The sequence below is a fragment of the Cnephaeus nilssonii genome (assembly GCF_951640355.1).
Source record: "Cnephaeus nilssonii genome assembly, chromosome: 5".
NCBI classification, from domain to species: domain Eukaryota; kingdom Metazoa; phylum Chordata; class Mammalia; order Chiroptera; family Vespertilionidae; genus Cnephaeus; species Cnephaeus nilssonii.
The window spans coordinates 18,095,668-18,233,762 of NC_137076.1; the positions used below are offsets into that span (position 1 = coordinate 18,095,668).

General features: G+C 53.8%; 7 protein-coding genes and 1 pseudogene across 31 annotated transcripts in view; 4 read left to right on the plus strand and 4 right to left on the minus strand.

The window, feature by feature from the left end:
- Positions 1-1,538, plus strand: part of FKBP8 (FKBP prolyl isomerase 8) — an 8,613-nt gene extending 7,075 nt beyond the window's left edge. For all 3 annotated transcript variants that reach the window (XM_079772296.1, XM_079772297.1, XM_079772295.1), the window contains 2 exons: positions 480-611; positions 1,018-1,538. In XM_079772296.1, the coding sequence (XP_079628422.1) occupies positions 480-611; positions 1,018-1,104 (219 nt within the window). In that variant the 3' untranslated portion in view covers positions 1,105-1,538. The remainder of the gene's footprint in view (positions 1-479; positions 612-1,017) is intronic.
- Positions 1,539-4,012: 2,474 nt separating this feature from the next.
- On the plus strand, positions 4,013-68,452 carry ELL (elongation factor for RNA polymerase II). Its single transcript, XM_079772503.1, has 12 exons — positions 4,013-4,201; positions 38,730-38,777; positions 44,665-44,786; positions 45,148-45,311; positions 47,435-47,700; positions 51,369-51,493; positions 59,255-59,351; positions 60,602-61,076; positions 64,143-64,209; positions 64,468-64,639; positions 65,829-65,873; positions 66,489-68,452. Exons 1-12 carry the CDS (start codon positions 4,067-4,069, stop codon positions 66,603-66,605), a joined length of 1,833 nt encoding a protein of 610 aa, XP_079628629.1. The 5' UTR covers positions 4,013-4,066; the 3' UTR covers positions 66,606-68,452.
- Positions 68,453-68,888: 436 nt separating this feature from the next.
- Positions 68,889-75,091, plus strand: ISYNA1 (inositol-3-phosphate synthase 1). Of its 7 annotated transcripts, XM_079772504.1 has the most exons (12): positions 68,889-69,025; positions 71,180-71,368; positions 72,148-72,276; positions 72,381-72,542; positions 72,773-72,905; positions 72,997-73,190; positions 73,374-73,523; positions 73,601-73,816; positions 73,936-74,100; positions 74,179-74,292; positions 74,375-74,592; positions 74,715-75,091. In XM_079772504.1, exons 1-12 carry the CDS (start codon positions 69,017-69,019, stop codon positions 74,914-74,916), a joined length of 1,881 nt encoding a protein of 626 aa, XP_079628630.1. In that variant the 5' UTR covers positions 68,889-69,016; the 3' UTR covers positions 74,917-75,091. The 7 variants fall into 7 exon arrangements, with proteins under 7 accessions (XP_079628630.1, XP_079628632.1, XP_079628634.1 ...); XM_079772506.1 differs by lacking the exon at positions 68,889-69,025 and having other exon boundaries at positions 69,064-71,815; positions 72,092-72,276; XM_079772508.1 differs by lacking the exon at positions 68,889-69,025 and having other exon boundaries at positions 69,064-71,815.
- Positions 75,092-75,212: 121 nt separating this feature from the next.
- SSBP4 (single stranded DNA binding protein 4) lies at positions 75,213-91,317 on the minus strand. 14 transcript variants are annotated; one of them, XM_079772512.1, is made up of 18 exons: positions 90,932-91,304; positions 82,449-82,521; positions 82,062-82,123; positions 81,886-81,970; positions 78,765-78,854; positions 78,233-78,298; positions 77,960-78,019; positions 77,805-77,865; positions 77,587-77,654; positions 77,444-77,511; positions 77,133-77,178; positions 77,014-77,049; positions 76,865-76,919; positions 76,713-76,783; positions 76,559-76,637; positions 76,168-76,196; positions 75,951-76,058; positions 75,213-75,574 (listed from the first exon to the last, which is right to left on the minus strand). In XM_079772512.1, exons 1-18 carry the CDS (start codon positions 90,988-90,990, stop codon positions 75,545-75,547), a joined length of 1,146 nt encoding a protein of 381 aa, XP_079628638.1. In that variant the 5' UTR covers positions 90,991-91,304; the 3' UTR covers positions 75,213-75,544. The 14 variants fall into 14 exon arrangements, 13 of the variants coding, with proteins under 13 accessions (XP_079628638.1, XP_079628642.1, XP_079628645.1 ...); XM_079772516.1 differs by having other exon boundaries at positions 75,835-76,058; positions 76,559-76,783; positions 90,932-91,314; XM_079772519.1 differs by having other exon boundaries at positions 77,444-77,654; positions 90,932-91,313.
- Positions 91,318-103,526: 12,209 nt separating this feature from the next.
- Positions 103,527-107,076, plus strand: LRRC25 (leucine rich repeat containing 25). The gene is made up of 3 exons (XM_079773296.1): positions 103,527-103,930; positions 104,408-105,201; positions 106,937-107,076. Exons 2-3 carry the CDS (start codon positions 104,417-104,419, stop codon positions 107,073-107,075), a joined length of 924 nt encoding a protein of 307 aa, XP_079629422.1. The 5' UTR covers positions 103,527-103,930; positions 104,408-104,416; the 3' UTR covers position 107,076.
- A 1,601-nt stretch (positions 107,077-108,677) lies between these two features.
- On the minus strand, positions 108,678-110,811 carry GDF15 (growth differentiation factor 15). Its single transcript, XM_079773297.1, has 2 exons — positions 110,515-110,811; positions 108,678-109,324 (listed from the first exon to the last, which is right to left on the minus strand). The coding sequence occupies exons 1-2, from the start codon at positions 110,759-110,761 to the stop codon at positions 108,681-108,683; spliced, it is 891 nt and encodes a 296-aa protein (XP_079629423.1). The 5' UTR covers positions 110,762-110,811; the 3' UTR covers positions 108,678-108,680.
- Positions 110,812-125,401: 14,590 nt separating this feature from the next.
- On the minus strand, positions 125,402-125,807 carry LOC307099006 (large ribosomal subunit protein eL32-like; annotated as a pseudogene). Its single transcript has one exon. The product of its transcript is annotated as a large ribosomal subunit protein eL32-like (transcript).
- A 5,905-nt stretch (positions 125,808-131,712) lies between these two features.
- The window catches only part of PGPEP1 (pyroglutamyl-peptidase I), a 19,993-nt gene continuing 13,610 nt past the window's right edge, over positions 131,713-138,095 (minus strand). For 2 of the 3 annotated variants that reach the window (XM_079772329.1, XM_079772330.1), the window contains exon 5: positions 131,713-135,272. In XM_079772329.1, coding sequence (XP_079628455.1) covers positions 135,080-135,272 — 193 coding nt within the window. In that variant the 3' untranslated portion in view covers positions 131,713-135,079. The remainder of the gene's footprint in view (positions 135,273-138,095) is intronic. The other variant, XM_079772331.1, reaches the window with a different exon arrangement.

Here is a 138,095-nt window from a genome sequence, read left to right on the forward strand (position 1 = left end):
CACGCAATCTGAACATGTGCCCGGACGAAGAATCAAACCGGTGGGTAACCTCTTGGTCCACACCAGCCGGGCCATTTATCATTGTTGCTGTGGCTTTTCCTGCTGTGTTTCTACCTGGGAAGGGGCAGGTGGCTAAAGGGCCCCAGCCAGCTTGCTGAGATCCTCATGACCCCTACATAGGCTCATCCTGAACATGGGGGTCCCAGGAGCCAAGGGTGCTGCCAGCTTGGCCAGTGCCAGCGCCCCCAGCTTTTCTCCCAGAACCTTGTGCTCTGTTCCGTCCACGGGCTCCCTAGAGGCCTGGAGATGGCAGCCCCACTTTGCTGACGCCCAGAGAGGGGTAGATGGAGCCTCTGTGTTTCAGTGGTCCCAATCCCAGAGTGACCCAGGGCACCAGAAGGGCACAGTGCCAGTGATGGTGGCCACATTGGCTGCTGCTGCCACATGCTCTTAGCCCAACCACCACTCACTTTTCCTAGACAATCCACGCGGAGCTCTCGAAGCTAGTGAAAAAGCACGCGGCCCAGCGGAGCACAGAGACCGCCCTGTACCGGAAAATGCTGGGCAACCCCAGCCGGCTGCCTGCTAAGTGTCCTGGCAAGGGTGCCTGGGTGAGCTGGGGTCGGTGGCAGGGAGGCTTCTTGTGGAAGGGCAGAGTAGACTGTGTAAAGAGAGTGTCTTCATCTTGCAAACATTCATGTCCTTGTCACCTGGGCTGTGCTGGACCATATTGGGGACACAGGCCCTAGTCCCATGTGACCTGGGTCAAAGCAGAAGGTGGAACACAACATGTAGGATTTGGGGTGGGGAGTGATGGCTCTTCCAGAGGGGAAGGGGAAGTTTCCCAGAGGAGGTGAAATTTAGCTTGAGTTTTGATGCACATGTAGGAGTTTTCCAGGAGGCAGGAAATGCATGCTTAGGCAGTGGAAGGCTTGTGTGGGTTGTGTTGGTACCTGAGGCCCAAGATACCAGTCTTGACTGCCCTCCAGCCACCTCCTCCCTCCCCTTTATCTACAGTCCATCCCATGGAAGTGGCTGTTTGGAGCAACTGCTGTTGCCCTTGGGGGCGTGGCTCTCTCTGTGGTCATCGCTGCCAGGAACTGACTGCCAGGTGGCCGCTACCCCTTCTGAGCACCGTGGACCCCACCCCGCACTCCCTAACTCTCCCAGGCTCCCTGTCCACTACCCTTTCTGGCCTAGCCCCCCTCCTCTGGGGCAGGGACAGTGAGGTTTGAGGGTTGCATGGCCCAGTGAGCAGGAGGGACTGAGGCCCTACAGGAGGAAATGAGGCAGGGCCCAGGCCCCATGTCCAGCCGGGAAGGAGGGGGCCCTTATTCCTCCAGACCCAATTCCTACCCTCCCACTCCCCCCGGGTTAGGTCTCAACAGGGGCCTGCCTCAGTTTCTCCTTCCCAAGGCCTCAGGGCAGCCCTTCCCCCATCCAGTTCCTGTACAATTGCCAGCCTCTCCTGCCTAGCCTGCTGCCCTCTGTCCAGGCTCCCCCACCGCCCCAAGTGAAATAAAGCCTCCCATCCTGCATTCCGCCTGCTTTCACTGCCACTTAGGGCTGGGCCAGAGCCGTGGGAGTGGGGAGGATCGGGTCTCCTCTTGGGCCACAGCAGACCTGTGTTACTGGGGTGATGTGATGTGCCTAGAGTGCCCAGGAGTTCACACTCCTTATGCCTGTTACCCAATCCTGTCTTGTTTCTGTTAACTAAAAACAGGGACCCGGATGGGACCTAATTGGGTGCTTCTTTGAGACCAATAATGGAGGGGTCTGTAGTACAGTGAGCTGACAGCCCTATGTCTGGGCAGCAGCAGCATAGTCAATATTACGGCTAGAGATTCTACAGTGAGCTTGCTAGGTAGAGGATGTGTCAAGGGGCTACTCCAAAGAGATGTACTGGCTTTCAATTTCTTGGGTGACCTAGTTCTTAGAGACTTTTGGAGAATATACCAATGCTTGGTGATTCCTCTGTTGTCCCTAGGGTCCTGTTGGGAGGCTCTGGGGTAGTGAGTATAAAGTGGAGAAATTCTTGTTACCAAGCAGTGCAGCCCATGGTTGCAGTGTTGCTAATTCTTTTAACTTCTCCAAGCCTCAGTTTCCTCTCTAGCTGATGGGTGCAAACCACTGTATCCATCCCCAAAGGCAAGTATGGATGCCAAGCATTGAGCACAGATCCTCAGCAGTTCATGGTCAGGGGAATAAATGAATGGTAGTGCTGGCCTAGAACTAACAAGATCACTTGGGCAGGGACATACAGAAGGTCCCTGAACTTCACCTTCCTCTCTTACCTCAAAATCTTCGTCCTATGACTACCATCTGTAATTAAAGGGAGAAAGAAAACTACTCCAGAGGACTCCACAGGTCAGGAGCCCAGGAGGAGCTTTCCTGGGCAAGCTAGCACTTGTCTTCAGCCTCGTTTACCCATCTGTGCAATGAGAGCTTGATAAAATGGCACAGTGTCTATGGAATACAGTCTGGCAGTTCTTTGAAAAGTTCAACATAGAATTGCCAAATAACCTAGCAATTTCACTCCTAGGTATGGACCCAAGAGAAGGGAAAACATCCATCCATACAAAAACTTCTACATGAATGTTCATAGCAGCTCTATTCATAGTAGTGAAAAAGTGGAAACAACCCAAATGTCATTAACAGATAATAGATAAACAAAATGGTCAATCCACACAATGGATTATTACTTGGCCATAAAGAGGAATGAAGCACTGATACAGGCTACAACATGGATGAAGCTCAAAAACAATGCTGAGAGAAGCCTGACACATATGATTCTATGGATAGGAAATACAGTAGGTCCTCGGGTTACATCGGAGATCCGTTCCTACCGCGAGTAAGTCAGAACCCACCTACATAAGCACCTACGTCACTCACATACACAGCAGTAATGAAGTGAAACAGTAAAAAAAATTTAAAAGAAAGATAACAATTCCTGACCTTTACTTGTGGTAAATAAATAATAAAAAACATAAAGCACATATGTACATACGTTGAAATGATGGAAGTTTTTTTTTTATAAATAAATGGGAGATGGCAACGTAACCACGAAACGACCTACGTGGAGTCCAACATAACTTGAGGACTGCCTGTACCAGAATTAGCAAATCCATAGGTACAGAAAGTAGATTAGTGGTTGCCAGGGTCTGGGGAGGGGGCAGTGGGGAGTGACTTGATATGGAGTTTACTTTTTGGGTGATTAAAGTGTTCTGGAACTCGATAGTGGTAGTGGCTGCACAGAATTGTAAATATACTAAATGTCACTGAATTTTACACTTTAAATGGATTAATTTTGTAACATGTAAAACGTTTTTTAAAAATGGGGAAGCTGGACAACCATCTGTCAGGGCCCAAGGGGATGTAAGATTTTATCCCTTAAAAGATTTTATCTCTTTTCAAGAGCAAAATTCACCGGCTCTCCTAATCCCCTAAAAGCCCTAAGGGTAAGGGGTGGGAGGTCTAATCCTATTCACCCACCTTACACCCTACCGTCCCAACCCAGCGTTCAACGCGCGCTGGTTTGCATGGCCACGCCCACCCACCCAACCAGCTGCTGGGTCCGCCCTCCACGTGTTTTGCGCCGGCCCCGCCCCCTCCACTCATTAAGACTCTCATCAGAAGCCAAACAGACCTCATAAATAATACCTCACATCAGTGGCTGGTGGGGCGGGATTTCGACGCGCCTCGTTGAGTCAAACTTACGAATAATATATTTATGAGCGGGGTCTGGACTTATGCGCGTGTCGGGGCGGAGTCTAGGAGCGGAAGTGCGCCCCTGAGGTGGGCCACCCAGGCTTCATGAATATGCAGAAGTCGGGGCGGTGACTTATGGGCTTCGTGAAGCCTGCAGGGGGCGTGGCCAACCGCGTCTCATGAATAATGCAGCACGTCGGCGGGCTGTGTGGCGTCGTCGGTAAACTTCGCTGGATCCGAAGAGGGCGTGGGCAGCGCTTCATGAATAATGCAGTACGTCAGCAGGCGGCGGGGCGGGGCGTGGCCGGCGCGCCCGCTCTGGAGCCGGGAAGGGGGGCCGGGTAGCAATGGTCGCAAGATGGCGGCACTGAAGGAGGATCGGAGCTACGGGCTGTCGTGCGGGCGGGTGAGCGACGGCAGCAAGGTGTCCGTGTTTCACGTGAAGCTCACCGACAGTGCCCTGAGAGCCTTTGAGACCTACCGCGCCAGCCAGGTGAGCGGTGTGGCCGTCGGGGACGTCGGGGTGCCGGCCGGCCTCGCGTGCCCCTCGCCCGGCGTCCGGGCCTCGGGGCGCGGGGTCTGGCGTTCGGGGTGTTGTTTGTGGATCCACTGGCCGGCAGGGTGCGAGAATCACGTTCCTCCTTGGTCCCGGGAGGCGACACTGGCGATAGGCCCAGGCCGGCGGTGGGGCCGGAACTCGCGCGCCTGATCCAGGGGGGCGTTTGTGTGGCACCTGGAGGCGTCCGGGATCCTTCCCTGTCCACCCGGAACTTATCTGTTCACCTGGCCGGGAGGAGCTGTGGGGGTGGGGTTGAGGCTTCTCCGTCAGAGTCCTTAGTAGGATGGGTCAGAGAGGCACCTGTGGGGTCCTGTTCCGTTTGTGTGGGGGTGCCGTCTTTGAGTCTTTCCAGTGAGGCCGCTGGAGTTGGGATCACTCTTGGTTCTTGGGAAGCGGAATTTGGGCAGATATTGATAGTTTGTCTGAAACTACGCCCACTGCGCTCCCCCTCCCCCAGGGGACCCTGTTTCATTAGACCTCCTTCAGAGAGTGGGAGTGTTTTGTGGGGAAGAAGCTGCGTATGTGGGCTGGGAGCCGGTGGTGGGCACCTGGGAGGGGGCTCTGGCCACTGCACCTGGCTGCTGACTCTGAACTTCTCAGGGGTCCATTTGGGCCCATCTGGGGAAGTTCAAGATGTTTCAGTTCTGCCACCTGGCCTGGGGCAGGGGGTGGGGAAGAGGCTGCTGTGCACCCTCTTTCAGGCCTGACTTTGGGGCCCATCTGGGACTGTGGTCAGACCTGCTTCTTCCCATTTCTGTTTGTGTCATGGCACTCTCAGTCTGTGTTAGGACAGAAGTTGCAGGTGCCCAGTGATCAGGTTCTGCGGGGAAGTGGTTTAGGAGCTCTTTTCCTCCTGCCTGGAAAGGGGGGGCTTTATAGTCAGAGGTGGCTGGGGAGGCCCCAGTCCGTGTGTGTGTGTGTGTGTGTGTGTGTGTGTGTGTGTGTGTGTGTTTGTGTATACCAGGAATGAGGGGGCCTTGGGCGGGTGTGGAGAGAGACTAACTAGGAAGGAATGTGGCTTTCTTCCTGCCCCGGACTTGTTCAGCACCATTAGCTAAACGGGGAATTTCTTCCCTTGTTTCTTTCCCAGGTGCCCACCCTTCCCGTGCCTTTTCCCACCTCTTTGGGCAATTTTCTTCCTGTTCTGATGTCTCAGTTTCCCCTTAATAGATGGGGGAACTATATCTTTTTTTGTAAGAACGAATTCTCATCTTGTGAGAAGGATTCCTCAAGGTGAGGCTGAGGCACTCCTGTAGGGGAGGAGGAGAAGGAGGAGGTAGGGGCACAGTGTTGGCTTGAGCCTCCCTTCCCTGCGGAATTCCATCCTGAGTGACTTGTCCTGCAGGAAGGCAGACTTCCTAGAGGCAGCTGTGGGAGAGCTCATGAGTCATGTAAATAAGGTGAACTTGGTACCTGGTCACTTTGGGTTAGGAGCCCCGCCTTCCCTGTCATGCTGCCCTTGCTGGATCCATTGGTCCTCCGAAAGGCCTGCCTGTGCATTCACCTCATGCTGTCACACAGCTATTTTTAATTTAGGGTGTTGCTTACATCCCCTAACTAAAGCTAGATCTTCCTCTTGTGAGGGTGAAGGTAACTGCAGACTCAGGCAGGTTCCACATGGAGCCCAGCTGTGTAGGTTAGAGTCAGTCGCTAGGAGGGACTCCCTCAAAGAGCTTCTTCAAGCCATCCTGGCCAACTTGGCTTGCTGGGCTAAAATTTGGGGGACCCAAACTTGTGTTTTTCTCAGAAGCTGTCTGGAAATTTAAGTGACTTGGCAATTTTTGTATTGAATCATGCTCATTGGGCAATGTGCTAGACTGGGCTAAAATGAGAGCAACTCAGGTGCTCTTGGTGCTTTTGGGTGCTGGACATGGGGAAGGCGACTTGAAGAACTTGTTTGTGTGACCAGAACAGTGTATTGGTTACTAACAAAACCTTAGGTGCACAGCTTAGTTAATAGTGTCTCGAGTTTCCTGTTCTCTTGTGCTGTGGTTAAATGGTTTGCCAATGGCAATTTGTGGAGAGGATTTTTGTTTTTACTTTTTAATTGTGAAGAGGCTTGTACAAATTCAGAAGTGGCAGGGGACTGACAGGAACTTCCTGTAATCCTAGCTGTTGGAGCAGCTCCCGTACAAGTCCCTGAGATTTCTCTCTCCAGCGGGATCTGAAGTCTGAGCTGCCTTTGTGCAGACCTAGTGGCCTGCCTGGAATTTGGTGGAGGGTGAAGATGTGGTAATACACACAGCCACCAGCCATCCAGACTTGGGGCTTCATGCAGTTTCTCCTTGAATATAAAAATTCAAGTGAGTCCTGAAGGAGCTACTCCCGTGCATCTCCTTTTTTGCTGTGATGGGTTACTTCTGGGAGAGAAGACTGAGGAAGTGTGGACACAGTCCCTTCTTCCAAGATAGCCTCATGTGCCTCTCAGAGACATGTCCCCTGACCATTTCCTGGAGCACATGCCTCGGCCACCTGGGCATGTTATTGTTGGATTTGGTGGGCTCCGTTGCTGGGTCACCTTTTCCTCTCCTGGTGGAGAGGAGCATGCTGTTGTTCAGAAAAATTGAGGGCCCAGAGAGGGGCCTAAGAAGCCTGGAGATTGGAGCCTTTTTAGGTTTGAATCTCACCTCTACCTGTGTGAGGTCTTGGAGCAGTGCCTGACCCTTGCCAGTCCAGATCCTTCTCCTCACAGCTCTGAGGATCCCAGCACCTGGCCCTCTCTGAGCTCCAAATCCTCCTCCTCTTGGCTGCGGGGATCCTTTGGCATATGTGTGCCCCTCAGCATATCCCTGACACCTCGTGTACACTTGGTGCCTCTACCCAGAGCCAGTCCCTGCCTGGAGGTTAGAGCAGAGCCCTGGAGAGAGAGGGCCTGGGCTCTTACATCCACCTGAATCTGACTGAGCCCCTGGTCTGTATAGGGCCTGCCTGGAATTTGGTGGAGGGTGAAGATGTGGTAATACACACAGCCACCACCCATCCAGATTTGGGGCTTCATGCAGTTTCTCCTTGAATATAAAAATTCAAGTGAGTCCTGAAGGAGCTACTCCCGGGGATCTCCTTTTTTGCTGTGATGGGTTACTTCTGGGAGAGAAGACTGAGGAAGTGTGGACACAGTCCACTGCTGTGGAGTTGGACATTCACAAGTGCCCAAGACAGGCCCCTAGTGCCAGGAGCTGACATTCTAGAGGCAAGAGACATAATGAACAGGGCAGCACAGAAATCAACACGAAGAACTTGTTAGTGGTCAATGTCAGGAAGGAAGTAAAATGGGGCAACATGATGGCATGGGGACAGGTGATGTGAAAGGGTGCTGATTGAGAGCGGTGCTTCTGGGAGATGCCACAGCTGAGGTCTGCTGGGTGAGGGGTCCAGGAAAGCTGGGTGCATGGGGCTGGGGAGGCCATTGGCGGGGGCGGGAGGGGGAGGGTGGCCCAGTAAGCTGTAGAGGGTGGCTGCAGGTCTTTGTCCTCGGGAAGGGGGAAGTACAGGAGGTCTGCAGTGAATACTCCTGGACTGTTCTGGAGCTGTGCTGGGTGCAGCTCGCTGCTGCTCAGGGAGCGGCTGCGTGGATGTCAGCCTGGCACCGGTGGCAGGAGGAGCCTTAATTTAGCTTCTGTTCTCCTCCCACAGTAAGGCCCTGGGAGGCAGGCTCAGCTCCCCTTCCTGGGGGGTGCCCCACTTGGCCCTATCAGGGGAGCTTCTTGCCAGCCTTGAATGCTTTACAGATAGCCCACCTTTAGGACTAGGTGGCACTGCCCCTCCTGGCTGTGGGCCAGGCCCCTGTAAACCCTTCGTTTTTGACAACACTGGCAGGAGGGCTAGCTTATTGTTCCCACTGTGCTTTGGGGGCAGTTGGGCTCTGAGAAGCATTGTGGTGTGCCCGAGGTCACTTAGACTGTCCTCACTGGCCCAGGCTCCCTCTCAAGTTGGAGGGATCTTGAGCCACTGGACTCACAGAAAGGGAGTCACATGGTGGTCTGGAGTCCTAGTTAAAATGCCAGTGTTTCAGGCTCCTGTGAGTGTTGGTAACCTGAGTGGCCCTGCAAATGCCTGAGGTTGCTGTCTGGGTCTGTATTGTGCCCCCTCCCCTAAGAAAGCCTAAAGATGAAAGTAACCTGTCCCAAGCGGTACACGTTACTTCCTCTGGCCCCCTGTCAGCCCTGTGGTGGAGTGGTGAAGAAATGGGTGGAGACTGGGAGGTGGAGTCACCGGAAGGAATCTCCCAAAGGCGGAATCAGAATACCCCCTCTGAAGGGTTGTGCTGGGCCCTGTGGGCGGGAGCCATAAGGGTTCAGTTTGCTTGTGTGTTTCAAGGTGAGCACTGTTTTGGGTGGAGTGACTCTTTCAGAATGTTTATATCTCATAGATGCTGAAGAGGGGGAGCACTCCAGGCACTGGGTGAGTGCTGGTGGTTTCTGCTGGAGGCTGTAAGGCTCTGCGAGGAGCCAGCCTGCCTACCATCACAACCCTTGACTAGCCTTCCAGCTGCATGCAGATCTCCAAGGGGATTGTGTGTAAATAGCAGGCTGCTCTCTGAAACCCACCCTCTGTTGACTCATCTTCAAGGCCAGAGTTCATAACCTTTGAGGCAGTTTTGACATCACTCCAGGATTGTGACATCCCTGATGAATCCTTGAAAAACAAGGCCACTTCTCTCTGTATACGTGGCTCTGGGCTGGAGCAGACCCTGTTTTGGGAATCCGCTTCTCTGTGGCAGGAGCCGTGTCCCTTGGCCTGGCAAGGCCCAGCTGGCAATCCATGCTGTGCCTTCGGGCTTTGGCCTCCCCTGTCCTTGGTTTTTTAGGGCCTCATTCCCACTCTCTCTGCCTTTATCACTTTCTCCTTGGTCTGAGCTGCACAGCCAGAAGATCTCATCTCCAGTGATACATGGCTGCTCTGCGGTCACCCCAGAGCACAAAGGAACACTTTTTAAAAATATATATACTTTTTTTTTTACTGATTTCAGAGAGAAAAGGAGAGGGAGAGATAGATAGAAACATCAATGATGAGAGAGAATCATTGATCGGTTGCCTCCTGCACAATCCCCACAGTAGGGTGTGAGTCCACAACTGGGCATGTGTCCTGATCTAGAATCTGGGAATTGAACCATGACCTCCTGGTTCATAGGTCAACATTCGGCCCCTGAGCCACATCAGCTGAGCACAAAGGAACGCTTTTGAGATTAACCTTCCTCCCCCCAAATAAGGGAGTGATATGGACAACCATGTCTTGTGGTTGTTTTGTCACTTTACATTTTTTTAAAATAAATCTTTATTGTTCAGATTATTACAGTTGTTGCTCTCCCCTCCACCCGGTTCCCCCCCCCCCCCATGCCCTTACCCCACCACTGTCCTCATCCTTAAGTGTATGATTTTTGTCCAGTCTCTTCCCGCACCCTCCACACCCCTTTCCCCTCGAGGATTGTCAGTCCACTCCCTTTCTATGCCCCTGATTCTATTATATTCACCAGTTTATTCTGTTCATCAGATTTTTTTATTCAATTGATTTTAGATTCACTTGTTGATAGATATGTATTTGTTGTTCATAATTTTTATCTTTACCTTTTTCTTCTTCTTCTTAGAGAATACCTTTCAGCATTTCAAATAATACTGGTTTGGTGGTGATGAACTCCTTTAGCTTTTTCTTATCTGTGAAGCTCTTTATCTGACCTTCAATTCTGAATGATAGCTTTGCTGGGTAGAGTAATCTTGGTTGTAGGTTCTTGCTATTCACCACTTTGAATATTTCTTGCCACTCCCGTCTGGCCTGCATAGTTTCTGTTGAGAAATCAGCTGACAGTCGTATGGGTGCTCCCTTGTAGGTAACTAACTGTTTTTCTCTTGCTGCTTTTAATATTCTCTCTTTGTCTTTTGCTCTTGGCATTTTAATTATGATGTGTCTTGGTGTGGTCCTCTTTGGATTCCTTTTGTTTGGGGTTCTCTGGGCTTCCTGGACTTGTAAGTCTATTTCTTTCACCAGGTGGGGGAAGTTTTCTGTCATTATTTCTTCAAATAGGTTTTCAGTATCTTGCTCTCTCTCTTCTTCTGGCACCCCCAAAATTCGGATGTTGGTACGCTGAAGTTGTCCCAGAGGCACCTTACACTATCTTCATATTTTTGGATTCTTTTTTCTTTTTGCTTTTCCGGGTGGGTGTTTTTTGCTTCTTTGTATTTCAAATCTTTGACTTGATTCTTGCTATCCTCTAGTCTGCTGTTGGATCTCTGTATATTATTTTTTATTTCAGTCAGTGTATGCTTAATTTCTAGTTGGTCCTTTTTCTTTCTTTTTTTTTTAAATTTTATTGATTTTTTACAGAGAGGAAGAGAGAGGGATAGAGAGTTAGAAACATCGATGAGAGAGAAACATCGATCAGCTGCCTCTTGCACACCCCCTACTGGGGATGTGCCCGCAACCAAGGTACATGCCCTTGACCGGAATCGAACCTGGGACCCTTGAGTCCGCAGGCTGATGCTCTATCCACTGAGCCAAACCGGTTTCGGCTGGTCCTTTTTCATATCCTTGAGGGTCTCACTAAATTTATCGGCAGTTTCTAGAAAATTCTTAAAAAACCTTATAACTGTGGTTTTGAACTCTATATCCTCCATCTCTTTCATTTGTGACCTGTTTCTTTGTCTCCGCATTTTGGCTGTTTCCCTGTGTTGACAGAGTGGCTTTTTGTGCTAGGTGTCCTATAGAGCCCAGTGGCTCAGCCCCCCAGTTACCTGAGGTGGACACTCTTGGTGCACCCCTTTGTGGGCTGTGTGCACAGTCTTGTTTTAGTTAAGCCTTGATTGTTGTTGGTATCACTGGGAGGAATTGACCTCCAGGCCAATTGGCTGTGAGGATCAGCTGTGTCTACGATGGGAGAACTTCTGTGCTGGAGACACCCTTATGAGCCAAGACTTTCTTCAGTGGGGCTTTGGTGCTCACTGAGTCTGCCCCCTGAGTGTGTCCCTTATGGATCTGAGGAGTTGTAATCTGGATGGTCCCACTCTGACCACTGGGTACACTGGCTCTTGGATCTCCAAGGAGGTGCTAATTTAGCCTCTGCCTGAGGCCACCCAGCAGGAGCTACGGAGAGATCTGCAGATTCCTCTTCTTTGTTTGGGTTTTGGAGGTGCCCAGATGAGGCCCAGCTGTGAAGCAATGCAAGCTGCTATGGGGCCTTGGGCCTTCTTTTGGATGTTCTGGGTCTCTCTGACTCAGCTGCAGTTTGTTAGGTAATTTTAGATTTCAAAGGACCAGGCCATTCATATGCAAAAGCCTCTGCGCACAGCTTGGGTGGGGCGGGGTCTCAGGGGGAGCAAACAGCAGTGGCTTCCCGTCAACCCTGCCCTAAGAGGCCCCCTGGTCTCAGTGTCCCTCGGTAATCCGGTAATCGCTGCAAGCACCTCTGAGCGAAAGCCGCCCTTGAGTTCCGCCCGCTGCCAGACAGTCCAGTTTCTCCCCGTATGAGTCTGGGTCCCCAGAGTCTCACCCGGAACTGGAGTTCAGAGCAGTCGGGAGCTTGTGTCTCCCTCCCAATTGAGAAAGACAACCGAGTCCTCAGTTGCCAGCCCTTTCCGCGCGTGCGAGCCTCTGTACCTCTGCACTTTACTTCCGCAGCTCCTCTGAGTCTCAGTGTGCTTTCCTTTTCCCTTCTAGTTGTAGAATTTCCACTCAGCCAGCCTTCCTGTGTTCTGGATGATGTCCGTTTTGTCTTTTAGTTGTAGTTTTGAAGTGGTTGTGCGAGGCACAAGTTCAGGTGTTTACCTATGCTGCCATCTTGGTTTCTCTCCTTGTCACTTTACATTTTGATAAAGAAGCTGGTGTCCACATTAACTGTCCAGAGGGGAGCTCTCCTGTCCCCACACCAAGTGGCTGCATGGAGTCTGATGCTAATTATATTCTTGGGTCTGGTCCCTCCAGGCCATGGCTGAGTCACCTGGTCAGGGGGCATGTTTGTGACTTGCCACAGCCCCTCTGGAAAGGGAGTCCCACATGTTTGTAAAGTTCATGGGTTCACCAAACCCCTGTTTAAAAGTGACACATGTAGAAAGTTGATTTTTTTCTTAATAAATTGATTTGAGAGAGAGAAAGAGAGAGAGGGAGGGGGGAGGGAGAGGAAAGAAGAAAGACAGGGAGGGGAGTGGAGGAGAGAGAGACCAATATGTTGTTCCAGTTATTTATGTACTGGTATTCATTGTTTGATTCTAGTATGTGCCCTGACTGGGGATTGAACCTGTAACTTTGGCGTATTGGGACAACACTCTAACCAACTGAGTTACTCTGTCAGGGATTTATTTCTTGTTACTATAAAAGCAGTATAGCTTAGTGTAGAAAACTGGCAAAATAACTAAATACCCTATTCCCATGGCTACTGTTGGCCCTTGGCACCTTGCTATGTCTTGTGTCCAGGCACTGTGTTACTACACTGGTGTCCTTGTATAATTTATAATAATAAAAGCATAATATGCTAATTAGACGGGACGACCTTCCAGGCGAAGCTGGGGCTGCTAGCGAAGCCCGGGTCCTGGGTGCTTATCAGTGGCCAGAGGGAAGCCCGGCTCCCAGGTGAGGGAAGCTGGTGCTGGCACCTGGGGGAAGGAAGGCCTATTGCACAAATCTTCGTGCAACGGGCCTCGTGTGTGTGTGTGTGTGTGTGTGTGTGTGTGTGTGTGTGTATATGTGTATACTAGAGGCCCGGTGCATGAAATTCGTGCACGGGGGGAGGGCAGGGGGAAAGTTGTCCCTCAGCCCAGCCTGCACCCTTTCCAATCTGGGACATCCCTCTCACAATCCAGGACTGCTGGCTCCCAACAGCTTGCCTGCCTGCCTGCCTGATTGCCCCTAACCGCTTATGCCTGCCAGCCTGATCACCCCCTAACCACGCCCTTGCCAGCCTGATCGATGCCTAACTGCTCCCCTGCCGGCCCGATAGCCCCTAACTGCCCTCCCCTGCCGGCCTGGTCACCCCTAACTGCCCTCCCCTGCTGGCCCGGTCGCCCCTAACTGCCCTAACCTGCCAGCCTGGTCGCCCCCAACTGCCCTCTTCTGCAGGCCTGGTCCCCTCCAACTGCCCTCCCCTGCAGGCCTAGTCCCCCCCCAACTGCCTTCCCTTGCTGGCCTGGTTCTCCCTAACTGCCCTCCCCTGCAGGCCTGGTCCTCCCTAACTGCCCTCTCCTGCAGGGCTGGTCCTCCCCAACTGCTCGCCCCTGCTGGCCTGATTGCCCACAACTGCCCACCCCTGCTGGCCATCTTGTGGTGGCCATCTTGTGTCCACATGGGGGCGGCCATCTTTGACCACATGGGGGCGGCCGTCTTATGTGTTGGAGTGATAATCAATTTGCATATTACCTCTTTATTATATAGGATGTTGTCACAGTGGTGACAACCAACAGGTGAGGATACTGGGAGAAACATTAATCATGAGAGAGAATCATTGATCAGCTGCTTCCTGTAGGCCCCCTACTGGGAACCAAGCCTGCAATCCGGATATGTGCTCTAACTGAAACCAAACTGTGACCCCCCTGGCTCATAGGTCAACACTCAACCACTGAGCCACACTGGCCGGGCTGGTTGATTCTTGTATGTGCCCTGACCGGGGATCAAACCCAAAACCTTGTATTGGGATAATGCTCTAACCAACTGAATTACCTGGCCAGGGCTTTCCTCAGTTCCTTTAGCAGCTTTCCTGCTGAAGCCCACCCACTGTATTGGAGAGAGCTGGGCCCTCCAGTGCATCCCCCTTCTCCATCCCTCCAGCAGTCTTGGGGGCAGTGATGATGGAGTGGGCAGCGGACAGGGTTTGGAAGTGCTGGCCAAGTTTCTGGAGACATGTCCTGTCGGGTCTGGGGTGACTGCTGAGTCCACTGGGCTGGTGGTCATTGCTGAGGGAATGTGAAGAATCAAGCCTGGAGTCTAGGGTGAAGTGGCTCCTCTCTGCCGTCAGGTTATGCTCCAGCATGTGAATATTAGGGAATCACAGGGCAGCCTGGAAGAGCCAGACCCCTCCACTTAAGAATGCTCTTCCTCGGGATTTGAGGTGGGGGTTCTGTCTCCCCCATCATCCAGCCTGGGCCAGCGGGGCCTAGGCAAAGGAATCATGGGAATGACGGGCCTAAGGAGTCCTGGTCCACTTCTTCCCTCACCTGGATACATACACATGGCCCCCACGTCCTGGTTATCAGACTAACTTGGCACTTACTGGTGGGCAGGCTGGTCAGACCTCACTCTGCAGTCCCCATGCCCCTGAGAGGGAGGTCAACCGTGGTGACAACCAACAGGGGATGACATCGGAAGGAAGAAACTCAGCTTCCTGAGGGCAGGAGGTGCTTTTAGGAAACAGGTCAAACCAGGAAGTAGCCAAGATTGGTGATGTCTGCCTGAGATCTGAGAGTGGCACTGGAGGTAGGCCCAGTGGTGGAGCAGCCAGAGAACATGAAGGTAACGGGTGCCAGGGCAGGAAGTTGAGGTTAATTCTTGCAAAGAAGCCCGACTTAGCAGCAGTGGCTGCTCTGATTTGTGCAGTGTAGATGGCTCCAGCCCCTTCCTAGGTTCACTGTGGGGGGCTCGACTCCACCTCGATGTCAATCCACTGGGGGCTCCATTCTGTGACTGGCAAAGATCAGGGAAGCCTTGGGAGTGCTAAGACTAATCAGCGGATGTCATTACCTGGGATCTCTCAGAGCATTAAAAAAATTTTGTTTTTTCATTGTAATAAACGACATATAACAAAATTTGTTATCTTAATTATTTTAAAATGTATAATTCAGTGGCATTAAATACATTCACATCATCCATCTTCAGAACTTGTTCGCCTTCCCAAACTGAAACTCTGTTCTCATTAAACACTAACTCCTATCCCCCTTCCCTAGCCCCTGGCACCCACCATTCTGCTTCTCTATTCCATGAATCTGACTACTCTAGGGACCTCATGTAAGTAGAATCATACAGTATTTGCCCTTTTATGCCTGGCTTATTTCACTCAAAATGTTCTTAAGGTTCACCCATGTTGTAGCAGGTGTCAGAATTTCCTTCCTGCCCTAGCTGGTTTGGCTCGGTGGATAAAGCGTCAGCCTGCGGACTGAAAGGCCCCAGATTCAATTCCAGTCAAGGGCACATGCCGGGGTTGCAGGCTCGATCCACAGTAGGGGGCGTCCAGGAGGCAACCAATCAATGATTCTCTCTCATCATTGATGTTTCTGTCTCTCTCTCCCTCTCCCTTTCTCTCTGAAATCAATAAAAATATATTTAAAAAAAAGAATTTCCTTCCTTTTTGTGGTTGAATAATCTATTATATGGATGGACCACATTTTGTTTATCTACTTATTTTGTCAGTGGACACTTGGGTTGCTTTCACCTTTTGGCTGCTGTAAATAATCCTGCTGTGAACATAGATGTACAAACATCTCTTTGAGACAGTGCTTTCAGTTCTTCTGGGTATATAACCTGAAGTGGAATGGCTGGATCATATGATCATTCTATGTTTAACTTTTCTGAGGAACTACCAGACTGTTTTCCATAGTAACTGCACCATTTTACATTCCCACCAGCAATGCATAAGGGTTCTAACTACTCCACATCCTTGACAACACTAGTTCTTTTCTGTTTTTATTATGGTAGTCATTCTGATTGGTGTGAACTTTTTCTTAGAGCCTTTAAAATACACTAAGGTGAATGTGACTGTTCAGGAGAGTTAAGGTCTGCAGGGCCTCTAACACCTGTTGGATCATCAGTGGGCTCAGGATTCCTCTGGTTGCAGGTGACCCCAGTTGAATGGGGGCATGGTGGCTCCCATACTTAAGGTGGACTTGGGCTGGCTTCAGATCCTGCTTGAGGGAAGATTACAAACAGGTCACCTGGGAGCAGATAACAGGAAGGGCAGGAACAGCCGACTTGGCCCTGCTCTGGATGAGTGGAGATGGCAGTGAGGTACAGGAGCCCAGCCCTAGTCAGGTCTGTGGTCTGTAAGATGGGAGTAAGTACCCCGGGTGACCTAGAGCAGCTGTTGCCAACCTTTCGGACCTCACGGACCAGCGGCTGGTTACTGCTGGCCTAGAGCACCTGTGGGGGGGGGGGGGGGGCAAGCAGTGGGGGCTGAGAGCTGGGGAAGCAGGGGTGACATGGGCTTTGCCCTGGGTGGCTCATTCTCCCCAGCCATTATCACCTTCTTACCCTTCCAGTAGCAGGACTTCTGTGTCTCCCCCCACTCCCCCAAAAAAACCCCCCCACACACAACAAGACAACAACAGCAACAGTTCAGAGGGCGATGGAAAGGGCTGGGCTCCGTCCTGCAGGCACCTGAGGCTAATGGTCAAGAGCTCAGATGGGGCAGAATCTATACTTTAGGTTTAGCTTTCTGTGTCCCCTGTGGATTACAAGGTGACTGGTGTAGAAAATGGGCTTTCTTCCAGGTGGGAATGGCCTGGAAGCCCTGCAGGTCAAGAACTGCCCTTTGGGGGTTACTGGGTAGGCAGGAGCTGTGCCATTGTCCTGGAATTTTCTCTGGCCCTATGGGCAGATGTAGCCCACTTGGCTCCTTCAGCAAGGGAGGGTGTGCCGAGCTCCTGTCCTCCTGCCCCTCCCCCTCCTGCACAGGTCTCATGCCTGTCTTCAGGCTATAGTCCAAAGTAGGCTGATTTAAGGGTGGTCGCCCCCTCATGCCATTCTTTCTAGTGGGGGCAGTGCTGCCAGGACCCACAGGGTTCTGGGTGGCTTCCCCTTCTTCTGCCGCTTTGAGGAGGGCAAGTGTGTTGGGAGGGTCCTTTTTCCTTTTTTTGTTTTTTTTTTTAAATATATTTTTATTGATTTCAGAGAGGAAGGGAGAGGGAGAGATTGAAACATCAATGATGAGAGGGAATCATTGATTGGCTGCCTCCTGTACGCCTCCTACTGGTGATTGAGCCCGCAACCCAGGCATGTGCCCTTGACTGGAATCGAACCCGGGACCCTTCAGTCTGCAGGCTGATGCTCTATCCACTGAGCCAAACCAGCTAGGGGCCTTTTTCCTTTTTTAAAAGTGATTTTTTTTTGGAAATTCATCTTCCTGTTGTGGACCTTGTGGTTCTACCCATCTGGAGGGGTGGTTTAAGGGTTCCAGCCCAGCATTACAACAAGGAGAATGACCACTGCATCAGGACAGCCTGGCTTGCAGAGGCAAGAGCTGGTGAGCTCAGTGTGACTTCCTTCTCGATGGGGACTTCTTGCCTGTCGCCTCTCTGTCGTGTTGCTCTCCAGGTCCTGACAGAGATCCCATGCCTCTTTCCCTATGGGATTAGTGGTAGATCTCACGTGCCTCTTTTTGTCCCCAAGGGAGCTGAGTCTGCTGTGCTCAGTGTTGCTGCCATAGTTGTGAGCCCCCAGAACCAAGGCTTTCAGCATGTTCATTGTAGTGTTAGAAGGACAGAATTGGATCAGGACTCTGATGAAGTGGACTGTATGAAGCATTCTTTTTTAAGTTGTCAACCTTAGAGTCTAAAATGAGTCGGTCAACCATGGCTGGAGGGGCAAATCTGGTCCACTGCCTGTGTTTGTAAAAAGGGTTTTATTGGGACATCTGTGGCTGCATTTGAGGCCCCTAGGGAGTCTTTGCAACTGACTGGCTCTCAAAGCCTGAGATACTGACTCTCTGGCCCTTTACAGAAATAGCTTGCAGTCTGCTGGTCTGGAGTGTTGGGATGAGTGTGTGACACGAGGACTCAGTGTGTTAGTGGAATAGGCTGTTCTAGGAACCCCTGGCCCTCATGCAGTGTGTGGCCCCAGGACCCCTGGCAGCCAACTTGCCATCACATTGCAGGGTGGGACCGAGGCATTTCGCTGGTGGGATGCCTTAAGGATGGTGGCTGACCCAGGTCACGTGGTCGGCATAGATTCAATTGAACCTCATATCTGAGGGCACCTACTCTGAGGCTGGCTGTCTCCCTCCGATTTCATGCAGATGTGAATGCTTCCCACCCTGTTCAATCCCCTGGGTTTCCCGGAAGCATTTCTCGGCACTGCGTCAAGACTGGCACAGCTTTCAGTAGGCCTGCCTTTCTCTTTGTGACCTGCTGGTGAACTCTGGAAACAGGGCCAGCGTGTAAGTCTCTGCTGGAGCTGGGCGGGCAAACATCTGCCTCTGATTCCAGTCAAGCTGTGGCCGATGTCTCCTAGCCCCTGGCCTCAGCTCCATGGCATACTGCGGGGTCAGGGTCATCTTTCGAGGTTGGATTGTGCCCAGTAAGGATTGGTGGTTCTCACAGTGTCTTCGAACATGCACTTCATGGCATGAGGAATAATTAGATGATGGTAGCTTCAGTGGGTCTCTTATAATGACGACAGTGTGCAGCCGGCGGCTCCTGCTGCCCAGGAGTGAGCTCTCCGTGGGCTAGGAGGCTTCACTGAAAAAGCTTCTGGAGCTTTCTTAGCTTGGGATGAGTGCCATTTGTAGATAGATTCTGAATTAGATACCAGTGGCCTGGAAGACCTGGGGAAGGGCTTTTCAGGCAGGCCTCCCTGCCAAGAGGCTGTGGTTTATGGGTTCTGACTGAAGAAATAGCATGATTTTGCTCTTTTTAATCTTTTGATGTTGTCTCTCCCTTTTCAGAATCGGTGGGACTGTTGAACTGCTATAGGCTGGGCAGGCAGATGGGGCGGAGCAGGGGCGAGGGGGGGATGCGGTGTGTCTCAGGGCTGAGGTTGGGGAACTGTGGGGAGATGTCTGATGCAGGAGCAGGACTCAGGAGAGTGTGTTTCTCCCCTGGTTGCACTATTTTTGGTGTTGGATGCTTGTAGATGTCTGCTTGTTCCAGAGAAATACGGTCTGCTCACAGTGGATCTGGCAAGTGGGATGAGGACAGCCAGCACTGGGTGCCTGTGTCCAGCTTGTTTCCAATCTACTCTGGGGTTGGGACCAGGCTGTGCTGGCTCCCTTACCTATGCGCAGGGTCCCACTGGTTGAGGGGCTTGAGAGTAGAGCCACTAACCCGGTGATCTGGGCCAGCAAGTGGAGCTGCGTTAAGAACTATTTTGAAGTGGCTTCTGGCCTAGAGTATAGGACTGATATGAGGCCCTCCCTTCTCTTAGCCCTGACATCTAGCATCTCTTTGGGAAAGCTTCCTCCTTGGCTCTGAGCAGGCGAGGTTGATGGTCCCTTTGGGTGAGCCTGCGTGAGAATGGGGCCAATGAACCGGTCTGCCAGTGCCTGGGTGTGCAGGCTCACAGGCCGGCAATAGAAGTTCAGCTGATACTGTGCTAGGAAGGCATGAAGCTTTGAACCCCTTCTCCCTGGGTTGAAGGGTGCCCCAGAGCTGTGGTCTGATACACTTCATCCAGGCATCTTCACATGGCTCCTCCTGCTGCCTCTCCTCTTCCTGGTCTTGGTTTCTCACCTGTGAACTCACTGAGGCCTGGGTGCTTTCAGGTGACAGGAATTGCCAAGTGTGATCTGCTGGGCACAGTTCAGTCTTGATGAGTGGCCAGTCTGAGTGGATGTGACACCTACCTTCATGCCCTCTTCTCAGGGCTCCCAGTGCTATTTCTGGGGCTCAGCATCAGGAGTAAGCACACCACTTGCTGTAGGCATGGGCATCCCTCTGCTATTGTGTGGCTCCGGGGCGCTAGTGAGTTTGGAGATGCTGTGAGCAGGTCATTAGAGGGAGCAGGGTCCAGGTCTCAAGGTGGCCAAGCTGGAGCTAGTTCTGAGCCAGCCTGAAGACCTGAGAAGGCTGTCCACTGTCTTGCATTCATGTGGCACCCAGGGGGCCCAGACACTGAGGATCCAGATGCCCATCAGTTGTCTCTCTGATGGGCCAGGGCTGAGGGTAGTAGGCCTTATTGATTCTAAACTGTCACTGGTGTTGATTGCATGTGGGCTGAGCAGCTGCAAAGTGAGGGTAGTGAGGCTAGGGGACTGGCTGAACAGTGGCGCCATACTCTGGATCTCAGTTTTCCCCTGTGCTGTGTGAGGGTCATTGTTATGTTGTGGGCTCTGTGCCTTCCTTCTTTGTGCACCCTCAGCTGTCCAGGAATATAGTCAAGGCCTGAGGTGACTCTGAAAGGTAGGAGTTTGCTCCTCTGTTGGAGCCTTGGGCCAAGGTTCTCCTAGGTATAGGCATCACAGACCCCAGACGACCTGGCTTTTTGAGAGCTCAAGGCTACAGGGTCTATGGGGGCCCTCAGGGCCTGTCAATTGGTGTAGGGACTTGGTGGTGTGCAGGGTTCCCAGAGTGGGTGGGTTCCCACATAAGTAGCATTTCTCATGATAGCCATCAGGACATGCTAGAGATGGGGAGTGGGGACACAGCACACACAGACACCACTGGGCCTTAGCCACGATGATGCCTGGAGTGATGTAGCCTGGATAGCTCCATTTGTTTAAAATTGAGCCTTGAAAACAACAACAACAAAACAACATAAAAGAAAATGATAGAAGAAAAAAATAAAGTTGGGTCTTATGTTTTTCGTTGTTTCTTATTCATCCATTGATTAACCCTGTGGGTGGTGCTGGGGCGACAGGCCTGACAGGCGGGGTCAGAAGGCTAACTCTGAGCTCTGTAGGTTGGCCAATTCTGGAGGGATGAAGGTAGCTGCTTTGAAAATCCGTTCCAAGTCCTGAGAATTTTGCAGTCTGTAGCTGCTTCTCCTTCCGCCCCATCACAGATGAATGTGAGAAAAAAACCACGTACACAGCAGTTTTATACAGGAGTCCACGAGGAATCCTGAAGTTTGCAGAAAATTTAGGGGAAATTCAGAAGAGTGAGCTCATGTCATTGTTTTCACTCAGGATGTGCCTTCAGAGTTTGTTACCCAGAGAGTCATAAGATTGCATTTAGAAAAACAGAACAGAGTCACATCAGTCAGCCCACATAGGCAGATCCATCCAGAGAGCCTCCCACCTTCCTCAGCCCTCCACTGCCTGGCCCATCTGCACAGTGCTGGGCTCCCATCAGCCAGGGACTGAAATGAAGCGCTATGTGCCCACTGTTTGCTGGTGCCTCCACCTGAGCAAGGGTCACAGTTGATACAGGCTGTCCCTCTCCCTCCCCAGGTGCCTTGTCCTCAACCTGGAGTGCCCTCTGTCCCCTCCTGACTCACTCCTGTCACACCCACAACCCACAGAAAGCGCTTTGTCAGCATAGATGGCTCTGCTTGTGGTCACAGTTCCCGGAAGCCTCTCTGCACCCACAGCCACGGAGCCTGCCCTGTGTTCTTATGGCCATCACCCCAATGTGGCTATGTTTGTTCACTGGGTCCCCTGCTGTCCTGGAGACTTCATTTGTCTCTGAGTGTGCGGGTCCTTAATGGGAGGGATTGAGCCTCAGTGACGGGCCACTCTTAGGACCTTCCTGTCCCACAGAACTCTGAGGTATTTGGTGGCCTAGAATGGGGCTTCTTCCACCTGTTACAAACCCCTTGTCTGGGCCAGCCAGATGGTGGTGCCACTGGGCTATGCTTATTGGCTGTGATATATGATTCCTAATTCCTGATCTTGCATCTCCCAGGCTCAAACCACCCTCATGGGATACCGGGGGACCCCATTACTCAGGTTCCGGTGACCTCTCAACTGCTAAGGGCCTTTCTTTGGAAGTCTCCTGTCCAGTGTCAGAGTCCTCACTGCCTCCCCCACCTCCTGTTCACCAAACAGTGCACTCCCCAAGGACAGAGGTTTGAGGGGAGGGCCTGGCGCGTGCCAGGCCTTAGTTGTGAGTTGTGAGTTGTGAATTTGACTGGCCTTCCTTTTCTGGATCAGTGCTTTCCGATTTTGTTTTGCTTTTACACGGTACAGCCAGCCTTTGGACACCAGCCAGGTGTGTCAGACAGATCAGCAGGAAGTGCCTGGGATTGCGCTCCCTGTGCACATCCTGCCGAAGTCCATGGGTCCTGCCCGTGACTCCTGTCTATCTCGCCAGCTCCCCTGCGCAGTTGGCCCCTGGCCCAGAATGCTTGCCTAGCCCAGTGGTCGGCAAACTCATTAGTCAACAGAGCCAAATATCAACAGTACAACAATTAAAATTTCTTTTGAGAGCCAAATTTTTTAAACTTAAACTTCTTCTAACGCCACTTCTTCAAAATAGACTCTCCCAGGCCGTGGTATTTTGTGGAAGAGCCACACTCAAGGGGCCAAAGAGCCGCATGGGGCTCGAGAGCCGCAGTTTGCCGACCACGGGCCTAGCCCAACCACACATAGCTGAGGGAGGGCCCAGCTCTGAGGTGCTACCCATGAGTCCAGCCTTATTCTCCTCTTCCCCCCAACAGTGGCTGACAGTTCCTGCTCTCTCTGCCGAATCTCTGCACCTTTCCCATTTTATTTCACACTCTGGATTAAGTGCTTCTTCCTAACTTCATGGTAGTATTGGTCAAAAACCATGTCTCACTCTCATATGTGTTTTCCTGGTGGCTTCTTGTGTGTTTTAGCCAAGTGACTCTGTGTGCTCTATCTTTTATCTGTGTGGTATTGTCACCTTTTTCTGTTGGATTGTCTGTCTTTTAATGGGGCTCACTTTAGCATGGGTTGACCCTTGGGCACGCTCACTGCCTCCTGAGTGCTGTCTGCTGGTGGAGCGGGTGAGGTTGTTTCTTCTCCCAGGCCTGACCCACTGCGCTCCTAACCAAACAAGATCACCTCTCCCACTGGGAAGTTTTGGCCCGAGTTGGCCTCTGGAAATTGTCCTGGTGTCCCCATAAGCTCTGCTCTGGGGAATTGAATATGCAGAGTTGGCACCGAGCTGGCCATTTGTCATTTTCTTGAGCATGACTGTGGACCCAGTTGGCCAGTGGCTTTGAAGCTCTTGGGCTGTGTTGTCAGGCTGGTTTCCAAGGTCTTGGGTTTGCTTTAGTTACCTTGTGACACATTAGTGAAAACAAACGTGCTGTGCTGTGAATTGGAAAGTACTGCGTTCTATGTGGCCCCTGACAGTTCCCAAAGTCAGTTCACATATATTTTGTGTTCGAGCCCATAGCTGCAACTCTTCGAGCAGGGCAGTCAGGCCGCAGCCTCCTGTTGTGCCCAGTGTCCCTGTCCCCTGTGTTTTGTTTGTTACCCTGGTGGGAGAGCAGACACAGTGATGTTCCGGGGCCATGGTTACCCCCGTAACACCCCTTAGGCTTTAGGGTTGAGTATATAACCTTGCGGGGTTGGAGTCATTCCCATTTCACAAATGTGAAAACCGACCTGCCCAGGCATTGTGTCTGTCACTAGTACAGGCCATATTGCCACTTAAGGGTGGTTTTCCTGAACCTGGTGGTCTTGCCTCCTGGCACATGTCAGGGATTTTTGTTTTTTGAAGAATGTGGCAATGCTGTATTTTCCAGTGTTCTGAAACATAGAGGCCAGAGCTGGAGGCCACCTGAGTGGCAGAGCTGGTTTATACTTTTTGTACCTTGTTTCAGAGGTAAATGAGTAGGTCACCAGCCCCAAGTGACTAAAGCCAGAGAAGTTAAGTGTCTGACTCAGGTCACACAGCTTTTAAATGGCAGATCCTAAAGCAGAAGTGAATCTTGTGATCGCAGCTTCAGAAGTTTTGCTCTCAGTTCCTAGCAGCTGCCAGTGGCCCCAGTGCATCATTCTTGCTCTTTAACCCCTGGTTCCCATCCCTGCTGGGACCAGCTGTTTGATGTGGAAGCCAGGCAGGTGCGCCCAATCTCCTGTAAGGAGAGGAGGGGACACCAGATGCTGCCTCAGCTTTCAAGCAAGGCCTGACCCTTCCCAGGTTTGGGTTGGGGTTGAGTGGCCTGGGCTGGTGTGAAGGAAGGACCCCTGGACCTAGGGGTCTTAGCGGCTGCATGGGGCAGCCACAGGCCATGATGAGAACCATACAGGTCCCCCAGAGTTAACCCGACCTCTTCCTCTGGGTGGTTCTAGGTTCCTGGCCCAGAAGTCTAGAAAGGGTTTGGATTGTACTGGACATTCTTGCTGCCAATCCATGCGACTGTCCAGTGCCAGCAAGGCAGTCTGTTTTCTTTTTTGTTAATCCTCACCTGAAGATATTTTCCCCATTGATTTTAGAAAGAGTAGAAGGGAGGGAAAGAGACAGAGAGGGAGAGAGACACCTCGATTGATAAGGCAGTCTGTTTTCCATTCCTGAATTTAACTCTGGTCCTCTGACTGAGCAGCTGGCCTGGAGTCCTGCCAGGTTCCACTTCCGTGATGGCTCAGATCAGAAGCTGCTCCTGAAACAAAATTTCAGGCCTGAAGTAAAATGGTTTTGATGATCTAGGTTGATGAGTAGGAGACTTGATCTTGCCTCCTGGATGTTTCATGTTTCTGAAGTGATGTGTGCTCACTGGGAAGACTTGGAGTCAAGGCTACCATGAGAGGCCTCCTCCTGTCACTAGGGCTTCCTTCCTGTGTCCCCCTACACAGACTATACCTTTTGAGTAATGCTTTAAAAAGTTGTTTCTCATGCCTGGCCGGTGTGGCTCAATGGTTGAGTGTCGACCTATGAACCAGGAGGTCATAGTTCGATTCCTGGTCAGGGCATATGCCCTTGTTGTGGGCTCCAGTGGGGACCGTGCAAGAAGCATTCAGTCAATGTCTCTCTTTGATCATTGATGTTTCTGTCTCTTTTTCTCGTGCCCTTCCTGTCTCTGAAACCAATAAAAACATTTTTTTTAAAGTTGTTTCTCATATCTGACCTAGTTTTTTCCCCCTCAAGCCCAGGAAGACTGGCTTTCACCTGGATGTGGCCTCATTGTCTCAGGTTTCCCCTCAGGATGTGTTGGGTCTTCGGGACAACCCCACTAGAGGGCACCTGTGTGCTGGGACCAGAGCAAAGAGCTGTGAAGAGTGGGCAGTGACCCAGCAGACCTTTCCCAGGCTGCAGGGTGAAAAGAGGCATTTCTCAGGGACGAGGAAGCCAGTGGGTCTCTTCCTCTGTGGGGCCATGGATCCATCCAGCTGTGGCCATCCTGCTTACCTTGCCCATTGGGTCAAACTGGATAGGTTAGAGATAGAAAAGTATGCCTTAGCTGTAGCTGGTTTGGCTCAGTGGATAGAGCGTTGGTCTGCGGACTGAAGGGTTCCAGGTTTGATTCCCCTCAAGGGCATATGCCTGGGTTGCGGGCTTGATCCCCAGTAGGGGGCGTGTAGGAGGTAGGCAATCAATGATTCTCTCTCATCATTGATGTTTCTGTCTTTCCCTCTCCCTTTCTCTCTGAAATCAATAAATTTTTTTTTTTAAAGAAAAAGAAAAATATGCCATATTCTTATCATTCCATCCTCCTGAGTGGCCGCTGTACTCCCATTTAATGGTCTTTGTTTTCTGGCCAAGCTGAAGTGCCACGCCTGCATTTGGGAAGCCAGGCCCTCTCTGCTCTGGCCAGCAGCCTTGGCCTGGGAGAGACAGAGGTGTCATTATTCTGCCAAAATCCAGAGTGAGCTCCACAGACTCCAGTGCAGAGAGGGTCTTTTCTAGAAGGTGCCAGACAGAGCTTCCCAGCACAGTCTGGTGGCCACTCTGGTGACCATTCTGGTGACAGCGGCTCCTGCTTATCACCCTGGTCTCTGAGCTGCTGCTTTCCTTTCTGATTTCTCAGATAAATCCCTGGACTTGTAGAAATTGTTTGTCCTAACTAGCAAAAGCACCCCCTTCTTTCTTGGTGACTCTCAAGTTCTGGTCTCCATGTGGAGGACTAAGGCAGCCTCAGTTCAACCCTCTCGGCTTTACAGACTACATTTGGTCAGGAGTAGCATGGCCAGGTCACTGTGTGGCCGCCCTGTGCTCTAAAGTGCTCAGAGCCATCTTTTCATTCTGGGGATGACAGGGGCTCTTAAGGAGGGTCATGGGAGCTGGGGGCATGTACTTGTCCTAGCCTCTCTTGCTATCATCTCAGCCTGTCTGATGGAGGTGTTCCCTGTCAGGGTATTGGGAGATGGGACAGGAGTGACAGCTGTTCCAGGGAGCACAGTGTGTGCCTGGAATGTGCAGGGGTTGGGGGAGGCCACCGGATGCTGGGGAAGGGTGTCCAGAGTGGGAAGGGGAGGCTCAAGAGGCCAGGTGGGATTCAGGTGGGGGTTCTAGACATGCCTGGGGGAGGGGGCATTCATGTCCAAGTGTTCTCTCAGTCATGTGATGTCTTCTGTGCCCACATCCACCATAATAATGGCATTTTAAATAACTGGAACCAAGTACTCCATAATTTGGCTGCATGGAGATCCCCTACCCCACCCCTTTGGGCACTAGAAAGCATTGGGCACATCAGTCCCAGCAGTACTTGGGGGTTGTGGTGCTGATGTTCCATAACTGAGCTAGCACTTCACGTGGCTTTTCTGATGAGTCCTCAACCCTACTTTCTGAGGCCAAGAGTAAAGATTGGTTCAGAAACAGTGGATTTATGGGGGCTATTTTTTTTTTAACTCCAGCGACTTATAAGCACTTTTCCAGTCTGGCCACTCATGGCCAAACTCCATTTGAGGTAGCTCTCAGTAAGTCGGTGAGTTCTAGACGGGGACCATGGCCCATTCTGGGCATGGATCTCCTCTTTGATACCTAAAATATATATAACTAGAGGCCCAATGCATGAAATTTGTGCATGGGTAGGGTCCCTAGGCTTGGCCAGTGATCAGGGCTAATCGGGGTCTTCCGGCTGCCAGCCAGGGCCTCCCTTTCCCGGCTGTCATCTGCTGTCCAGGGCCTTCCTTCGTTCTGCGCCTCCCCCTGGTGGTCAGCACATGTCATAGCGAACGATCGAACTCCGGGTCGAACTCCTGAGGGGACAATTTGCATATTAGGCATATATATATATCTATCTATCTCCAAGGAAATGCACTACACAGAGAGTGAGTGAAATAGTAAAATGAAATGTGTGGCCTTGTAACAAATTTACCATTGACCAGCCGGTGTGGTTCAGTGGTTGGGCATCGTCCCATGCACCAAGAGATCGCTGGTTTGATTCCTGGTCAGGGCACATGCCCAGGTTGCAGGCTCGGTCCCCAGTAGGGGAGTGTGCAGGAGGCAGCTGATCAATGATTCTCTCTCATCGTTGATGTTTCTATCTCTCTCCCTCTCCCTTCCTCTCTGAAATAAATTTAAAAAATATATTTTTAAAATTACCATATTAATGTATTAAATGATGAGATTTAGCAGCAAATCTAGTTTCTGTAATTTTGAAATAGTGTTGAGCAAAAGCTCTACTAGCCTTTTATGTGCTAAAGCATACTAGAGTTGATGCCACTCACACTGCTGTAGTTTGTTGCCTGTATTTGTAACTAAGGAAATGCTAAGTTTCAGTTGGTGGAAATAGATGTGTTTTTTCTTCCTACCCAAATTCAAGGACAGCTCAAGTTTGAGGCGTGTCCTGTGGACTTCCTCCAATGCAGAGGGCCCTTAGGAGCTGTCCTGAGCAGGGGGCCTCTGTAAGTTGCTATGACAGATGAGGACACTTCTGAGTCTCAGTCTTGAAACAGGGTTCCTCTGAGAGGCAGGTGACGCTATGGCTGTGGCTGGAGCAGGCCAAGTGGAACCTGGAGCCTCTTGTGGTGCCAGAATTTCAGAGGGTTCAGAGAAGGGCAGGGATGGGTCGGGAGCCAGTGTCAAGAGCCCTGGCACTACAATTAAGAACTGTAATGCATTTGAGACCATTGCAAAAGGTAGTTTCTGAGTCTGTCTGAATTAGGCTTCTCCAGAGAAACAGAAACAATTTGAGGAGGGGAGACTTATTTTAAGGAATTGACTCATGCGATCATGGGTATTGAGAAGTCAGAAATCTGTAGGGCAGACTGGCAGGCTGGAGATAGGCTGATGTATCTATAGTCCAAAGGTGGGCTGGAGGCAGAATTTCTTTCTCCAAGGCACCTTGATCTTTTTCTCTTAAGGCCTTTTACTGATTGGATGAAATCCACCCACGTGGAGAGTAATCTGCTTTACTCAGAGTATGTCGGTTTAAATGTTAATCTCATCTAAGAAACTCTTTCACCCAACATCTAGACTGCTATTTGACCAAAGAACTGGGTTCCATGTTTGAGTTGACACAATTTACCACCACACTGCCGATGTTAGACATGTAAATAAGTGTAGTAGGAGAAGGTAGGACTCCTGCTTACACTGGGTGCCGAGGCCAGCAGAGATAGGAACTGCATTTTATGGCCACCACTGTGAAGCTGTGGACAGCAAGGCTGAGCCTGGGCTACACGTGGGGAATGGGCGTATGCTGTCAGCTGCGTGAGGAGAAGGCAGGCTGTAGAGTAGCCCTGTCCAGGTGGTCAGAGTTAACAGCCCACTGTGGGCAGACAGACCCCAAGGGCTTCTGCCTGGAGTGCTTCTGGGGCTACAGTTGTCACCTCGAGGCATATAGCTGGAACACCGTCTGTTCCTCTCCCTTCTCTGAAATCAAGAAAAAATATATTTAAATCAATAAATAAAATGTCAGTGTCCTAAAATGACAAAGAACAGCTGAGGAACTTCCAGATTAAAGGTAGCTGACAAGACAGGCGGTTCTGCTGTGTACCAGTCTCCACACAGGAGGGAGAGCAATGCAAGGACATTGCTAAGCCGTGTGACAATGTGGAAAGTAGACAGTGGCACAGTGTCCTGTCAGTAATGAATATAGTGAAGCTGGTGGCCGCCATGTGCTTACAAATGAGAATACCTTCACTCCTTTGCTCAGCAGAGCTCCAGCTGCCTCCTGGTTTCTTGTGGGGGCGGAGGGAGAGGAGGGGTCAGCTTTTAGGCAAATACCTGAAGCTTATTTTGTCAATTTGAGCCAAGACCAGTTACTGTGTGTGTGTGTGTGTGTGTGTGTGTGTGTGTGTGTGTTTAATCTGCACTGAGGATATTATATTTTATTTATTTATTTATTTATTTATTTATTTATTTATTTATTTATGAGAGTGGAGGAAGGGAGGAGGGGAGAGAGAGAGACAGAGACAGAGAGAGAGAGAAACATTGATGTGAGAGAGAGACATCTATTGGTTGCCTCCCTCATGCTCCCTGACCAGGGCCGGGATGGAACCTGCAACCCAGGTACCTACTCTTTTTTTTCTTTCTTTAATTACTCATTTTTAATATAGTTTTATTGATTTCGGAGAGAAAGGGAGAGGGAGAGAGAGATAAAAACATCAGTGATGAGAGAGAATCACTGATTGGCTGCCTCCTGCATGGCCCCCACACTGGGGATAGAGTTTGCAATCGGGCATGTGCCCTGACCTCCTGGTTCATAGGTCAATGCTCAACCATTGAGCCACACTGGCTGGGCCCAGGTATCTACTCTTGACTGGGAATCAAACCCGGGACCCTCGAGTCCACAGGCTGATGCTCTATCCACTGAGCCGAACCGGCTAGGGCATCATTGATATTTCTATCTTTTTCTCCCTCTCCTCTCCTCTATGAAATCAATAAAAATATATATTTTTAAAAAAAGAGTATCTGAAGCAATGTGACCCCATTGATGTGGAAGGAAAGGCAGTCAGGGGAAAGATACATCCCAAAGTGGCAGAGGGCCTGTGCTTCCTTAACTGAGGAGGGTCCTGGGGTCCCTTTGAACTCCCTGCACACTACCGTCCCCTGTACTCTGATCTGCTCAGTGCCTATCTGTAGACTCACTACTTTGGGCCCCTGGGGTGGTCATCATGTGGACCTACATGAAGGACACAGGGGACTGACGGGGGCGTGGGAGAGAGGTGTCTTCTCCCCTTGTGGCCCAGGCCTTACTTGTTGGCCAAATGTATGTGTGGACCTCAGGGCAGCACATACTGCAGCTCATCATGAGGGGTGGGTGTTGGGAGTCAAGGACCCCACTACCCCACCCCACAGGGGTCATCACACTGAAAGCAGACTATGTCTGCAAACCTTGCACAGGAAGGTTGGCATCCAGGGAGTGCAGACATGGGAATCTGAGAGACCCTTCAGTGGGGCAGGGGTGGAGGAGGTAGGCACTGGAAGGAGTCAGAACTCCCTGGAGCTTCTTTTTGAGAGAGGAGAGTGAAGTTGGTAAGAATTAGAAGATTTTAATAGAACAATTTAAAGAAAAAGTGTGGGGAGGGATAGCTATGACACCATAAAAGAAAAATTGGTAAATCCCACTTCATCAGAATTAAGAACTTCTGTTTTTTTGAAGAATGCCATGTAAGAGAATGAAAGACAAACCATGAACTGGGAGAGAATCTGCAAAACTCACCTGAAATAGCTCTAGAATATATAAAGAACTCTTCAGCCTGGCCAGTGTGGCTCAGTGGTTGAGTGTCAACCTGCGTCAACCTGTGAACCAGGAGGTCATGGTTCAATTCCTGGTCAGGGCCCATGCCCGGGTTGCGGGCTCGATCTCTAGTGGGGGGTGTGCAGGAGGTGGCTGATCGATGATTCTCTCACATCATTGATGTTTCTATCTCTCTCCCTCTCCCCATCTCTCTGAAATAGATAAAAATATATTTAAAAAAACAACAACAAACATCTCTCCAAAACTCTCCAAATGTGATGATAGGAAAATGACCCAGTTTTTAAAACATGTTAGAGATTTGTGCAGTTTCATCAAAGAATATATAAGATTGGCATATTAGTCCATGTAAAGATTGTCCATGTCATTTAGTCATTAAGGAAATGCAAATTAAAGCTATAATGAGCCCTGGTCGGTAGTTCAGTGGTTAGAGCGTCAGCCTGCACACCAAAGGGTCATGGGTTTGATTCCTGGTTAAGGGCACGTACCTGGGTTGCAGATTCCAACCCCAGCCCCAGTAGGGGTGCATGTGGCAAGCAACCAGTCTATATGTTTCTCTCTTCCTCTTCCCCTTCCTCCCTCCCTTCCACTTCTCTAAAAATCAATGGCAAAAGTATCCTCAGATGAGGATTAAAAACACAAACTACAAGGAGATATTACTTCATATCTATCAGAATGGCTCAAATAAAAAACCTGACAACACTAAATACTGACATGGATGGGGAGCAGCTGGAGCTCTCCTTCATTGCTGGTGGGAATGCAAATGGTGCAGCCACTCTGGAAGATAGTTCGGCACTTTCTCATGAAGTCACACATACATTTACCATAGGACCTAGCAGTCACAATCCTGGGTGCTCACCAAGTGAAACGAAAACTCACGTCCATACAGAAACCTGTACATGAATGTTTATGGCAGCTTTACTCATTAGTCCCCCAAACTGGAAATGACCCAATGTCCTCAGTCGGCAAATAGATGAGCACACTGGTATAATACAGTGGTTAGTACTCAAGCAGTAATAGGAATGGACTTCAGTGATAGCAACATGGACCCATCTCAAAGGCATTATGCAAAGTGTATGTGTGGTCACTTGGATAAGGGCCCCCCCGGTAAATGTCCAGGTCTTAACCCTTGGAGCCTATGAATGTGACCTCACATGGAAAAAGGATTTTGCAGATGTGATTAAGTTAAGGACCTTTATATTGGGAGGCTAAATGTAATCCCAAGTGACCTTATAAGAGAGAGGCAGAGAGAGTTGACACAGACAAGAAGAGAAGATGTGACCACAGAGGCAGAGATTGGGGTGATTCTGCCTCAACCCAAAGTCCCAAAACTTGGAAGAGGCAGGGAAGATTCTCCCCTGAGCCTCTGAAAGGAGTGCAGCCATGTAGGATTTTGGCCCACAGACTGATTTCAGATTTCTGGCCTCCTGGACTGTAAGAGACTAAATTTGTTGTTTTAAACCACCAAGTTTGTGGTAGTTTGTTACAATAGCCACAGAAAAGAAATGTAGTATGATTCCATTTACATGACCTTCTGGAGAAGGTGCGGCCATAGGGACAGAAAACAGTGGAGATGGGGGTGGGGAGGGGATGGAGTACCAGTGGGCATGCTGAATTCCAGCAGAAAGCAAGATGGCCCAGTACAGCATGCTGACTGTGTTTACTTGCTAACCCAAGAAGAAAACAAATATTGGGAGGGTGGCAGGACCACAGTTTCAGGTGATTTGCACTTGTTTTTCTAATGCTTAAAGTTTCTTAAAAACTTTTCCCTCAGCTTCCTACGCACCTTCATGTGCTGTGCTGGCCCGTGGGTCGGTCCTGATTGACACCTGGCTTGTAGCTGCTTGGAGTCCTTTTTCTTGCTTGTATGTGTCTGTCTGTCCATAATGATGAATGTGCCGCCACGGGGAGGGACTGCCTTGGGCCCCTGTTCAGGCCCTGTTCAGGCTTCCCAGCTCAGCCCTGAGCCGGCCACATCCAGTTCGACTGACCTACTGGGTACATGTCCCACACCTTCTTCTATGTCTGTCTGTGGTTCATGGAAATGGCCCCTCAGGGTCGCAGACACCATCTGACTCTCCATGTCCTCAGTGTCCCACTCAGAACCTGCCAGGAAGTGTTAGGGAGGGTTCCTGAAAGGCATTTCCTAATCCTCTGTACTTTACTGGAAAGGAGGGGACAGTTGCCAGGAGGTCCGCAGCCAGGCCTTTTCTCCAGACTTCACCTCCCCCTTTCCTGGCCACACTCCACTCAGGAAGGTTAGGGCCCGGCCCTGCAGAATCACACAGGCTCTCTTTAAAGAAGAACAGATGCCTTTCCTTCTATTACTTTCCATGGACACCTTTGGGTTACGAGGGTGGTGGGGTGGGTCAGGCCAGGCATACAGCAGGGAGTGCACTGCCTGGGCGGTATCGACACTGTGTCTACTGGGCATTTCAGGACTTGGGAGCTGCTTCCCATGCACAGCCTGTGTCGGGTGTCCCAGGGCTGCATCCAGATTGGGCCAGTCCTTGCTAGATCTGTTTTGTGCACCATGGGGTCTTTCCTGTGTGCACTTTTATTTTAAACCTTTCACATGGGTATGTTCACAGGCAGACAGAACAGAGACTAATGACATTCCCTGGCCATCACCCAGCCTTACCCTCTGTGAGCATCTCACCGAGCATTTAAAAAAAAAAAATTTTTTTGATTGATTTTTTGAGAGGGAGAGGGAGAGAAACATCGATGTGAAAGAGAAACATTGGTTGGCTGCCTCTTGCACGCACCCCAACTAGGGATTGAGCCTGCAGCCTGGGCATGTGCCCTGACTGGGAATTGAACTGTCGACTTTTCGGTGCACAGGATGATTCTCAATCAGCCACCCCGGCCAAGACTGAGCAGCATTTTTAAAAACAATCCCACATATCTATTCATTTCACCCATGTCCTTTTAATGACAATATTGAATATCAACAGATATGGACTGGTTTTTGTAGATACATCCTCAGTGCAGCTCCATGAGACCTCTGAGGCTCAGCCCCTGGCACCCTGCCAGCTGTCTCCATGGGGTCTTCAACTGTGTCTGGGTCAAGCCAGGGCCATGTAGAGCCACTCGTGATGTACATGCCAAGTGTGTGGTACTCTGTAGCACTCCATCATTCTTCCCCTTGTGCCATCCACCTATTGAAGAAACCAGCAGGTTGGTCCTATGGAATTTTCCGTGTTCTGCTCTGATGATCATTTTCCCCTTGCTTTCCTCATGGCATTGATGTAGCCTGCTGACTCCTGGGGCAGGCTCATTCTTTACTGTGGGGGCCATCCTGTGCACTCTGGGTGTTGGGCAGTGTTTCTCCTCCACCCACCAGGTGCCAGAAATATCTTCCTTCCTAATCAAGTCATGACAACCAAAAGTGTCCTTTGGGGCAGAATCACCCACCATCATGAATGTAACTCTGTGCCTTACCCACTGGTTTCCTGTGAACCTGTAGCTGGACCTGGACATGGATTTCATAAGTCACTTCCTATTGCCTCACCCTCCAAGGCTCTTCTCCATGGGTAGAGATAAGGGGATTTTGACCATCTTGAGTTCCTCCTCATCCTTGACCCATCTTATGGGAGAGGGTTCTTAGGCAGACATTTGTGCCTCCTCCCATGGGGGCACCCAGCTCCCTAGCCATCACCTATCCTGTACGCTCCCCATTTTCTCCCACACGCATGACCATCTTTCCTACATGGCTTCTTCATTCAGGTGATCCCCCCCCTCCTGCCCCAGACAGGGAGCTGCCAGGGGGCCAAATGCTTGCAGGGCACAAATGTCCCTGCCTCATTGCATTGAGGCCTCCTTACTACCTGCTCCACTAGGCCTTCCTGCTTATTCCCTGGCTTGGCTGATGTGCGGCACCAGCAGTGATGCTTGTTCTGAGCAACTCCCAACTTCATCCCCATTTGAGACTAGTGGGAGATGGTACATTGCCATGCGGGGACCTGACAGGTGCAGTGTGTGGGGGCTAGGCTTCCTGGGCTTGCCTGCTGCTCAGGAGACACCGCATTGGGTGGCTCAAAAGTGGGTATGTGTAACCTTTGAGCCTGCTTTGGGAATGACATAACTCTCCCCCTCCCCCGAGGGTCTGAGGAGACTTGGGGCATTGTTGTGATACCTGAAGTGCAGCCTATTCAGGTACCGAGTGTGACAGGTGTGGAGGCAGCAGTGCAGTGCATAGGGGTATCCAGGGCAGTTACATTACTGGGGCCTTGATAATTTTGGTCTGAGGGCCGACCCAGAAGCTGCTGAGGCAACAGGGAAATGAGTACGGGCAATGTCCAGGCCAGTGCATCAGATCCTGTTGGTCCTAGGATGCTGCCTTCTGTCCTGCTGCATAGATAAGGTAACAGGGCAACACTCCCCCTTTCCCCCGCAACCTCATGAGCTGTCGGCCCCTGCAGGGAGCAGCCAACCAGGTCATGATGGCCATGTTGCCATGGGAAGCCCCTGAACCTCTGTGATGGAGTGATGCTGTTCCTGCCATGAAGGAACCTCTGATTTGGGCTCTGGCTGCTCGCTCAGAAGACACTGTTGGTGCCACACCCACCTTCTGGGGGCCCACAAGTTTGGGGTAATCCTTGTGCCCCGGACACCACCACTGCCTTCCGTTTGCACCATGCCTTCTCACATTTAGTTGTGTGTGTCCAAATCTTGCACTTTGTTATTATCTGTGCCTCAGACTGTCAATGATCTTCTACAGAAATGTAACTTACTCTTTCATATTCATAGAGGGGTTCACCATGCCCAGTGCTTTTCATTGTCTGTGAGATCCTTGTGTCCATTTGATGTCACTCCCTCCTCTTGAAGAACTTCCAGAACCTTCTTTGTAGTGCAGATTTGCTGTAAACATACTCTCGGCTTTTGTCTCTCTGGACAAGTCTCTATTTCACTTTCTCTTTTCACTGGATATAGAATTCTAGGTTGGCAGTTTTCTGCCCTCAGCACTTTAAAGATGTACCTGTTATTGTTAATGGCTAGACAGGAAGCCTGTGGGGAGTCACCCAAGTGCATGTGTGAGAGTGGGAGTGAAATACTCTGTTGTTGAGAGGAACTTGGTCCTGCTGGAGGAAAGAGACACCAGACAAGGCCATGTGGCCAGGAGCCTGGCTCTATAATGACAGCCAGGCTGCGTGGGGACATGCACTTGAGGCCAGCCCTCCCAGCATTACAGAGAAAGTGGGGGCTTTTAGGCCTCTTGCCTGACTTCTCCAATGTCAAATGTGTCCTTCTCAGTGTCCTTGGGGAATGAGTGACTTTGAAAGAAAAGAGTCTTTCAGAGAAGTTACTTGACAGCTATGAAGCCAGTTAAATGCTTCACTGGATGGCCCACAGGGAGTGTGTGGTCGGAGGAGGGTGGACCAGCATGTGTGAGTACTAGGGCTGTCCTGGTGCAGTTCCTTCATAGGAGATACACCCTGCCTTGTTCCTCTTCCTCCTTACCCTAAATCCGGCCTCACGTAACCATGGCCTCTGGAGCGCAAAGACTTTGCTGTGTGTGTATGGCACACACAGTGCTTGAGTTAGCCCCTGCTAATCCCTGCACGGAAATCCGGGCTGAGAGATCTGAGGGCAAAAGAGCCAAGACCCAGGTTCCCTCTACCACTGTAATGTCCCAAATTTCTGCTCCGGCTTTGCGCTTGCTGTTCCTTTTGCCAGAAACTATCTTCCTTCCTGGTTTTGATGATCACATGTCGGCAGAGAGCTTATAATAATGACAGGCAGGCTACTTTGCATTACCTGTGCTGCGGTGTTCTCATGTCTTCTGTTTCCCTTCTACCCACATATATCATTCTTGTGTTAAACATGGCTGACAGACAGGAATCTCTCCCTGCCTGTTGCTCAAAGCCCCTGAGTCTTCAGTAAAGGTCCTCTGTGGGCCTGATCTGCTGATCTGCTGATCTGGCACATACTGATCCGCTTTCTGTCTCTTTAGCTTTGCCTTTTCTGGAAACATATCTAAATGGACTGATAAAATGCATGGTAACATATGTTGCTGCCTCTCACTTAGCCAGTGGTTTCTAGGTTCATCCATATTGTGTCCATCAGGAGTTTATTTCTTTTTATTTTGGGAAGGTTCTCTTGTTTTTCTGTCTGCCATCTGATGGACATTTAGGTTGTTGCCACTTTTCAGATACTAAGAATAATTCTGCTGTGCACATCCTATATAATAAAAGCCTAATATGCTAAGTGACTGGTCATCCGGTCAGCCACTCAACCAAAGCGTAATATGCTAATGATATGCTAAGGCCGCTCAACTGCTCGCTATGACGTGCAAGGACCATCAGGGGGCAGACAGTCGACTGGTTGACCAGTTGCTATGATGTGCATTGACCACCAGGGGCTGATGCTCTGACTGGTAGGTTAGCTTGCTGCTGGGGTCCAGCTGATTGGGACTGAGCGAGATGGGCTGGACATGCCCTGGATCCCTCCCGCGGTCCCTCCCTGGCTGGCCAACCTCCTGCATCCCTCCCCAGCCCCAATCGTGCACTGGTGGGGTCCCTTGGCCTGGCCTGTGCCCTCTCGCAATCCAGGCTGAGGGACCCCCCACCCCCCACCGCTGAGTGCACAAATTCCGTGCCCCAGACCTCTAGTTTTTGTTTAAGTTCTCATATGGACGTATCTTTAATTTCTCTTGGCTAATTCCTAGGAGTGGAATTGCTGGGTCATGGAGTAACTCTGTGTTTAACATTTTAAGAAAGTGTCAGACTGTTTTCCACAGCAGCCACACAATGTACGTTTCCACCAGCCATGCACCAAGGGTTCTAGGGTATCATTTGTCTTTCCTGTTCTAGCCGTTCTGATAGGTGCACAGTTTGCATTTCACCGATGGGTAACAGCACTGAGCACCTTCTCACCTTAGTGGCCATCTTTCTATGTCTTCTTTTCATCTCTTTAACCTTATTCCAAGCAAAGGCCACTTACATGTTGTATCTCCAAGGGCCCTGCCAGGACAAGATCCCTACGGGTGCTGTGCTTCTCATTCTCTGACTGACAGCCTAGGCAGGGGTTAGGTCATGGTTGTGGGTCGGGCCAGCTGGTCCTGAGTCTACTTTGAAAGGAGCCTGACCCTTGTCTCAACAGCACCATGGCCTCTGGATGTCCCTTTCTGACAGCCTAGAAGTGTGGGGCGATGTGTTTAGAAGTTTGGGGTGGTTTCTGGGGCATCAGATCTCATGGAGTGACCCTTCAGGTCTGCTTCAGACAGCAGAGTCCTTTAAGATTCTCAGCAAAAAAGGAGGCTCCTGGTAAACAAAGGGGTTGCATGTGTGGCCCTCATGTCCAAGCTAGCTGAGCTGTCTCCCTCACATGCCCATAGCCGTCAGCCCAGTGGCCGATGGACCCATGGGTTCTGACAGGTCGGCCACCTATTAAATAAACCCCGGCCTTGCCTGTTGGTTGTTTCTCCCCATGAGGTGGAGCCATTCCACTACTCAGAGCTACTTCACCTCCCCAGGGCGTGCTACGGGCCTGACATTCTGGGTGGGGAGCTGACAGGCAGCCACCCAGGGAGGTACTGGCGCGGTGAGGAAGTATCCCTTACTCTAAGTGAGGCCAGGGTGGAGGCCAGAGTGGTGGGCTCAGTGATGGAGGTTTGAAGAGCCCAGTATCCCACTGCTGTGTGGAAGAGGCAGGGTCCTATGGGTTTGGGGGACGAGGGAGGGGGTCATGGTGACAAGCCAGGGCCACACTACTACTGTGGTGTCTACTACTCAGAAGGTGGGTGCTCTGGGCCCAAGGTTAGAAGAGGGGGTGCAGCCCTCTATCTGTATTCACATTCTTTCTAAAATTCCACCACAAGGCTGATGTCTGAATACTTGAAGCTTAAAGTATTTATTTATTTTTTTTACTATTTATCTTTTTATGACATTTGGAAATTCTGCCACCCCTAGCACAGTGACAAACTGCTCTAAAGCTGTGACATGGGAGCTAGGCAGGTTTGGGGCTTTATTCTGCCAATGGTGGGTGGCCAGAGTCACCTCATCAGCCTGCCTCCTGGCCAGTGATGCTCACCCACCCTGATTTCCATTTGGAGGTGGTGTTTGTGAGGCAGGGTGGCCTGGGCTGGTGATGGGTTTGGGAGACCAGGGAGGGGCTGCCCACTGCCTGTGTCTCCACTCTTGGCCACTCAATTACTCTCAGCCCCAGTCCCCATGCCAGTCAGGGAACTTGTATTGATCCTTCAAAACCCTACTTCAGTGACCTTTCCTGTAGTTTTCAGATGTTGTGTTCGCTCTCACCTTTCCTGAGCACACAGTCTTTACCCTGCTCCTTAGATAACCGGATGTGAGGCTCTGGATTTATAGGTATCTTTGTGTGTGTTTTTTTGCAGGATTCTGTTTCACTGAGACCATCAATTCGATTTCAAGGAAGCCAAGGGGTGAGTCGTTTTTGTGTTACTTATATTTGGAATTGTGGGACTGGTACAGTCTGAGGCCTGTCATGACTTGTTAGGCACAGCAGTATTTGGTCCCATCCACCTCCATTCCAGTCCCCATGCCAGGCTAAGCTCCACCTCTAGATGTGCCCAGGCTGGTCTTGGGGCCCACAAATGGTCATCTGTCTATGAGCAGAAGAAAGGTATCCTGTCTAGCACCCCCTAGGGCAGTGGTCGGCAAACTCATTAGTCAACAGAGCCAAATATCAACAGTACAACGATTGAAATTCCTTTTGAGAGCCGAAAACAGACTTCTGCGCATGGGCCACAAAGTTTCAATAGCACTGTATGTGCGCGCGCCACACTCAAGGGGCCAAAGAGCCGCATGTGGATCGCGAGCTGCAGTTTGCCGACCACTGCCCTAGGGTCCTTCCCTTCCTTCCTATAGCAGATTCATACTTGGCTCCCAGGCCCCAATCCGCATTCTGACTCAGTCTCTGAGCTAATTCAAAGCTGTGGCCCCAGAGCCCAAGCATGTCCCTCTATGGACCCAGGACCATGGGTGTTGGTCTCATTTTGGTACTGAGTTGGGGAGTTATAGAAACTCAGCACCCCCATTTTATTATGGAATGTACTTTATTCTAAATGAACATGTTAATAGAAAAATTAGGGAATGAAAGAAAGGGCAAGTTGTTCACAATCCTTAGGATCACCCACCAGTACCTCCCACCCACCAAACACTCCTTGGAACACTAGTTCTTGTTCTAGTCTTTATTAAAAGTCTTTTGTTTTTTATCTGAAGAGTTGCCACATATGTCTAAGTCAGTTTCCACCTGAGAGATCTGTGGGTTTCACCGAGCCAGGATACTCCATAGAGCAATGGTTCTCTACCTTTCTAATGCCACGACCCTTTAATACAGTTCCTCATGTTGTGGTGACCCCCAACCATAAAGTTATTTTCGTTGCATGTGCAGATACAGAGATAGCAAGATATGCCTATGGGCAGGCAGGAGCCAGTGCCACGATGCAGCGGGCCTTCTTCCTTCTCAGGGAGACTCAGTTTCCCTCTTAAGACCTTCAGCTGATTGGGAGAGGCCCACCCAGACCATTGAGGGTCCTCTCCTTTATTTAGAGTCCGCTGGTCATGGATATCTACAGAACACCTCCACACACACCCAGGTTAGCTCTTATGGGGTCACTGGGGCTGCGGCCTGGCCAGGGACACACAAACTGACCAACACATTGATACCAGTGAAGGTTGGCAAGACACCCAAAGACCCAGACAATCCCCACCCCCCTGTGCCTTCTTGAGGACATCTGTGCATTCATTGGCCCCATCAGAGTCTTGTGGTCACCCTTTTGCCACCTCCCTTTATTCTTCTTGAGACCTTTCTCCAGGGGTGTCGGTGGGGCTGCCCTGGTCCCTCAGCCCCTGTGGGAAGATGAGGCCAGTGCACAGAAGGGGCCACCGTGGTCAGTGTTCACTTTCCACCACTCACAGATGCTCCGTGAGTTTCTCCTGGGCCATGCCCTATGTCCCCTGAATTCCTATGGAAAGCCTGAGAGCCACGTTCATTCTAGATGTGGGGTCTCACCACCTTAGTTTTAGAATCATGTTTTGTCCACCTTTTCTTCTTCCTTGGCTTTCTTTTGCTTAACAGAGTCTCTAGAGGATTTCAGCATGGAGGTGCTGTGTTGCAGCTCCAGGCAGTCCAGGCCATGATTTTTCACCAGAAGGCTCTTCCCTGTGGGAGCCTACGTGAGGGCTGGATGGGCTGTGTGACAGGGGGAGTGTTGTTTTCCCCCCAGCTTGCTACATAGAGTCAAGCACTGGGTCTGCCCCCGCGACATCTGTACCTCCTCCTCCTCCTGGGCATTGATGGGACATGTCCCCCTCCCCCCAGCCAGGTGGGAAAGGCTTGGCCTGGTGCCAGGCTGCATGTGCACAATCACCCAGACTGACAGGGAGGAGGTAGGGTGCCTTGGCTCTCTCCTCCCACTTCTCCTGGTCACTCCATTGCATGCGCACAGCTGGGCCAGCATGTTCCTGAGAAGTAAGGAGGGGGTTTTGCTCTGTGCACAACACCTTCCAGGTTAGAAATGGAGCAGGATGTGGGGTGTGCATGGAGGAGCAGGAGGCCAGCGGAGCTGGATGGAACAGGCTCTTTAGGGACATGGGCTGCTTCAGTGTTCAGGGACCCACTCCCCAGAGGTCCATGAAGCTAACAGACTGAAGATTGAGACCCTATCTGTAGGCTCCTTAGCTTGGGGACCTTGGCCAATTTTCCCCTCTGTCCCTCAGCCTCTACCAGATAGGGATCTTGTTCACCCTAGCCGTGGTCGGCAAACTGCGGCTCGCGAGCCACATGCGGCTCTTTGGCCCCTTGAGTGTGGCTCTTTCACAAAATACCACGGCCTGGGCGAGTCTATTTTGAAGAAGTGGCGTTAGAAGAAGTTTAAGTTTAAAAAATTTGGCTCTCAAAAGAAATTTCAATCGTTGTACTGTTGATATTTGGCTCTGTTGACTAATGAGTTTGCAGACCACTGACCTAGAGCAAGCATGTCAAACTTGCAGCAGGCTTCGAGTTTGACATGCTTGACCTAGAGGGTCATGTGTAAATTAACGTGGCTTTAGGAGAACCAATGTATTCCCTGTGGCACAGGATGAGCTCACTCTTGGCTCCCGGTGCTCTTCCCCCTCAGACATGAATGTGGTTCAGCTGGCATAGGGTCACAGCATCAACGTACCTCCTGGGTGGGTGTTGGGCCCATCCCCACCACCTCCCATCTTAGGCTGGGGCTTGCTCCCAGACTGGCCCTATGGCACCCTCTGGTGGCCACGGTCACCCTGTGCACTCTGCGGCATCACCACATTCCCTGGAGAGCTAGGCCCCACCTGAATGTGTCTGGCCTCCAGGACTGTGTCTTCTAGAGCAAAACAATCACCTGTCCATTTTTGGGGTACGTTTTCACATCTGTGTTCTCTGCGCTCTCAGGGGCACTGAGCTAGCTGACTGGTCCTCTGCTGTCAAAGGGTCACTTCTGAGTTGTTAACCCCTGACAGCTGGTAAAGCACCCCCACCTGGCCAGCCCCACTCCAAAACTCTCCAGTTGAATGAAGAAGGAGAGGTAGGGTTTTGTCCTTAGCATTTCCCTGGGCTGTGGTGGGAACATGAGCTGCAATTTCTAGAACAAGGTCTGATAGGGCTGGTCACAGACCTTTGGCCGATGTGTGTGTGGGAACCATGTCTATTAGTATGTGCTCAAGATTGAGCCATAAGGTGCTTGTTGCTGTGTTATTGGTACCAGGGATAGTTTAGAAATATCTTAAAAATATCTCTAGAATGGGGTTTATGAGCCTGGAGACATCATACACCAAAGTTGAGCAGTTGAGACCTTGGGAGCCTGGGGGAAGGGGGCAGGTGAAGGCGGAGCATTGCTTTTCTGAGCCCCATGGAGAAGGAAGAGAAGGTGCTTAGAAAGGGCCCTGGGTATCTGCCAGGCCAGCAAAAGGGGCTGCTTTGCTCCTAGAAGGCATGCTTAGCCGCAGTAGTAACTCTCCCCAGAATGGTTCCCTGGGAATGAAAATGATGAAGATACAGACAATGGGGTGGAGAGGGCCTGGGGTTGGGGGTAGGGGCAGGCTAGAGGGGACCAGTGGGGGGGGGGGGGGGGAAGAGGACATGTATAATACTTTCAACAATAAATAGTTATTTTTTTAAAAATATTAAAAAATGATGAAGAAAACTGATGATTCCTGGTAATCCTTCTGGCAAGAGAGCACCTGGTCAGTGGTGTTTGGCTCCCATATCCACCTGTTTTCCTCTTTTTGCCTGAAGGAATATCCAGTGCTGTCCCCCACCATGTTGCTCCCACCTCCACTAGGGACTTGATTTGCCTCCGGAACTCTCACCTGCACTGCATACAGTGACCTGGGGGAGTGCGGTGGCTGACTTGGGACAGATTTCAAAGGGTGGAGGTGAAAGGCTTCTGACCAGGACCCCACTAACTGCCACAGGGGAGCCAGCACCCCCTGCAGGCCTCAGGCCTCAGAGGCACTCAGGGCATCTGGGATGGGACAAGCATGTTTATTGTTTATTTCTCGTTTTTCTGTCACACAAACACTTGTCCCCATCCCCCATAACCTGGTGTCAGTGCTGCCATCAGACATATCTAAACCCACTACATATACTCAGACCAACTGGTAGCTCTGAGACAGTCCAGAGGGCACGTTCATGGCTGCTGCATTTCAGGCCATGTCCTGGAACACATGCCAAGCTCCCTGGCGCAGAGACAGCTGCGTTCCTGGGCTATTTGTGCCCAGCTGGATGGTTTCCTTGCTGGTTCCCAGAGATTGGTAATTATTAACCAGCAACAAACCATTAACCAGAGGATGCCATAGCAGTGGTACCACTCCCAGCACACCTCCCTCCCACCCCCCAGCTGTCCCGAGGACACGGGCCACAAGCACCCTCTGTGTGTGTCTTCCCCTGTCACTAGCCAGGACCAGGCTCTCCTGAGCATTATTTCAAGCCCTGTGTCACCCACTGTCCAGTACAGACTGGCCTCTGGGCTCAGTGCTGGGCCCTCTCCTACTCCGGGACAAATTTTGGAAGTGGGCATATGTGCCTAGGGGAAAAGGCCCACACAGGCTGAAAGGGTTACAGTGAAGTGCCCAGGGGAACACGGTAGCTGCTCCCTGCTCAAGCTCGGGTAGGGCGTCTGCACATGTCCTGGTCCCACCGTCAGCTCTCTGCTGGTTACAGGGAGCATCCTGAAGCTGTGATGAGTGGTTTCCTACACCCATGTCCTTGGGCAGATGTCTCCCTGTCTTGATCCATTGTGGGCTGTGCCTGTTATGGCTGTGGCTGCATAGTTGCAGAGTTCCGTTTTGCAGCTAGAGGTGGTGTCTATCCTTCCCACCTGCCTATATGAGTGGGGTTGAGTCTGCCTCACGGCTGCATGAGCTGGGGGTGGAGTAGGTAGGGTGGAAGCTACCCAGGGCCACCAGCACCTTAGAACTCAGGCCGGATTCCTCTCCCCTCCTCTCAGGGGTGACAGTTCAGTGGGGACTGACACCCTCTGCAGCCACTGCCCCCTGAGCAGATATGGGCAAGGAGGAGCCACCCACATCCGGCTCAGTTTCCCCGGAAACTGCTTTTTATTTTGCTGACTGGTGTACAGGCTTCCTGCCATGAGGTGGAGAGGAGGTCCCTAAGCAGAGCAAGGGTCAAAGCATCTTGGCTGCCCAGCGTGCCCTGCTGACTGCTGACACCATCTTGTCTCATCCCCCCCGCCCCCCCCTTGTTTTTTTGTTAATCCTCACCTGAGGATATTTTTTTCATTGATACTTAGAGTGGAAGGGAGGGGGAGAGACAGAGAGAAACATCCATTGATTGCCTCCCGCACATGCCTTGACTGGGGCCGGGGATTGAGTGCAGTCAAGGTACATGCCCTTGACCAAAATAGAACCTGTGGCCCTGCAGTCTGTGGGCCAATGCTCTAACCACCGAGAAACCCAGCTAGGGCTCATTTTACCTTTGAAGGATGTCCTTGGCCAGATCTGCCCTTTTTGGTGGGTGAGGAAACTAAATCATGGCCCAGATCTGGGTTTGGGTTTGGTCCCTGCCTCCAGGTGTATGTTACCCGCTCTGTACTTCTCAGACTGTGATGCCATCACCCTTCCCTCTTACATGGGAAAGAGGACCCTGAGCATTACTGGGTACAGGTGATGGGGACCAGCCGAGTCCTGTCACTGCCAGGAAAGCAGAGGTGTTTTGAATTAAAGTGCTAGCAGTGGACAGTGGACAGTTGGGATCCAGCAGCTGGTCTGTGCCACAATCCCCTCCATGCTTTGGACTCTCAGTGACGCCCCCTTGTCTCCGTGCAGCACATCTCCATTCCCCAGCCGGACTACCCCTCAGAGGCTCGGATCTTCTCCTTCTACCTCTCCAACATTGGCCGTGACAGCCCCCAGGGCAGTTTCGACTGCATCCAGCAGTACTTCTCCAGGTGAGGCCAAGAGGGAAAGCCCTGCCTCTTCAGCCTCCCCCCCGGCCCCCACCCTCCTGTGCAAGTGTTTGCCCACCGCTTTTGGCCCAGTGCCTCCTTCTGCCCCCATACCTCGATTGAGCCCCTCTGGCTGCTTTCATTGTGTCCAGGGTGTAGGTACTTGCATTGTGTCTCTGACCCAGGGGCCTTGGTCCCCTTGTTTCTTCTGGGTAAAGATGTGCCCTGTGGAAACCATATGTCTACATTAGTGCTGAGCCCTGTTTTCTGGTGGCGGGGCAGGAGAGGGGGTGGTGTCTCGGGCCCAAGACCATATCTCCGTCTCCCAGGTGTTCATCTTGGCTCCTGGCCCCTTGTCTTACAGCCATGGGGATATACACCTGGACTGCTTGGGTAGCATCCAGGACAAAATCACAGTGTGTGCCACCGATGACTCCTACCAGAAGGCACGGCAGAGCATGGCACAAGCCGAGGAGGAGACACGGAGTCGGGGTGCCATTGTCATCAAGCCCGGAGGCCGCTACCTGGGTGAGGATGGGGGCCAGGGACTTCAACTGTGGGGGCTCCACTTGGGCGGGAGTGGATTATGCCTGACAGGCAGCTGTTGGGGGAGTAGGAGGCATTCAGAGCCTGTCCAGGCCAGGAGCAGAGGTGTGGTCCAGCCCCTGAGCAGGACCGGCCAGGTCCATGTCTGGTCAGGAAGAAGGTCCTGCCAGTCAACTGGGGACTATGCCATCTGCTGCCTCCCAAACCCCCAGGTGGACTCAGGACCTAAAATAGAGAATTTGAGTCCTTGGCCTCTCTCCCAGGCTACAGTCTTGGGGACCTTTACTGGCCAGAGACACAGACATGCTTCATGAACACAGGGTTGCCATATTTCCTCTGGCCACCAGCCCTTGTTCTCACATGCCCAGCTGACTCCTCACCGAGTCTGAGATGCCTAGCATGATACAGACCACCAGATGCACCCCACGGTGGCCTGCTGCTGTGTTGGGGCCAGCCAGTGACTGTCGGATTGAGACCTGGAAGGAAAAGCATTGGTCCTTGCTTGCCTGGAAGGCTCAAGCAACTCAGCATTTGTTCAGAAATAATTTTGGTGAAAACATTAAAAATGGGATAAAAAGTACAGTTTATTCAGAAAGCTCATCATTCCGCTGCAGCCTTCTCACCTCCTAGACCCAGATGGAGTTGAAATGTTATCCGAAGTTACTCCCAGGAAAACAGGGGCATTAGGCAGAAGAGGCATGAACCAGCTTACAGCAGACGAGGACCTCGATGGCTTTATGGGGTTTTTCTTTTTAAAGAAATGGTGGGAGGTTTCACATACTCCCAAAGAAAGCCTAGTTTCCTTTCCTTGGCAATGGGGTTGGCTCTGAATGAAATTCCAGATGTGTGTGCAGGAGTTTGTCCTGCTGGTCAGTGTTGAGCCCCAGTGGACATGGCTGCCCGCCGCTGGGATCAGAATCCAAAAAAAGCTTCATCTACTTGCTTTCACCTCAAGATGCAAACATAGACATTCATAGACATCTTAGTGAATTTCTGGGTCTTTCAGCCAAAAACTTGGCCAAGATTTGTCTTATGTGGACCATTTTGTATATGATGAGAATTTTTGCAACAGTTTACGTTTTAGTGGAAACACTCATCTCGCCTCTTAGGATGCTGTCCGGCTGTACTTGGTCTCTCCCCATCTCATGTCAGCCTGTCAGCTGGATCTTCTAGGGACAGAGTCAGGCCCTACCCGAAAGCCTGAAGATTCACTGACCCTACTGGAAGGCCTGCAGATTCACAAAGCACTTCTTCCTTTGTTAAACTGACAAATCAGATTAGAGGGATGAGAGCAAAAAGAAGTCATGATGGAGAAGTTTTTGGCCCAAGGATTTAGGGCATGTGCTGACCTCACTCCGCCATCCACATTCCCGTGGTGTCAGGTGTAGCATCCAGGACAGAATTAACGACTTCCTCCCTCGAGAGCAGTGTCTGCTGGCTCAGTGGAGGGGCAGCCATGCTGGGCCCCATTGTCTATACCAGGAGAAGGTTAGAGCGGCCTGCTGCCCCCAGGGCTCCAGGCACAACCATGGCTGCCTGAAGAGCAAGCACTTGGAGCCAGAGCTGGGGAGCTGCTAACACCCTGGGTTCTCCAGAGCAGCTGCCCAAGCGGCCCTGACATCTCTGTTCCCTACTTTTTCATAAAAGAGAATGGCGAATCCCATGGGACCAGCACAGGGCTCCGAAGTGTAGTCTCAGGGGACGCCTACCTTGGCAGGTCAGGGATCCCCCTCCATTTAACATCAAAAGGACTAATAGACCAGCCCCTTCTCCCTGTGGTGGTCAGCGTTTTTGGTCCCCAGGATTTAGATTGCCCAGGATGAAGTCAGTTATGGCTCTAAACATGCCTGTACTTCCTGCTGCTCCCGTTTCTGAGCTTGCAAGTGCCCAGTGAGCTGTGTGTGGTCAGCAGGTGGCGCTCTCAGCCACCCTGGATCTCCAACTAGCAGGCTGGGCTGGACACGCTGGCTTGGCAGGAGTGTGATGCTGTTGGCCATTGCTTTCCACACTCAGGAACTCAACATCAGCCCCAGGCAGTGGGACACCATGGCCACTCTCACCCCCTCCAATTCTTAACTTATCTATCACCCTGGTTCTCGTTGCAGGCAAGAAGGTTCAGTTTAGGAAACCAGCCCCAGGGGCGACGGATACTGTGCCCTCCCGGAAGCGGGCGACCCCCATCAACCTGGCAAATGCCATCAAGAAAAGTGGTGTTAGCGGGGGTGGTGGGGTATCTCAGAGGCCTTTCCGTGACCGGGTGCTCCATCTTCTGGCACTGAGGCCCTACCGGAAGGCTGAACTGTTGCTGCGGCTACAGAAGGATGGCCTGGCGCAGGCAGACAAGGACACGCTGGACAGCCTCCTCCAGCAGGTGCATGCTTACCCAGGGCTGGCTGGGGTGGGGTGGGATGGGATTCAGCCAGCCTATGAGCAGCCTCTACAGACGGTCTGGACGCACAGTGGACTGGGAGTATGGCATTTACTGTCTGGTGTCTTGAGGTCAGCTTAAAGCCAGGCCAGCACCCTATTCCTTAACATCTGTTAGCACATAGGCAGCGGTCACTGCACAGGAGATCCAAGACTTCATTTGCACAAGCTTTTTAGAATTGAGTGAAACCAGGGAATGCACACGTTAGTGAGAGCCCTCACCAGCTATGATCCCAGGCAGGAGGCTTCACCTCTGGACCTCTGGATTCCATCTGTGGCTGGGGCACGGCTGCAGCACCTCTTGTGGTGCCTAGGGCTTACCTGGTGGGAACATGGTGCTGGCAGGTGAGCCTGCTACTAAGAAACAGCCTGGACTTTGGAGCAAGTGAGGTGAGCCCAGCCACCTTCCTGAGGCCCTGCCCTGGTTCCCAGGATTCCGGGAGGTAGCTGGAGGACCTCTAGGAAGTGAGTGGTTTGCTCTGGCTTCACCACATCAGCCAGGCCATGCTGATGCCACTTCATTGTGTTGCTGTGAGGACAGTCATGCCAGCACCCGAGGTGGAGGTGTGGTCGAGCCTCTCTGGTTCCCCGCTACCAGCTCACCTGTTCTTCCTACTTTCTGCCTTCGACACTCTGGGCATTTGGCCCGTGCCTCTTGTGGCAGAAAGCCTATGCCGAGATGGTAGCTGTACCTGAGGATGAATTTTCATGTTTGCCAAGTTCTTCAGTAGGCCTCTCGACTGTTCATTTTCCCCTTCCTCATGCAACCCGAGGCTCTTGTGAACCATGCAGCGTGTTTGGTAGGAGAATGTGAGCACCATGCTCCAGCTGGGGTCCCTCATTACCCCTAGCCCCAGAGTCCACGGTAAAGGGTAGGGGTGGGGAAAAGAGGCCTCTAGATCTTCCCCCGTGGAAAAGTTGGAGCTTCATTTCATGCATGGTTGTAGATCTGGGTTGGGCCCAGGCCCACCCATTATCTCTGGGGCACCCATTATCTTTGTCTAGGAAGACATCTCCTGTATTACCAGGGCCTTGGTAATTGTTAACACTTCACATCACCAGTATATCGGGGGCTCCCATGTCCACTTACTTGGCACCCATGTGTGGATTTGGCCTCCTGAGGCACCAACCCCAGCTCATAGTTTGTGCTGAGAAGGACTAATCAGTGATTTTTCTACATGCGAGTTTAGGAGTTGGCTCAGGGGCTTGCCAAAGCTCTAGGAAGCTGCAGAACCAGAAATAGCCTTACCAGGGGGCTCAGTTCCTTGGAAGGTCAAACATGTCGGTCTTGTCCTCACAAATTAAAGGGAAGCACATGGAAGGCCCTTCCCCTGGGCTGGGTGCCCCCAGAACCTTTCTCTGTAGCACGGGGAGACCAAGGTAGGGCTGAGGGGAGTTTGATGGAGCTGTCAGGTGTGAGTCAGGACTGAAGATACAGGTGGGATCCATGTCCGTCCCTGGATGTGCCTGCAGCCCTCACTGCTGTCAGGCTAGGCCCTCAGCCTCTGGTGTGGCGTTCTTAAGAATGCCCTCACTCCCGCCCTCCCCTCTTGCCTTGCTTATGCCTGAAATGAAGAAGAAACACGAGAGACCCTCAAACCCAGAATGTGAAACTTAGCTGACAGAGCACACAGATACACCTGAGGTTTACCCTCAGAGAGGCCCTTAGACACGATAGGACACCACACTCCATTTTCTGGAGACGGGTCTGGGGGTGCTTATATGGACCAGCCTGGAGCAACCGCTCTGTTTCATACCCCCGGACGCTCTCGTTGCTCCAGGCCCTTCTGGAACTAGAGAGGCACCGTGATGGGCTATGGCTCCTCCACTCAGCTTGGGTTGTTGGCAGCCTCCTGGAGGTAGCCCAGCCAGCATCTACAGGCAGAGCGTCCTCCTTGTGCCTGCTCTGATTTCTCCTGAACGGCCCCATCTGCCTTGTGCTTCTGTGTTCACTGCCCAGGTAGTTCTCCCCAGTGATTGTGGGGGGCAGCAGGGCCCTGTCAACTTGGGGAAGGGGAAGGTCTTCAGGAATCCTGTGGGCTGCACCTTGCCTAGGCTGGTCAGCCTCCCACATGACCAGGTGTCCGGTGAGCAGCACTGACAAAATTGCGTTCCTCAAAGGAACCTCTCTTCCTTCTGTGGAAACATTGAAGGCATCTGTTTCCAGGGCTGGCTGGGCTTCAGAGAAACCCATAGGCTCCTCCTCATGGGTGGGAGTGTTGACAGGTTGGACATGCTTCTAGAGAGTATTTGAGCAAAATGTATCAAAAGCCATAAAAGGCGTTCAGAGCCTTTGACCCATTAATCCCATTTCTGGGAAGTTGGCGAAAGAACCGTTGCCTGCATGGAAAAGCCTGCACATGGTGACGTCTGTTTATGCTACAGAGAAACTGGAAACACATCCGCATCCAACAAAGGAGAAATGTTTGAGTAAATCATAGTGTGGCCATTCGGTGGAATATTACTCAACTGTTAAAAATGCTCCTTGTGGCCCTGGCTGGGGTAGTTTGGTTGGTTGGAGCGTTGTTCCATACATCAAAAGGTTGCAGGTTCAATTCTCGGTCAGGGCACATACCTGGGTTGCAGGTTCGATCCCTGGTTGGCATATGAACATGAGGCAGTCAATCAATGTTTCTCCCTGTCCCTCCCTCGCTTCTCTCTAAAAAATAAAATATATCCTCTGGTGAGGATTAAAAAAAAATTCTTACCAGATAGTTTCAACATCTGAGTAATCTTAGTGTTGGCACCAGATGATTGTCTTTAAAAAAATGCTCCTTGTGGAAATCACTGTGACATGAAGTCCTCTTAGAACCCAGTAATAGGGAGAAACAGCAACACACAGCTACACATGCATGTGTAGAAGACCAGGGCGCCCTTCAAAACTTCAAGCACCCTTAAGGCAGATGTTTAAAACCCATCTTCAAAAACCATTTAGAGACCAACTCAGCTTTCATTAACGAATGGGAGCAGAGCTGGCTGGTACATGGGAGGTGGGCTCAGTCTGGCCCCTAGAGGCGCCTCTTGCCCAGCACCCCCAACCTCTGCCTACTCTGCCTCAGGAGCTGCAAATCCTAGAGGGGTGTCTTCATCCATTCAGGCTGCTATTGCAGTCCCATGGACCTGGACGGCTCAAACAACAGACATTTACTTCTCACAGTTCTGGAGACTGGACTTGCAAGATCAAGGTGGTGGCAGATTAGGTAGCTTTGAAGGCCCCCATGGTGATTCATCTTCACACTGTGTCTTTACATGGCAGAAGGGCAAGGGAACCTCTTATATAAGGAGACTAATCCCAATCATGAGGGCTCCGCTGTCATGATCTAAACACCTCCCAAAGGCCTCACCTCCAAATACTATCACATACCATAATGTGAATTTTGGGGACACATGTTCAATCCATAGCAGAGGGAGGCTGATGATGGGTTTATACATGGTAGCCCCCCTTTCTAGAGCCAGTCTGGCCCCGAGCAGCTGTGAGAAGTGTGCATCTGGACTTAGTGCAGAGGAGCTGGGGGAGGGGTGCTGCCCTCTTTCCTTCCAGGACTGCCTGTCTGCCTCCATGCTCCCTTCCCTCCAGGCTTCCCACAAAGTGACGCTGGCTCTGTGTTGCAGGTGGCCAACATGAATACCAAGGATGGCACTTGCACACTGAAGGACTGTGTGTACAAGGATGTGCAAAAGGACTGGCCTGGCTACTCAGAGGGGGACCAGCAGCTGCTAAAGCGCATGCTTGTCAGGTAAGGCCACCTCTCCTGGGCCTCAGGTAGATCTCAGGGCCTGGGGTGGCCTTGTCTAGTTCCAAAGGCTTCAGGGCTGAGAGCTGGGTAGAAAGGCCCGTGGAAACTCTGGCCATCTTCTCCTGCCTGGACAGCCCACCTTGGCCTCCTGCTGGGGGAAAGGCCAGCCCCCGCTGTGTGGGCTCAAGAGCATACATCACTCTCCAAGGGCTTCTGCTTAGGAGGCTGTGCCTTCTTCTTAGAACCATTTAAGAATGGGAAGCAGACAAAACAAAGCTCCCCACAGGCATGACTAAGCAGGTTAAATGCACCCTCTGGGGTTAGGGACCAGAGGTCAGGAGTGGCCTTGGGATCTGGGAGGAGTGGGTAAGCGGCCTGGTCAGCCAGCGATTGATGCCTTCTCTACTGGTGCCAGCTGAACACTAATTCTTAAGTGATTTCTCAGGACCTGGAGCTCTTTATGGAGGTTTTATTTTTTTTTCCTTCTCTGTTAAGTTCAGCTCTTTTTTTTTTTTTTTTTTTTAAATTTCTTTATTGATTAAGGTGTCACATATTTGTCCTCATCCCCCCCTTCCCATCCCACACCCCTCCCCTTGGATGCCCCAACCCTCTGTTGAACTTAAGCATTGGTTAGGCTCATATGCATGCACACAAGACCTTTGGTTGATCTCTCCCCCCTCCCCCCACCCTCCCCTATCCTCCCTCTGAGGCCCGATAGTCCGATCGATGCCTCCTTGTTTCTGGTTCTGTTCTTGTTCATCAGTCTATGTTGTTCATCATTTCCCCTAGATGAGCGAAATCATGTGTCACTATAGATATACTTATAAGAATTGAATGTGCGACGAGCAATAATAGTTATGCTGACAGGCAAATGAATCAGTCTGTAGTGAGTTTCTTTCTGGACCAACAGTTCTTTTGAGACCCAATATCAATGTCCACTGGTTCCCTATGAGTACATGTCGGCACTGACCCCTCAGCTCTGGATGGTGGACAAATGGTGGTAATGCAGGTCCGACTCCCTCTGGTTTGGTCTCGGCTGGACCCAGGGGCACTGCTTCACCCGGATCCAGGGGCCCACGGCCTCACCCGGACCCGGGGCCAGGCTCACCCGGATCCAGGGGCCCGCGGCCTCGCCCGGACCCGGGGCCCAGGGCTCACCCGGATCCAGGGGCCCGCGGCCTCGCCCGGACCCGGGGCCCAGGGCTCACCCGGATCCAGGGGCCCGGGGCCTCGCCCGGACCCGGGGCCCAGGGCTCACCCGGATCCAGGGGCCCGCGGCCTCGCCCGGACCCGGGGCCCAGGGCTCACCCGGATCCAGGGGCCCGCGGCCTCGCCCGGACCCGGGGCCCAGGGCTCACCCGGATCCAGGGGCCCGCGGCCTCGCCCGGACCCGGGGCCCAGGGCTCACCCGGATCCAGGGGCCCGCGGCCTCGCCCGGACCCGGGGCCCAGGGCTCACCTGGATCCAGGGGCCCGCGGCCTCGCCCAGACCCGGGGCCCAGGGCTCACCCGGATCCAGGGGCACACGGCCTCGCCCGGACCCAGGATTCAGCCTCACCCGGACCCAGGGGCGCACGGCCTCGCCCAGACCCAGGATTCAGCCTCACCCGGACCCAGGGGCGCATGGCCTCGCCCGGACCCAGGGGCACGTGGCCTCACCCAGACCCGGGGCCCAGCCTCACCCTGACCCAGTTCCCAGCCTCACCCAGACCCAGGGGCACGCGGCTTCACCCGGATCCGGGACCCAGCGGGGTTTCGTCTTCTTGATCCCAATTCCTGTTGGTCAATTCCCTCTCAGCAATTCCTTCGGCCATTTTCTCAGAGTTCCAGGGCAGCCACCGCAGAACTCGTTGGGCGGCGGGCTCGGCGAAGCTCCGGTGTGCCCGGTGCGCGGCGGCGGGCTGGTCCGGGGTGGCTGCGTCGGCCCTTGGGTCTGCAGCGGTGGCCGTTCGCCGAGCGTGCGCACCTGGCCGCTTCCGGGGTGTTGAGATTCTTGAAGGACTCGGAGGTCAGCAAGCTCGTAGTCTCCCGCCCCATGTCTCCCAGGGGCTCGTCTGTCCGTGCTCGGCAGCGAGTGAAGCCTTCCCCTCAGCCGGAGACCGCTGGGGGAACTGCACCGAGCACGTTCCAGGCCGCCATTGTGTCGCCTGAGCCGTAGTTTTTAAAGTGTGGTCTTTGGGTCACCGGCATCAGCTTCATCCCGCGTACCCCTCTCTTTTATTCTAGTTGTATAGCATCCGCTCAGTTAGCCCTCCGGTGGTTCTGGATGGTGTCTGCTCTGCTCTCCCGTCGTAGTCTCAAAACCGTTGTGGTAGGCAGCAATCAGGCTTCTGCCCTATGCCTCCATCTTGGTCCTTGTTTGTATAGTTAAGTCTTGATTGTTGTTGGTGTCACTGGGAGGAATTGTCCTCCAGGCCTATTGGCCGTGCGGACCCTCTGTGTCTATAAAGGAAGAGTTGCTGTGCGGAAGACACGCCTATGTGCCGGGTCTTGGTGCAGCAAGGCTTCGGCGCTCACTGCGTCTGCCTCTTGAATGTGTCCCTTATGGGAGTGGTCGAAGACTGGTGTCATCTCACACCGACCACTAGATGCCCTCATTTCTGGGTCTCCAATGTAGTGTAGGTCAGCTACTGCCTGTGGCCCCTCAGCAGGAATTACAGCATCCCTTATATTCGTGACCTGTTTCGGTGCCTTCCCCTTTTGGCTGCCTCCCTATCGCTCAGCTTCCCCAATCTCCCTAGGTGGTCGCTCTTGATATCCCCCTTTGTGGGCTGAGTGCAAAGTCTTGGTGTTGTTAAGCCTTGATTGCTGTTGGTACACTGGGAGGATGTGACCTCCAGCCCAATTGGCTGTGAGGATCAGCTGTGTCTATGCCGGGAGACAGCCCCATTCAACTAGACTTGCAAAATTGTAAAAGCCTCTGTGTTCAGCTTGGATGGGGCGGAGTTACAGGGCGGAGCCTACCGCCTTGGCTTCCTGTCAGCCCCGCCCTATGAGGTTCCTGTGTCCCTCCGTACTCCCAGCAAACACCTCTGAGAGAAAAGTGCCCTGGAGTTTCGCGCGCTGCCAAACAGTCTAGTCTCTCCCCCAATGAATCTGGATTCCCAGATTCTCTCCCGGAACTGGGTCTCCGTGTAGTCAGAATTGGGGCTCACCTCAGTCTGGCGCTCTTGTCTCCTTCCCTCCAGGGCGACTCAGCGGCACAGTCAACAGCCCATCCTCCGCGCACAATCCCGTGCGCGCCTCCGGTGCTCTGCTCTTCGCCGCCTCTCTGCATCTCTGCCCCACAGCCCAGCTTTCCCCAGTATGAGCCTGGCTTCCCCGGGTCTTTCCCGGAACTGGGGTTCAGTGCAGTTGGAACTAGGGGTTCAGCACAGTCCGGAGCTTTTGTCTCCTTCCGCTAGGGCAATCCAGCGGCACAGGCAACAGACCCTCCTCTGCGCGCATTCCCGTGCGCGGCTCCGGCGCAGCTCCTCTGTGTCTCCGTCCCACAGCTCAGACTCCCCCAGCATGAGCCCGGCTTCCCAGGGTTTCGCCGGGAAATGGGGTTCAGTGCAGTCGGAGCTGGGGTTCAGCACAATCTGGCGCTTTTATCTCCTTCCCGCCAGAGAACGCCAGCCAGGCCGTCAGCCGCCCCTTCCTCTCCGGCTCCGTCTTCCCCGCACGCGCGCGGGCTCGTGTCTCCGCCTGTGTCTCCATACCTCAAGCTTTTACGGCTTCTCTGATTTTCCTTGTGGTTTTCTTTTTCCTTCTAATTGTGGGCATTTCAGTCAGCCAGCTTTCCTGTGGTTCTGGATGATGTCCGTTTTGACTTTTAGTTGTGTTTTTGATATTGTTGTGCCCGGCTGTAGGTTAGGTGTTTAACCTATGCCGCCATCTTCTAAGTTCAGCTCTTTAAAGCAGTAATTGCATCTGGAAAACAAAGCTGAGTTGGGGCCACTCTAGGTGAACCCCAAGTTCCTCCTGAGCCCTGCAGGGCACTCATCCCCAAGCGACCAGGCCCGAGGTCCCTGCTCTGGCTGTCCAAGGTTTTTGGGTGCTGGGGAGCTGAAAGGAGACACTCTCTGTAGAAGAGACACTCTCCCCATGTCCCCTCTCTGGCGATCTGTTGCCCCAGCTAAACGTGTTAGGTTGCCACTGTCCCCTCCTGCAGGTGTTTTCATTCATCACATAATTTTTGGTAAAAAAGATCCAGTGTTGAAATGGCTGATTATGCCTACCCAGGTACTTTGAGGTGGCAAGGGGCACTTGAGGGGCACAGCGAGGCTTCTCCTATCCGTCCTTCTTTTAGAGCCTCTCACCAGGTGCCTAAGTTCCCAGACCTCAGGGCCTTGTCCTCACTGAATTTCCAGGAAGGGACATGGCTGAGAGTTAGTAGCCCATGTGCATGTTTGCATACAAGTGTGTGTGCACTTGTGTGTGTATGGTCAGTAGGAAACAGCACTCAGAGGTTCCCCACCCAGCCCTGTGCACACATCCACATGGACAGCCTTGCAGGTGATCTGGAGCAGGGGGGCAATGTGGCCCCCATGGTCTGAAAACTTACCTTGTCCTTCCTGTTCTTGTGTGATTGGGAAAAGGTCTCACTAGCCTTCCTCCTGCTTCCTCTAATTCTGCCACTGGGGCATTATGCTCCTAGACTCTTCCCATCGTCTTCCCTATTATCCTTTCTCTCTTTTTTTCTTTTAGGAGGTTTCTTTGGCTTCTCCCAACCTGTCCTTTTGGCCATCATTTCTAGTTCCCAAGAGTCCTTCTTATTCTCTTTTTTGTAGCATCATCTTCTTTTATTTATATTTAAAATAAATATGTTTTTATTGATTTCAGAGAAAGGAAAAAAAGAGGAAGAGAGAGAGAGAGGGAAACAAACATTGATTGGCTGCCTCTTGCACGCCCTCTAATGGGATTTGAGCCCACAACTTGGGCATGTGCCCTGACCGAGAATTGAACAGGCAACCTCCTGGTGCATGGGACAATGCTCAACCAACTGAGCCACACCAGCCGGGCGTATCATGTTCTTATCCATGGGAGTGATGCCGTTTTTAATTTACTCTTAAGGAAATTAAAAAATATATAGCTTTATTGAGATACAGTTCACTTAACACAAGCCGGTTTGGCTCAGTGGAAAGAGCGTCAGCCTGGGGACTGAAGGGTCCCCAGTTTGATCCCGGTCAAAGGCATGTACCTTGATTGCAGGCTGGTTGAGGTGTGTGCAAAGGCAACCAATTGATATGTCTCTCTTACATCTATGTTTCTCTCTCCCTTCCATTCTCTCTAAAAATCAATGGAAAATATCCTTGGGTGAGGATTAACAACAACAAAAAAGTGTACAACTTATTGGTATTTAGTGCATTCACAATGTTGTGCAGCCATGATCTCTAATTCCAGAACATTTCTATCACCCCAAAGGAGACTCCTCTTTAGTAGTCACTCCCTCATTGCCCTCCCCTAACCCTTGGCCATTCGTTTTCTCTTTCTATGGATTCGCTTGTTCTGGACATTTCATATAAATGGGATCATACACCATGTGGCCTTTTGTGTCTGGCTTCTTTATTCATAATGCTTTTAAGGTTCATCCAGGTTGTAGCATATGTCAGTGCTTCATTCCTTTTTTTTTTTTTTTTTAATATATATTTTTATTGATTTCAGAGAGGTAAGGAGAGGGAGAGATAGAAACATCAATGATGAGAGAATCATTGATTGGCTGCCTCCACTGGGGATCGAGCCCACAACCTGGGCATGTGCCCTTGACTGGAACCGAACCCGGGACCCTTCAGTCCACAGGCTGACACTCTATCCACTGAGCCAAACCAGCCAGGGCGCTTCATTCCTTTTTATAGCTAAATAATATTCTGTTAGACGGATGGGCCACATTTTATTTATTCATCTTTTCAATGGATACCTGGGTTGTTTCCACCTCTTGGTGTAATTGTGCTGCCATGAACATTTGTGTCCAAGGATTTGTGTAGACATGGATTTTCAGTTCTCTTTAAACATATACCAAGGAGTGCAAGTGCTGAGCCACATGGTAATTCTATGATTTACTTTTTGAAAAATCACTATGCTCTTTCTCAGTGACTGCACCGTTTTACATTCCCACCAGCAGATACAGAAGTTCAGTTTTCTACATCCTCACCAACACTTATTTCCTGATGTTGTTTTAGTCCAACTGTCCTAGTGGGTGTGAAGTCGTATCTCACTGTGATTTTGATTTGCGTTTCCCTGATGAAGAACAATGTTGAGCACCTTCTCATGTGCTTGTTGGCCATTTGCATATCTTCTTTGGAGAGATGTTGATACAAGTCCTTTGTCTTTCTGAAGATACTAAGACTGGTGTTTTTGTTGTTGAGTTAAAGTTTTCATCCCCTTACAGTCCTTCCTTTCAAATGAATTTTTCTGTCTGTTGTGGAGCCTGACATTTGTTGCCTGGAAGCCCCACTCTCCTCAGGACTTTCCTCTGCGCGGCTCTGACTCCTCTGGAGGGCTTCTCTGTGTCCTCCTCTCCCAGGGCCACACGCCTGTCCCTCCTGTCTTCAGGTGTGGCCCAAGCAGCCTCCCAGCGCCTGGAGAAGGCCCAGGCGCCTCCTCGCCTGGACATGCTGTGGGCTCTGCAGCAGACCAGGCCCCAGAGCAGGGCTGCGCAGGAACAGCCTGCTGGGAGCTCCTCCTCTGAGGTCCTGAGGCTACGACCCCTGGGCCTCAGGATTCTGTGGCCTGGGACTTGGTTTTCTCGGAGCCTATATTTCTGCATTAGTGTTAAATATTGTTGTTTTCTTGTTCCCTTTCCTCTTCATGCCTTTTTAGTGGGGAACTTGAAAGAGAGTGAAAGAAATGCCTGTCCTTGGTTTTCAGTCATTAACCAGAGCTCTGGTGGCTTCCCTGAGAATGGACAGCAAGCCTGCCCCTCCTTAACCACAGGGACCGTGTTGCCTAGTGAGTGCCCGCATGTCTTGGGCACCTTTCCTGTGGCTCTCCTTGCATTTTGGGCCTCATGCAGGGGATAGCCGCGGTGGTTTGGAGTGTGGCCATTGATCAGGGAGTCAGGCTTGCTTGTCACTGGTTGAAGCAGCACAGACGTGGTCCTTGAGCCCCTGGACCTCAGTCTCCCTGCAGGGCTGGAGGAGGGCCCTCAGCACCACACACAGCACCAGGGTCACCATCCAGCTTTGGGGTGTCTGTCTCTTCTTTTATCCCTGGCTGCATTGTTTTGCTCAGGTCCAGGTGGACCAGTAGCCACCCCTGTCATCCACAAGGAGGTGCTGTGGCCTGTGCTGAATCCAGGAGGCCTTCCTGTCACAGACCAGGGCGTCGCAGTTCTCTTCTGTATTCTCTAGGGTTTCTGCAGTGAGCGTCATTATTAGGGTAAACAGTTGAGTGGCCAGCACCCCAGTATCCCAGCTTCCATGGGTAAACAGTACAGACCTGGAGTGTTTGGTCGATTTTATATGGTTCCTTGGTAACAGGAGTCTAGATGAGTGGGTGATCAATTGATCCTTCTCTGGGCACAGGACACCCGGTGGGACAGTCCTCTGGGCAGTGAGGCCACAGCTGTGGATAAAACTAGGATGGGATGTACTCCGGCAGCTCTGCCCACCAGGCCCTGACATACCTGTTATGCTCACCCTCCTCTGGTTCAGGGCAGCAGCCCTTCCCCATATCACTCGGCACAGGTGGAATTGTGGTGTCAGTGCAGAGACAGGTGGGCCTGGGGGTGCCCCGTGGGGTACTGCTGCAAGCCACCACCCACCCTGAATCTCCTTCGCAGAAAGCTGTGCCAGCCACAGAGTGCAGGTGGCCTCCCTGGAGAACCTGCTGCCGCCAGCCCTCCAAGAGAGCACGGGAGCTCAGCCTCACCCCCCCAGGTAGGAGCAGTGGGCATGGGTATGACAACATGGAGATGCTGATGCTTGTGGAGGAGGAGGAGAGTGGGTCTCTGCCAGAGCCAGTGGCCTGACCCAATCCTGGTGTTTGGGGAGCCTGTTGAGCTCTTGGCTCAAGGCTGGGACATTTCTTCAACAAATGAGCAGCTAGCTGTCTGGCTTCCCCAGGCGGGAGGCCTGGGCCCAGGACCTGGGTGTGCTTTCCTTGGACATCTTCCAGTAGTGTGGCCACGGGAGGCCAAGCACTGGACTGCCCTGAGCCTCGTGTTCTGTTGCCCGTCATGAGTAAAATCCTGTGTGCTGGCTGCAGGACGGAATGGCACCTGGTGGGGGCCTGTGAGCAGTGGCTGCTGCCATTTTAGTCAGTAGTCAGGAAGGGCGGCAGGGGCTGGGTGGGGGCAGCGCTCACCTGGCTCTGACTGGGGTTCTTTGGCTATGCCCCTTTCATCATTGCTTGAGCTTTTTGGTAAAAATTATCCCCACCTTTGTGCTCTGACTTGGGAGTCCCACATTCGGGCCCCTCTCCTCCCCCTCCACCTCTCCCTCCTCTTCACCCGCCTCCTCTTCCCTCTCTCCCTCATCTCCTCCTCCTCCTCTGGCCTGGAGCACCCAACACACATGGAAAAGCCAGGTCCATGCACACCCCAGCTGTGAGGCCTCATTTCACTCACTTCTACCCCCTGTCCTGGGCCTGCCATCTGCAGTCTTTCTCTCTTTAGCTGTTTCCCTGGATCAGGGCCACCTAGTCCAGTGCTGGTTCCCCTTCTATGCTCTGTCCTTGCCTCTCACATACCTCAGTCTAATCATCTGTGAAATGGGGATGAGACTGGACCATGTCCATGGGCTGCCATGAGATCGAAGTAGTCAGGGGTTTGGGGTGATGGGTCTCAGCCAGTGGGGCTGCCCTGTGTCCCTCAGATTTGGCTTGTCATCTGGGGAAGATGCTGTCATCTGGGGAAGATGCTGAACACAGTGACATTTTAGTCCAGTCTCTGGAGGTGGTTGGGCCAGTACTCTGGTGACCTAGCTGCCCTTTCTTCCTCTGCATGTGTCCTTGGGGTGGGCACCAAAGGCCTGACTGGTATCTGGGCGCCCCTGTGTGGCTGGAGTAGGCCTTGCAGGTGGGCACTGCTGCTTGCTTAGCTCAGGTTGGCCTGTTGCTGCCAAGTCCCAGGGATGCCAGCTACCTCAGATACAGGCTCCCCTCTAAAATGATCTCCCTTTCTTCCCAGAAACGTCCTCAGCCTCCTGATTTCATTGACCCCCTGGCCAACAAGAAACCAAGGATATCGCACTTCACCCAGAGAGCTCAGCCTGCCGCCAATGGGAAGCTGAATGTGCCCCATGGCCGGGAGGCCCTACTGCCCACCCTTGGCCCACTGGCGGGCACAGATGCCCACCTACCCCCACGGCTGGATCCTCCGAGGGCACACGACCCTCTGGCTGATGTCAGCAATGACCTGGGCCACAGTGGCCGGGACTGTGATCATGGGGAAATGGCCACCCCAGCCCCCGCGTCCTGCCTTAGCGTTCCCCTGCTGAAGGACTGTGCCCAGCCCAGCAGGCCCCACGGTGGCTCGTCTCGCGGCAAGTCCAAGAAGAAGTCTAAGAAGCACAAGGACAAGGATAGGGCAGCTGGGGACAGGCATCGAGCCAGGCCACCAGACCTTGTGTCTGGCTCCCTTGGAGCCCCGCCAGTCAACCTGGGTAGGTGCTGAAAAGCAGACCTGGGGCAGGGGCTCTGCAGAAGGTTACTGCCAGGAGCCTGAGCACCAGCTCCACATAATGCCAAGGGTGCCACAATGCCCCGTGCACCCCATGTTGGCTCACTCTGCACATGCAGCCCCTGAACCCTGTGTTCTCACACCGGGCATCAGTGAATGACCCAGAGGTCTTGGCCCCAGAGCCTTCTGCAATCCTTTATGTCCCAAGCCAGCACTGGGGGCTAGAGACACAGATCCGACCAAGCTGAGGCTCACAGGAGGGGCAATGCATGGGGATAGGAACAAGTTTCAGGCACAGACACTGAGAGGGGTCAGGGCAGGTCAGGGGCCTTCTGCGTTCAGGGAAAGCCATGGGATGGCCTGGCAGGAGAAGGGCAGCGCCTGGGCTGCCATGGGCCTCGTGTAGCCTGGCGATCCTGTGGAGAGAGGGTTTGGGAGGTTGTTCACAGAACAGCGGGCAGCCAGAGCCAGACGGTCACACAGCCAGCTGGCTGTTGAGAAATCTGGGGTCTCAGCAGCAGGATGAGGGAGGGGTACAAGGCCCGTCTGGGCTATGTACTGAGCAAGAAAACCTGTGGGGCCCAGGGACACTGGGGAGGCATGTGGACAGGCCAGGCTGGCAGCAGAGCCTGGGCCACCCTGAGTTCACAGCCCCAGGCACCTGGGCTGAGCACCCTGTGTGGCTGTGAACTTGATCAGTTTGTAGCAAAACAATCACAGTGTGCCACCCGACCCCCCCCCCCCCCCCCCAATACACACATGCAGATAGTCCCAGGCTTGCCACCTGGTGTGGCTCTGGGATCATTTCCCCAGGAAGGGTCCGAATAGGGGCATTCCTGGGGTAGCAAAGCCGTTTTTTCCTTCAGGTTTTTTAAGGAGTTATTTGACTGCCCTCCAGAAATGCTACTACAGTCCCTCCCTGTGGCGGGGTGGGGGTGGGGGGCAAGTCCTAGCAGACACAGGGTCAGACCTCTGAGTTCCTCTTGGCCCTGCTGTGCCACTGGGCTTCCCAACATCTGGGTAGACAGACTGGGAGAAGGTGGCCTGATTTCCTGAGTGCCCTTCTGATCCCATCTTGGCCAGGGAGACAGGTCCTCAGCAGCCTGGCCCAATAGCACATTCTCCCAAATGGTAGAAGCAAGATCCTTGTGCCTCTGGCAGGGCCCTGGGAAGGAGGAAGAATGGGGCCAGAAAGTTGTAGCCCAGGCTGGCCCCACACACACATGGGACTCAGATCTGGCCTGTTGTGAGTCGGCCAGGCAGCTCATACCCAGTCCCCTGGCTGAGGAAGAAAGTAAGGTTTGGAATCAGGCAAACCAGGAAGAGGAAAGGGATGGCTGAGCACCAGAAGCTGTGCCTGGCATTGATGATCATCTCGCAGGTGACTCAAATGATAACAAAAATGGGTGGGCTCAGAGCCCTCTGCACCCTGTGCTGCTCTGGGTACGGATGTGCTGTGCTTGTGCAGGCAAACATACTTCCCTTAACAGTGGCATTGTTCTCTGGCACCAGGCCCCTCCCCAAACTCCGGAGAATCCAGGCCAGCACCTGAGGAAGCTTCCTGCATTGATTTAACCCACTCTTATGCATGGCACTGACCCCTAGTCTGACCCTGTTGTCCCAGCCCCACCTAATGATTACCTCTGACCCTGATAGGTGCGACTGCCTCCACCTGTCAGGCAGGTGGCACTGTTCACCCAGCCCTAGCCTGTGGCCCCCATTCATCCCAGAGCTACTCTCTGGCCACCTTCATCATCACCCTGTGCTAAGACCGCTCCTGGGACCTGTGCCCACCCCCAAACTGAGCATCAGGTCATGGACCACTCCTGTGGCTTCAGGGTGGCTTTCTGGGCAAGCCAGTATGCTGGGTGGGTGGCTTGGGCTTAGCTTTCTCTAGGGCCTGCAGTGTGAACTCATGGACACATCCCCTTGACCCTGTCCCTGGGAGGCACAGGAGAAGCTAGTGGAGTGATGGGGGTGGGGGTAGAGGAGCAGCTGTGGGGTTTGTTGCCAGTGAAACTGAGGCTCCATGGCAGGAATCACCTCAGCTGTTACCAGGGAGGCCTAGTACTCCAGCAGGAGTCGGAGCCTCAGAGTTTTGCTGCAGGCAGGATCCCAAAGGTGTTGGAGCCTCAATGCAAAACATCCCTAGAGGCCTGCCTTGTGCTGGGCATGGGTCCTGGGAACGTGGACTAAAACCCTCACATATATGTCCATCAGGCTTCGGTCCAGGGAGAGCACAGCCTCATCCTATACAATAAAAGGCTAATATGCAAATTGTCCCCTCAGCTGGGAGTTAGACCAGTGCGGCCCCCCCTCCCCCCCCCCCCCCCCCCCCCGCCACAGGCCTGGCCCCATAGGCCCTGATTGGGGCAGGCCGGCCAGACCCCACCCGTGCACAAATTCATGCGCTGGGCCTCTAGTTAAAAATAACACTCTCAGGTACAGGTGGGGGTGTACTGCAGGTGGCCTAGTGCCCAGATGCCTACCATCTAAGTGTTAAACCAAGAGAGAGCTGGCAAACTGCTCTCCTCTCACAAACTGATAAAACCTCTTCATCTCAAAAAGACGGGGGCGTAGACAGACCAGATTGTAGTTTCAGTTGACTATTGCCCAGGCAGGCCTTGGTCCCTTGTCCTCAGTCCCCACCACAGGGACAACCTAGGGTGTTCCCTTCATGACCCTGGCCCAGCCCTGTACTGGGGCTGCCCTTCGGGTCCCAAAGTCTGTCGTCTAGTAGGAAGAATGGGAGCATCATGTGGAGCTCAGACCACTGACTGTCAGCAGAGAGAGGTGCAGGCAGGTTCAAGGTTTCCCCTGGGGGCCATCTGACTTGCTCCTTTATGGCTGGAGACTAAACACCCGAGGGACTTGGTTGCTCTGCACTTACACAGCTGTGGTTTGAGAACATACACGCCCACATAATGGAAGGGCAGAGGTTCTGGGTCCAGCAGGGTCCTGCAGTCTCTCACTGCCTCTCTGCTGTCCCTTCCATGTCGTTCAGGCAATGAAGCCTGAACCTTTTGCAGATCTTGTTTGCTCTTTGTAGGTTTAAATGGGACCTGCAACAGCTCAAGCGTCCCCACGTCAACTTCAGAGACACCAGACTACTTGCTGTGAGTACTTCCTTTCGGCCGGCCGCTCTGCTTCTCCCAGGAGTTTCACCCCTGCCTTCCCCCCTCACCCTGCACTGCAGCTCAGCAGTGGCAGGACTAAGTCCAAGTCCCTGGGTGCCCGTTCCATCCCCTCGGCTTGTTCTAGGCCAGGCTCCTGCTTGGGCCAGGCTCTTCCTGGGTGTGGCAGGCTATGCAGCCACAGGTACTCCAGCCTCTCTACAGCAGCCCCTGAGCCCCGCCATTCTCTCCCTTTTCCAGAAAATATGCCACTATCTCCTCCTCAGAGCAGCGCCAGAGCTACAAGAATGACTTCAACGCCGAGTACAGTGAGTACCGAGACCTGCACGCCCGCATTGAGCAGATCACACGGCGGTTCACGCAGCTGGACGCCCAGCTCCGGCAGCTCTCCCAGGGCTCCGAGGAGTACGAGGTAGAGCTCCCTGCCAGCACCCTACCCTGGGGAGATGGGTCTGTTTCTCACAGTCCAGCTAAGCCCACGGCCTCCAAACCTATCTGCTGCCCTTCTTGGGGAGGAGGGGCTGAGCCAGCATTTTGATCCCTCATGGACTGGCAGGTGGCCGTCCCTTGCTGGTCACTTGGTTCAGGCCTGGGTCTGGGCTCTGCCATGGGAGCCAGAAGGCTCTCAGCCTAGTTGGCCTCCTCTGCAGTGAAGACATTGGCATCAACTCTGCAGGTGGAACGTGAGCCCCGGAGGCAGGGATGCGACTTAGCGCAAGCAGGAAGGCCAAGGCAGGGAGCACTGGGTTGCGGCACCTGTGTCCTGCCTGTGAGAGTGCCTGGGATCCTCTCTGCAGCCCACTGCCCACATTACGGGGCACCCTGGCCAGGAGGGGAAAGGCCAGGCCACACTGCACCACATGGCCCATCTGTGCACCGTCAGAGCCACAGTGGGAAGTGGGAGGGGATGGAGCGTCCCTGTGGTCCTTCACCTGTACTTATGGCAGCCCTGGCACGTGGTCTCCCTTAGCCCCCAGGTGGGAGCTCCCTGCAGTGGAGGGTTTCGGTCTCCAGCCCTAGAACACCAGCCTCCCTTTTGAGCCACCTTTTAGAGCTGGTCACCTGACTACAGGGCCAACCCTAATTAATCGGGGGGTCAGGGTCTGTCTCCACTGACCAGGCCTCTTTGGTTCCAGAGGAGGTGGCTCTTGATTGGGAGAGAGATGGGGACCCTGCGGGTCTGAGACAGATGAGGCCTCAGGTTATAGCAATCCTCCTTCCTTCTTGCTCCTATGTGGACATGCCCCAGCATCTCCCCGCATCCCCAGGTTGTCAGGGGCCTCTGTGCTTAGCCTTGAACAGTGGACAGGCCAGCTGGGGTGCAAGGGAAGGAGGGTATCTGCCTGCTCTTTGCCCCCTCCCACTGTGCTGCCTTGTCCCTGAGCCTGGGCCCCTGCACCTTGCCCCCTGGTCCAGCTTCCTTCCCCCAGCCTATCCTTCCTCTGTACTTCGGTCACCTCTCCTCAGGGCCACCTGGAGGCTATTGTCCCCAGGCCTGTGGTGACGTGCAGGTCATGGGTTATCAGGGAGGCACCTCACCCCCCTCACTGGGAGCTTCCTGCAGGTGAGGTCATTGTTTTCTTTCTTTTGTTTTCCTGTAGACTACTCGTGGGCAGATTTTGCAGGAATATCGCAAAATCAAAAAGGTAAATGTCCACCCCACTGTGGGGGTGGGGGGTGGGGAGCAGCCTCTCTCCGTGTACCGCAGCGCCCTCCAGCTCTCCCACTGCTTGGTGAAGCAACCCCTAAAGTCAAGGAGAGGAGGCAAAGTTCCCAGCTTCAGCTGCTAATTTGGCAAGGGCGCCCAGCCTCATGGGCTCGGGGCCTTCTCCTTGGGGTCCCTGAAGATATGTGAGGTAGCTCCTTGCCCGTGCCTGGCCAGGGTGATAACAGCTTTTATTCCTGAAGGCCACTAGCTGTGGGATCACCATGCGTGTGCTCTGCATGCCAGCTGGTTCCTTGCCAGCCAGGCCCTAGCTCAGCCAGGTTTCTGCTGATCTTGCCTCTGACCCGCATCCTGGCCACGATCCCATTTCCCAGGGTAGGGCCTGGGGCTTGGGAGGGAAGCCAGCCGAGGGCTCTGGCCCAAGGTGGAGCAGGGGTCCCTGTCATTGCCCAGTGGGCACTGGCCTGTAAGCAGGAGCAATGGAAGCCTGAGGTGGCAGGTAGACTAGCATCTTCACACAGGACAGCTTCCATTACAGCCATGCTCCAGCATGCCAGTGGCTGCAGGATTGGCTCACCCTGCTGCTCTTTTGCAGACCAATACCAACTACAGCCAGGAGAAGCACCGTTGTGAGTACCTGCACAGCAAGCTGGCCCACATCAAGAGGCTCATTGCTGAGTATGACCAACGGCAGCTGCAGCCTTGGCCCTAGCCCCAGCCACAGGGCAGGAGCTCGCCCTCCCTGGATTGACCCTTCTGGATGGCAAGGGAGCTGGGGCTTTGGGGGCGGGGAGAGCTAAAAAAAGGGGAAAATTTTTATTTAACAAAATAAACACGAGGAAGACACATTGATCTGAGCCAGCAACGCCGGCTTTCAGGGGAGGCCCTGCAGACCTGGCATCCACAGGGCACAGATCCAGGTGGGGTGTCCCCATCCCTGAGCCCCATACCTCCAGAACAGCCCCATCCAGGACAAGCTCCCCAGGAAGCCCACCTCTTCGCTGACTACAGCCCAAGGGGCTTCAGCTTCCTCTCACCAGAAGACTTGGCTGGCTTGCCTGCCTTTTCTAGTTTTATACAAAGACAGCCACTTTTAGCTACTGCTCATGAGACTTGAGTCTATTTTTGTATGAAAGAGAAAGCATCTTTTTTTCTAAACCTGTGCCTCCCTTCCTTGGACGCCCAGAGTCTAGACGCTGCCCTGTGTCCTTCCTGCAGTATTACAGATGCCATTGGAAAGTTGGGCAGGGGATCAGCCTTGGTCACCTCTCCCATGCTGGGCTCTGGCTGAGTGCCTGGCCAGGCCCTCAAGGCCCAAGCAAGGGTGGGCTCTCTCTAAGGGGGTGTGCAGGGCAGGTCAACCCCCAGGTCTATTTTGAGAACTCCAGCTGGCCCCCAGAGCAGCTGCTGGAGCCCCTGCCCTGTCCACTATTTCAGGCCCTCAGCTGTTGGAGCACTAGGGTTCTCTGTGCTACAAGCTCATTATGCAGCTACAGTGCTGGACTTTATTCCATGTTCTCAATTTCCCCTTTGCTGCTGCTTTTTATGTTGTACTGTTGAGACCTCACTCCATTCCTCAGTCCCCTTATGGGTCCTGGGGTTGTCTTAGCAGAGCAACCACGGGGTATGCACTCAGGGAGGGGCTAGGGGTTGGTGAGGTCAGGGGGCCTCCAAGAGTGAGCACAGGCTGTATGGATACCCTAATTGCTGCTTAGTCACTGTGCCTAGTATAGTGTCCTCCAGAGCATCGGGGAGCTGTGTGTACGTGCGCGCGCGCGTGTAGCCCCGGGCACCAGGGCGTGGTGGGGTCTGAGGTTTGTACATAAGATTGAGAGCCACCTTCAGTGGGGTGGCACATGGCTGTGACCCACACCCCCACAGGGAGAGCGGCAGTGCTCACACGCAGAGCTGTGTATAAGCTGTGGGGTATCTCCTGATGGTTTCCCAAAGAGCAGGTCCCTTGTGAACACCTGCACTGTGCCCACCCACCAGTCTCTTCCACGGGCCCCTGGGTGTCAGCACCAAGGAAGCTCATCCTTCATGTTTTACTAGCTGTTAGGTTATTTTTCATTTGGGACAGAGTGGGTGAAGGGCTGAGCAGACCCTGGACCCCAAGCTGTGCAGACAGCTGTGTTTGTGGACAGGCAGTCTGGTGACAAGGGGTGTTTAAGGAGGTCCAGCCCTCTGCCCTGGGAACCTGGTCAAGGGACTCTCAATTGAATTTTCTTTTTGTTGTTGTTTTTCTTCCTTTTCAGGAATTATGAAGCTAAGAAAAGTTTTGTGCTTTGGGGGTTGATGGACAAAAGTTCTAGCTGATTAAATATGGTCTTAACTTATTGATACTGTTTTTTTCTTTTTAATATTGTACTGTGGAGGAAAACTATTTTGAGCCATGGAGTTGGTGTTTACAAGAACTTTTCACTTTTGCCAAAATGTTACAATTGAAAAGCACCCACGTCTTCAGTTTCCTAATATTTTCTTAAAGATCTAGTGTCCTTTTTGTACACTAAACAGGTGAATGCTGATTTTTCAACCTACAATAAATTTCACTGAACTGAATCTAGCAGCCCAGGCTGCATAGGTGTGTTGGTGTGTCTGTCACAGCCAGGTGGCCCTGGTCCTGTGTGGAGCTGGGCTGGGATCAGGCAATGGTGATGGGGCAGAGAAGGCGTTCTAACAGCCTGCCTGAGCCGCTGCCAGCAGGTGAGCCTGGTGAAGCCAGCAGGTGGAGCCTGGCCTGAGGCAGTGGGCCCTCCAGGTGCCAGGGCAGGAGGCTAAGACCGCCTGGTCACAGGTAAGAGAAACTGGGGAGGCAGGGCCGTGGCAGCCACAGCAGGTGTGAGTAGGGCATTGCCCTCCCTGCCAACTGCAGTATGGATGGGGTGGGCTGTGTCAAGCAGGGGGGTCCCCCAGGCTCCAGCAGCACCATGTGGGGTAAGGGGAGCACCCTTATTTGGGGAAACAACTTGTGATTGGTGAAAACAGTGGTGAGTAACTTTATTGTTAGTTCCTCCTAGGGCTGGCACTCTGGGGTATCCCCTGTGCCCCCAGTGAGGACAGGGATGCTAAGGTCCATTGGAGCCCCACAGGCCCAGGACAACAATGGGATGCCGTCCTTGACCCATGTTCCAGGTGAGCCAAAGACAGAGATCCTGGACACAGTGGGGTCGGGGGGTGGTGGTGTTTATTTTGGGAGGGAAAAACAGATAAAGAGTAAGACCAGGATTAATGTCCAGGGGTCAGGGATGTAGGCCTCAGCCTCCCTGGTGGCTCCCTGGCCAGCGACCTTGGCCTGAGTTCTGAGGAGGCTCAGGAATCCGAGGGGTGTGGGAGGCGAGGTCAGGTGGGCCTGGCAGGGCAGAGTGTACCCTGCTCCCCACTGGCCTAGCTGTCACATTCTTCCAGGGGATAACATGGCTATCCCTGTCTCCACACCCCAAGGCCCAGGCTGACACCTGCGTCTGGTCCTGTCCTGTCACACCTGCCCACGCACCTCCCCCCTCTGCCAACCTTGCCCATAGCACCCCACATTGCCTGGCGCCACCCCGGCCATCACCTCTTTAGTGTGCTGCAGCCACAGGCAGTTGGTTCCCTGACCACCTTCCTAAACTAAGGACACCATGAGTCCAGTCCCCCACCTCCCAAAAGTGTCTCCCCCCACTTCAGGAGATCACTGTGGCTGAAGGGCTTGATGCTCCCCACCCCCTCCTGCCACTTACTGGATAACATCCCTGATTGTCCTCTCACCAGCACCCAGATCCCACAGCCCCTCCTGTGCACCAGGCTCCCCTAGGCACTGGCACACAGCAGTAATCAAGATAGCTCTGTCCTTGCCCTCAGGAGACAGTGGTCTCTGGTATAGACAGTGGTCTGGTCTGGATGGTGGTCCCAGTTGCTCACCACCTTGCCTCCAGGTAGCACTCACCTGGTGTTGCATACCCAGCAACCCTTGCAGTCATCTTAATAGGGAGGAATAGTCCCAGCTGTTTCCAGCTAACCTCAGCACTGCCCCTCCATGGAGCCCGCCTGGGCCTGCTCTGCCCCACCAGCCTCCTACTGGCACCTCCCACACGCTGCCCTGAGAATGCTAGGCTTCCCCAGGGCTGCATCTTGGGGTATTTCTCCTCTCTGCACAGCCCCATGACATATCTGGCCTGGAGGTGCAAGCTCCCTCTGATCCTGATTCCAACTAGATGTCCAACAGTTAATTTCTGGGGCTGGCATCACACCCCACAGCTTAAGCTGCTCAGTCCCACAAGACTGCCCCCACCCCACTTTAGACACTAGCCACAAGTCCCCGGCCACCCATACTTCTGAACAGCTGGCTATAAATTGGGGTTTCAGACAACCCCTATAGGTTTGGTGATTTTCTAGAATGGCTCACAGTGTTCAGAAAACCAACAGCCAAAGGGAGGAGATGCAAAGGGCAAGGTATGGAGACTAGCACAGGGCTTCCATGCCCGCTTGGTGTGCCACCTTCCCAGCACCTCGTGTTTTCACCCATACTCCGTTGGTTAGGGGGTTTTATGGATGCTACATTACATAGGTATCATTGAGTAAATCACTGGCCACTGATCAAACTCAAGCTTTGCCTAGGAACTGGAACAAAACTCAAATACTTATACCATATTCTCTGTCCCCAGCCCTGAGGTCTGCCTTGGTTCCCCACACACCTTCCTTCCCCTCCCCAGCTGCCTTTTCATCTGCTCCTGAATGCACTCCCCCAGGTTTTTGTCTGGGCAGCTCTTCATATCTCTTGATAAGAGATGTCTTCAGATCTGAAGACCCCTCCAGCAGCCACCTCCTACAGGCAGCCTGCCCTGACCAGCCCTCCCTCCGAGTTCCCTCCAGCTGGGGATGCTCTAGTCCAGCAGTTGCCAACCTTTCGGATCTCACGATCACCAGTGGTCCGTGGACCACTGGTTGGCGACTGCTGCTCTAGTCCATTACCAACTTCTCCACACTGGGGCCCTTTGAGAGCAAAGCCTGGGGTCAGTCTTAGAGCCCTACCCCCCTATCCCCACAAGATCAGGCCCTGACCATGTTTCCTGCGAATGTTCCCAGCCATTCACCTTTTGGGCCAACTCCAGTGGTGGAAACTTTTCAGCCAGAGGAGGCTGCTTGTTTTGGAAAGTTCCTGGGGGAGCAACCCCCGCCTGCCCACCAGGTTCCCACGCTCCCTTATCACAGGGTGCTAGCAGGATGCAGTGGTGTGCAAGCCTAGCTCCTCCCCAGCTGGCTCACTGGGTCCTTCCCATTCTCTTTTCTCCCTTACCCACCTAACAGCCACCCTCCCCAACCTGGCCCTGCCAAGTCCTCCTGCTACAGCTGGGGAACCGTGGTGTCCCAGGACGCGCCCCACCCCTCACCCCCCACCCCTGTGAACCCTGTCAGAGGTCCAGGTGCTTGGCTATTACTGAAGAAAGGAGGAAAGAAGGGGAAGCAGCCTGGGCTGGAAGAGTGTCTGGCTTTGAGGTATAGTCCTAGCTCAGTCTTCTGCCTCAGTTTCCCCTGTAGTATCTCGGACCCAGGGACACCTACTCTCATAGGCCCAGCAACCCTGTCTTGTAACGGGCCTGGTGCTCACTAGCAGCCTTAATGTCCTCTTTTGTGAAATGGAGCCAAGAGGCTGGGCTCCCTAACGGGCTGTGGTGAGAAGTGAATCCATGCACCCCGTGCTGGAGCCGGGGTCTATAGCCCACGTTAATGCCCGCCAGCGCCCGACGGGGCGGACGAATGATAGCTTCCTGGGCTCTGCGCTGTAGGGCCTCGAACCCGAGTCCAAGGCCACTGCCGGCCCTCCCCCACCCCGTCTCCCCAGCGCGGGAGGAGCAAGAGGCGGGGTGAGGGCGGGGCCGGGGCTCTTTTCTTTAGAGTTCGAGCGCTCTGAGCTCACCGCCTGTCTGAACTGACTCTGCGCCGGTGAGTGGGGCTCTAGATGGGGTGCGGGTCCAGGGAATCAACTGACTGCGCTGGTGAGTGGGGCCCCTGGTGGGGTACGGGTCCAGTTAGAGCGCGGAACCCACACGCCAAGGTTGCGGGTCCCTGCCAGGGCACACACAAGAATCAATCAATGAATGTGTAAGTGGAACAACAAATCGATGTTTCTCTCGCTCCCTTCCTCCCTCTCTCTCTCTCTCTCTCTCTCTCTCTCTCTCTCTCTCTCTCTCTCTCATATCAATAATATAAAAATAAAAGTACGCTCGGCTTTTTCTCGTGTTCCCGCTGACTTCCTGCCGACCCCATACCCCCAGCTCGCTGCGATGGCGGCTGCAGCGCAGTTTGTGGTCGAGAGCCCCGACGTGGTCTACAGCCCCGAGGCCATCGAGGCGCAGTACGAGTACCGGACGACAAGCGTCAGCCGCGAGGATGGCGTCCTCAAGGTGGGCTAGGGACAGGGAAGCGGGGCCTAGGGCACCCAGAGAGCCAGGAGGGGGTGGGATTGCCCAACGTCTGCGGCTCTGGGCTCACTGTACTGCCCCCTCAGGTACACCCCTCATCCACGCGCTTCACCTTCCGGACCGCCCGGCAGGTACCCCGGCTCGGGGTCATGCTCGTCGGCTGGGGCGGCAACAACGGCTCCACGCTCACCGCTGCCGTGCTAGCCAATCGACTGCGCCTGTCCTGGCCCACGCGCACGGGTCGTAAGGTGGGGGTCGAATGGGGTGCTGCGGCAGCTAGGGCTCCGCTGGAGTCCAAGCAGGAGATTGGCTCTGAGAGGATGGGTCCACGGGGCGGGGCTTCCACGGGGGCGGGGCCTCCAAGGAGCGGAGCCTAAGGTGGTGACTGGCTGGGGAAAGGTACCTCCAGAGGGGGAGTAGCTCCCACCCCAGCTTGCTCACACCATGCCTACCCCCAACCCCCCACCGCTGCCCCCAGGAGGCCAACTACTACGGCTCGCTGACGCAGGCAGGCACCGTTAGCCTGGGCTTAGATGCTGGAGGCAAAGAGGTGTTCGTGCCCTTCCACGCGCTGCTGCCTATGGTGTCGCCGGACGACCTCGTGTTCGATGGTGGGCGGGGCCCTGGGCCGGGGTTGGGGTGGGAGGCGGGGTCTAGAGGGGCCCAGCTGTAGGACCTGGCTGAACCTGAGGGTCGCCCCAGGCTGGGACATATCTTCGCTGAATCTGGCTGAGGCCATGCGGCGCGCGCAGGTGCTCGATTGGGGGCTGCAGGAACAGCTGTGGCCGCACATGGAGACTCTGCGCCCAAGGCCCTCCGTCTACATCCCAGAGTTCATCGCAGCTAACCAGAGCGGGCGTGCGGACAACCTCATCCCTGGCACGCGCGCGCAACAGGTGCAGCACTTGCTCCCACTTCCATTTGCCCCTCTCCCTGCCACCTGTTTCCCATTCGCCCCACGTTGTCCTCCTTTTGTCCCCATGCCCCCATCCCGAGGGTCCCGGCCTCTCTTTGCACTTGGGGAGGTTAGTAGCCCAGGGCTCCACAGGGGATCTGTAGTATCTTCCCCCGCTCCCTAGTTGGAGCAGATCCGAAGGGACATCCGTGACTTCCGGTCCTCCGCGGGGCTGGACAAAGTCATTGTGCTGTGGACAGCAAACACAGAGCGCTTCTGCGAACTGGTCCCAGGCCTCAATGACACCGCCGAAAACCTGCTGCGTACCATTCAGGTGGGTGCACCCAGAGTGGAGCATGGTCAGGGCCAGCCCCAAGGATCCCTCCACTGACTGTCTTCCTGCGCCCACAGCTAGGTCTGGAGGTGTCACCCTCCACGCTCTTCGCTGTGGCCAGCATCTTGGAGGGCTGCGCCTTCCTCAATGGGTCCCCACAGAACACTCTGGTGCCCGGCGCACTCGAGCTCGCCTGGCAGCGCCGTGTGTTTGTGGGCGGAGATGACTTCAAGTCAGGCCAGACCAAGGTCAAGTCTGTGCTGGTTGACTTCCTTATCAGCTCTGGCCTCAAGGTGGGTAGGCCTGGGGGTACCTGGTTCAGGGGGGTGGGGTCTAATCCTGAGCTTTGGGCTCCTGAATTGCTCTTCCATTGTGGGGTCTGCAGCATCCTCATGGTCCTTTGTTCTCTCAGCCCATGTCCATCGTGAGCTACAACCACCTGGGCAACAATGACGGGCAAAACCTGTCAGCGCCGTCGCAGTTCCGCTCCAAGGAGGTGTCCAAGAGCAGCGTGGTGGACGACATGGTGCAGAGCAACCCGGTGCTCTATGCACCCGGCGAGGAGCCTGACCACTGCGTGTGTGGGGTGCAGGCGGTGGGGAGGGGGGCGCCTGGTAGAGGAGGGCAACCCGTGTGACCCCGTTCTGCCCCCCAGGTGGTTATCAAGTATGTGCCGTATGTGGGCGACAGCAAACGCGCAATGGATGAGTACACGTCGGAGCTGATGCTAGGCGGCACCAACACGCTGGTGCTGCACAACACCTGTGAGGTGTGGACTGCGTGGGGACGGGAGTGGGACCTCCCCCCCCCACTGCCTACACCCCCCACCACCTGACCCACTGGCCCCACAGGACTCGCTTCTGGCCGCGCCTATCATGCTGGACCTGGTGCTGCTGACAGAGCTGTGCCAGCGCGTGAGCTTCTGTACCGACTCAGACCTGGAACCTCAGGGCTTCCACCCGGTGCTGTCCCTGCTTGGCTTCCTCTTCAAGGCACCACTGGCTCCACCAGGCAGCCCTGTGGTCAACTCACTCTTCCGACAGCGCAGCTGCATCGAGAACATCTTCAGGTGTGCCCCGCCCGGGGAGGGGGGGGTAGTGGGCCCACCCTTGGTCTTATGCTCATGCGGGGCAGGGCTGCTCACAGGGCCCTAGGGATCGGAGGCCCTGCTGAATCCCCTCCGTCCTCCAGGGCCTGCGTGGGGCTCCCGCCGCAGAACCACATGCTTCTGGAGCACAAGACTGAACGCCCAAGCCCCAAGCAAGTCAGGCCTGCGGCCCCTGCCAGCCTTGTGTCTTGCAAGAAAGAATTGGCACCATCGGCCCCCAACAGCTGTACTGGTGATGCCAACGGGCACTCGCAGGTTGAGGCACCCTTGGTGCACACCACCTGAGGCAGTGGCCACACAGCTCCCAGCAACTCCTACCCCTTTGCCCCTCTGGACCCACCCTTCCCGGCCTCCCAGAGACAATAAAGGCATTGCCACTATCAGCTACACCTGTGGGTTTTGGGGGACTTTGACCTAACCCTAACCATCCCCACCTTTTCACCTGGTAAAGACACTCACCTACCCTTCAAAACTGTTGTCCCAATCCTCAGGGACCTTCCAGAACCCCCCTGAAGGTGGGGCTGAAATCCCAGAGTGAAGGATGTGGCTACAAGCCAAAATGAAGGAATCTTGAGACCAGATACCAAAAACCAAAACAAGTTACATTTATTGATGGGTGCTCACCCCTTACTGTCCAGGGGAAGGGAGGTCCAGAGGAGTCCCCCAGGACAAAGTAGAAATGAGTGAGGGTGGGGGGTGGAGCCCATACAGAAAAGAGCATCTCTGAGGTCCTTGCGTTTTTGTTTTGAATAAAATGAGTCCTTCATGCGGGGCCTCCAAGCCTTGACCAGGAGTCCAGCTGCCCGAGGTGTGACCTCAGACCCTCCCCCTGCAGACCACCCAAGCCCTTGGCCCTGGGCAGGGGCTCTGGGCAGAGGAGGCGGCCAGCACTGGGCAAGGGGCTGCTGCCCCATCACACGCTCATGGTCATCCCAGGCGAGTACTGCGGAGAGACGAGGGGTGGCGCGCAGAGGGGGAGGGGGGCTCAGCTCCCGCCTAGGCTGGGACCCGCCCCCCAGGGAAAAGGGAGAAATGGACTGGGTGGGGCATAGGTGGAGAGGGGTAAGGAGCAGGAATCCAAGTTAGGGTCGTGAGGCCACCCTGGGGCGTGGGTCACGGGGTGGGGGCAGGGTAGGCATGTGAGAGCAGGGCGGGACGGGAAGGGGATAGGGAAGGGAAAGGATGCCGCGGCCGCCCCCCCACCTGGCCCGCCGCGGTCACGGTCTTGCTCTGGCCCCCCGGCCGCCCCGCCGGGGCCTGCCCGCCAGGCCCCTCCGGCCCGACGCCGCTGCAGGGGGGGAGTCGACGCAGTCGCTTACACTTTCGCTCGGGAATGGGTGCAGGAAAGTCCCGGTGGCCGCCATCTCGCCGTCATCCCGCGGGGTGCCGGGGGCAGTGCTCAGGCCGGCCACGGCGCCAGGGGAGCTCTGGGGGCAGCCGCAGTCAGCGCAAGACTCCAGTCCTAACCCCACCGCCGCCGCCAGGTGCCCTGCGCGGCCGCCCACACCCCGGGTAGGCCTGAGCGTGGCCCCTCACCTTCGGCAGCCCGTCCATGTCGCCCGAGCCTGTGGACGACAGACACAAGGGGACCCGGCTCAGGCTGGGCCGGGGTCCACCGACCTTTCCCTGAACTCCACCTCCCCGCCCTCCCCCCCCCCCCTCACCACCACCACCGCGGCTACACCCAGTCCCTCTGCTCAGCCCACTGGGGGTCTGGAAGGAGGGCCTGAAGGGGTATCAGTGCTGGTAGCCAGGTGTCCCCACGGTTCAGTTACTGGACCCTCACCCAGTGCAGCCCAAGTCACTGAGCCGCCAGGAAAGCTCAGGGCGCCACCCGAGGCCCCTACGAGGAGCGCAGGTGGAGGAATGGGGGAGGGGCACTCAGTGAGAGCCTGACGCTAAGGCGGCTCCCAGGCCGCTTACTCACCCAGAGATCCGTTCACGTGGTGAGGTTCCAGCGTGCTCATGGCTGCCATAGGGCCCTCCGGGCCTGGGCCCAGTGGGAACTGTGGCAGAGGGGTGGTGTGGGACTCTGGCCACCTGCCACCAGAGCAGCCTCCACCCCACGACTCCGCACTTACGTTAGCCCTGCCAGCGCCTGGCCCCATGGGGTTCATGATGGTGTACATGTTCTCGCTGGAGTTGGTGGAGTCTGGGGAAGATGGTGCGTGAGGGCCTGGGTGTGAGGCCTCCCCCGAGCACACCCTTCCCCTCGCCACCCAGGCCCTCGTACCTCCAGGGCTGGGCATGATGGGTGTGCCAGGGGGCCCACCACCGCCTGGAGGTCCCTGCACACAGAGGCAGACGGAACGTTAGAAAGGCCCCTACTGCCACCCTCCGAGTTACCCAGTGTGGGCCCCATGGCCCCATGGCCCCACTCACCGTGTAGCTGCCAGGGGAGGAGGCAGAATAGGGGATCTGGGGAGAGAGGCAGCTGTGAGCAGTCCGCCAACTGTCCCCCCACACCCTAACCCTACCCCCTGCCCCGCTCCCCGACTCACCGAGTTGCCACTGGGGCTGGCCCACGGGCCACGCACTCCGGGGCCCCTATTAGAGATGGCAGATGGAACCTCGAGCTGGACGAGCAGTACTCCTCCCCCGCCCCCCACCCCGCACCGGGGGCCCCCTAAACAGCAGATGTTGACTAAGTGCTAACCACTTGAAAATCCCAACCCATCACTCACTGGCCTTCGGGCCTCAGTTTTCCCACCCAGCAGTGGAATAAAAGTACTCCAGGCTGCTGTGCTAATCCAGCCCAAGAAGCTGGGTGGTGGCCCCCATGGGCATACTCCAGGGGTCCCTAGGGCCTTACATGTTCATTGTGGGCAGGCCTGGGCCAGCGAGGGAGTTGGGTGGGGGCCGCATGCCACTTCCATAGCCCTGTGAGGGTGAAAGGGCCCTGAGTACAGGCCACGAGGGGAGAGCCCCCGAAGCCCCCCTGGGTCCACCCCTTACCTGGGGCCCAACGCTGGCCATGCCCCGTGGAGGAGTCACCCTCTGCATCGGGCCCATACTCGGATGCCCTGGGGTGGGAGCAAAGGGAGGTGGCTCAGACTGGGACCACTCAGGGTGGACACACACCTGGGGGAGGCGAGTGTACAGCGAGACAGCAGGGATGGAGCATGAAGGCTGGGGTCCTGATGGTGAACACCAGCTGGTGCTTCTCTACTCACCCTGAACACGCGGGGAGGGGTCCATGGCACCAGGGAGGGAGCCAGGTAGGCCCACAGGAGGCTGCAAAAGGGGCATGGCAGCAATGAGTGTGGGTGCCCTCACCCCACCCAGCTCCTGCCACGCCCCCTCCTCCAGTCTGTCTTCCCTCTCTCACCTGACTCGGCATCCGTAGGGTGGGCCGGGGGCCCCCTGAGAACCTCGGTGACATGAAGGGCTGGAAGAAGTGGGCCAGGGGTCAGCACCTCCCCCTACCCACTCACCCGCCCCCCCAAAAGCTACCTGGTTCCTGCTGTGCCCAGGCCCAGACCCTGACTTACCCCACCTCCAGGCCTAGCCAACTAACCACAGTGGCTAGCTCCCGGTGTGTGTGAGCACGGAGGAGCGGGATGTGCATGGGTGAAGGGACAGGGGTGTCACGAGTCCTTACCTGAATGTGAGGCCCCATCATGGGGGTGTTGGGGTTGTGGGGGGGCAGCTGGGAGCCCATGGGGCCCTAGGAGGACAGAACCAGGTGGGTTGGGAAGAGCTAAGTCACCCGGAGCTCTACTGTTTCCTGAGGCCCTGCTAAGTCTGGGCAAGGGAGGGGAAGTGGAGAAGCCATGGCGGCAGGAGGGTGGGCCATTCACCTATCTGCAGGACTGAGGATGTCCCCTATGGAGGGGTCACCGGAGGGACCTGTGGCTCAGAGAGCCATGCTCTGTGGGCCCGGGCACTCTGGCATGTGCACACACGGGTCTAGTGTGCAGAGACCCCATCCTTCCTGCCCTGCAGCCCCTCCTTCGCTAGCCCCTCCAAGGCCCGTGTGTGCGTCCCCACTGCACCCTTCCCAACCAGCTGCAGCCTGCCTGCCCCAGGGTTTCTCCCCAAGTGGGACCCACACCCATCAGCACCTGTGCCTGTCATTCTCTGACACACATGCACCCAGAGTCAGGGGGACAAGGGCCCAGCCCTGGCTGTACCTGGAAGAAGCCAGGTGCCATGGGGCCTGCTGCCATTGCATCGTTGGGGGCTATGCCCCCCATCACAGGGCTGGGGGCAGCTGCAGCGCTCTGCAGGGTGGGGAGACATGAGGTTTGGTCAGGCCAGTTCTGCCCCAGTGTTCCCTCAGCAAGAGCCAATCCCACAGAACAGGGCACCCAAGCCATCTGACCCTCTGTCCACGCATGGGAGGATGGCTGGGGTCCTAGGAGGCCGAACAGCTGCCCCTGTCCCCACCCCAGTTTAGCACCCTCACAAGTCCACAGACTCTGATTTGCTGCGTGGCCTCGAAGAGGCTCTGCCTCCTTGCTGCACCTGAAAACCTGGAGGTGGTCAGGGCCAAGCCCGGCTGAGCCCATGTAGCTCATGAAGGAGGACAGGGACCCAGCGATTCCCAACCCTGAGCCCCACGCCCGAGGAATGTGGAGGTCTGAAAAGTCAACATCCAGGACTGGCGTGCACTCAGTGTCCAGCACAGGCTGATTCTTTCCATCTGAATGCAACCTCCACTTGGTAGGGGCACCATCCCCTACCTACCCAGGCCCTTCCCAACACGCCTGGTGTCCTCCTGGCTGGCAAGGCAGCTTAGCTGGACCCCCAGCTCTACCCAACACACTCCAAATAAACAGACAAAAAGCCAGTCAACAGCTTCAAGATGAAACTCCCTCCTCAGAGCAGCTGTGCAGACCACTCCTCCTGCCTCCCCGCCCCCCCCCCCCCCCCGCGAAGAACTGGACTCTCTGGGTACAGTTTCCAGGTCCCCAACCTCTTCAGATGGAGGAGGGGAGAAGGCCAGGTGCTAGAGGGCCATTATCTTGTGGGCCAAGGGCAGACATGCAGGGGGCAGGCTGACCAGTCCACACCCCTGGTCAGGCTTCTCAGCTTTTTGGGACCCAGAGAGCAGGGGGAGGGGGGATGAAAAGCTAGTCTACAGGGCAGAGGGGACACATCAAAGGATAGGGAAGGGCATTGAGTAGAGAGCACTTTTCTGGGGACCCCTCCACTCCTGTCTGCATCATCCACCCTCCCCCAGGCCCCAGGAGGAAGGGGATGATAGTCTTGTCTTCATCACTGCTGTGCCTGAGGCTGGCACAAGCCAACACCAGGGGTTCTCAGGAATTTGTGGAACTGCAGCCATTTGGGCTCAGAAGAATTAAGCACTAGCCCAGCCGCACACTTCCTGCCCCACAAGGAGTGGGGCAGAGGCTCCTGAAGACGTGCCCCTCCCTAAACGAGTCTGCAGCCTGCTCCTTCTCGAAGGTCTTCCTCCTGCCCAGGCCCCAAGCTGGGCGCACTGGTCAGAACCTCCCCGGACCTACAGTGGCTAAGAGCCTTCCAGGCCCAGCACAGCTCATTCCTCTGAAAGCCCAAGCAACCCTGAGGGTAGGGGTGGGGGGACAAAGCTCTCAGCCCCTGGGTCCCCCTGCCTCTACCTCACTCCCGCACACACAGCCCATTAGCCTGTAGCAACTACTCTGGCAGGCACCAGCTTCAGTGGCTGTGGGGGGACACAGTCTGTGCTCTGGGTCTGCCCACCCACACTGCCCACCCAATAGGCACACCAGGCGCCAGAGCATTTCCTGGTCAGGGAGGAGAGGGTGGTGGCGGGGAAGGCTGCAAGCAGAACTCAGGACCACGAGGGGGAAGGTATGGTGTACCCCTCACCCCTGTGGCTCCCCAACTCTAGGCCCCGAAGGGTTAATACACAGCCTCCTTGGATCCCCCGCATCCATCTTTCACCCAAAAGCACCCAGCCAGCATTGCCACCACGACTAGCTAAGTGTGCTGGCGTTTCTTGGAGATGCTCAAATGGCCTGGCGAGAGGGAGGAGTGTGTGTGGGAGGGGAGGAGGGGGGGAGGGTCAAAGGCCCCCTAGGAGGGCAGGCAAGATGTCTCCAACTAGAGTGGGAGCTGCAGGGACCCATCACCCTCTGCACCCCCACTGCTGTGCCTACACAGGTTCCCCCAGGCGCCCTGCTGCCATGGTAACTGGTGCGCACAGGGAAGCACACTCACACCAATGTGGAACCCTAGAGTCTCATCCTCCCAGGAGGCACCAGAAGTCATCAGACTCAGGTGGGGGCCAGGGCCATGAGGGGAATGGCCCAGGGACAACGGAGAGGCACAAGGAGGGACACAGCTGCAGACACCGAGCCCCAGGTCTGGCATACTGGGACACAGGCACGACAAATGCAGAGGGATTTGATAGGGGGCGAACAGCAGGGACCCCGGCTTCCATGCATGCACATGCAGTGTACGTGGGGCAACTTCAGGGACTTGTGAACCCCTACCCCTCTTGCACTCTGGCCCTGCAGAGCCCTGGGTTGAGGTGTCATTGCAAAGAGAGCGGTGGGGGCAGCTAGACCCTGGGAGGCCTGAGGGGAAGAGGTGAGGGCACCAGCTGGGTGCATAGGGAGGAGGGGGGAGAAAGGGGGAAATAACCTGGAGCTGTATCTGCCCCAGAAGCTGGCTGAGTCACTGCCTAGCCCTTGGGCCCACAGCCTAGGGCCCCCCAAGATCTCTCTGGTCTGCCCTTGACCTCTCCGAGGGGCCCGGGGGAAGAGGATAAAGGCAGAGGGCTGCCATCGGCACCCCGACAAGATGCCACCCATCCCCTCAGGTCACTCCCCCCCCAGGCTCTCTACTAGTAAATAGGCCTCTGTGCTGCCCCTCCCCCCATCAACCAAGAGGGAAACTGAGGCCAAAGCGGTGAGTTAGCAGCCCCAGTCATAGAACAAGGTCAGGAAGTGTCTTGGTGCTGTCAGCTAGACCCCGGAAACCCTGGCTAGGCTCCTACCTCAGGAGGTTCAGAAAGCCTGGGGTGGCCGGGGACAGGTGGTGGTGGAGGCAGGAGCTACAGTCTGTCTAGCCTGGACCAGGGACTCAAGTGAAGAGGGCAGGGAGGGGCGAGCCTCAGGAAGGTGTGGGGGCTCCAGTGCAGTGGAATGAGCCTCCCTGTGAGTGACCTGAGCCCAGTGGAGGACACAGGAACCCAGGCTCTCAGCCCTCCTAAGCAAACCCACAGCCACGCACCCCTCCCACCCCGCCCCAGGCCCCAGGCCTGCCACCTTGCCCACGCCGGGTCCCTGGGGCGGGACTCACGTAGTCCTGGAAGGCCTTGGCCTCACTTGAGTGCTCACATGCCTCTCTGCGGTCAGGTGCTGCACAGTACAAGTCCCAGAACACGCTGTGGGCGGAGGGGGATGATGGTTTTCCCACTTGCCCCCCCCCCCCGCTCACCCCCCTCCACTGCCTGCCCACGCCAGCCCCACACGCACCACCACCAGGAATGCAGGAAACCTGGGGGCTCCCCCAGCGTGATGTTCTTCTCCCATCGGATCTGCACAGGAGAAGGAAGGCAGGTGAGGAGCCGCTGCCCAGTCTGCTAGGCCCACCAACCCACCTCGGGCAGGGAACACGGGCCAGGGACCAGCGGTGCAGAGCAAGGTAGCTGGGAGGGGACAACTGGGCACAAGGGCAGGGGAGCGAAAAGCAGATGCTCAGATGGGCAGACAGATGCCTCTATGCCAGCCGCCGAGCCTGACCCACCCCAGCCCTCAGTTCCTAGGGCCTTCAGCGAGGCCATCTGGCACCACCACTGGAGCCCTGACAGAAGCCGGGAGGAGAGGACCCTGGGGTAGCGGGGGAAGGCAGGGCCAGCTTACCTCAGACAGAAAGGTCTGTGCTGACTTCTGGGCACCAATGTGCAGCAGGTACTCATACACATACAGCGCCAACCTGCAGGCAGGGTGGAAGTGGCTCAGGCTCTCAGGAGGCCCGGGGTCTGGTCAGCCTCAAACCCCGCCCTCAGGGTTCCTGGAGGGGCTCTCAGACCAGGCACCTGCCTTCAGTTGGGCAGGTGGAGACCAGGGGCAGGGGGCCCCCATTGAGTCCTCATTGCAACCACCCCCAGCCTCACATTAGTCCCCCAAATATGCCATCGCCTCCACTCCTCACAGGAGATGGCCTCCTCCCTAGTTTCTCAGCCTGGCCAACTCCTACACATCCATCAATACCCAGACTGTAGGCCCCTCCTCTAGGCAACACTGCCCACAGCCCCAACCCCCCATTTCCAGGCCGAGTTCTGGTCAGTTCAATACCCTCTTGTGGACCAAGTCCTAGCCCATCCTACTGATGCCAAGACCCCAGAGCAGCCTTGGCCCCGGGAGGGTCTTCTGCCTGCAGAAAGGGCTCCTGGGTGCCTCTCCTGACTGTGCACTACAGGGGGTCTCTCCGCAGGCACCCTGAGCCTTGCACACAGCACCAGCACCTCCCTCACTCCCAGCCTTGCCTGCTGAGGAGGCAAGGGCCCCGCTTTCCTCCCTGAGGCCTTCCTCCTCCAGGTGTCCCTGGGCCCCATCCTCTTCCTGGAGATCACTGCCTGCCAACTCTCTGCACCAGCCCCCGGGAAGTCTGGGGCACCGTGGGTGGGTGAGAGGAGATGGGGCCAGCAGTTCCACTCGGCTGCCAAACACCCACAGTGCTTGGTATGCCCCCTACACAAGCTCAGCAGCTGCCCACCCCAAGAGCATGGGCCACTTGCCAACCAGCAGCGCCCTCTGCGGGCCACACAGAAAGCCTGCAGGCCTCCCAGGCCATACAGCCTCCCAGGTCTCTCCATCCTCTGCCTCCGTCCCCTCCCATCTGTCTTCTACACCCGCTGGCAGAGGGACAAGATCCAGCCCCCTAGCTATTCCCAAGCCATCCACTCCACTAACACGGCCCCTCTGGGAGCCCCAGGATCCTCCTACTGCCCAGCGAGGACTCAGGTGGGCTGGGGGAGGGGTTCTGGATCCAAGACCGTAGACTCCCCAAGGGCAGGCTATGCCTCCGACTTAACTGGCCACTCGTCCCTGGCTGCTAGCCCTATCTGAAAATAAGCTTGTTTTGACTCATCCTCCTGCTCTCTGACCCTTCCCTGCCAGGCTCCTCATTCCTCACATCCCAGCCCCACCCCCACCCTCGCACCCATCAGACGCCCCTGCCAGCTCCAGCCCTCTGTCCTGCCCCCAGTACCTGCCCCATAGGTCTGCCTTACACTGGATCCTCTTCCTTCCTTCCTCCATCCGTCCATTCTTTCATTCATTCATTCATTCATTCATTCAACAAACATTTGATCCCTGCCCCCCTGGAGGCTACCTGCTTGTGAGGAGGAACAGTGTAGCAACAACACAAGAAAGCAAGTGATATGGTCAGTTGGAAGGCAGTGTGTACTAAGGACGGACAAGGGGGGATGTAGCGGTTCTCTGAACCTGGCCACAGTCCGCACCACATCACCACACCCCTCTTGGCAGTGCCTCCAGCCCAGGACCCCACCGATTCCGAAGTTGCACCCTCCAGCAATCTCCAGCGTCTGCCCCTCTCCAGCCCAATCGCCTTCCCAGCCCCATGGACTCCAAGTTCACCTGTCCAACTCCCTCCTGTGACACCTCCCCTTCCAGACGCTTCCTGAGCCTTCTCCAGTGGCCTGCATCCCCAGGCCCACACCCATTGGCGAAAGAACGGATGTGGAAAGCCCAGATCTGCTCACTGTCCCCCCCTCTGGGCGAAGAGAGCAGCTGAGGGTTCCAGCAGGCCCCCTGCCCACTTTGGGGTCAGTGCAGGGAGCAGTGAAGACTGGGGGAATGAGACACCAGAGACAGGTAGCAAGATGGAGTTGGGGGTTCAGGGTGGGAGGAGGGCTAGCCACATACCCCAGGAGCAGAAGGCCTTTAAAGAAGTGGCCCTTGGTCCCACCACATCGGCCAAGGGCTCCAGGCGCCAGCCCACCAGGTCCCTCTCCGTTCCCCCTGGCCCTGGACTGTCCAGTGGTGGCATCTGACCCAGGACACAGGTCTAGGAGCCACTCCTGTCTGCTCTCCTCCCATCAGCCCAGGCCTCTCCTGTCCTCTCTCTAGGCCACCGGTCGCCAACCTTTTGGACCTCACGGACCACCAGTGCTCTCGGCGACCTCCCTCCTGCTTTGACGACATCTTCACACAACTACACACAGGGCGCTCAGCCTGGCCTTCCTGAACCTGGGTCCACTATCCGCCTGGCATCTAAAGGCACAACCTTGCCCTAGCCGATTTGGCTCAGTGGCTAGAGCATTGGCCTGCGGACTGAAGGATCCCAGGTTCGATTCCGGGTCAGGGCACATGCCTGAGTTGTGGGCTCGATCCCCAGTGTGGGGCGTGCAGGAGGCAGCCAATCAATGATTCCCTCTCATCATTGATGTTTCTCTCTCTCTCTCCCTTCCTCTCTGAAATCAACAAAAATATATATTTAAAAATAATAATAATAAAGGCCCAACCTCAACTTGCCCCCACCACAGTTTCCCTCCACCCCTGCCTCCCACTTCCACCTGTGTGGTCCAACCTGGGTGGTTCGGCCTTGACTCACAGAGGTGTGGTGCATACTGTCCCGAGATCGAGATGGCTGCACTTATTAAATTGGGGTAAAATCTTAAGGAGAAAGCTCTCTCCTGCCATCTCTAACACACGCCTGGTCCAGGCCACTGTCTCTCTTACCTGAATTTTGACAGGACCCCTCCAATGGCTACTCTCTCCCAGGCCCTAGAGCAGGCGTCCTCAAGCTACGGCCCGCGGGCCACGTGCGGGTGTTTTTGCCGTTTTGTTTTTTTTACTTCAAAATAAGATATGTGCAGTGTGCATAGGAATTTGTTCATAGTTTTTTTTAAAACTATAGTCCGGCCCTCCAACGGTCTGAGGGACAGTGAACTGGCCCCCCGTTTAAAAAGTTTGAGGACCCCTGCTCTAGAGTCTACACACACACACCCAGCATTCCTCACTAGACCCTCCGGTGCCCCACACACACACACTGGCCACCCTCTATGCCCGGGCCTGTGCACAGGCTACTCCCCTGCCTGGGGCACTTCCACCTGGAGACCTGCATGGCTCCAATGCCACCTGTCAGAGGCTGCCCTGTTACACCTAACCTCCGCCCTGCCCAATTCCCCCTGTCATCTTATTTCTCTGCACTTGACACATTTTTAAAAAATATGTTTTATTGATTTATTTTTTATTTTTTACAGAGAGGAAGGGAGAGGGATAGAGAGTTAGAAACATCGATGAGAGAGAAACATCGATCAGCTGCCTCCTGCACACCCCCTACTGGGGATGTGCCTGCAACCAAGGTACATGCCTTTGACTGGAATCGAACCTGGGACCCTTCAGTCCACAGGCCGACGCTCTATCCACTGAGCCAAACCCGTCAGGGGCTCTTGACACATTTTTTGCTGATTGCCTGAAGCCCCCACTGAAATGTAGCTGGGAGGGCAGGGACTTGGTCTCTTTCCCTCCCTGCTAAGCTCACAAGAGGTGGACTAACTGAGATGGTCGGTGAGCACTGTTTCGATGTTAAGCGTATGGGGTTTGACCCCAAGAGCAGAGAGCAGCCAAAGAAGGTTCTCGGTTTTGCTCAATTCTCTTAGTGTTGGTACTTGAAGTTTTACCAGGATAAAGTCTCAGGAAGGAATTCTGAGCTGTTTTCTTGTTTTTGGTGAAAAGTTCTGAAGCCGGGACATTTGGCCAGGTTGTTTCAGGACCTCTAGGGAGGACTTCCGCCCTCTGACCATCCAGGTTCTGAGCTCGGTTACCAGGAAGGGCAGGGCTCTAGAGCCAAATCCCGGCTAAACAAATGACCTGTAGAAAAAAGAGCCCACCCGTATGGCTCAATGATTGAGCAAGGAGGTCACGATTTGATTCCAGGTCAGGGCACCTGCCCGGGTGCAGGCTGGATCCCCAGGAGGCAGCCCATCGATGATTCTCTCTCATCATTGGTGTTTCTTTCTCTCTCTCTCTCTCTCTCTCTCTCTCTCTCTCTCTCTCCCTTTTCCTTCCTCTCTCTGAAATCAATAATAAAAAACACATTGAAAGGATAAAAGAGCCCACCCAATGGAACCCACCCAGGGAGCCGAGGGTGTCTCCAGAGAGGCCCTCCCTAGAGAAGGAACAGTGACACGGAGGATAGGGGGTGCCTGGCCCTGGAGTGCTCACAGGCAGAAGCGCACATGGGCTGTGCAGGGAAGTGGTGATATAGTGATTTGTTAAAGCCTTGTGAACTAAAATGCAGCACTACCACCATCATTACCAGGAATTACCATAATTATCAGGAATTAGGGTAACAAGTGCTCCCTGCTCAGTGCCCTCCTCCCCCCTTGAAGCCCATGGATGCACACGCTGCTGGGGGCAGTGAGAGACCAGCTACTCACAGCCTTGTGTCACCCCCCCTCCCCCCGCATCTAATCGACCAGCCAGTTCTCACTGATGCCCCCAAAGGGACTCTCCAGCCCACACATTCCCTCCCTCCTCTCTGCCACCCTCAAGGCCAGGCCCTCAGCTATCTCTTGCCCCCTCATCAGCCTCTGGGGGCCCCTGCTGCCTACAGCTTCTCTCCCACCCAGTGGCCAGTGACAACCCACCCCCTTACAAATCCCATCCCCACCTCCCGCTCCTCCCAGCCTCTTCCCAGAAGCCTCCTCTTCTCAAGCCCTTTCGCAGAGGCTTCCCTGTGTCCACTGCCTCTGCTCAGCCTCCAGGACTCAGCTCAGGAGTTTCTTCCTCAAGAATCTCTTACCTGTGCCCTCACCAACAAGGATGCCCACACATGGTTACACCTGGAAGGCGGGACAGACACACGGGCGACTCTCTCACATGCTGGGCTACAAACAAACTCTCCGTGGCTATGTGCCACCTCAAAACCAATCCCAGGAGGAAAATACAAGATGCTTAGTAACACCAACCACGGTTGTCGTTCATGGACCTATTCTAAAACCACCTGGCAGGGCAAACGTGCTTGAGGAGACACACACACACAGCAGACCTTTAGACGTCTCCCCCCAGTTCACAAAGACGGAGCCTCTGAGGCAGAAGCGGAGCAATGCCAAAGGGACAGAGGGGCCTCCAACTTATCCCTGTCACCTTCATCCCTAAGTTAAAAAGACCCAAGCCCTGGCCTGTGTGGCTCTGTCTGAGCATTGTCCCATGTACCGGAAGGTCACTGGTTCGATTTCCGCTCAGAGCACATACCCAGGTTGCAGGCTTGTGCAGGAGGCAGCCAATGGATGTTTCTCTCTTTCCCTCTCCCTTCTTCTCTCTCTAAAGTAAAAAATAATAATAATAATTAAAAAGTAATAATAAAAGACCCAAAGCCAACTACAAATGCAAATACTAGTTCATTCCAGGTGGCAGCCATCCATGGGCCTCACCACCGGCTTGAAGTATTTACTATTTACAGAACAGGCTGTGCCTTGATACAAGTAGCCCACGAGGACCCCAGCCTCCCTCCCACGCTCCAGGCCACCCCATCACTGTACTTTTAGACTTTGCTGTGCATCCCTGAGGGCAGGGACCCACAGTCAGCGAACCCATCAGGCAGAGTCTGTTTCCGAGGCCGTCTGACCCAGCTCTCACATTGAGATAGGGATCAGAAGGAAGGAGAGGAAAGCGCAGTCCAGGAGAGCCAGGGACCTGAGCAGCAACTCCTTCACTCCATTTCACAGAGGAGGAAACCGAGGCTGAGACAGGAAGTGGCTTAGTTGGTGGCTTCCTATGCAGGGTCCTCTACCCAGTCCTTGTGATAACCCTGCAAGGCCAGCAGGCCGCATTCCAAAAGCAGCCCGTCTACCTCTCCAGTGCTCTCCCTGAGCTTGGCAGGTCACTTCCTCTCCAGGCCCTGGCGTCCCCTTTGGTGAAACAGGGGATGGAACCATGTGGTGTGTTCCAAACTTTCTTTCACTGCAGAACCCCATCTCCAAACCAACATTCCTCCAGGACCCTCTACCAGAAACAGATGAGCACAGGATGGCTCTGGCCAAAAAGGGGGCTGGAGAACAGGGGACATGGCATCCCTAGCCTCCACAGGAGATGTTTCCGCAGATTCCCCCATCTCTGAGACCCTCTGTTGGGCAGGCTAAGGAGGGGATGATGGGGGAAGGGACCAGGATTGAGATAACCCCCTCCGTCTCCAGCCCTGGCCAAGAGTCAAGGCCAGGTTCAAAGAATCAAATCTCTGCTGGGATGTCTGATGGGATTGAAACCCAACTCCCAACCCCACTACCTTCAGCTCAAATCTCTGATTCTCTCCCTTCTTTGCTCCCCACGGCCACACATAAACTGCCATCATCAGCTCTTACCCAGATCATTGTGCCCACCTCCCCCAGATCCCCTGGCCTCTACTCCTGACCCCCTATAAAGCCACCCTCCACCTGGGAGCTGGAGTGCACTTTCACACACACAGGCCCCTCTGGCCTACAGAGCCCTCAGACTGCTCTCCCCCACCCAGGGCACCCGCCCAGCTCTTTGCCAGGCCTCATCCCAGGGCCTTTGCACTTGCTGTGCCCTCAGCCGCCTACTCTTCCTCCAGGTCTCTGCACAGGACCTCATACATGACTATCACCCACTTTCCTCCTTTGCTTTCTTCATAGACTATCTTGAGATCATCCCTCTACTTGGCCTCCCATTTATAGGCCCAGGTAACTTGACACCTGCCTCTCTGCTAGGATGTGGGATTCTTCAGGGCTGGGCCTGCCTTCCCAACTACCACACTCTACCCACACCCCAAAACCAGGGTAAGAAGATGACCAGGGACACACCAGGACCCCCAGGGATGGGGTGGCCATGCCAGACATGCCCTGCTCCCAACCTGGGCAGGAGCCAGATGCCAGTTTCAAAAAGTCTTTGTGCTTAAAGGTGCTTGAAAACGGAACCCAACCTCGAAACTGTGCCGATGGGCAAGGAAGGCCTGAAAGGGCAGTTATCTGCCTCGCATCTTCTGGTTAGAAGAGTCTCTTCTCCAAAAGGACCCCAAAGTTGGGCAGAGAAGGGACTTGTCCTGGTGGAGGGGAGGGGCGGTCCCATTGTTAGCTCAGGCAGGAGAGCAGGACCAGAGAGGGGTGCAGCAAGCCCACACCCAGGGCTCCTCTGCCCAGACATACAGGCCCTCACTCCCTCCCGGCCTGGCCCTCAAGAAGCGGCATCATGGGACCTCTCCAGAATGACCCGGCCTCCTCTCTGTTCTGGCGGCCTGTTTCCCGTCAAGGCCACTCTAGGTGGCTGGATTTCTTAGGATCCTGCGACGAGGCCATTGGCTATCGGCCACGGGAAGCCTTCTCTCCTGCAGGCACCTTTCCCTGGCACTTGAACAAAACTGCCAGCCACTGGGTGCCCTTGCTGTGGGAAGGTCGCAGCTCCAAGCACCTTTCAAGTTCTCCCCCAAACTGAGAGATGGCGCTGATAACACTTTTGCATTTCTCTGGAAAGGAAACGGAGCCTAGGCGAGGGGAGCACCCAAAGCCACAGAGACGGTAAGTGGCAATGCCAGCTTCAGGCTGCCGCCATGCCCCAGACCGAGCTCCCGGTTTTGAGGGCCCCCAGCCCCAACCCGCAGGGTCTGGGAGTTAGGTACTGTCCTCCTACCAGCCCGAGAGCACCTAGGATCCAGGATCCAACGCCACACCCAAACAAGAGGAGGGGCTTCTGGGCTCCAACACCCAGGGGCTCCGCTGCAGGGCTGAGCCGTGTGGCCTCTCAGGGGTCCCCTTCAGCTGCCAGAGGACAGGTGGCCTCTCTCAAACTCTCCAAGACGCGCGAGGGTCCAGAGAGGCCAGCCAGCCGGTCCTGGAAACTCCCCTGGAGAATGCGGGAAGCAGCGGGGATCACGATCCCGCGCGCACGCGCGTCCGCAGCCTCCCTCACTCAAGGTTCTGCCGTCGGGGAGTTCTCGCGACCCTCACGTCCCGCTCGGATCTCGCAAGCCCCCTCAGAAATCACGCCCTCGGGTCTCGCGCGTCCCCGCCAATCTCCCAGCCCTTCAAGCCGCTAGGGTGCCTCGCGCCCCTCGAGTGTAGCGCGGCCCCCCCAGCCCCGTGAACTCACACCCCTTCAACTCTCAGGACCTCCCGGGCCCCGCACGCCCTCTCAAACCTCACCACTTTATGCGCCCCCGACGCCCCCTGAGTCCCGCGTGCCCCCTCACGTCTTGCGCCCCTCGGGTCTCGCGCTTCCTCGCAAGTCTCGCGGCCCCTTAAATGCACTTGGGTCCCTCACGTCCGGCAGCCCGCGCCCACGTGCCCCTCGCAGCGCGCGCCGGCGTTGGGGCCCACGGAATCCGCGGGGCCGCCGAGCTCCGCTCCCGGTCCCCGACTCACTTCTCCCGGGCCTGACTGTCGGAGGGCACGGCCGAGCTCTTGCCCCCTTTGGCGTACATAATGCTCCGAGCCGCCGCCGCCGCCGGGGCCCACACCTGTCAGGCGGCGCGGCTGGCCGCGCTCGTCGTCGCCATAGCTACCCCGCGCCCCGCGCCTCACCGCCCCGCGCCCTGCGCAGGCACCGCGGGCATCATCCGCGCGGGGGAGCTCCACACGGCGGCGGCGGCGGCAGCAGCAGCAGCAGCACCAGCTTCAGCCGCGGGTTTATTTTCTTCCTCTCTTCCCACAGCGCGGGCTGTTCCGGGAAGCGCGCGCCCCCTCCTCCCGCCGCGCGCGCCCCCGCCCGCCGCCTCCCTGCCGCCCGCGGGCGCCGCTCTTAAAGGGGCGATGGCGGGCGCGCGGGTGGGTCCCGCCGCTGGAACCGCGGGCCGGCGCGCACGCGCAGGGCCCGTGTGTGTGTGTGTGTGTGTGTGTGTGTGTGTGTGTGTGTGTGTGTGTGTGTGTACACGCGCAAGGCGAGTGTGTGTGTGTGTTGGCGTGTGTGTGTGTGTGTGTGTGTACACGCAAGGCGAGTGTGTGTGTGTGTGTGTGTGTGTGTGTGTGTACACGCAAGGCGAGTGTGTGTGTGTGTGTGTGTGTGTGTGTGTGGTGGCCCGATAACATCTCCGGACACACAGTGGGACACAGCTGATTGAGGTTATGCACACACACGCCTCAGATAGGACCATGCACACACACACACACACACACACACACACGCCTCAGATAGGACCAGCCACCCAGTTTACACACCCGGGAACACAGCCACAGTTGCAGATACAATCTCAGACCCAGGACACATGCAAATCCCAACAGACACTGGAACAACTACTGCTTTGGGCAGTCACACTGAGTGCATATCCTGCAGGGCTCCCCACACTCAGCTCACCCAGGAACATGCTGTTACACACAGAGGTGTGTACAAAGCCCCAGCAGTGGCTGTCACACAACAGCGAGACACATCCCACTGCTCACCTGGGCACAGCCACGCCACAGCTGCTAACAGCTGGGGAAAGGCCCATAGCAGCCATTCGCAGTCATCCGGGAGCGCTCCGCCGCAGCTTCCTGAGGGCTTCGTACTTGGACCTGCGGGTTCACCAAGCCTGTGGACACCACAGCCGCACACACCGCACAACACAAAGACATACCACATAGACTAGACGCTCCTGGGGCACACAGGCCAAACTGTAGGGGCCATCGTGCCCTGCTTCACAGTCACACTAACAGTAGGTGCTGGGTGGCTGTCGACTGGGTCACCTCGCTGGCTAGGCCTCTTAGTCTCAGTGTTGCCAACTGTAGTAAATGAGGCTCGAACCACCTTTAATTGTCCCTCTGCAGGAATCAAGGGTGCAGACAGTGGGTGCCCTGTTCCCCCTCCTGGGCCCTTCTGTCCCCTGGGGGCATGCAGAGGAGATAGGGGCAGACACTGAGACCAGGACACCTAGGGCAGGAGTGCCTGGGCCCAGTGGAGGCCTGGGTGCCAGGGTACCTGTGGGCTGTGTTAGCAGACGTGTGGGGGGCGGGGTGGGGAGGGGGTTGGAGGGGGAGGGGCGAAGTGGTCCAGTTGTGTGACTCCAGGTCTGGATGTTTCTATGACTATTTGCCATGGGGGGGTGTGTTGTTGTTTTGCTATGCAACAACCGCGCATGTGTGTGTCCATGTTCCTGTGTGAGCGCACGTGTGCATCATTGCGCCTGGGGAGCTGGCAGGCATCCAGTGAACGGGCCGGGCCGGGACTCTGCGGCCGTGTTGTGTGTCTGTGGCGGTGGTGTGGGGCCGAGTGACGCAGCGTCAGTGGGTGGATTGGGTGGGTTGGGACCTGTGTTGTGTGCTTGTGCACTCAAGTTTCCTGTGTCGTATATTTGTCTTGATGGGGAGGCCCCCTCCCGCTGCCTGTGGAACCCCCATTATGCCTCCCTCTTTGAGGCCGCCCCCCCAGTACAGGATTCCCCTGCCACCACTCAGGCCTGCAGGCGGGCGGGAAGTGGGGAGCCGCTGGGGTTCCAGACAGGCGAAGAGGAAGGGCGGGGCCAGGCCGGCCCCAGCCCCGCCTCCATCCCGAGGGGCCCCGGTCAGGGGGACGGGGGACGCCGGCCCTACCCATTTCCTGTCCAGCTGGCCGTCCCCTCCCCCAGCTTCCTCTCCCGTGGGCCTCCCGGGCCCTGCCGGCGCGGAGGAGGGGCCCCAGCTACGGGCTAATGGGGGTGCGGCCAACATTCTTCGGTCTCGCCTGGAGATGGGGACTCTCCAGCGCCCGGCGGGGGACAGGACCACCTCTTCCTAATGCCCACTCCCACCGCCCGTCTCCAGCGCCTGCTCCCAACGAGCGCACAGAAAGGGTGTCGCCCACCCGAGTCACACCGCGCGTTGTGACAGCTGAGACTCCCAGGCCCCGCAAACGCTCCTCCCGACACCCCCAGGCGCCCCTCCTCCTGTTTATCTCCCAATGCTCCGTGGCTCCCGGGGATTCTGTGTGCCCTGGGCGGGTCCCTCGTCCTTTCGGAGCCTTGGTTCCCTGAGTCGGCACAACGTTTATTGAGCGCCTGCTGTGTCCCCGGCTCTGGGGACTCAGTCGGAACACGCTGTTACTGCTCGGGGAGCAGAGGGTGTGAAGGGGAAGGAGGAGGAGAAGAAGCTGAGAGTCGGTGGGAACATTTCACGAGTGCCCCAGGCTGGGCAGGGGGCGGGGGGTCTCCGGCGGAGGGGGACAGGACGCCGGCGGGGTCAGCCCGGCTCTGGAGGAGGGAGAGAGGCGGAGGCGCCCGCTGCCCTGCGAGCTGCGAGGGGGAGGCGGGCGGGAGCGACGGAGCGCGGTTCTCATGGCAACGGGACGGCTCTCCAAACACAACCTCGGCGCCGGCGGAAAAGTCCTAGAACCGCGGGCGTTGGGCCCCCACGCGGCGTCTGGGAGGCTGAGCTGCGCGCACATCCCACCACGGCGCACGCACTGCAAGAGCAGAAGCTACAGAGAGAGCCCCCCACCCACCCGTGCGAGGGTGGGCATGGGAAAAACGTTTTTTATTCAGGGTAGAAGTGGATTTGAAAGATCTGGAAGCAGAATGTTCACACTGCAGTCACAGCAAGTGCAAATGCCCTGAGGTGGGCACGGAGTTCAGGCGTTGGAGGCAGGGCGAGGCGGGCTGTGTGCTTAGCTGGAGCAGGGGAGAGAGGAGGGGAATGATGGGTTTGTTCTAAAAGAAATAGGAAGCTGTGGAGCACCGAGGGGCGGGGTTTTAAGAAGCCACTTGAGGCTGAGGGTACGGGAAGGCTAGAAGGAAGCAGGGAGGTTGCCCCGGGACGAGGCCTAGGTAGACAGGGACCCTGGGCCAGGTCAGGGGCCCAGGAGCGGGGTCGTAAGCAAGGAGGTGAAGGGTCAAGACTGGATCCCAGGGGGTGGGTGGGAGGGGCAATGGGGGAATAAGGACACAATTGTAATACCTTAATCAATAAAGGGGAACCAAAACAAAACAAACAAGACTGGATCCCAGACCTGCGACCCCTTCGCAGTCTAGGGCCCACCCCTGGGTGGCTGAGTGCGAGGACTGCAGCCCTGAGCTGGGTCTCCGTCTCTAGGGACCACCACGACCCACGGCGGGGGGAGGGGGGGGTCGGGGCAATGCCTGGGGAAGGGGCGAAGCAGGTTCTGCTTGTGTGGTATGGGGGGTGCCTGGAGGAGGGGCCTTCCCTCCCCTCATTCACTTCCTTCCAGCCCTTCCATTCTCAGACCCTTCCAGGGCCCACCTCCGAGGCTGTGCACTGGCTGCGCCTGCCCCTGGAACTCTCCCTGGCTCCGGGGCTGGCCTCGTCTGGCTCCTCCTTTGGCCTTTGGTCCCAGCAGTTCCTCCTTCTCTCCCCTCTTCCCCCTCTCCTGCCCCCTTCCCCCTCCTCCCCTTCCCTGGCCATATCCTCCCTATCACCGGTTCTACAATAGCCTGTATGGGACTTGTCTCTGTTGATAAAATAATGCGTCCAGTCGTCTGTTTGCAGCTCTGCCTCTCTCTCTCTGGATGGGCCCTCCCTGCGGACCCAGATGTCTGGCTGTGAATATGCTGCAAAAGTAGTAGGGAAGGCTGATCTGGGGTTTTCCTGATAATGGTTTTTTCTCTCCACAGGAGATGGGAGCAGCCCCCGTCTCATTGAAGTGGGAGGCTCTGGAAGGGGCCGGGATCCGGGCTGGCGGCCCTCCTCAGCCCCGCGATGGAGGGGCCCCAGCTGGGAGCAGGGTCTGCACCAGGAGGCATTTCCTCTCAGAGCTGTAATTATGGGTAATTTTCTAACTGCAACACAGAAATTAAAACCCAAACACCAGGAAGGAAGAAGCCACAGCAGCTGGTGAATATGGGTGGTGGGTGAGGGTGCTGAGACGTTGGGTAGGGGTTCCAGCCTCGACAGAGTGGGAGCAGGGCCCCCAGCCCAGGGGTGCTGGTGGAGGGGAGGAGGGGGACAGGCGAAGGGTTGTTCAGACAGCATAGACTTCTTGGGAAACCAGCAACTGCATGGAGTCTCAGGTTATCGAAATGGGGATTACACCCCAAGACTGGTCACCGAGAGGCAGAAGTCCCCAGTGGAGGGTCTGGGCCTGGGTTTGAACCCTGGCTGTGCCCTGTTCTGCCGAGTGGACTTGAGCAGGAGCTGACTGAAGCTCAGCCCAGCCAGTCCACTGCCCTGCTTCCAGCACCTTCTGTGATTCCCACTGCCCACAAATTTAAGTACCTGCCCCCTACCTTGCACTTGAACTCTAGAGTCAACCCAATCATTAGGAACCTGTGCACCCAGCACCTCATGAGAGAGGCAGCGTTTCTCTTCCCCATGTTACAGATGGGGAAACTGAGGCTCGGAGAGGCACCAAGGGTGTCATGTAGGCAACCCAGAGGCAGCACTCCACCCACTGAAGTGCCCCCAGCTCCCTGCCTAGGTCTGGGACACTCACTCTGGGATATTGGAGGCATTTTTGTGAGAGCCTCAGGCCTGGGGGTGGGGGAAGGAAGGGAGAAATGGCGGTGGGGGAGTCTGTAGCAGCTGCTGACAAAGTTCTGCAGATAAAATAGGCTCAGAGCAGGGAAGCAACTTGCCCCAAGATGCATAGCAGAGAGTGGAGGTACCAGGTCCCACTTTGGGGTGTGGTGGCAGTGCCCCCCCCTCACCTTCTCTCTCCAGAGCCCAGGCCTCTCTTGTGGAGGAAAGCATTTCCATGGCACCCGAAGGTTGCATTCTCACTCTGTGTGGTACACGGGGACACATTTTTTCTGCCCCTTCTAAGAGTGGGGAGTAGATGCTCGCTAAGCACCAGAAACTAGGCATTTTTTGTCCATGATCCTGTTGCATGCACCCAGCTCATTCCCACCCCAGGGCCTTTGCACAGGCTGTTTTCCCTGCCTGGGACACTCTTCCCCTCCCCCCTGGCTGGCTTCTCCTCGTTCAGGCCTCAGTTCCAGGGATGTCTCCTCAGAGAGACCCTCCGATGTCCTGGGTCACATTGCCCTGTTGGATTTTCCTGAAAATTTTTGTTTTTGCATATTGATTGCTCATGTCCCCAGTAATTCATGAGTTTCATGAGCAGAGAATTTTAATGTTTTGTTTCATGCTGTGTCCCTAGCCCTGAGAACAAGGCTTGGCACACAGTAGGTAGGCACTCAATAAATACCCGTTGCTGAACTAAAAATTACAAATGCCTCCTCTGTGCTGAGGTCTGAGGCCTCCATTGTCCTCAGAGATCTCAGCCTAAGGGCCACACAGATTGTCACAACCCGCTTGTGGCCTTGTGGCTGAGGTGGGGTGGAGGTGGAGGCTCAGAAGGGGGAGGAACCAATTTTCTACCTCCGCCAAGACCACCCGCGCCTGCAATCCCTAGCTTGACCACACGAGGGCAGCAGAGACTCGCAGGTCCAATTCCTGAGGGTCCCTGGCGCCCCTTAGGAGCAGCTCTTGAGATCCCGAGTTTCAGGCTTGGAATCCAGTAGGTTTCTCTGATTTTACCTATGCCTCCAAGTGGGCTTCCAACTAACGTTTACATATTTAGGAGTTGAATAATTTTCATAGCAGAAAAATATTTTAAAAATCACCCAGTTCTCCCCCCTCCAAAAAAACCCCTTTATTCCCATTTTGAGCTCTTTCCTCCAATCTTTTTGTTTTGTTTTTCCTTTTTTGTCCTATATTTTTTCTCAAGAGGCCTTCCTTGACTAACCCTCAAAACTGTCAACAGCCCCGTCTAGTTGTCAGAATACCCCACAGTCAGGTGTGTTTTTTTTCTCAACAGCGCTATTTTCTTTTTTTTAATTGATTTCAGAGAGGAAGGGAGAGGGAGAGAGATAGAAGCATCCATGATGAGAGAGAATCATTGATCAGCTGCCTCCTGCATGCCCCGCACTGGGGATCTAGCCGACAACCACAACCTGAGCATATGCCCTGACCAGGAATCGAATTGTGACCTCCTGGTTATAGGTCTACATACTCAACCACTGAGCTGCCCTGGCCGGTGCAATAGCACTTTTCCAACCTCCTTTGTATTTGCCAGTTTATAGTTTCATCATCTCCCTCCCTGGAATGTCAGCTCCCCAAGGGCAGGAGTCTTGCTGCATACATCCAATAGGCGCTCAGTTAACATTTGTGAAACGAACAAAACTTGCCATAAATAAAATGAATAAAACCTAGCAAAGAAGGCTAAATGCCCTTATTAGTCCCCACCCCCAGGCAGTCGCTACCATTGTACATCCACAAGCGCCATGTGTGTTATGCAACGCCTCTGCACACCTTCCAGGTAGACACAGACAAATGCAGCTTGTTTCTGAGTAGTGCAGACTAATGGTCAACACACGGATTCAGGCTGCCCCTCAGCAACTGTAGGGCCCTGGGCAAGCTACTCAAACACACCGTGCCTCAGTTTCCCCCGCTGTAAAATGGGGGGCAATGATAGTTCCAATTTCAAGGGACTATTGTGAAGATTACACAATTTAATACTAATTAAGTAGCCAGTGCCTGCATGCTGCTACTTATAATTAAATATAATAATTATATATTACTAGAGGCCCGGTGCACGAAAAACGTGCATGGGGAGGGGGGTGTCCCTCAGCCCAGCCTGCACCCTCTCCAATCTGGGACCCCTCGGGGGATGTCTGGCTCCTAACTACTCACCTGCATGCCTGCCTGATCGCCCCTAACCGCCTCTGCCTGCCTGCCTGATTGCCTCTAACCACCTCTGCCTGCCGGCCTGATCGCCCCCTAACTGCTCTCCCCTGCCAGCCTGATCTCACCCCTAACTGCTTGCTCCCCCGCTGGCCTGATGGCCCCAAACTGTCTCTACCTTGGGCCCCGCCACCATAGCTTTGTCTGGAAGGAAGTCGGACATCCAGAAGATGTCCAGTCGACCTGGTCTAATTAGCGCATTACCCTTTTATTAGTATAGATAATAAACACTTATAAATATTTGATTATATATTTCCATGTTAATACTTATATATTTATACATAGTAAACAAAATGTTTTAAAAATCTAACTGCTGTATAGCATTCCTTTTTAAAATCATGATATAAATGATGATTGTTAATTTTTTAATTCCCTTACCCCCCCCTCCCTCCCCTTTGACAACCATCAAGTTGTTCTCTATATCTATAGTTCCGTTTCTGGTTGTTTGTTTTTTGTTAATCCTCACCTGAGGATATTTTTTCCACTTTTTTTAGAGAGAATGGAAGGGAGGGGAGAAACAGAGAGAGAGAGAAACATCTATATGAGAGAGACACATTGATTGGTTGCCTCATACACGCACCCTGACCAAGCCCGGGGATCGAGCCTGCAAATGAGGTACAGTGTCCTTGACTGGCATCAAACCTGTGACCCTTCAGTCCAAGGCTGGTGCTATAACCACTGAGCAAAACTGGCTAGACTGTTTCTGTTCTGTTTATTAATTTATTTTGTTTTTTCAGATTCCACATATAAGCCCTGGCCAGGAAGCTCAGTTGGTTAGAGGACAATCTGATATGCCAAGGTTGCGGGTTTAATCCCTGATCAGGGTACCAAAAGAAAAAATGTGTACATATTAAGGTGTACAACTTGATGTTTGATACACAGTGTGAGATAATCCTTACACTCAACGTAATGTCCATATCCACCTCTGGATTCCACGTGTACGTGAGATCGTGCGGTATTCCTTTGTAGCACCTCACCTATCTTCATTCGGGATCCCCAAGAAGCAGGCCCTATGACCAGAACTCAGGAGCATCATTATTTGGGAGGTCACTCCAGGAAGCCCAGGTCGCAGTCCTGCAGAAGATGTCGGGGAGTGGGCTCCCCGGAGGCTGGGTTTCCAGGGCGCCCCCAGGGAAGACGGAGATGCTCTACTGAAAGGACCGGGAGCTTGGGCGTTTGTAATCAACTTCCTTCCGTCTGTTTCAGGGCTGCTCCCAGGAGAGCCCAGTGGGCCAGCGGCAGGGCCTCCCGTGGCCCGAGCAGGGAAACGCCATCTGGCAGGTGGCCTGCACTTTTCGACCACAGTCACCTCAATGCCTCATTTTGTTTGCCCACCCCCCCCCCCAAAGGTATTCAGTGGCTTCTCAAAATTTACTGTAACCAACAAGGCCGTGTGACCTCAAGTAAGGTCTTTCCTCATCGTTGGAAATCAAGGTTTACCTCCTGAATTGGATGTGTGTGTTCGTGGACTGTCATTGTAGCCCCTGGGACACTCGGCTGGTGTATTGGTCACTGTGTCCCCAGTTCCAGGCTGGTGCTCACATCCATGTCTGCCTCCCAGCCTTTCACAGCTGCCCTACCCAGTGGTCAGGACTGTCCTCATTTTAAGAGAAGAAAGCCAGCTGAGGCACAGGGAGGTTAAGGTACTGGCCCAAGATCACACAGCGATCAAGTGGCCAAGCATACCTCAGCCATGTCTGCTGAATGAATGCATACAGGTCTGGGGTCACCCACGTTGCAGGTAAACGTGTGGGCTCCACTGCCCGGGTCCAGCCCTTGGCAGTCACACCCGGCTTCTATCCTGACGTGCTGGCTCCAGAGCCCCGCTGAGGCCTGAAGATCCCCCGCCCCCTAAATAGCCTCTGCTGCTGCTGTGTCCGGCTGCCCCCTCCCCTCCCCTCCCCTGGGGGGGACTGGACTCCAAGAGAGGGGTGGGGTTTCAAAGGAGAGGATGGAGACGGCAGGAAGCCAGGAAGGGGGCTGGGCCAGGAAGTCTAGGGGCTCCTAGGGGCAGGGCCCAGTCCAAGGCCTCACCCAGCGAGGGTGGGTGAGGGCATCAGAGAGTGTTGGGCTAATGTAGCTGAACTGAGGGAACTCCCAGTGTGTCTCTCTCTGAGTGTGTCTGGGGGTCTCTCAGGGTCTCTGGAGCTCTCTGTGCTGATGGGATGGGCCGGCCCTTCCTGGAACTCAGGCCCAGGACCTGCTCAGTGTGTGCCAGGTGGGCAGGAAGGGGAGTATGAACATGTGCCCTCCAGAAGCTTCCAGCTCCCCTCAGCCAGGGTGGGGGCCAGCGGAGCCAGCGTTTCCTCCCTTCCACAGTCCTGGGCACGGCCCGCTGGGACAACAGCAGGAGACCTAGACCCCAGGCCTATTAAACCTGTGACATGCTCCAGACCCCAGGACCCCCCAAATGCAAGGAATTTCCAGACACCCAAGCTGCAGGACCTAAGCCTCCCGAACCCCAGGACACCCAGATATGTCAGACCCCAAACCCCTAGTTCCCCCAGACCTACCATCCCAGGCCCCAGGCCTGCCTGCCCCCTCCCCCACAGCCCGGGTGTCTGGTGCTTCCTCATTTGCTCATTTCCTCTTATTCTAAGAGGCCTCCGCGTTGGACACTACCAACTCCTTCCAGGATGTGGGGGATGGGAGATGGCTCGCCTGCACCTGGGCCCGGTGGGACCCCCTGTCCTTCTTGTCCTGAAAACCTGAGTGTCCTGTGTGTACTTGCTGGCTAATTTTAATGTTTTGATTGAATGTGCAAACTATGATTCGCATTCCTATGAAATGATAGGATCCTAAAATAAAAAATAGTAAAATGTACCTGGTAGGTTCTCCCTCCCATCTGCCTGCCATTGAGAGGTAACTATGGGTATTTGTTTTTCATGTTTCATCCAAAGTTTCTGTAGGCAAATGAAATCTAGAAAATTATTATTATTATTATTATTACTATTATTATTTGCTTTTTTCAGTTAACATTTTCTCTTGGAGACATCTGCTTTCACCCAGGCAGCTTCCACCCCGGGGCCTTTGCATAAGCTGTTCCATACATTGGGCGCCCTTCCCCCATCTCCTTACTCAATGAGCTCCTTTATCCTTCTCAGTAAGGATTCCCTTGCTCATCCCATTAAAAAGGTGCCACCCTAGCCCCGGCTCTGGGTAGCTCAGTTGATTAGAGTATCTTCCCAGTACACCAAGGTTGTGGGTTCGATCTCCAGTTAAGGCACCATACAAGAATCAACCAGTGAATGCATAAATAAGTGCAACAGCCAATCAATGTTTCTGCTGGGCCAGCGTGGCTCGGTGGTTGAATGTCCGCCCATGAACCAGGAAGTCACGGTTCAATTCCTGATCAGGGCACGTGCCCTGGTTGCAGGCTCAACCCCCAGTAGGGGGCGTGCAGGAGGCAGCCTATTGATGTTTCTATCTCTCTGTCCCTCTGCTTTCCTCTCTCTAAAATCAATTTAAAAAATATATATATTTTTTAAATCAGTGCTTCTCTCTCCTTTCCTCTCTTCCTTCAGAGAGGAAGGGCAAGGGAGAGAGAGATAGAAACATCAATGATGAGAGAGAATCACTGATCAGCTGCCTCCTGCATGCCCCACACTGGGGATCAAGCCCACAATCCAGGCATGTGCCCTGACCAGGAATCAAACCAGTGATCTCCTGGTTCACAGGTCGACACTCAACCACTGAGCCCTGCCAGCCGGGCCATTTTAACCATTTTAAAGTGAACAATTCAGTGGCATTTTAGTGCATTCATGTTGTACCACCATCACCTCTGTCTAGTTTCAGAACATCTCCATCACCCAAAAGGAGACCTCGGCCCCATTCATAGCCATTTCCCATTACCCCAGACTCTGGCAACCGCTAATGTGCTTTCTGTCTCTATGGATTTACCTTTGCCTGTTCTGGGCATTTCCCAGATCATACAACACGTGGCCTTTTGTGTCTGGCTGCTTTTATTTGGCATGTCTTTCAGGTTCATCCACATTGTAGATACCAATGCTTCACTCCTTTTTATGGCTGAGTAATATTCCACTGTGTGGAGGGACCACGTGTGTTCATCCTTCATCAGTTTACACCCCTGTCATTTTGCAAACGTAGATATTTTGGGGGAGTCCCAGGGTGGGGTTGCTGGGTGAGTGGGCACAGGTGTTCATGATTCTGGTGGCCTGTGCCGGGGTGCCTTTCCGGGGGCGGCGCTGTGGCTATTCCCCCAGCAGTGTGCGAGATTGCCTGTTTCCCCACATCCCAGCCAGCACGGGCGTATCACACTTTGGAATGCTTGCCAATCTGATAGGTGAAAACAAACGGTCTCAGAGCTGCAATTTACATTTTCTTATTTGGAGTAACTTGGGGTGTGTTGAAGAACAATTTGCAACCCTTTCTGAAAAGTCTCCGAATTCTTCTGAGTACGGAAATGGGAAGAGCAGAGTCTGAGGAGAGGGGGAGGTGGAAGGCGTGGACTGCAGCCTCCCGGAATCTGGAAGGCTCTTAGCACTTACCCCATTTTACAGAGGTGGAAACTGAGGCACAGAGCCGTTACGGTTGCATAGCGAGTCAGGGGCCAGAATGGAAGTGAACTCAATCTGCCTGATATGCCAGGACCCCACTGAAGCTAAGACCTTCTCCCAGCCCAGCCCTGTCCACTCCCTTCTCAGTCTCACTTTTGTCACTATCCTTCAGGTCTGACTCGGGCTATCCTCTCCCTTGGGGATACTGGTCTCCTCCCTGGTTTCCCTCCCCAGTTCCTAGACTCACTCCAGTTGTAAGTCTTGACACAATGCCCCTCCCCAGCTCACACATCTGCTCTGGCTCCCCATGGCCCTGGAATAAGCCCCACTCAGCCTGCTTCGAGGCCTGTGCCTCTGCTCCTCTGCACACACACACACACACACACACTATCAGTTCCTCCTCTTAGCATGTCCACTCCAGCCACTCCCCTGCTCACCAACAGTCCCAGGGCCCATGCTCTGAGCCCAGGGCCAAGGTCTTTGCTCCTGCTGTGCCTTCTGCCTAGAATCTGCAAATGGGTTTGCTTCTGCCTGTCATTCTCCAAGCCCCAGACTCAATGTCCTCTCCCCTAGGGAACCTCCTCACCAACCCCTTAGCATGGAGGCCTCTTTGTACATGAGCAAGAGTGCTGAGTCTGTGGAGGAGAGGAGGAGCTTGGAGAGTCAAAGGCAGGTTTTAGGGATCCTCAGCAAACTTCTATTCACGTGTTGAAGCTCCAATTTTAATGTCTCCTCCCCCAAGAAGCCTTCCAGGACCGTGTCCTGACTCCGTGGGACTAGGGTGTCTGCGTACAGCTCTGTCCTCTCTCAGGACTGGGTGTTCCTCGGGAACCCGGACAGGGCTGAGGCCTCTGGGGGCCCTGGATGGTGTCTGTGGCATGAATAAATGAATGCAAGGGCTGGGAGTCAACTGAGCTGAGACCAGGAAGTGAGTTGACGAGGTAGTAGTCAGCGGGGATATTAGCGGGGGTTGCCTGGGTTCCAGCGAGAGGGAAGCGGGCCGCCCTTCCCCCTCCCGTGAGAATCCTGGGCCTGGAGGCCTCGCAGAAGGGCGGGTCTTCTCTGTGTCTTCTTCGTTCTTGCCCTCTGCACTCCACCCGGACTCCAGTTCCTCTTCCCCTGCGTCGCTGGGTGCGGAGTCGGAGGAGCGCTAGGGACCGACCGCAGGGGATCTGAGCGGGCGGCGCCGGCTTCTGTGCGCCCGGGTCCGGGTGATCCACCACGAAGGTCCTCGGCGCCGGAGCTCTCCAGCAACGCCCAGGTAAAGGCGTGGTAATGGGACCGCAAAGATAGGACAGAGGCTAGAACTGGGGTCTGTGCAGGGGCACCCCCCCATCCACCCACCGCAGCCCCGGACTCCCAGCCGCGGTACTTCGGAGGCCGGCCCTCTGCCGGGCAACAGCTCATTTGCATATACTTCCGTCTTGGCCAATGAAGCCGCCCGAAAGGTCGGGGGATTAGGCCAAGCCCAGGGAACCCAAATGGTAGAAGGGGCTGCGCCGGGACTGGCACCGGGGGCTATGCACCCATTCCCCGGAGGGGGAAGACTGAGGCTGGAGGCCAGAGCCCAACAATAAGGGGGCTACAAGTGAGGGGCTGCCTCTGACCCAAAGCGTCCTGAGCTGTCCCGAGCTATTAACGGCAAACAAACCCAACTCGCAATAAACCCAGGTGTCGAGGGTGAGTGAGAGCGACCACAGGCCAAGGTCAGGGCTTGGATTCTGGTGTCTCTGCCTAGGTTGCTTGAATGGGGCGCGCCCTGCCGTGGGCGCTGTGGTTGCTGCTGCTCCTGCAGGATCCATGCAGCCTGGGATTGTCCTGCAACGTGTCCTCGGGGGACGTGGACTGGAACACGGAGTTCACGGCCACATGTTTGAACTTCAGTGGCCAAGGCCTGATCATTCCCTGGAACAGGTCTCTGCAGGCCAGCAGCGTGCTCCTCCTCGACCTGTCTGGGAACGGCCTCCGGGAGCTCCCGTGGTCCTTTTTCGCCCGCCTGGAAAAGCTGCAGATCCTGAATGTGACCAACAACCCCCTGGACCGCGTGGATGCGGAGCTGGCAGAGCGCTGCGCCCTTGACTTGAAGGCTGACTGCCGCTGCGCCCTCGCCTCCTGGCACCGGGTCCGGCAGGACAACTGCTCTGACCAGCTGCCCCTGCAGTGCCTGGACGCGGGCGCCTTCACCTGGCACAACCTCTCCGCCTTCCTGGAGGTCAGCTGCTCCCCTGGCCTGAGCGGGGCGGCCATTGGGGCACTGGCGGCCAGTGGAAGCCTGCTCCTTGGGCTCACCATAGCTGGCTCATTGCTGCTCTGGAGATTCCGGTCACGCTGGTCACCCAGGAGCCAGAGCCAGGACAAAACATGGGCTGCTCCCGGTGGTCCCAGGCCCAGCTCAGGCTGGCAGCCGAAATACAGTAGCCGGAGCCTCAGCCTTAATCAACCAGAAGCCACCCTACCCAGACCCCACACACCTGACTATGAGAATGTGTTCATAGGCCAGCCACCTGCCAAGCACCAGTCGGCCAAACACGGGTGAGTGACCCACACACATTTGCCTGTAAGACTCTGGAGCCAGAGGGCCAGGGTTCAAATCCCAGCTCTGCCTCTTGCAGGCCGTGTGATCTCTAGCAATTAGCTTTTCCCCCTCCGGGTCTCAGTTCCTCATCTCTAAAATGGGGATAACAGCAACCCTACCTTATGGAGTTTGGGTAAGAATAAGTGAGCCCCTGTGGATAGGACAAACTCCCTTCATGACCTACAAACCCAGTTTCTGGCCGCCAAGGACAGGGAGAGAGGAGGCAAGGGCTCTAGGCAGAGTGGGGGCTCTGTGGTACCGGTCCGTAGCCTGGGTGCAGATTTCTGGTGACCCAGCGCTGTCTCTGAAACACTAGTTCTGTCTCTGTGTAATGGGGACAGCCCTCCCTCCATCTCCCTTGAACACATGAGAGATGCTAAGAAAGACATCTGTGTCCATCTCCCCTATACAAAGCCCCAACGTCTCTAGATCAGACTGGGGTTAGGTAGGTTCAACTTTTCCAGGCTGGATGAGAAGTGGATGGGATTTCAGGGGGAGGCACCGGCAGAAACAGATGTCAGAGGGTGGGAGAGAACAGAGAAACTACCGTCAATGCGTTTGGAGACAGCAAAACATTAGAGCTGAGGCTGAAGGGGTTGGGAGGATACAAGCAAGAAGGGAACAGGGTCCTGGCTGAGTTTGGATGGTGAGATCCAGTTTGGGGGTGGGGATGGGGAAGCAATGGGAATCTATTGATGAGAAATGAGAGAATATGCAAAACAGATGAAAACACAGCTTAAAAGCAGAAGTGGTCTGCGGTAGGGATGTGAGGGAACTAGACTTGCTAAAGCAGCTTAGCTCTGCCTGATGCTCCCCTCTGCTTCCCTGTCCCTACGGGCTCAGGGCCAGTCTCTTCCAAAAACATTTAGGATTGAATGCGTCATTCCCACTCTACATTTTACAGATGCAGAAAGATAGGCTCTGGGAGGAAGGGAAATGACTTTCCCAAGGTCACACTGTGAGTCAGAAGCAGAGGAAGGAAACAAACTCTGACTCCCAGTCCTGTCCATGCCTGTACAACCATATATGTGTTTGGAGTAATTCATACTAAAGTGTGAATGAGTGATAGACACCACTTACCCAAAGTGGCCTTTGTTACAAGAGGACCCAGGGTGGGATTAAGATGTTCTGGAGGAAGGAAAGTTCTTCTCTGGGGGTCTTGCCTACCACAGCTAAACATTCCTAAGGAGCAATCTCCTCCCCAACTAATGTATGGGCGCAGAAAGTAAGTCTCCGAGACTTACTTTTATTTTGTGGCCACAAAGTCTGCTGCTTCAGGGACCATGGAAACATTGCCCATCTGTAAGGGCAGACACCGGCTCCAGCCACTTATGTTTATGGGGCTGATGTGGCCAGAGCCACCAATTTTTTCGAGAAGAAACTGAAGGCTAGATTGTAATGTAAAAAAACAGACAACACCTCAACTTTAAGGAAGAAAAAAAAAAATGCTACAATGGCCCTAAGTCCTCAGACCTCAGCATTATGTGCTGAATGCACAGAACCTTCCCTGACTCACTGCCTCTGACTTCCTTTCCTCAGAGAAAGTTGCTAGGCTGGGAGAACGCGTCCCTGGCTTCAGTTTCTTCATATGTGAATGGGGAGTGGACAGGGTCACTGAACTTCCTTTGCCTCTCAAAGCTGATGTGCTTCCCCCCAGAGTCCTCCTTCCTACCCATCTGTCTGTCCCCACAGGACTCACCCTTCAGAGGACAGTGACTTCTACATGAACTACGAGGACCTCTGCCGGGCCTCCCAGCCCGTCTACGGCAACCTGCAGTTCCCGGGCCAGGCTCCAGCACTCGAAGATGAGTACGTGATGACAGGGCACTGAGCCTGAACTCCAGCCTGCCCCATTCCAGGTGATCGGGCCATTCTGGATCTCCCCTGGCCTCAGTCTCCCAGCCTGAGGAATAGGGATAGGGAAGGACTGTCCTTGCAGCCCTCTCCCCAGCTCCTGCTCTGCTCTTCAGCCCCCTCGGCTGCTAGAAAGGGAAGAGGAGACTCCAACACAGACACGGGGTTCACGGTGTCAACTCCATTGTCACCTTCCTCTCGGTGTGCAGATGGTGCTCAATAAACACTGTGGGGCTGGTGAGGCTGCTGGCTCAGAGGGAGAAGGTTCCTGTCAGTGACTTCCTGAGCTCTCAAGACTGGGTCTATGGAGACTCCTGAATTTCTCCCCAGCCCCTCCCCTCTGTCCCTCTCCGGTCCCCTCCCAGGTCCCTGGCATCCAGGCTCAGTCCCCAGGGCAGCCCACGCCAGCCCTGGAGGGATTTATGTAACTCATGAATCAGGACTGTGTCCTTCCCCTGCTCACACACCCTCTGTGGCTCCCCATTGTCCCTGGGTCCGCAGGCTGGTATTTGAGGACTGTACGGCCCAGCCTTCTCCACCTCACTGCCTGTCCCACCCCTCTGCCCTTCTGGTCTGGGCCTCGCCCACCTCCCTTCTGAAGCTTTCATTGTCCTAAGCCATTTACCCATGCCACTCCTTTTGCCCATAATCCCACCCCTTCCTCTTTTTCTTACTCGTAAACACCCTAATAGTTGCAGAACTATGGCTGGGGCGTCAGGAGGCATGAGTTCATGTCCTAACTCTGCCATTAATTCCACGCATCTCGTTCCCTCCATCTGTAAAATGCAGTGTTAGAGTTGGTCTCTCAGTCTGTGTTTATTTAAAATGTTTTTTTTTTATTATTATTTCAGAGAGGAAGAGGGAGCGAGAGATAGAAACATCAATGATGAGAGAGGATCATTGATCGACTGACTCCTGCACAGGGTGGAGCCTGAAACCCAGGCATGTGCCCTGACCAGGAATTGAACCATGACCCCCTAGTTCATAGGTCAATGCCCAACCACGGAGCCACACTAGCTGGGCTCTAAGTCTGTTTAGCTCTAATACACTGATATCTTAACTCATCCAGAAACAGGAGTACTGAGAGATGAGGGGAGAGGGAAACTGAGACCCAGAGAAATGAGAGAGGGATGCATGCCCCAGGCTGCCCTTGAAGGGTTACCAGCACCATCCAATTGCCTGTCAGCTCCAAGAACGCCCCCCTGCCCATTCACTGAACCTTCCACTCACCCCTATCTTAGGTCCCTGTGAGAACTGAGGCCAGGGAGGGGCAGGCTCTTCCCAAGGTCCCCAGATCAGGCATCACAGGAGTCAGGTCTGACAGATTCATTTTTATTTCCACAGTTTAAATAAATGTACACCCTGCTGGATCAGCCCTCCCCAGCTCTCTGGTCCTCAGGCCAGTAACCCCAATAAATTAATAATAAATATCAACTTATAAAAACGTTGTTTTTGGCGGCAGGCCGCAGACAGCAATGGTTGTCATTGCGTATTTCGGGTCCCACTAGCCCATTCCATTCGACAGGCAAGGACTGAGGTCACCTCCACCGAGCACGGGCCGTCGATGAAGGTCTAGGTCCGCTCAGACGCAGTGGCAGTCGCTGGCCACGAGGTCGTCGAAGGGCGTGAGGGACACGCGGCCCTCGCTGTCCCGGTGCAGGAGCACCACTGGCTCGTAGCTGGCGGGCACGCAGCACGGCGCGGGAACGCCCTCGGGCTTCAGGCGGTGCAGACGCGCCAGCATCTGCGCATGCCTGTTAGCCGACCGGAACTGGCTCGGGCACGCGCCGCTGCACATGCGCACATCCAGCTCGCGGGGCGCCAGGACCCAGTCGGCCCAGCCCAAGTCATCCAGCGTTGCGCGCAGGCTCCGCAGGCGGCAGCAGCGGCCCTCCCCGAGCGGGCAGCCGTCCTGAGCGCGCGCATGCGTGCTGCGGCGTTCCCTGGCGGCGCGTGGCCGCCAGTGCAGCTCCAGCCGGAGCCCCGCAGAAGTCGAGGCCGCCCGCAACCGATCAGATGGCGGCAGCCAGTTCAGACGCAGTGCGGGCTCCCGGGAGACACCGGAGCCGATCTGACGCTGCAGCGGCCGCGTCACATCCCACGAGCCGGACTCCGTCGGGGACAGCCTGAGCAGGGCCCGATGCAGGCGGGAGGCTGCGGGGAGCCCCTTAGTCAGGTTGGCCCTGGGGATGCCCAGGTGCAGGTGGCCGCCTGGTCCAAGTTTCACTGTGGGAGAGAGAGGAAGGCCAGTCACTCACGGGCCTACTATGTGCCGGGCGTGAGGGTGCCCATTTCCTCCCACAGGCCAGGTTGGATCCCACCTCAGGGCCATTGCATAAACCCCTCCTCCACCAGCCACACTCTTTCCCTGAATCCCTCCAACCTACCTAAAATAGGCACCACCCTATTTTATTTGGTAGGGATTTGTCTGCCTGGTCACCACCGTGCATGGCACACAGTAGGTGCTTAGTCAAATGCTGATTCTGCCTCCTCCTGGCAGTCAAAAACATTTTCGTTGAAGGCCTACTAAGTGCCTGGGGCTAGGGTTTCAGCAACCAGACACTGTTTTCAACTCCTTGGGTCTCGGTTTCCCACCTGAGAAATGAAGGGTATCAGGCTCCCCAGGATTCGCAGACCCCCAGGCTGGGACAGGTGTTGGGGCTACTACAGAGACTGGCATTTGAGTTGCTGCATGAGCACCAACGGTTTGTTAGACTAAAAGGGCGAGAGGTTGACCTGGAGTCTCACAGCACCAGTGGGATTAGGGCGGGGTAAAATCAATTCTGGTTTGACACCCTCTCCCCAACCCCTCCCAGTTCCAGCGCAGGCCAGATCTTCTTTTGCCCTCTCCGCCTCCCCGAGTCTCCTTGGAGGGCGCGGAAATACTCCCCTCCTTCTTTCAGGGCACCTATCACGTGCGACTTTAGCAGTGCCTTGTAGCGAGATTGCATCAGATTCAGAACCAGTCCGAGTGGATTCTTCCCCTCTTTGTGCACTGAGCCCCTCCTGCTCCCCTTCCCATCCCCCGCCCTGCCCCTGCACCCATCCTGTTGGATCCCACCCACCCTCAGCCCCAGCTACATTCAAGGACCGGGACCACGCACCCGGCCAGACCTCATCTCGGGGCTCTCCAGGCGAGGTGAGCCTTCAGGAGAGTCGCTGGCTTCTCTCCGCCTCAGTTTCCCCATCTGCTATCCGAGGAGATGTAATTCTCCTCTCCCACGTTGGCTAAGCCTCTCCTGTCCCAACGAAAACAGGGACGCTAGCTCCCCAGTCAGCCCGGAGGAGGGACGTATTTGTCCGGCTCACAGATGGGGAAACTGAGGCTCAGCATAATGCTGTATAACTCAGAACCACTGGTTAGATGATAGAAGCTGCTTGGGTGTGTAGGGGGGTGTATTTGAGATTTCACTCACGCTTTGGGGTGAGTATCTGGACGTGAGAGGCAGGGATGAGGTCAGGGTTCGAGTCTTCCCAGGTCTGGTTTGCTCGAAGCCTGGTCAGCAAATCTTCGTAGCGTTTCCTCAACTCCTGGAATCTGGAGCTATTCGGACTGGAGTGCGCGCGTGAGGGTCCTGGGAAGACCCGGAGGTGCTCCTGGGCAAGAGAGAGGGCGCCTCCGCAGGGCAGCCAGGAGAGCGTCAGCAGCACCAGCAGCATCATCACAGGGCAGCGCGGAGTGGTGGGGCCCTGCCCGGGCAGAGCTGTGCTCCTTGTGCTCTGAGCTGTGACTGACCGGACGCTGCTGCCAGACCTTTATATTCCCCGGACTTTGTCCGCCCCCGCCTGCCTGGTCCAGCCGGCACAGTAAACACTCCAGGGACCACAGCTGGGCAGGGTCTGTGGCTGCTTTTCTGGGGGAGAAGCTTGAGGCTGGTGCTCCTGGGGACGCTGGGGCCCAGGGGTGCCTCTGAGACTTCTGTGAAATGGGGGCATCATCCCAGGCTGGTGGGCTGATGGGAAGAATGATTTTCTCAAAAAAAAAAAACCCCACAACGTTATTATGTGCTAAACTCCACAGCAAGAGCTTAAGAAGTGGCCTTCTTTCCTGATGGTGTTTCCTATCTTCCCTCGCTGGTTAGAACCAAAGGCTGAAGATACTGAAAAACAAAGCAGCCCTGGCTGTTTCGGCTCAGTGGATAGAGCACCGGCCTGCGGATTGAAGACTCCAGGTTCGATTCCAGTCAAGGGCACATGCCTGGGTTGCGGGCTTGATCCCCAATAGGGGGCGTGCAAGAGGCAGCCGATCAATGACTCTCATCATTGATGTTTCTATCTCTCCCTCTCCCTTCCTCTCTGAAATAAAAATATATATATATTTAAAAAGAAAGAAAGAAAAAGCAGAGGAGAAAGGGCCAGAAAGAGCCAAAAAGTGTTACCTGGGCAAGTCATTTCTCTCCATCACACCTCTGTTTATTTGGGAAGTAAGGACTGAGTCTTTCAATGGAGAGAAGGTTACATGATGTATAAAGGACACGGCAGGCATATAGTAGGTGCTTCATATACTGGGTATTTTTTGCAGTTATTCATCCTCATCTAGGAAACTCCTACTCATTCTTCAAAACCCTACTTAAAAAGCCCCTCCTCCATTCATTCCTCCAACTCAAGCCTGACCCCCAGCACTGGCAGTGTTGAGTCTGTCTGCCCCAGACTTGGGGGTTCCTGGAAGATTTGGGCAGGGATAAAGCCACTCTGGGCACCAGTTCCTTGGCTGGCCCAGAGAGTAGGTGACAGAGAATTGGAGTGCTGCACTTTAGGGCAGGGAGGGCTAGTGTTCGGTCCAGCCACCAGATGGTGAAGGGGCAGAAGGTGCCCCAGGAACACCCTTCCTCCTGGGTCACCCAGAGCTTTTTCCGCTGCTCAAGACTCCTGGCCCCAGGCACTGGCCCCTGTGCTATGGAGAGGGTGGGCAGCAGTGTGAGACAGATGGTGGGAATGTGTAACGTGTGATAGGAGTGTGCAGGCAAGAAGTACAAGGGTCAATGGGGGCCACACAGCCATGTTCCTACTGGGAAAACGGAGTTCAGCCCTCTCTCCCAGCACATACCCACCAGCCGTGCTAGGCCAGCCAAGCCTAGCCTCCCTTCTGCACCCCCTCGTACCCCCCTCGCACCCCCCTGAGTCAACCTTAGCTCTGTGCAGTGGAATAGTGGAATTATACCAGGCGATAGGAAAGTCCTGAGGTCCCTGTGACCTCCCAGGTAATCAGCAGGTGCTTAGTAAACACATGTGCTCATCCTAACATCCTGACAGCAGCTGGTCAGGAGGCTGGGCGTCTTGCCCCACCAGCTTGGCACAAGGTAAGCACTCAATAAAGGATGTAGGGATGACTAGGCAAGGAGCTAGGGCTCCCTCCCCCGACACACACCAGCAGAGGCCAAGCCCCAGCGTTACTCCAGAGTGCTGAGTCACCCTCACATGGCAGAGCAAGGTCAGCAGGGGGCAGAGAGAGCCAAGCGCAGGGGTGCTGTCCAAGGTGGCAGCCTGCAGATGAATAATGGTGAGACCACAGCCTTCACTGGACACCAGGCTGCAGGCACCATTCATTTCCATGAATGGATAAGGGAACCAAACCCCGGGGCACAAGAAGGTACATAGCTTTTAGGGGGTGACTCCACAATGGGGACCTCACACATGTCTGGCCTTCTTCTGGACCATGTGTTTCCCTGGTATTTCTAGACCTGGGATGGGACTCTGAAGTTCCCCCCGTCTATTTATGGTTTTCCCCAAATATAAAAACCTCCAAGACTTTGCCCTGATCCAGACCCATCAGCTGAGACAGCTGTCAGCTCCAGAGGAGCCATTCTGTGTTCACATTCCCGCCCCTCCTCTCCCGGACACTTGGCACAAGGGGCTTCAACCAGCAGAGCCTCAGTTTCCCCATTTGTAAAAGGTGGTTGCCCTAGCTGTTTTGGCTCAGTGGATAGAGTGGGGGCCTGCGGACTAAAGCGTCCCGGGTTCGATTCCAGTCAAGGGCACATCCCTGGGTTGCGGGCTCGGTCCCCAGTAGGGGGTGTGCAGGAGGCAGGCAATAAATGATTCTCTCTCGTCATTGATGTTTCTATCTCTCTCCTTCTCCTTTCCTCTCTGAAATCAATAAAAATATTAAAGAAAAAAAATGGTGGTAACAGAACTCGTGTCAGGGCTGTGGGGAGGACACACGGGGAGTGGGGGTTTGCACATGCTGGGGGTCCACACTATCATAATCCAAATTCCAGTGCCACCCTCTTGACTGAGAGGGTCTGCGCTTGGCTCTCTCTGCCCCAGGCTGGGGTTTCTGGAAGGCTGGGGAAAGGAGGAAGCCCCAGGCCCTTGCTGGGCCCAGAGAGGAGGTGGCAAGGAATTGGGGTGCTGAGGTTTAGGGCAGAAAGGGCTGGTGTCAGGACTAGCCACCAGAAGGTGATGGGGCATGGGGTGCTCCAGGAACCCTTCCCCCTGAGTCACCCAGACCTTCCTCCACTGCTCAGGACTCCTGGCCCCTGGCACTGGTCCCTGTGCTGCGGAGAAGATGGCAGATGGTAGAGGTCTGTAAAGTGTGACAGGTGTGTGCAGGCAAGAGGCAGGGCATCAATGGAGGCCACAGAGCAAGGCTCCCACTGGAAGAACAGGATCCAGCCCCTCCCCCAGCACAAAACCACGGGCTGCCTCGGCCAGCCACGACACCAGCGCCCTGAGGCTCCGCCTCAGCTCCGTGCAGTGGGTTCTCACCGGGTAATGGGAGGGTCCTGCGCCAGCCCCACCTCCCACCTTCATTAGGCCCTGGCTTCTCATCAGGGGCTCCCCCTACCATCCTGGTTGCAGCTGGTCAACCCAGCCTCTTCTTTCCACTCAGACATTCCCTCTCTAGTGATAAGGAAATGGAGGGGCAGGTGAAGTGGGTAGGGGTGTAGGGATGACCCATCCATGAGACCCCGCATGCTCACACGGCTGTGCAGAGGTTGTATCTGAGTTCTGTCAGAGGCCTGCGTTCCTGAGAACACAGAAGTGGGAGGCTCTCTGAGGCCATCTCTATTAGGGCAGGAGGCTCCACAGAAATTAACAAGAGAGCCAACATTTGAAAGTGAACGATTCTGTGGCCTTTAGCACACTCATGATATTATACAACCATCTTTTCCAGAACTTTTCCATTATCCCCAAAGGAGACCCCATCTGCATTAGCTGGCACTCCCCAGTCCCCCTTCCCCAGTCCCTAGCAACCACTAGTCTGCTTTCTTTTTTCTTTTCTTTTTTAAAATATATTTTATTGATTTTTTTACAGAGAGGAAGGGAGAGGGATAGAGAGTTAGAAACATCGATGAGAGAGAAACATCGATCAGCTGCCTCCTGCACACTCCCCACTGGGGATGAGCTCGCAACCAAGGTACATGCCTTTGACCTGAATCCAACCTGGGACCTTTGAGTCCGCAGGCCGACGCTCTATCCACTGAGCCAAACCGATCAGGGCCACTAGTCTGCTTTCTCTCTGGAATCTGATTTGCCTGTTCTGGACATTTTACATTAAAATATTCTGCACCCAATTTCCAGCGTTGGGAGGGGAGGTCCCCCACACTAACAATTCTCCCACACCAGCTGGGTATCCCCTAACTCAACCCAGTTCTGACACTATCTGCCTGGAGACAGAGTCAGATCCCATAGGTTCGGGGCTTTCGGTCCCACATGACTGTCCCCACCCCAGGCCCCTCTCCAGATGCCAACTGAACTGCCAGTCCAGGTGGTCATCTGTGCTTCCGGCCCGCTTCTTAGATTCCATGAGTTTGCCAGAGCAGAGATCAGAGAACTTCAGAAACTCATTTACTCACCAGATTACTAATTTATTACAAAGGGTATTAAAAGGTAAGAATCAACAGCCAGGCCCTAACCGGTTTGGCTCAGTGGATAGAGCGTCGGCCTGCGGACTCAAGGGTCCCAGGTTTGATTCCGGTCAAGGGCATGTACCTTGGTTGCAGGCACATCCCCAGTGTGGGGTGTGCAGGAGGCAGCTGATCGGTGTTTCCCTCTCATCGATGTTTCTAACTTTCTATCCCTCTCCCTTTCTCTCTGTAAAAAATCAATAAAATATACTTTTTTTTTTAAAAAAAGAAAAGAATCAACAGCCAGACGAAAAGATGGACAGGACAAGGTGTGGGGAAGGGCCATGGAGCTTCCGTGTCCTCTCGGAGTGCACCCCCCTCCCAGCACCTCCACATGTTCACCAACCCGGAAGCTCTTGGAACCCCATCATTTGGGGTTTTATGGAGGCTTCATGATGTAGGCATGGTTGATTAAGTCATTGGCCATTGGTGATTGATTCAACCTCCAGTACCTGTCCTCTCCCCTCCCCAGAGGTCAGGGGTGGACCTGAAACTTCTAACCGTGCTGCTGGCTCCCCTGGCCACCAGCCCCATCCTTAGTTGTGTTGTGTTTATATTAACACATTGCGGGCGGATCACGAGCATTCTCGTGTTTTCATATTGCACGGAGTTTTACATAAATGTTAAAGGCACGCCTTAGAATTAAATACCCATTGCATTTTGAAGTTATTTATCACATGTTCTTACAAGCTAATATCTTTTTGAAGTACGATACTTTGTAAAACGTTTTTTATACTTGTTCAATAGAAACTTATCTGGCCACTGGGTAAAGCTAGCAATAAAACTACTGGTGTGCAATGTGTTAACATAGAAAAGACACCTTCCTCACGCTCTTCACAGGAAACTACAGTAAGTTTAGGAGCTCAGTACCAGAAATGGGGTGGAAGACCAAATATATATTTCATACTGTAAGTCACACTATTTTTGCCAGTGAAAATGGTTTCTTGTGGTGTGGTGAGAAAGGAATTTCAAAGTGCACATGCATGGGAGTAGTTTAAGTGTAGTATCAAGACTTATTGGGGTGAAGGGGAATAAGATGCCCTCCAGGATGTAGAGGGCAGGCAGGCTCTATAGCAACTGCCCAGAAATTCCTGATAATCCTTCATATATTTTCTTTCTTTTTCTTTTTTTAAATCCTCACCCCAGGACATTTTCATAGATTTTTAGGAAGAGAGAGAGAGAGAGAGAGAGAGAGAGAGAGAGAGAGAGAGAGAGAGAGAGAGAGAGCTGGGGATTGAACCCGAAAACTAGGTATGTTCTCTGACTGGGAATCGAACCCGCAACCTTCTGGTGCCCGGGACTATGTTCCTACCAACTGAGCCACCTGGCCAGGGCCTCCATCTATTTCCTTGGTTTGAGGGAATGAGCAGGCCATCTTTCAAACCATCCAACCTTCTTCCTAATTCTTTTTTTTAAAATATATTTTATTGATTTTTTACAGAGAGGAAAGGAGAGGGACAGAGAGCTAGAAACATCGATGGGAGAGAAACATCGACCAGCTGCCTCTTGCACACCCCCCACCGGGGATGTGCCCGCAACCAATGTACATGCCCTTGACTGGAATCGAACCTGGGACTTTTCAGTCCGCAGGCCGACGCTCTATCCACTGAGCCAAACCGGTTTCGGCCCTTCTTCCTAATTCTTCATGGGCTTGTGCTGGGCCCTCCCCCGGACCAATCCCTTCCTGGACCTTCCAAAGTTCTTCGCCCTCATCCAAACCCATCCTTTTCCTAGATTTTCCCAGGCTAGACTCCACCCCTTTATGTCCCCACTTTAGCTCTCACTGCCCTTGCCCCCAAGTTCTGCTACCTCATCATCTGGTGTCTACTGTGCGTGTGCTACCTCCCCTGTGCCATCTAGGTTTCTACTGTGCATGCGCCTAGCGGAAGAGTTTCCCTGCGGCTTTATCCCTGCCCCTGGGTGATCCTGGCTCATGGCGGGGAGCGTCTTCCTGCCTGGTTGGGGTTAGATCCCCTCATCTGGAGGGTGTGGCTGTCCCCTGGGGAACCTGTGAATACTGTGGCTTCCTGGTGAAGGAGGCTTAATGTCCAATTCAGCTCCCTAGTACATTAGGTTTAGTGTCTGATTCCATTTGCTCCCTTCCTTTATTAATATTAGCTAGCTACATATGCTAACAATATCACACATATAACTGGTGTGGCTCAGTTGGTTGAGCATTGTCTCATGCACAGAGAGTCACAGGTTCAGTTCCTGGTCAGGGCACATGCCTGGGTTGTGGGCTCGGTCCCTGCTGAAGGGCAGGCAGGAGGCAGCCAATCCATATTTCTCTCTCTCTCTCCCTCTCCCTCCTTCTCTGTCTAAGCATCAGTAAAAACAGATTTAAAAAAAAAATAATTGGAATCACATACTATGTGGCCCTTTGTGTCTGCTTCTGTCACTCAGCCTGTTTTAAAGGTTCATCCACATTGTAGCATGTGTCCGGGCTTTGTTCCTTTTCATATGCAGCTCATTTGTTTATCCGTTCACCCACTGATGGTCATTTGGGTTGTTTCCAAGGTTTGGCATGTGTGGGTAGGGCTACTGTTAACATTCACATACTATATCTGAGGACCTGTTTTCATTTTCTGTGAGGATACACACAGAAGTGGTATTGCTGGGTCATAATATCATTCTATGTTTTACTTATTATATTTTGGTTAATTCTCACTTGAGGATTTTTTTTCCATTGATTTTTTAAGAGAGAGTGGAAGGGAGGGAGGGAGAGAGAGAGAGAGAGAGAGAGAGAGAGAGAGACATGTGAGAGAGGCACATGGATTGGTTGCCTCCCTCATGTGCCTGGGTTCTCTCCCATCATGCTCAGTGCCCCTGGATACCAGCCATGCCCACTTCTGTTATCATGGATGGATTTGCCTGTTTCCTAAAATGATGTAACGGAACCAACGGTGCCTTCTTTTCTGTCTGGTATCTTTCCCTCAGCATCACCTCCATGAGTGTTCTTTGTAACCTGCTGGGGGACCTGTCCTTCTCCTTGCGGTATAGTAGTCCACTGCGAAACTGCTGACTCATGAGTGGGCATGTGTCACTTAACCCTCAGGACCAGTAATTACTGTCAATGTAAGAAATGTCCAAACCTGTAGAGAATTTTATTAATTTATTTGAGCCAAAGTGATGACAGTTGCCAGGAGATAAAACTCTCAAATGATTGAGAAAATGCTCAGGAGAAGGTACTTTTGCAGTTGATTTTGAACATTACAGTCAAAGGAGGAGACGTGAGGGGGTTACATGAAAGCCAATGGTGGTAGATTAGGGAGGTGGGAGTAAAGCAGGGAAATCTCTGAGATTGGAGGAAATGGAGAAACAAATACTTCTTTTACATTGGAGGGTGCAGGACAGTTAACAATTAACATTTACAGCACATAGCCCTAACTGGTTTGGCTCAGTGGATAGAGCGTCAGCCTCCAGACTGAAAGGTCCCAGGTTCAATTCCAGTCAAGGGCATGTACCTTGGTTGCGGGCACATACCCAGTGGGGGGTGTGCAGGAGGCAGCTGATCGATGTTTCTAACTCTCTATCCCTCTCTCATCCTCTCTGTAAAAAATCAATAAGATATATATTTTTAAAAACACACATTTACAGCACATAGAGATAGTATGCGGGGAACAAGACAGCACTGCGGGGTTCTGTGGTCTCCTGCTCTGGTGAGAGATTGTACTCTGAGGGGATTTCGCTGACATCCCAAAGGCATGTCATCAGAGATGCAAAAAGACAATGGACAGGCTCAGTGAAGGTGAAGACTGACCTTTGTCAAGGAAGACACTGGCCTGGGACATGACTTCCTGCCATGACTCACTTTGAGTTAAGAAGTTGTCCTTTCAGACCATCCTGTGTGGTTAGTTTTGGTCTCTGGGTTTGTAAGGCCTCCCCTGAGCTTGTCAGGTTTCGTATGTGGCCCCCTTTCCATCCGAATTAGGTCATTTTATTCCTGGAACTTCTCAAGGGGACACAGCACCAGGGAAGTCCCTGGGGACAGGAAAGGGGGATGTTGGCTCCACTTCACCAAATTCTGCTTTGCTGGCAGCCAGGCCCCTCTGGCTCCCCTTTGAAACATCTTTAGCTGATGACTTCATTGCCAGTCCTGTGGCCAAGCTGGGAGGAGTGTGTGTGTGTGTGGGGGGGGGGGGGGGGGGGGGCGGGCAGGCTGCAGGCAGCCAGCCAGCGATGAGCTCAGCGGGCCAGGACTCTGCATTCTTACTGGAGGCCAACCCAGGGTGGAGGTAAACAGAGCCAGAGGCCAGGGGTCAGGCCATTCCCTCCACCTGGCTCAGCCCCAAGCCTCCCAGAATTTTCCCTCACCACTTGGCTATATCACCCTCATTAAATGCACACAACACACAAAAACCCACTTTTAATGTTTGTTTCTCATGACTTGAGACAAACACATTCATGGCAGGGGATCTGGAAGAGTCCAAAAAGCAAGTTATCTTAAAATCTACAAATTTGAGGGACACGAACTGCTGTTCTATTGCCGTTAAAAACAAAAATTCAGCCCTGGCCAGGTAGCTGATTGGTTCAAGTGTTGTCCCGATACATCACGGTTTGGGCTCGATCCCGTCAGGGCACATATACTAGTAAGAGACAATTAATGAACGAATAAATAAGTGGAACAACAAATCAATGTCTCTCTCTCTCTCTCTCTGTCTCTCTCTCTCTCCCCCCTTTCCTCTCTCTCTAAAAATAATTTTAAAATATTTTTTAATCCAACCAAGTGAATTTAGAGGTCTACTTAGCTTTATTGACCGAGTTATGAATAGGGCAGCATCCCATCTATAAACAGAAAAGTGCTCCGAGAAACTACAAAATGGGAGGCTTTTCCAGGAAGAAATGGGGAGATACAAGAAAGGTAAAAGAGTGGATGATTTTCAGGCAAGGTCACCTTCCCCAAGGGGAAAGCAGGGGGTCTCGTCAGGCAGAAAACCTCCCTAGTGCGGGCCAGGAAATTCCAGGCTGATTGGTTTAAAATTCCACTCCTGGGAGAGCCTGAAACTATTAATTAGGTTCGGTAAGAAGTCTTGGTGGGACTTAAAATGAACGACTCCATGTTGAGACTATTGTTTCTTTCTAACATTTCCAAACAGTTTCTCTGCATTACCCCTTACAGGGCAGCACGGAATCGATGAGGCTTGATTAGAGCTACAGCCTCAATATTTTAGAATAATCACGATTATTGTGGGTGATTGGGCAATGAGGTCCCAGCTTCAGCCGGAGGTGGGTTCAGGTACGCCTGGGCGAGTCTGGAAAGGCGGCCCCTGCTGGCAAGCTCCCATTTCTCTCTTCAGTCCCAGCTTTGATGTCCACGTTCCCATAAGCCTTCCCTGCTCGCTCCCAGCTTCTTTCAGACGGAGGGCCTTCCTGTGGCCCCGTCCTGACCACACAGGCTGGAGTGTCTGTGTCTGGCTCTGTGTTCTTCTCAAGAACCAAGCCCCAGTGTCACCACAGACACACCTGCAGGTTCCGTTCCAGACTGCTGCAATAAAGCAAGTCACACAAATCTTTTCACTTCCCAGTGCACATAAAATTTATGTTTATACTATACTGTAGAGTATTAAAAGTGCAATAGAATTATGTCTAAAAAAAAAAGTACATACTTTATTGCTAAAACGTACTATCATCTGAGCCTTCAGCAACTTGTATATATTTTTTTCCGCTGGAGAAGGGTCTTGCCTTCATTCTGTAAAAAAAAATGCAGTATCTGTGAAATGTAATAAAATGAGATACGCCTGTATTTTCGTTTCATTTGGCTGCTGTAACAAATTTCCAAAAACTGGATGGCTTTAAAATGACAGGAATGTGTTCTCTCACAGTTCTGGAGGCCAGGAGTTTGCAATCCAGGGTCTGCTGCAGAGCCATGCTCCCCCTGAAGGCTCCAGGGAGGGTCCTTCTGCCTCTACCAGCTCTTGTGGCTCCAGGCATTCTTGGCTTGTGGCTGCATCACGCCAATTTCTACCTTTGTTTTCGCATGGCTTCTCCTCTTCCCTGTTTATCTCTCCTCTTCTCTCCCTAAGGATACCTATCACTAGATTTAGGGCCCACTGTAAATCCAAGAATGATTTCATTCAATTTTTTTTTTCCCTCTCACCCGAGGATATTTTTTCCATTGATTTTTTTTTTTTTAGAGAGTGGAAGGAAGGAGGGAGAGAGGGAGAGAGAGAGAAACATCAATGTGAGAGAGACACATCAACTTGTTGCCTCCTGCACACACCTCAGCCAGGGCCGGAGATTGAATTTGCAACCCAGATACATGTCCTTGACTGGGAATTGAACCCATACTCTTCGGTGCACGGCCTGATGCTCCAACCACTGATCCACACAGGCCAGGGCTCATTCAAGATCTTTAACTTAATTCTACCTGCAAAGATTCTTTTCCAAAAGAATGTCACATTTATATGGACTGAGGGTTAGGACATTAGATCCTTACAGGAAGGTGTGGTCCAGACAAAGGCCATGAAACTCACAGAGACATCATTAGCAGTGTGTGGTGTGGTAGTGGGAGGGGGGCACACCTACTCCTGCAGCAGAGTGTGGGGAAGGAATACATACTAGGGGGAAATTTTTGAGCCCCTACTATGTGTCAGGTGCTTAAGACGCATGCCTTACAAAACCCAGTGAGATGAACACATTATCTCCATTTCAGGTTCTGTTCCCATTAGCAGTCACTGCCCATCCCCCCTCCCAGCCCCTGGACAGCATTCATCTGCTTCCTGTCTTTATGAATTTACCTGTTCTGGACATTTCATCATGTAAATGAAATCACACAATATTTGTATTTTCGTTTGGCTATTGTGAATAGTCCTGCTATAAACATGTGTGTACAGTTTTTGTTTGAAAAGCTGTTTCAGTTCTTTTGGATATATATATATATATATATATATATATATATATATATATATATTCCAAGGAGTGTTGAGAAATGTGTTGAGAAATCACCTCAATGAGATTAACCGTCAATTTCTCACCAGAAACCTTGGAAGCCAGAAGGCAGTGGAATGACATATTTAAAGTACTGAAAGAAAAAAACTGTTGACCAAGAATTCTATATCCAGCCATACTTTTTTTAAAATATGAGAAAGAAATCCAGACATCCTCAGATAAATTAAAGCTGTGAGAGTTTGTTACCATTATATCTGCCTTGCAAGAAGTGCTAAAGGAGTCCTGCAGATTGAAATGAAAGGACACTAGATGGTAACTCAAAGCTGTGTACATACATAAACATCTATGCACCAAACAACAGAGCCCCAAAATATAGGAAGTAAACATTGAAGGGAGTTGAAGGGAGAAATAAATAGTTCTACAATAAGAGTCAGAGACTTCAATACTGCACTTTTAATAATGGATAGAACATATAAACAGAATATTAAGGACATAGAGGATTGAACTACACTATAAACCAGCTAGACCAAATAGACATTTATAGAACATTCCATGTGGCAACAGCAGAATACACATTGCTATCAAGTATTCATGGAACATCCTCTAGTATAGACCATATGTTACAGAAGAAAAAACACTCAATAAATTTTAAAAGATTTAAATTATACGAAAAATTTTCTCCCGCTACAATAAAACAAAATTCAGCAAACCTTAAGATGGGACAATCAAAATTATCAAGTCTAAAAACCAGAAAGAAAAACAAATGACAAAAAGTTAACTGAGTCCAAAGGGGGCCTATGGGGCATCATCCAGATTATGGGAATCCAGAGGAGGAGAGAGAGACAGAGAAAGGGGCAGAAAGAATATAAAATAAAGCTAGAAATTAATAGCAAAAGGAAAACTGGAATGTTCACAAATATGTGGACATTAAACAACACACTCAAACGTTGAGTAAAAGAAGAAATCACATAGGAAATCTACACTAATAAAAGAGAAATATGCAAATGGACTGTACCTCCACAACACCCACAAGCCAATCAGGAGTGAGTATGCAAATTAACCCAACAAAGGTGGTGGGTTGATTTGCATACACAGACGCGGAGCGAAGACTGAAGGCTCTGGTCTGAGCAAAGACTGAAGACTGAAGATGACTGAAGACTGAAGAGGCTTGGCTTCTCCGCTGCCGCCAGAGCGAAGACCTTGGTCCCGGGTGCCGGAGGAAAACCAGTGCTGGCAGCCAGGGGAAGGAAAACCTATTTCACAAATCTTCATGCAACGGGCCTCTAGTTATAAAATATTTAGAGATGAATGAAAACTAAAACACACTAAAAGTTATGGATGCAGTAAAGGCAATGCTCATAGAGAAGTTGGTAGCTATAACTTGCTACATTGAAAAAGATCTCAGCCTGGCCAGCATGGCTCAGTGGTTGAGCATCAATCTATGAATCAGGAGGACACGGTTCGATTCCTGGTCAGGGCATATGCCCAGGTTGCTGTCTTGATCCCCAGTATGGGGAGTGCAGGAGGCAGCTGATCAATGATTCTCTCTCATCATTGATGTTTCTCTCTCTCTCTCCCTCTGCCTTCCTCTCTGAAATCAATAAAAATATTTTTAAAGATAGATCTCAGATCAATAACCTGAGGAAAAGAAGAGTGAACTAAAATCAAAGCTAGTAGAAGGAAGGAAATAATAAAGATTAGAGAAAAGATAAAAAAAGTATAGAATAAAGAAAACAGAATCATTAGAATCAAATTCCAGCATCCATATGGCACCTCCAATTGTGACCTTTAGGGTCTTTGCAGATATAATTCTTTTTTTAAAAGCATTTAATGACCCATGTTCTCTTTTTTAAAGTGTTATTTTATTTTTTTAAATATATTTTTATTGATTTCAGAGAGGAAGGGAGAGGGAGAAAGAGATAGAAACATCAATGATGAGAAAGAATCATTGATCGGCTTCCTCCTGCACACCCCCTACTGGGGATCGAGCCCACAATCTGGGCATGTGCCCTTGATCTGAATCGAACCTCGGACCCTTCATAGTGGATAGGCCAACGCTCTATCCACTATGCCAAACCAGATCGGGCCAGATATAATTCTTTGTGTGAAGATGAGGTCACATTGGAGTAGTGTAGGCTCTAAACCCAATAAACAGTGTCCTTAAAAGAAGGCCACCTAAAGACAGAGGCAGAGATTGGAGTGATTTGGCCATAAACCAAGGGACACTAAGGGAAGCCACCAGAAGCCAGGACAGAGGCCTGCAACCGATTCCCTGCACAGCCTCCAGCCCTGCTGAACTTCTGGTCTGCAGGACTGGTTTCTTTGTTACTGTTGTCTTTGTTTTGTTTTATTTTGTTTTTGAGAGAGAGAGAGAGAGAGAGAGAGAGAGAGAGAGAGAGAGAGAGAGAGATTTGTTTTCCCACTTATTGATGCATTCATTGGTTGATTTTTGTATGTGCCTGACCCGGATCAAATCCGTAACCTTGGCATATTAGATGGCACTCTAACCAACTGAGCTTCCCTATCAGGGCCAGGACTGTGTTTTGTTTTTTAATGTTTTCATTGGTTTTTTTTTAGAGAGAGAAGGGAAAAGGAGAGAGAGGGAATCGAGCCTGCAACCTGGGCATGTGCCCTGACTGGGAATCGAACTGGCGACTTTTTGGTGGACAGGATGACACACTCAACCAACTGAGCCACACTGGCTAGGGCCAGGACTGTGTTTTAAAGATATCCAATTTGTGGTCATTGTTATGGCAGTTGAGGAAATAATGCCATCTGTTCATTTTTCTGTCTGGTTCCTTTCCTTCCTTCTAGTGTGTCTGAGAGCCTGAACATGCTCTGAAAGCTATTCCTTGGTCAGTTAAATGCATCACAGATACCTTCTGTCAGTATTGTGACGGAGTCTAATTGTTCCAAAAACGTCCAGTTGTAGACAGGCCGGCATGAGCGGAGCAAGGACGATGGGCCAGGGAAGGAAGGTCCTGAGGGTGGAAAGCCCTGGGTGCCCAGCAAGGGGCAAAAGTGGGACAAGAAGGACCTCTCTCCCAGGAGAACCTCCCGCCCCTCGCATATGGCTGGTCATGCGGTTTAGACACCCCGACTTTTCCTCCCTGAAGAGAACATCTAAGCTTCAGTCGTATGTTAGCTCCCGGCCCAGAAAAGCAGCAAAACCAGAGGAGCAATGCTGTGCCTGCCTCAGGACCAGCTTCATTGACTAATGGCCCCTGGTGCTGACCAATAAGAGGAGACCACACCCTAAAAGGACACCTGGAAAGCTGATGACTATTGAGACCCTCCCCTGAGACCTCCCCTCGGATTCCTGCCTGCAAGAGAGAGAGAGAAATACCCTCAATGCAATACCCCATCGCGCACTCTCCCCCAGGGGAGCATGCCTGACCCATTCCCTTTCCCCCTTCTTCCTTCTAAAGGACCCCACAAGACTTGCAACTGAGGGAGCAGTGGGCAGCAGCAGCTTGTCCTGGGCTCACTCCTTTTTTTTTTCCTTTTTTTTTTTTGCAGAATTTTATGATTTTATTAACACAAATACAATGTGCACACAATCTGTCTATTCATTTTCTTCACTGTGCAGCCTGGCATTGGGATCGGTGACTCTGACGGCCAGCTGGGCTGCTCTTTCCACAATGGCTTTGCGGTTCTTTGAGGAGACGTGTGAGCAGTCTCAGCACAGTGAGACTTGTTGCACATCAGCAGCACTTCAAGCTCCTTGACGTTATGGACCAGAAATTCCAAAATCCACGGGGCGGCATGTGCTTTGTTTTCCTGCTGCTACCATAGCCAATGCTGGGCATCAAGATCTGGCCCTTGAATCTTCTACGCACCCCATTGTCAGTGCCTCTGGGTTTCCGCCAGTTCCGCTGAATTTTGACATATCGGTCTGACTGGTGCCGGATGAATGCCTTGGCCCTCTTTTCGACAACCTTGGGTTTCACGAGGGGTCTGAGGGCAGCCATGGCGCCTTTAAAAGAGACAGGTACCTCGAAACAAAGAACAGCCCTGAAAAGAGGTTTTTCTTGCCCAGGGCTTCGGCACTGTTGCAGAGTGCCTTCCAATCACCAGCTACCGAGCAAGCAGGGGATGGAATGGGTATCTCTGCCAGGCCCGTTTTCCCTCCCGTCTCCGAAGCTGGCAGAATATTAGCCACTCGCCAGCCGCGGTCCTGGGAGGTTCGGGCTCACCCCCTGAACCCGTCTCCAAGGCCCCCTTGTCTCTGACTTCCCAGTGAGCCAACGCAGCCCCGCTTGGGCTCTCCTGTTGCTTCTCTAGGCTGAGCCCTTCCTTGTCTCCCTGTCCTGAGTGTGTTTTTGCTGCACTTTGTCTCTTGACTGAAGTCTCTCCTTCAAGAAGACAAGAACCGACACCTCCTTATCTCACCACTCACACAATTATTCCTATTTTTCTTGTTAAGGGTGTGTTTTCACTTGCCTGGAAGTTAAAGCTGGCATTTGGCTCTCCTCTGTGATGCTCCCGATGGGCCATGACCTCCCTGTGTTCTGGGTTTGGGACTCTGCCAGCCCCTCCCCCCTTCAGCCCTCTTTGGGGGCAGGAGTGGGGACAGCTGAGTGTGAGTCAGCAAGGCCCAGATTGCTGGGGGTGGAAGTGGTCAGTTCGGCTCCTGAGACCAGCTGTGTGGGTTCCTGGTGTGTGTGTGTGTTGGGGGCAGAGGGGGGGGGGGCGTTGCACCAGAAAGTGTGGGCCAGGCAGGAAGTAGGTCAGCTGAGGAGGCAGGCTTTGGGACCTCACATGCTCGCTGCCCGGAAAGAGTCCGCTGGGGTGTCCCCAGCCCCCACCCTCTCCACTCCACATCCTGTTCCAGTGCCTGTTTTGTTTTGCTTTTTAATCTTTATTTATTGATTTGAGAGCGAGAGAGAGAGAGAGAGAGAGAGAGAGAGAGAGAAATCGTTGATTTGTTGTTCCACTTATTGATTGCATCCGTTGGTGGATTCTTGTATGTGCCCTGACCTGCATTGAACGCTCCACCTTGGTGCAGCTGGACCACACTTCAGCCAGCTGAGCTCCCCGGCCAGGGCACTAGCACCTGTTTTGCACGCGTGGCCTCACGGACCACAGTGTGCATTTATGAAGCACTTGCTGTGTGCCAGGCCCTGGCTGACCATGGACACTCAGTCCTGCCAGGGAGGCGCAGTGGTCAGCTTCACGTCACAGAGGGAAACTGAGGCCCAGAGGGGGACAGCCCTGTGCACGAATCACACGCCATAGAGTCCTAGTCACCAAGCCTTGATTGGTTGGAACCCTCTCTGCCCCTCGGTGTCATCTCTGTCTCTCTCTTTCCCTTACCCGCTCTGCATTTGGTTTTCAGCCTCTCATGTCGCTGTTTTGGTTTTCCCAGCACCCCGCCCCCCCCCCCCCCCAGTACCACCCTCGGAAGAGAGGCAGCCTGAGCCCACTCCATCCTTCCGGGGTCTGTCCTGGCAAGTCTGAGGCGCTCCTTGTAGAAACTGCTGCACGCCTGGGGTCAGCTTCCCACAACTGCAAGTGCTGAAAGGAGAGGGTAGGCAAGTTGAAGAAGGTGTAGGGGAGTCCTCTTCTGGGATTTCTGGTGCGGTATTTTGCTCCCCGCCCCTTCCCTCTACCCAGGCCTGCATCTTGCCCCAAAGCTTGGGTTTTGAGGGGGTTCTCCAGGTGTAAATGGGGGAGGAGGCAGAGGAGGCAGCCTGGGGTCAGCAGAGACCTAGGAGCAGTTCAAACACCCAGCGGAAGCCCATGGCTTTCTCCTGTGGGACAAAAGGAGTCTCCGGGCTATGAGAGGTGGGGGTGGGGGGCAGGCAGGTTCCCGGAACAGGCTGGACTGCAAGGGTGAGACTGGTGACCCAGGCCTTCCCTTGGATAAGACTGGGCATGTCCTCCTAGAGCTGCGGGAAACTGTTGAATGGGCCAAGCACGGCGTCTCCAAGCCTTCCCCTCCCATGAGCTCTGCACCCCCCATGGCACTGGGACCTCCGCACTGTACTCCCTGGCACGGCCCCAGCCCGGCTTCCAATGCACAGCAGACACTTCCTGAGTGGCAGGTGCAGCCACGAGGAGATGGGGTTCCAATGGGGTTCCAGAGGCGGGAGAGACGGATGGGGACTGTGGCTGGAGGAGGAGTCTCGCCCTCTAGGGCCTTCTTCCTCTCCCAGGAGGCTCAGACATCTCTGCGCCCCTCGCTGGCCCAAGGACGGAACATCCAGCACTCGTCCCTCCCCTCTCTCCTCCTGTAGTTTAGTGCCCCACACTGTGCCCCGCACTGTGCTGGATGCAGAGGACACAGGGGACCCCAGACAGACCCAATCACCCTCCCCAGCTCCCACAGAACCAGTCAGTTAATACCCAGAATGTGTGACTTGGGGGGGGGGGGCATCCAGGCAATGGTGGGAGTCCGAGGAGGTACCTGGACAGACAGGAGGGCTTCCTGGAGGAGGAGGTAATTATAACTGTATTTATTTATTTATTCATTTATTTATTTTTAAAATATATTTTATTGATTTTTTTTTTTTTTTTTTTTTTTTTTTTTTTTTTTTTTTTACAGAGAGGAAGGGAGAGGGACAGAGAGTTAGAAATATCGATGAGAGAGAAACATGGATCAGCTGCCTCCTGCACACCCCCTATTGAGGATGTGCCTGCAACCAAGGTACATGCCCTTGGCCAGAATCGAACCTGGGACCCTCCAGTCCGCAGGCCGACGCTCTATCCATTGAGCCAAATCAGTTAGGGCATAATTGTATTTATTAAGCAACTACTATGCCCCAGGCACCCAGTTAAGGATGATAAAAGCAGAATCTCATTGAATTCTACAAAAGCTCCATGAGTATGGAGAAACTGAGGCTCAAGGAAGCAAAACGAGCCCTCCCCTCACCTCTCATGGCCCTTAGAAGAACACGCAAACCTCTCCCAGGCCTTGAGGCTGTGCCACGGCCCTGTTAGCTCCCCGCAATCCTACGTACACCGTGCGCCAGGATCACCAGCTCCCGGCCATACACAGCCTTGTCCTCGGCCTGCAACACAGCGGGTTGTCAGGGCTTTTCATGGGCAGAACAGCCAAGGGGAGTCAGGGGAGGTTTTCAGAAATTGGGGAACGATCCCCCATTTGAGAAGGACACCCAGGCCCTGGTTGGTGTGGCTCACTTGGTTGGAGCATTGTCCCAAAAGGTTGTGGGTTCGATTCCCAGTCAGGGCACATACCTAGGTTGCGGGTCCAGACTCTGGTCGGGGGGCATAATACAGGAGGCAACCAATCAATGTTTCTCTCTCACTCTTTCTCTCTGTAAAAATGAAGAAGGACATACAGAATATCACCGCCCCTCCCACTGGCCACCGGAGCAACGAGAGGGCACTCCTGGGGCTGCAGCCCACAGCCCAGGGCCAAGGAAAGAGCAGCCTTCGGAACAAAGTCACTGGCCACGGACCCCGCCCCCCCTCGTGGAGTGCAAAAGTCCTGGGTGCCCAGGACTGAGAGGCGTTGCCTCCTCCTCTGGGACCCACATTTCCTGAGACAAGACGTTGTCCTTACGGCTGAATCCCCGCTGGCTTCAAAGCGTTATTCTTTGAAGGCCGCCGACTCTGGAGCATCCTCGGCTGCTGAGGACAGACATGGGGAAACGACCGAGTCCTGTTTTCAGTCTTCAAGCTGCTCAGCTTCCGAGAAGCCAGCCTGAGGCCACGTTCCGGCCCCCCTCTCCCTGGCCATGACCCGTGGGGCAGGGGGCGCCAACTGGCAGAGCCTCGGTGTCTCCATCTGCAAAAGGTGGCCATGGCACCCCACACAGGGTGTGTGAGCGAGAATTCCACCCATGCTGCCGTCAGCACACTCGTGATTCAAATCCCACTCGCAGTGTAACCGGGAGCCAGCTACTCCGCGAGGCACACGCAGCACAGAAATCCTCCCATTGTTCACTCAGCACCCTTGGAGCAATCTCCACAAATTGAGCCCCAGGTCACACACCAAGGACAGAAAGTCTGGTGATTTGGGGCCCCTCTGCCCACGGATGCCCCCACGCTGAAGGTGACCCCAGTGGATGCCAACTTCTCACAAAGACACGCAAGAAATCACATCTCAACTGATTTATTTGCTTTTGGGGTGTCAAGTTTGGGGTCTCCCAGGGCCCAGCCCCCAGTAAAGTCTGGTAGACACTTCCTTGGCATGGAGTCCCAGGCGTGGGGGTTTCAGACAAGGCACTGACAGGAACTCGGAGGGGGGGGGGGTCAGGGAGAAGCCACCCTGGGGTGCAGGGGTCCTCTGTTGGAGACCGAAGACACGGTCACCTTGGGCAGGAAAGTTTTTTCCTGGAGAGACTGAGGACAAGACAGAAACCTGAGATGTTGGGGGGGGGGGTGCCTAGAAGCCGGGTACCCCCGGGCAGGTGGAAAGCCAACGCTCCCCAGGACCCAGGTGGTGCCTCCCGTGGTTCTGGGGACTCCACAGGCCTTGGGAGCTGAGAGCCTGTCCCAGACCGGCTTCTGCTGGGATTTCCTGGAGATGAAGCGTGTAGGACAGGAGAGCTGCTCACCCAGGCGCCCCCCTGCGCATGGGCACTCGGGAGCCAGGCCACCTCCCAGAGAATGGGACCCTGCCCCCTCTCCGCACCCCGTCCCTATGGGAGAGGCAGGCACTTCTGTGGGTGTCTGGGCAGCTGAAGGAAAGGCTTGGGTGAGGAGAGGGAGGAGGAGAAACGGATATGCTGAGTGGGGAGCCCCTCGAGGTCTGGGAGCCCCAGAAACTCAGCGGGTGACAACTGCCCCTGCACCAGGGGGCGGGGCCTCTTGGCACGCATGTTCGCCATCCACCGAGGTATCGACCTTCAAGACGGACCACTGGCATACGGCCCGCACCCCAAACAGCCACCCTGCCATGGGTCCAAGCGGGACCCTGGCCTTTAACCTCTCTAGCCTTCAAGGGGTAGAGAGGTCAAAGGTCATGCTTTCTCACCCAGCGGCAGCCCCAAGCCCTTACAAGGCACTTGTGCCTGGAGAAGGGAAATTCCATCTGGGATATGAAAAAAAAAAAAAGCCCTTTTTGGCTCCTCCAAGTCCATGGATGCCATGGGATTCATAGCCAGGAGGATTGAGGGGGCAACTTGGCACTAAGGTGGCCTGCCTCTCCCCTCCGGCCACCATCGGTGAGTGCCCCACGTGGCTCGGTCTTCCGGTGGAGGCTGGGGACACGGGGAAGAATGGAGCTTTGTCCCACCACCCTTGAAGGAGAATTCTGGCTCAGACACTTCAAGGGGTGGAGAGGTCAAAGGTCAACAGTCTAGACAGTGGCAGCAAAAAAAGAGGCTGGTGTGGGGGGGCAGATTGCCCCCAGCAGCTCCCCTCCCCAACCTGGGTACTCCCAAGGGCGCAGGAATGCCGGTGCACCCGCCCCCCACCCCCGCTGGCCTAGCTTCCCAGCAGAAGCTTCTAAGATAACAATAAGGTATCTTGAATCTACTTTTCCAGCTGTCCCCTGAGCAGGCCCATCCTGTCTGGAAGTTTCCATGCCAACAGGCAGCAGGGCAGCTGAAAATTATTTTCCTTGCTGAAACGATTGCAATCTGATACTCTCTCCAAAGACTTGGCGCTGATCAGGAAGCCATGACTTTGCCCCCTGCCTGGCCCTGTCTCTCCCAGTGGCCAGGGCACCTTGGCTGTTCCTTGACCGGACTGGTGGCACCCCGCCCAGAACACCAACTCAAATCCTTCCTTCTTTCCTTCCTTCTTTTTCCTTCCTTCCTTCCTTCCTTCCTTCCTTCCTTCCTTCCTTCCTTCCTTCCTTCCTTTTCCTTCCTTCCTTCCTTCCTTCCTTCCTTCCTTCCTTCCTTCCTTCCTTCCCACCATCTTCTTTCTTTTTTAAGTTACTCACACACACACCACTGACCTTCTTTTTGGAGGGGAAGTGGGAGCCAAAGAAGCTGAGAGAAGAATCAAGGTCTGAGGTGCAGAGGCTCTGGCATATTAAACCAGACACCCAAATCACTGTCCCTCCCCCGATCCCCCACCGCAGCACCCCGCCCTCCACAGGGGCTCACCAGGGAGAGGCCCCCTTCAGCTTTCATTTAAGACCCCCCAGCATCACTTCTCACCTGTCCCCCATCAGTCTTCACATCACATCCCTCGGTTCAACTTTCCACCATTAGCAAGGTCACACCCACCTCTTCTGGTCTCATTCTCCTCCACACCTGACAAGCTGCACCCATTCCACAGACCCACCCTTTTGTCCCATTCTGTACCCCCAATCTGAGACTCTGGAAATGACCAGGGAGAGGAATTGGGCCTGGCCCTCTCTTCTTACACAAAAACATTTTGGTCTGAGACCCAACAAATGCAGACAGACATCATGGAGTGAATGGATGAGTTGACCCAAAAGAAAATTTTTTTTAAATTCAAAACAGGAAAAAAAAAAAAAAAGCTGTCAGGGAGTGAGTGAAATAATAGCTGTCTGATTAAATAAAAATGAGCTAAATGTGCTGCATCATGGATCAGGACAGGATTCCGGTCCAACTCAAGGAAATTGAAAACTAATGTGGGAACATAAAAATGACACACACACACTTGACAATGATCAGACAATAAGTTACGTCTCTCAGTTGCTAAGTCACTGGGTGCTTTAAACAGGGAGGTGGAATGAGGACAAAAGAAAGATGAAAATGCGGACTTTGGGGAGCGTCTGGGTTCCAGCGGGTACCCAGCTAGATTGGACCTGGCTCACCTCCAGTCCTCACCTCCCTCCCCATCTTGCCAAGATTCATTTTCTCCTCAGAGCCCCCAAAATCAGACCTTTGGGGAGCAGAGCTAGATGGAACTTGATGCTATGAATAGGACCTCTGCCCCCCCCCCCAGCCTTGAGCCCCCCACATTCAAAAGAGCCACAATTTCTGCTCACAGAAGCCAGGTGAGGGAGTAGATGCAATTATATCCCACACACCCAGATTTCTCAGGAGACCCCAAACTCAGACTGGGAACATTTCTGGCAGAGGGAGGGCTGGCATGGAAAGGGAAGCAGAGGCCCAATCATTTCTGCCTGCTGGCCACAGTCTACGCCCACTGCCCAGCACCCTCCCCGTCTCCCACCAGTGCCCACTTCCCTCCTCCAGAGAAAGCCCAGGAGTCGGAAAATGCCTTTAACTCAGAAACACATGAACCTGGCTCCCAGTCCACACAGCAGCTCAGCAGAGGCAGGACCCACCCCGGGCACTGGAACAGGAAGGAAAGAAGGTAAATGTTTAAGAAAACAGAATAAAAATATCAACTAGTTTTAAAAAACCCACAAAACTGGCCCTGGCCGGGTAGGTCAGTTGGTTAGAGTGTCATCCTGATACGCCAAGGCTGTGGGTTCGATCCCTGGTCAAGGCACACACCAGAATAAACCAATAACTGCATATATAAGACGAGGAACAAATTGATGTCTCTCTCTCTCTCTCTCTCAAATCCATTTAAAAAAATAAATAATTAATTAAAAATAGCCCTGGCCAGGTAGCTTGGTTGGTTGGGGCATCACCCTGAAACACCATGGCCGTGGGTTCAATCGACCGTCAGGACACATACAAGAATCAATCAATGGCCCTAACCGGCTTGGCTCAGTGGATAGAGCCTTGGCTTTTGGACTGAAGGGTCCCAGGTTTGATTCCGGTCAAGGGCACATGCCTGGGTTGCGGGCACATCCCCAGTAGGGGGTGTGCAGGAGGCAGCTGATCGGTGTTTCTCTGTTATCGATGTTTCTAACTCTCTATCCCTCTCCCTTCCTCTCTGTAAAAACAAAATCAATAATAAAAAAAAAAAAGAATCAATCAATGAGTGCATAAATAAGTGGAACAACAAATCGATGTTTCCCTCTTTCTCTCTCTCTCCCCCTTCTTCTCTCTCTAAAAATCAGTAAGTAAAAAATTAAAAACAAACAAACAAAAACCTGCATGTGGGGATATCGATGGGATCCAATACAGCATCAGATTCTAGTTTGCTTCACACGTAGGGAAATGATAAAACCACATGTTCTCCGGTTGCTGCTGCCGCCCTGTCCTGACGGTGCCAAGGCACAGCTGAAGTTAGTTGCCTCCTGGGAAATGTCACGCTCGCCCCTGGCTGTAAGTCCAAAGTCACCAGGGAGGGAGATAAAAATGTACCCCTGAATCTGGGGGCGACTCCAAAACCCATCTCCACAAAAGCCCGCTGGTCAATGCGCCAGCACACCTGGAGCTTGGCAAACTCCACCCCCAGGCCCGGCTTTGGGCGCCCCCTAAAGAAACAGGAAGCTGGTCCCTAGCACCAAAGCTGCAAAAATCCAGGCCAGATGTGCGGTGGGTTTTCAGCTGCTACAAATTTTTACATATTAAAAAAAAAAAAAAATCATGTGCATGTCAAGATGGCAAAGTCGGCCTTTCCACTGGTGGGCCCCGCTCCAGAGCTCACAGCGTGGGTGTTGAAAGGATCAGCACACCCTTCAATCTCCTGGGGCAGCAGACCCTCCCCCCCACCCCCTCAGTCCCCAAACCCAAGCAAGGTCAATGTCAGTCCCCAAACAAAGATGCAGGTCCAGCGTTCGGGACAGCCTGTGTTTTAACCAAAGGGAATATAAATTACTCTGTGCCCAAACTAGCACTATTGTGTCAAAAAAGAGAGTAAGGCCTTGGCCGGGAGCTCATTTGGTTAGAGCGTCGTCCGGATATGTCAAAGTTGTGGGTGCAATCCCCCGTCGGGGCACGTACAAACAGCAACTAATGAGTGCATAAATAAGTGGAACAACAAATCAGTGTTTCTCTCTCCCCCCTTCTCTCTCTCTCAACAATTAGTTTAAAAAAGAGAGAGAGAATAGAATTTTGAAAATAACAATGTCACGGCATAGCCCAAGGCTGTCCAAGCTGTTGGGACATGGATCAGGGCAGACTCTTGGAGAGGCTTTTACGGGGAAAACCAGTCATGGGATGGAGGGGGCTCCGAAATCCCTTCACCAGAGCCCTAAGAAGCAGGTGTACAGGTGGCCCCCCGTCGTGGGATCGCAGCGTGGAGATAAACCCAATCGGGATTCTCTTCGGAAATCCGCACCCAAGGGTCTCCAGACATCGTGGCCACCTCCCCAGATGCAAAGGGAAACAGAGAAAAAATCTGCAGCAGCCTCCTTCACACCAATCAGCACTTTTGCAGATCCAAAGGGAGAGGAGGTACGGACGTAGGAATATCTGATCCGAATCAGATCACCGGCTGGAAGTTTGCCTCCTCCTGGGTCCCTGGTAGGACGAGGCCTGCGTGGCTCTCAGTGTTCGTGGCGACAGTGGGTGTTGCCCTCGGACTGCTCCAGGACACCCAGCATCTCCTCGATGATGGCCCGCAGCGCCCGGCCCAGCTGGTCTGCGTTGTACGGCTTGCCCAGTGGAGGCACGTGGACGAAGGCTGAGCGGCCGTGACTCTGGTACAGAGAGGTGTAGTAGGTGAAGTCACAGAGGTACCTAGGCCGTGGGACATAGGGGGCAGGAGGGAGATCAAAACACAGTCAGACTAACAGGACAACCTCCCTCCAGACCTCCTGTCAGACACCCAATCCCACCGGAAAGCCACAGGAGGGAAGGAACACTGCTTCTCCCTCCCCAGGTTGGCAAAATAAAAAACAACAACCACCTGTGAACTCCCAGGGCTGGTCTGTATGCGGGGACGTAGGCAGTGTGACGTGCTGCTAGTGGGGAATGCACACTGCCCCCGGGGAAGGCGCTTGGGCCGGCTCGCATAATGACGAAGGCACAGTCTTTACAAACTGATAGTTCCAGTTTTTAGAACTACCTTCGGGAGCCAGCTGCACGAGGGCACAGAAAGATAAACAAGGTGTCCAATGCAGTGTGTGTATAACAACAGGACAACAGGAAGCAATCTGCTAGGGTCCGAATGTGTGTGTGTGTGTGTGTGTGTGTGTGTGTGTGTGTGTGTGTGTGCCCCTGCCCCCAACACACAATTTATATGTAGAAGCCCTCATTCCCAATGTGATGGTATTAAGAGGTGGGGTCTTTGAGAAGTGAGAGCCCTTACCGATGGGGTTGGTGACCTTATTTATAAAAGAGACCTCAGAGAGCTCTCTTGCTCCTCCCACCGTGTGAGGACATACAAGAAGCCAGCCATCTGGAGGAGGGCCTTCCTCAGAACACGACAGTGCCGGCACCTTGACCTTGAACTTCCCAGCCTCCAGAACTGTGAGCAATACACTTCTGTTGTTGACAAGCGCCCCCAGTCTGTGGCATTTGGTTATTGCGACTCAAACAGACTAAGACACAGCCTAAAGGTCCACTGACAGAAGAGGGGCTTAATACACTTTGGTTTGTCCACATGGCGGAAAACTCTGCAACCATTTACAAGGCACGTGGTAGATCCAGAGGAAGACAGAGAACTCGCGAAGACCCAGTCGTGTGTCCATAAGTGAAACCGTGGAAGGTAATGCTCAGGAAAATCCATGCCACATCACCCCATCCACATAAAAGCAAAGCAAAACAGGACAAAATCCTACAGCAGCACGCCAAGTGCTCTATACATGTATGGGAACATGGAGGTGATGGGAGGGTTCGTAATTTAAGTCTCTCGTTTAACAGAGGGATCACTAGGGGGAAGGAAAGAGGGCAAGAGAATGTTTCTCAATGGGAACATATGAGAACCTAGTCTAGAATTATCGGTGCAATTTAAAACTGGTTTTAAGAAGAGATGGATAATACATTCAGTCACTCTTACATCCATCAGTCAACTAAGTTTGTCACCGGCTGCCTTAGGGCTGGAGAAGTGTAAGAAGTGTTGAGAAATCAAGGTACCAGGTGCCGAGAGGGAGTGGAACAGAGGACACAACTTGGTCTGGGAGGTAGAGGAGGCCTCGCGAAGGAGGCAACATGTTGGAGCTGAGACCTGAAAGAGGCCTTATCGGAGGGAGGCAAGTTTGGGCAGAGGCTACAGCGAGTGCAAAGTCCCTGTGGCTAGAGTGAGCCTGGTGTGTTTGAGGGACAGGAAGAGGCTGGTTGGTGGGTCTGGAATGCAATGGGTAAGGAGAGAGTGGAGGCAGATGAGGGTGGGGGAGTGGGTAGGAGCCAGACCACATAGCACCTGGGGATGGTGGGGAGAGACTGGGATTTTATTCCAGGTGCAGTGGGAGCTTTAGGGAGGATTCAGCAAGGAGGAGACATCATCTGACCTAAATTTATAAAAGACCTGTTAATAGTCTCCCTTCCAAATTCATGTTCACCTGGAACCTCAGAATGAGCCCTTATTTGGATATGGGGGTTTAGCACATGTAATTAGGTAAGAGGAGGTCATACTGGACTAGGGTGGGTCCTAAATCCAATGACTGGTGTCCTCATAAGAAGGCTATATGGCTTAGGCCAGTGGTCGGCAAACCGCGGCTCGCGAGCCACGTGTGGCTCTTTGGCCCCTTGAGTGTGGCTCTTCCACAAAATACCACGTGCGGACGCGCATGTACAGTGTGATTGAAACTTCGTGGCCCATGCGCAGAAGTTGGTTTTCGGCCTGGGCGAGTCTATTTTGAAGAAGTGGCGTTAGAACACTCAAGGGGCCAAAGAGCCGCATGTGGCTCGTGAGCCGCGGTTTGCCGACCACTGGCCTAGGCAGTTTGGCTCAGTGGATAAAGTGTTGGCCTATGGACTGAACAATCCCAGATTCCATTCCGGTCAAGGGCACATACCTCCTCCCTGGCCCAGGCCCTGGTCGGGGCTCGTGCAGGAGGCAATCAATCAATGTGTTTCTTTCACATCGATATTTCTCTCTGTCTTTCCCTCTCTCTTCCACTCTCTCTAAAAATTAATGGAAAAATATCCTCGGATGAGGATTAAAAAAAAAAAAAAAAAAGGCCATAGGAAGACAGAGGCAGAGATTGGGGTGACACATCTACAAGCCAAGGAACACAAAAGGTCGCTGGCAGCCGCCACAGGTCAGGAGAGAGGCAGGGAACAGACGCTCCTTCAGAGCTTTGAGAAGGAATGGACCTGCTGACCCTTTGATTGTGGACGTCTAGCCTCCAGAACTGGGAGAGAACACATGTGTGTGTGTGGTTTTGTTATAGCCGCCGCAGGAAAACTAGGATAGAAATAGACGGCTTGGAGGAGGACTGGCAGGAGGAACAGCAGGGAGTTGGCTGGAGCGGCATCCAGATGGGAGCCGGCAGGGACCTGGGTGGGGAGGAGGGGGCAGATCCATACGTAACGAGTTCCAGAAGTAGAATCAGCGCGACCTGCTAAGTGTATATCCTTCGTCCCGTGGTTTATGAATGGTGAGCCTGCAGCCCTCGG

Coding starts and splice junctions, on each gene's coding strand:
- ISYNA1 (XM_079772504.1), top strand. Junction 72,906..72,996: donor GGACGACCTCGTGTTCGATG/GTGGGCGGGGCC, acceptor GGGTCGCCCCAG/GCTGGGACATATCTTCGCTG. Junction 73,191..73,373: donor CTGGCACGCGCGCGCAACAG/GTGCAGCACTTG, acceptor CCCGCTCCCTAG/TTGGAGCAGATCCGAAGGGA.
- SSBP4 (XM_079772516.1), bottom strand. CDS start 90,990: ATGTACGCCAAAGGGGGCAAGAGCTCGGCCGTGCCCTCCGACAGTCAG. Junction 78,855..81,885: donor CCAAGGCCTTCCAGGACTAC/GTGAGTCCCGCC, acceptor CCCACCCTGCAG/AGCGCTGCAGCTGCCCCCAG. Junction 76,059..76,167: donor ACATGGACGGGCTGCCGAAG/GTGAGGGGCCAC, acceptor GGCTGCCCCCAG/AGCTCCCCTGGCGCCGTGGC.
- GDF15 (XM_079773297.1), bottom strand. CDS start 110,761: ATGATGCTGCTGGTGCTGCTGACGCTCTCCTGGCTGCCCTGCGGAGGC. Junction 109,325..110,514: donor CCAGATACTCACCCCAAAGC/GTGAGTGAAATC, acceptor TCTCTCCCACAG/TGAAACTTGGACCAGGCGGC.
- ELL (XM_079772503.1), top strand. CDS start 4,067: ATGGCGGCACTGAAGGAGGATCGGAGCTACGGGCTGTCGTGCGGGCGG. Junction 59,352..60,601: donor GCTCAGCCTCACCCCCCCAG/GTAGGAGCAGTG, acceptor CTTTCTTCCCAG/AAACGTCCTCAGCCTCCTGA. Junction 64,640..65,828: donor AGGGCTCCGAGGAGTACGAG/GTAGAGCTCCCT, acceptor GTTTTCCTGTAG/ACTACTCGTGGGCAGATTTT.
- LRRC25 (XM_079773296.1), top strand. CDS start 104,417: ATGGGGCGCGCCCTGCCGTGGGCGCTGTGGTTGCTGCTGCTCCTGCAG. Junction 105,202..106,936: donor CACCAGTCGGCCAAACACGG/GTGAGTGACCCA, acceptor CTGTCCCCACAG/GACTCACCCTTCAGAGGACA.